Genomic DNA, 144179 nt, shown 5'->3' with positions numbered 1-144179 from the left:
TCATGCATGAGCGATCCGTGAGACTGGGGTCTGATTCTGTAATGTGTCACCTTGAGCGAGGGCCCACACTGTCACTGCTCCCTTTCCCCCAGGTTTCACTTCAGTAAGTCATGCTGCTGGGGGCAGAGGAGGAGGCAAATCAGAGAAGGAAACACTTATCCATGACATGCTTAGCCAAGTTATTGCCTAACGCCAGAACAGGTCACTGCTCCGCCTTGGCCTGGAAGAAGAAGGTAAACTCTCACTACCTGTGTTTTGTGATGGCAACAGGCACGATGAAGCTAGAGCTGGTGTTGTTGCCAGGGTTGCTTGTTCTCCTAAATACAGAAGGTCCTGTGTAACCAGCAACACATTCCCAGCCATGTTCACCCCACCGTCAGCTTGGCGCTTTCAAAAATACTGTTATGATGTCTCGCTATTTTCAGGGCTTCAAACAGGTGGGCTTCCCAGAATATGCCCAAATACGCAGAAGAAATCTGAAAACCCCTCCATGGCTGAGCTGTCAGCCAGAGTGACATTCAAGGAATAGCTCAAATTAAAATATAGTCATAAATATTTGGTGGAGGTGTCATGGCTAGTTGAAATGGTATTTTAAAACTCCTTCCAAATGTGGAGGTGAACACCCTCCTTAATTGAGGATGATGTGCTCCCTCCTATTTGTAGCAGACCTGCCAAAAACATCTCTCCATGCAGTGCTGAGAAACTCAACTTAGAGAATGAAATGATGAGAAATATTAGAGCCATATTTGTTGCCTGTCAACACCAACAGCGCTCAGGAGAAATTCAATGAGTTCTAGTAAAATGAGCTAAATTTGTGAATAAATGGTTTGAATTGAGTATAGGCTTTGAAATGCCTAAAACATTCCCAAATGAATACATTTCTGCGAAGAATATTGCAATCCTTAGAAAAACTCAATAAAATTGTCTTTTGATGAGGATCGTCTTTGTGACCATACATAGGTTGGCTCAAAGCCGGTAACTAATCCATGGGGTGGTAGGGTGAGTCTGGGCTGGGTTGGAGCCCCGACATCTAGGTTTTTTGCTTGTCACTGCTTCTCACTGGCTATACTGCTTGCACAATCTTGAAACCTGCAGTGGCTAATTCTTCACTTGTAAATTTAACCAGATGAGCTATTTCCCAAGTTAGAAATACAGAGAGTGAAGACACAGGGAAAAGGCCACCTAACAGCCAGGGAACACTGGAAGCCTCCAGAATCCAGAAGGGAAGCATGGACTGAGTCTTCTCTCATAGCCTGTTGACCAGCCAGGTAACTGCTCTGTTCACCAGCCAGGTAACTCCCTCTTGAGCAATATTCAGGGCGAATTATCAGGAAGTCCAGGGGCATATGCAGCCCCAAACCATGCAGCGAACTGGAGCCGGCCAGGACACAACTAATGTTGCCACTCAGGGTCCCGCAGAGGTGCTCTGCGAAACCGCTCCCGCACACTTCAACTGATCATTCTTGCTCACTGAGTCAGGACTACTCAGCCCCGGGGAGGGACCTGCTCTGGTCTTCATGGCTAAGCTCTTTGTTTTACTGTCACATGGTGACTTCCAGTGACAGGGAGGCTGTGAGGGCGTGAGTTCCTGGGGCTGCTATAGCAAAGTGCTGCAAACCAGGAGGCTTAAAGAACAGACATTTATCACCTCATGGTTCTGGACTTTGGTTGAAAGTCCAAGATGAAGGTGTCAGTAGGGTTGATTTCTTCTGCACACTGTGAGGGAAGATTCAGTCCATGCTTCCCTTCTGGATTCTGAAGGCTTCCAGTATTCCCTGGCTGTTAGGTGGCCTTTTCCCTGTGTCTTCACATCATATTTCCTATGCATCTGTCTCCAAATTTCCCATTCTTATGAGGACACAGGTCACCCTGGATTACAACCCACCCTAATAACCTCATTTTAATTGGATCACCCAAGACAGTATTTCCAATAAGGTCATGTTCACAGGTACCATAGGTTAGGACTTAGATATCTTTTGCAGAGGACACCAAAACACTATTGATATTCAACCATGTTACTGCAGTTTTCAGATGCAAAATGATGAGTGTTACATATGCCTTCTGTTGCGATTACTTAGCCTGGCCACTGTGGATAATCCATAAACAAATGGGTGTGGCTGTGTTCCAATAAAACTTAGGAACATTGACACTTGAATTTTATTTCATTTCACTTGTCATAAAATATTATTCTTTTGATTTTTCTGAACCATGAAAAATATCAAAACCATTCTTAGCTTGCAGCCTGTATAAAAATGATCAAACAACCTGATTGGTTCCTGGAACTGCAGTTTGCCAATTCCTCCAGTCATGCTCTGTCACCCAGGCTGGAGTGCAGCAGTGCAATCTCGGCTCACTGCAACCTCTACCTCCCGGTTCGAGCGATTCTCCAGCCTCAGTCTCCTGAATAGCTGGGATTACAGGTGCATGCTACCACGCCCAGCTAATTTTTGTATTTTTAGTAGAGGTGAGGTTTCACCATGTTGGTCAGGCTGGTCTCAAACTCCTGACCTTGTGATACACCCACCTCGGCCTCCCAAAGTGCTGGGATTACAGGCATGAGTCACTGCACCCAGCCTAGAAAGAATTCTTTAACTGAGAAAAAAATTGATCCTCATCTGATTTCTCCTATTTAACTGAGATAATTTATTTATCTTAGTTTCCAGCAACCCCGTCCCCCCACAACAATTTGTAAATATTCTCTTGTGCATATGGTATGTGTACTTTACTCCTAAACTGAGTCGTGTGTTCTGTAAATTACTTCTCACAAGAAGCTCAGGAAAGAGCTTGAATGTGCGAAGGCAAGATACCTTACTTCTTTATTCTACGGTGTCTCCCAACATCCAAAGCAATGTTTGTTGTAGAGTGGTGTATGCAAATGGAATCTTTTTTTAATTTTTACAGGTACCTAGTAGGTATATGTATTTATGGGGTATATGAGCTAGTTTTATACAGGCATACAATGTGTGATAATCACGTTGGGGTAAATGAGGCATCTACCACCATAAGCATTTATCCTTTGTGTTATAAACAATCCAATTATACTCTTTTAGTTATTTTTAAATGTACAATTAAATTATTACTGACTATAGTCACCCTGTTGTGCTATCAAATACTAGATCTTATTTATTCTTTTGAAGTATTTTTTTGTATCTGTTAACCATCTTACCTTCCCTGCCACCCTCCCTACTATCCTCTGGTAACCATCCTTCTATTCTTAATCTCCGTGATTTCAATCATTTTAATTTTTAGCTCCTACAAATAAGTAAGTACATGCAAAGTTTGTCTTCTGTGCCTGGATTATTTTACTTAACATAACGATTTCCAGTTCCATCCATGTTGTTGAAATGGCAGGATCTCTGTCTTTTTATGGTTGAGTAGTACTCCACTGTGTGTCTGTACAACATTTGCTTTATCCATTTGTCTGCTGATGGACACTTGACTTGTTTCTACATCTTGGCTATTGGCTGGGTGCGGTGGCTCACGCCTGTAATCCTAGCACTTTGGGAGGCTGAGGCAGGTGGATCACGAGGTCAAGAGATAGAGACCATCCTGACCAACATGGTGAAATCCTGTCTCTACTAAAAATACAAAAATTAGCTGGGCATGGTGGCCCACACCTGCAGTCCCAGCTACTTGGGAGGCTGAGGCAGGAGAATCACTTGAACTCGGGAGGCGGAGGTTGCAGTGAGCCAGATCGCGCCACTGCATTCCAGCCTGGCAACAGAGTGAGACTCCATCTAAAAAAAAACACAACACATCTTAGCTATTGTGAACAGTGCTGCACTAAACTTGGGAACAAATCAAATATTTAAACACCCTCATATGGAGTCTTCTCAAACTGTACCCGTAATTCTGGCTTAATGCCAGCCTGCCATCCTCCACAAAGCCTCCTCCAGCTATTCCAGCTCATCTTGACGTCAGCTTCTGTTTTCCTGTTGACTTCATAATCCATGTCATGTAACTGACCACTTAACCCTTGATGAATTTTCACATTAGTTTTGACTTTTTAACCATAAAACCAAAACCACTCCAAGAAGGGAACTGGTGACATTCTTTTATTGTTGTGTTTTCTCTCCTTTGAAAACTAGTTAACTCTTACATTACAGCAGGCACAGTCCAAGGCTGTTTCCCAATGCTCAGGCCAGGCTGCTCCCTGCAACTCCTTTGGGGGTTAGTCTGGGCCCATCCACCTACCTCTCTGACCCTGAACCTTTTGCCAATGCCTAACCACACTGAAGCAACAGTGACTGCCATCCACGTGGGCACTGAAATTCCAGAGCTTAAAGAAGGAACGTGGTGCCCAACACTCTAGCCATGGCTAGACACCAGGAATCGATACTTACTTCAAAACTGACAAGTTACAGAATGATGAATCACTAACAGATTTGCTTAAGCACAAAGTTTTAGTGCACATTGACCTTATGCATTTCCTAACTTGTACCCTCTCTAAATACATGGATTTCTAAAGTGAAGGTAAGCAAGTTCAATGCCTTCTGTTGCACTTTAGTCTCCTCTCTTGACATCTTCTTTTCTTAGAAGATATTGTAGTAATTAGTATAAAAAGTTGAAAATCAAAAGCCTGATTCTTGGTGTGTAATATGAGACCCACAACAATAACCAATATTTGGAAGCTTGTCAAAGGCAGGTTTGAAGCACAGGACGAAGTGTTTTCATTTTGGATGACTTATAGTAAGATACCAATAAAATGCTCCGAGATGTGGTAAGAATAGGCGATATCACCACACCTTGGGTGGGTGAAGCCACTTGGCACGGGCACCCTGCCTCGCCACACCCCTGAGGCATGGCAGAACGCCAGAGAACCACACCCGTTGAGTGTGATGGCTGAGCGTAAATCAAACACTTCCAAAGGCAAGGCAGAAAAATCAATACAGGCACCTCAGGAAGTGATACTAGAAAATGATGTGATGTCAGCAGGATTTTCACTGCAAGTGAAAAGTAGTAAATAAATAAAAAGACCACTTCTTCTTTGCAGGTGTAGGGCACACTTGTCAGAGTTTTGTTGTCTTATTGGTGGATGGGATTCTTGTCTTCTCTGGTCAATCTCTATATGGGACACTTCCTAAGTTACTCGATCCTCTAAACATTATAAGAACTTGGAGACTGAGCTGAAAACTTAATTAGCATTATGCAAACTGTGGGCTTCTGGTATTTCTAGTAAGCTTAGGAAGCTGCCAAACATTCCTGCCAAGTTTCCTTAAGCCTGGAAAGGCCTGCAAATGCTAATCCAAGAAAGCCAGAGAAAGCAACAAATACTAATTCTCTTATAGACTGAAAGCGAAATACTGCTGGACGGGGGATGGGGGCTTCTTTTTGTGAAGGAACCATTAGGCCCTGAGGATGTCAGCTTTAGAGAAAGTCCCAGGTGGGACCAGATGGGGTTTAGAACTGGCTAACTCTTACATTACAGCAGGCATACTCCAAGGCTGTTTCCCGATGCACAGGCCAGGCTGCTCCCTGCAACTCCTTTTGGGGTTAGTCTGGGCCCAACCACCTACCCTGAGCATTTTGCCAAGCCTTTCCCCAAGGGATGGGGAAACCGCCCTTGTAGGCACAAGGCAGCAAATGCCAGTTTCATCTGCACCAAGGCCCACCTCCTGTAGAAGAGGGTAAAGGTCTGAAGAGCTCAGAGAAATTAACACCAGTAGTCTATTTTCCTAAGTAAAGCTGAAGGATGTAAGGCTTCCATACACAACTATAGTGAAAAAAATACATTATCTCCCTTTCACAAAGGCTTGATTTTATTTATAGTTTATATGTAGCTCTTTTTTTTTTTTGAGATGGATTTTCACTCTTGTCCCCGAGGCTGGAATGCAATGGTGTGATCTCTGCTCACCGAAACCTCCACCTCCGTGGTTCAAGCGATTCTCCTGCCTCAGCCTTCTGAGTAGTTGGGATTACAAGCATGTGCCACCATGCCCAGCTAATTTTTGTATTTTTAGCAGAGATGTGGTTTCACCATGTTGGCTAAGCTGGTCTTGAACTCCTGACCTCAGGTGATCCGCCTGCCTCAGCCTTCCAAAGTGTTAGAATTACAGGCGTGAGTCATCGTGTCTGGCTTATATGTAGCTCTTTAAACAGTATCTGGTCACCTTCTTTTTGTTCTACTTTATTACTTAACAAATTGGCTCATTTTCAAAAATAATTTATTTTCCCAAAAAGGATTTTCAAACATTATACATAATTGGTATTAACTTTTTTTTAGTAAAGGAAAAACAAAGCCAATGCATTGAACATTCTATCTGTGCCAAGTTCTATGTTAAAGTGTTTCATGTTCATCATCTCACTTTCTCTCGAAGAAAGATATTTTCTGTGAATTTTGGGATTGATATAAGCCAGAAAGGTTATTAAACTTTAGAGCAAGGGTCCCCAGTCCCCAGGCCATAGACCAGTACTGGTCTGTGGCCTGTTAGGAGCTGGGCCACCCAGCAGGAAGCAAGCAGCAGGAAGCAAGCAGAACTTCATCTGTATTTACCACCGCTCTCCATCACTCGCATTACCACCTGAGCTCTGCCCCCGTCATATCGGCGGTGGCATTAGATTCTCATAGGAGCGCAAACCCTCCTGTGAACTGTGCATGTGAGGGATCTAGGTTTTGTGCTCCTTTTGAGAATCTAATGCCTGATGATCTGTCACTGTTTCCCATCACCCCCAGATGGGACCATTTAGTTGCAGGAAAATGAGCTCAGAGCTGCCACTGATTCTACATTATGGTAAGTTGTATAACTATTTCATTCTATGTTACAATGTAATAATAATAGAAATAAAGTACACAATAAATATAATGGGATTCAAATCATCCCAAAACCATCCTCCCCCTCCCCCAATCTGTGGAAAAATTGTCTTCCACAAAACTGGTTCCTGGTGCCAAAATGTTTGGGGACCGCTGCTTTAGTGGACTGCAGAGTAAATGAATACTTGAGAGAAAAGTGTATCAGAAGGGAAGAAGCCTCAGCTCCAGTCTGGCTGGATAGAGGAGCTGCCGCTGTCTTGGTTAAGCTGTATGACAGTAATGGTGCTAGGGAGGGTCTCAATCCATTCTCAAAAAAAACAATCATTCAGATCCTCTGCACCCACTCCTACTCCATGTGCCACCCCGATGGGTCTCTTATTAGAAGCAAAATGGAGAAACAGTCATCTTGCCTTTCCGAGGAGCCAATTCCCTAACTTTGATTTCCATCTAACGTACACTGTTTACTGGTTACCATTGCTTCTTCCAATCATCTATTTTCTCAGCCACGTTTATTGAGAGTCTACTGTGTGCCAGATATTGGGCTACACAGTCTGCATCCACAGCACAATCCCTGCCTGCAAGAAGTCTGCCATCGATTGTCTTCTCCCTTTTAGGGAGGCAGGGACATCAGCCAGAGCTGCAGGGTGGTGCCCAGAGAACCAGTTGAGGTAGGATGTACTTGGTGCTTCAGCCAGGGTGACTCTCTGCTCCCGTACGTGAACCAAAAGACCATGACTTTCAGGGAATCAAAGTTAGAAGGCAGGTAGAAGAGTCTTCAACACAGAAGAAGAATCCAGCTGGTGATCAGAAATGGAAGAACACAAATGAGCGCACCTGCTCACTGTTGAGGTGAGGAGGATAGGAAGGATTTACTGAGTCAAGGAAGTGTAGTGCACACTTTTATTGGGACACAGACTCCTCCATGAGCAGGGAGGGAGCTCTCAAGGATACTGTTTGTAGCATGGAGGCAGCTCAGAGATTCAGAGGAGAGAGTACACAAAAACAAAAAGCCACAAGGGAAGGGAGCATAGCATGTAGTCAAATGACTATGGAGTCCAGAGTCAGACCAGAGTTCTAATCCTGGTACCACTGCTTTCTCAGACTAGTAACGGCAGCTCTGTGAGCCTCAGTTTTCTCATTTGTACAATAGGAATGATGTTTGTGTTGTGAGGACTGAATGACATGATGTATATAAAGTCCCAGGCTTATTCTAGACATCCAATAAGCAATAGTTATATCCATTATTTTCAAGGATGAATACTCAATGAAGAAAGCACCAAAAAAGATATCCCTGTCTTCCCTGGAGAAGTTCAGAGGAGGAATCACCAGTGCACAGCCTTGAAGAATCGGAAGGAGTTCCGGGTAGGCATGGAGGGAAGGTGGAAGAAACCACATGGATGAGACAAGTAGCTGGAGACGAGAGGCCAGAGTGCCTGGGGAGGGGGTGAGAGAAGAAGCGGCAGGGCCAGGCCATGAGGAGATGCCTGCCATGTACAAAAGCTACATCTGCCTTAACCAGAAGGTGGTGGGAGTTTTAAGCAGCAGCTTGCCAGGAACAGGATCAGGTGATAATAGGTAACACTCATGCAGCCAACCCCTAATTAGAGCTTCCTATAGGCCAAACACTATTCTAAGCCTTTTACATATATTAACTGAATTCTCACATAATCCTTTGAACTGAGTACTAAGAAAACTAAGGCAGAGAGAGGTTAATGAAAGTTCCCCTAGCCTGGGCAACATGGCAAAATGCCATCTCTACAAAAAATACAAAAATTAGCCAGGAGTGGTGGTGTGTGCTATAGTCCCAGCTACTCCAGAGGCTGAGATGGGAGGATCGCTTAAGTCCGGGAGGCAGAGGCTACAGTGAGCCGAGATCACACCATTGCAATACAGCCTGGACAACAGAGTGTCTGTCTCAAAAAAAAAAAAAAAAAAAAAAAAGGAAATGAAAAAAAATTTGAGATATTTTTGAGACAGATTCTGTCTGAAAAAAATTTTTAAAAAGTTCTCAAGGGCATATCATCCTAACTCAGATGTGCATTTACATGAATAAGGCTGGGAGGAAGGAAGTTTGGAGAGAAGACAGATTGGAAAAGAGAAGGCACACTAGAAATGAGTTAGGAGGGAAGGTCCAGATGGGAGATGAACGTGCCAGAACTAAGGCTGTAGAGAAGAAAAAGAAGAGGTTACACTCGGCAGAGTTCAGGGAACCTAGTGACCAGCTGGATGTGGAGACAAGTTGTTCCTTTGGGAAAGATTCTTTAGTGAATTCAGTTTGTCTATTCTCCTCTTTGAAATATTTTTATAACACTGTTCTTTTCCAAGGATGGAAAATGTACTTTACCACAATGACAGCTTGCACTTTTATCAATGTCCATTCACTGGTTCCTAACCCTGAAATCTAGACAACTCAGGGTATTAGGACTCAAAAAAAAAAAAAAAAAATCAGCATGGTGGTGTAGTTTTCACCTTGAAATGGGGTATTTACTCCTTCTCTAACAATAGACATGTTGTTTCTGTCTTCTAGGAGTTTCACTTTGATGTGTCAAAGGAAATGCCATGAACTCTAGGGGAGAGTCATCACAGCATGAATGAGGATAAACAGCAGGTGTGACTGGGGCTTTAGGAGAGGTGCCAGTCCTCCTATTCCATCTTTAGAGATAAAAAAATGAATGTTTCAAGTGCTTTGGTTTTCAGAAGTCAAAGACAGCTTTCAAAAGAGTCCACGAATAGAAGCCCAACACTTCAGAGTCAAGCTGCATGACAGAGACGCTTCTCGAAGTCTGCATGCTCATGATTAGGAAGCCGAAACCAACACACTCTTCTTTGCATCACTTGGGTGAAGCAGGTGGGAGGCAGATGTCCTGCCTGCACACCTGGGTAGGTTGAAGGCAGCTCTTTAATTTGAACATTGAGCAATCACCTTCCCTTTTAGAACCCTGCAGATTAAATTGCATCGTAGGAACAAGTAAACAGATGATCTGGCAATAGCCAGGTCCAGGGACTGGAAAGAGATCATAATATTAATAATAGTAACCCTTACATTTGCACTGTTTCTGCATCCTTCACACAGTGGTCTCACTGAAATGATCATGTGCTTATCCTTGTCTTCATTAGAAAGCTAAAGAGTCTGGGGCTTAGACAACTGTCTAAGCAAAATGGAGGCAGAGCGGAGACAGGTTTTCTGATGGTAAGCCTAGTGTTTCTGCCACCACACCATCAATAAGCAGATTGTGATGGCTTTGGCTCTTCTAGAAACAGAATCTTCTTCTTTTTTTTTATTTTACTTTAAGTTCTGGGACACGTGCAGATCGTGCAGGTTTGTTACATAGGTATATATGTGCCATGGTGGTTTGCTGCACCTATCAACCTATCATCTAGGTTTTAAGCCCCGCAAGCATTAGGTATTTGTCCTAATACTCTCCCTCCCCTTGCCCCCTAACCCCTGACAAGCCCTGGTATGTGACATAGAATCTTCTTTTTCCGACAATAGAAACTTCTCATTCCTGTGGGGACCGTATTCTGCTACTTAGGAATGGACTTGTTATGTAGAATTCAGGTCTCCTCCAATTGGTTAAAGAACAGACAGACAGTTGATCTGAGCTTCAATTCTCCCCAGTCCTCCTCATCTTTCTCTCTCAGAGAAAGAAGCTCTCTTCCTCCTGAGGTTGTGAAACTGGGAAGCTTAAGCAGCCTCTGGCCCTCATGGTCATCCAGAGAGAAGGACTTTTGAAAAGATGGAACCAAAAATGAATCATGTTTAAGCTTTGACATGATTCTAGCCATGTCAGAAACTACTTCTACCTTTGGACTGTTTAGTAATATTAACTAATACATTACTTTCTTTGCTTAAGCTTATTTCAGTGTTTTGCTTTGTCTTTTTTGGTTTGTCACCTTCAACCAAGAGTCCAGACCAACAGATGCCTAATAGGAATGACAAACCTCAATGTGGGTGGCTCAGAGAAGACCTCCTCAATGTACTACCTGGTTCCTTGCCCTCACCTTCCACTTCCAGGTCCACACTCGATGGCTCATCTGTGCTGCGAGCAGCCTACAATCAGGTATTTCAGGGGACTCCACCCCCTCCTTAACCAGAATAACCAGAATGGTTTCTTCCTGCCTCTATCTTGAATTTTCGAGAGGCATGCCTTAGATCAAGTACCTAGGATATATGTTTCTGGGAGCCCCTTAGCTCTGGGAGGTGGAAAGTAAGTATAGGCTGAGGCTAAGGTGGGTTGCACCCCTTAATATTCATGGGATTAGGGGGAGTAGGTGGATTCATTTACTCTTTGAAATAAACTTATGTTCATTTTACTCTTTTGCAGTCTTTCTGATAGCTTTCAGGACACAACTCAATGAAGTAGGATCCTTCACAAGACCCCCATGAAGCCAGGAAGGCTTCTGAGAATTTGCCTATTGGAGTCTTCAGTCCAGAGCCCTTGGCCATGCTGCTCCAGTGAAGGCTAGCCCAGAAAAGGCGACAGCAAACTCTGTGCCCCTTCAGGTCCCTCTCAGAGCTAAAAAGCGACAGCAATGAGACCCAAGTATGTTTTGCTTTCCCACTTTGCTAAATAGACAGGGTTTCAAAGGAAATTCCTTATGTAAATACAATAACAAAACCTAACATCCACATAATACAGTTGAAAGAAAACTGTACCCTGTTTCACCACTGTAGCTTACACACACTGCTTCCTCGGAATGAAAAATTCTGAGAAAACTGTAGCTATTTTGAGACACAAATTCCAGCCCTCCCCAATCAAACAAAGTAACTTTGATTTCTTTAAATAATGGCATATATGAGGCTTGAGCCCATCCAAAGAAAAGCAAAAGCTGTCTCTTTGCTTCTCAAGAACATGCATCCCACAGCCACGGTCTTCTTCCTGGCGTGTGTGCACTTCGACTTGCATGATCTGGCCTCAAGAGCATTGCTGGCATACTGCTGTTTGTTTTACTCAGGATTAGCAGAAAATTTCTGTGGGTGTTTTACGTCACTGGAATAGGAAGCACTGAAAAATTATACCCGCTTGGTTGATATTTCTGGAAAGAGAACTCTAACTTATTAGAGGAAGGGGGTGGGGTGGCCAGGAAAGAAAAGAATGAGTAAGACTCAAGAAAGCCCCATCAGGAAAGTCCCACTTGGAAAACTGAATTGATGGAAATGAGATTTCTTGCATGAAGCAGCATTCAGCTCTACTTGGTGGAGAAATAAAAGTTCTTACTGTCTAGGAGGGGGTGAAAAAAAAGCGTGGATCTCATGTCAGTGTCTACCAATTTATGGAACAGAACTTTGGCAAGCAACAGTGAGAGTTACAAAGCAGTATAATTTCCCTTTCAATAAACTACAGATTTCTATGTAATTGGGTGGAAGGGGCTGGTAGAGTTTAGTCTGGAAACATTTGGTACAAAGTTTGAGATTTTTCAGATATTCTAAAGAAGCATAACTGTCACAGAATAATGTCTAGTTCACATGCCTTTTTTTTAAGGCATTAAAAAAGATAACACTGCAATTTTAAAAATGGGCAAAAGATGTACAAATATAGCTTGTAAAAGAAGAAATACGAATGTGAAGACTCAAACGAAACAAACAAGACCCTGACTTCATTCGTAATCAAAGAGGTGCGATATAAAATAAGGACCTATTTTTTAATCTACTGTATGAATGAAAGATTTTTATGTGATAATCTCTTCTTTGACTGGTGTCAGGAGGGAAGCACACGTGTACTGATTCAAGTAACACCACCATTATGGAAAGTAATCTGCCAATATATTTTTAAAGGTATGCACTTTGACTCCCATAATCCCACTGCTAGGAATTTATTCCATGAAACCTTGTGAGAGGTACACAAATATTAACATTCAGAGTGGCATTGCTTAAATGTTAAAAAATGGCAAATAACTCAAATGTCTAACAATATGGGCTACATGGCTACATTAATTTTTGTTTTTCTGTTTTCTGGGGTTTTTTTTGTTTTCTTTTTTCCTTTGGTTCACATTCTCTTATGAAGGGCTAAATTAATTAAAGTATACTCACATAACTGAATATTATAAAAATGTATACAATTTTTTAATGTCATGAGAAAATCTTCAATGTAACAGTAAGAAGAAAAATCTAATTATAAATTATATTTAAAATATATAAATGTTCATATATATAATAAATACAGTATATATCTAATATATAGAAATTTATATTGGGAGATAAATATGGGAGAAAATAAAATTTTTTTATGGTAGTAATCACTGGGTGATATTATAAATTTTTTTGAAATTATAAATCTGCAATTTTATAATGTTTGAGGTATGGGAGAACTTTTTCTTAAAGCACACCTTAGATATCTAAAAGAATATTTCTAGGCTGGGCATGGTGGCTCATACCTGCAATCCCAGCACTTTGGAAGGCCAAGGTGAGGCGATTGTTTGAGGATAGGAGTTCAAGATGCCCAAAAGAATATTTCTAAGATAACAAAGTAGGAGATAGCCAAATAGAACTTGGCAAAGAATTCACCTTTAATATTTTATTGCATTTATTTTTAAAAAATCAAGATAGAGGAGTACTGTGAAATAGTAAAATGGGTACTGGACTCACAAATGTGTTGTATGCACTATAAAATGTGGTTTATTATGTAAAATATATTTGTGTACATGAATGTGATATACACATATCATACAGATGTCCCAAAAAGGATTAGACCTTTCAATGGTATGAAGACATGTGAGAAACAGGTAAGTTACATATATATTGCCAGAAACCTAGAAACCATTTGGGATTGAAGAAAAGTAAAAGTTGATAGAACCAGAAACATGGAATATGTTTGTTTGAGCACTATATTTAACTCTGAGCTTCTTAGAAGTTAAGCCAAATGAGTAAACATAATGAGTTACTCAGTTTTAATTATCTGATGAAAAGAAACACACAAGTTCACCCATAAAGACAGTTATTTTTCCTACTAACTTCCAGTAAAAATTTCCATGTATATCTTCATATAAGAATGTTTCATAGCAAAATGAACTTTGGTCTTTGATAGACGTCAAGGATAGACATCAAATTAAAACAAAACTCAGTGGATATTTCTATAAGGAGTCAAGCTATGTAGTCTTGGTATATTTTTTTTCTAGTAACCTCTCTTGAGGCAGGAATAAAATTTAAAGAATCCAAAAAGGATTCAAATTGCCTGCTGACAGTCTGCAGCAGGCTGAATTTGACACACAGGATGTTTCATAAAAATTTTAATCCATTGTCAATATTTAAGAATCAGGGCTCACACCTGTAATCCCAGCACTTTGGGAGGCCCTGGCAGGTGGATCACGAGGTCAAGAGATCGAGACCATCCTGGTCAACATGGTGAAACCCCATCTCTACTAAAAATACAAAAAATTAGCTGGGCATGGTGGCGCATGTCTGTAATCCCAGCTACTCAGGAGGCTGAGGCAGGAGAATTGCCTGAACCCAGGAGGCGGAGGTTGCGGTGAGCCGAGATCGCGCCATTGCACTCCAGCCTGGGTAACAAGAGCGAAACTCCCTTTCAAAAAAAAAAAAAAAAAAGAATCAGATTTTATATAAGAATCAAGCTTTTAAGTTTCATCTAAAAGACTGCATTTTCCTTTTCATTCTTTTTTCTCTAATCTCATCTTCACATTTTATTTTATTAAGTTGATCTTCAATCTCTGATACCCTTTTTTCCATTTGATCGATTCAGCTATTGATACTTGTATATGCTTCACAAAATTCTCGTGCTGTGTTTTTCAGCTCCATCAGGTCATTTATGTTTTTCTCTAAACTGGTTATTCTAGTTAGCAGTTCCCGTAACTTTTTGTCTAGGTTCTTAGCTTCTTTGCATTGGGTTAGAACATGCTCCTTCAGCCTAGAGGATTTTGTTATTGCCCACCTTCTGAAGCCTGGATGAAGCTGGAAAACATCATTCTCAGCAAACTAACACAGGAACAGAAAACCCAAACACCACATGTTCTCACTCATAAGTGGGAGTTGAACAATGAGAACACATGGACACAGGGAGGGGAACATCATACACCGGGGTCTGTCGGGGGGTATGGGGGGAAAGAGAAGGGATAGCATTAGGAGAAATACCTAATGTCAATGATGGGTTGATGGGTGCAGCAAACCCCCATGGCACACGCATACCTATGTAATAAACTTGCATGTTCTGTACATGTATCCAAGAACTTAAAGCAGAATAATAAAAAAAGACTGCATTTTTTCTTTTGGCAAATTGAAATCACTTTCTTCACAGCCTTTGGGTGGCCTTGAGCAGCCACTGACTCCTGAGAAGGGTCGTTTGTGCATCACGGTCTCTGTCAGGAGGATTCCTGCAATTGTCATATTGGCCTGGCCCCTGCAGACTTGTGCATGTGGGAGCCTAAATCTAGAAGAATGAATAGATAGCATACTTTTTGGATGATACCTTTCTAATATAAATTGCTTCATTTTGACTAAATCTAGATGGCAGTCAATTTAACATTAAATTCACAAATGGTGCATTAAAAGGCAACATAATTGATTCTATGAATCAGAAAAAGTTCATGAAATAGCATGCCTGGAGCTATGATCTGATTCAGCTGGGCGCCAATGAAGTGATTGTCTCAAAGAAGTCACGTGTTTAAGTCTGAGAGGCTTTGGAATTCCCACTTCCCTGGAAGACCCAGGTGGTTGGCACACAATCAGCCTCCATTACTCCTTTTTCTCTTTTCTTCTGCTTCCTTTCCTCTGACTGTTCCCAGCACTGTATGAAGCATATGTCTGAGTCTTCCCAGTTGCGGTGATGACTTGCACTGGTCCATAGGCACTCTCACCAGTTCTCCCACCCTGCCCCCACACAAACACTGTGATTCATGTCATAAACTTGTGTAAAGACAAAAGGGAATTCAGAGTTCAACTGGTGGCACAGAAATGAGAGATGTTATCTAATTCATACAGAGACAGCTAAAAAAAAAATACCTTTGATCATCTTAGCCAATGTTATACTCAGCCAAGTCTCCAGCAAAAAGAAGGAGAAATTTGCCTACTAGACCATCTTTGGTGATAGCAAGAAGGAGACATTCTCTTTGGTCAAGCAGTCGGAGGCAGACACTGTTGGTGGCATGGTCAAAAGCCATTGCTTCTTTCTTGTTCATGGTTTTGTGGGTCAGGAATTTGAGAAGGTGGCTGAAGAGTTCTTGCTTGGGATTTCTCATGTGGTTGTGGACAGATGTTGGCTGGGGTTGCTATGATCTGAAGACTGGACATCCAAGACAGCTCATTCATGTGGCTGGAGTTGACGTTGACTGTTGGCTGACAGTTCAGCTGGAGCTGTCGATTAGAGAATCTACACGTGGCCTCTCCAGTACAGCAGTGTCAGAATAGACAGACTTCTTTCATGGCAACTGTCTTCCTCGAAGTGAGCATCCCAGAAGAACCAGTCAGAAGATGCAAGACCTTTTATATCCAAGCCTTAGGAGTCACACAGAATCGCTTCCACCATGCTTTGTTGGTTAAAGCAGTCCCAAGCACATTCTAATTTCAGCAGATGGAACACAAGCCTTGCTTCTCTGAGGAAGGAGGGTCAAAGAATTTGCAGACAAGTTTAAAATCATTCAAAAAAAAAGGTGTAAATCTTCAAAAACAAATTGTGATGCATCAGCACATTGTACTCTTCAAAAATAGGTCTTCATTCACAAAGTCAATGCTGTTCACTTTAATGCAAGAAGAATCCATTCTGAATTTGCCAATTTTATGAGAGACTGTGGGTGAAAGACTTCATTATCTGCCACCTCATTTTACCCATTATTTTTGACTACCCATAGAGGAGTCTGGTTCCTTCTCAGGCTGGCCCAGTTTTCTCTATTCCTCATTTCTATTCCCTTTGCTTTCATTCTCTCCGTTTCTCTCTCTCTCCAACTTCAGCTGACTTTTCCTCCCAATATCTCCACAGACACACAACTGAGCTCTGATATAGCCACCCCATTGCCCTCACATTACCCATCTGAGACTGAGGGCATTTTCTGGGTTTCAGTTCCAAATTCCAGGATCCAAGTATCTTACTGGTTCAGAAAGTAAAGACATATGTGCTGCTCAGACAGACCTGTTAGGGCAGACCCTTTCAGAAGGGGCATGGGAATTTGGGGATGCTAAGCTATTACATTTGAGGAGCAGAAGACTAATTAAGCAATCATATAACAGAGTTCTAGTAACACAAAATAGCTCTTCCCCAAATCAGCATTCCCTTCACTGTGGCTTTCTATTACCTTCGACAAAACAAAACAAAACAAAGTTTGATCTGTAGTCCACTTGCACACTACCTTTTGACTCTCCGACATCTTCTCGTGATCTGCACAGGTAGCAATGCTTCAACATCCCTGTTTCCCTCACTTGCAAAGTTTACTGATTCCAAACACAAGCTTCCAATTCTTCCCAGAACACAACATTTCTACTCATGCAAAACCAATGCCAAACATCACTTACTCCAGAAATATAATTGCAAACAAATGGTGAGGTGGATGACCGGACTCAAAGATTCTTCAGCTGAAAGCAAAATGATCCTCTCTAGGGCCCAACTGCTTACTGCCCATACATCCACCATCGATCACATCAATTTACAGGTATCATCTCTCTTGTGGCAAAGTTCCCATTTGCCATTTCCTCACATTTTTATTTTTGTGTTTGTTTTTAGAAAGCAAAATGGAAAATAAAAATGAATCTAGCCTATATAATTCCATTTCCAGCCTACAACTGTCCTAGGCATATGCAGCTAGGCTACTTAGTCATGGAAATTTACGGGATTTATGAGCTTGGTTTTATGTATATCATTATAGAGGTGCTTGAGAAATACATGAATCCTTTACTGCTTCTATCAAATAAAAAAAGTTGATGCAGGTTATCCTTGATTGTAGAGGAAAAGGATGTTGCGGTAGCAGTAGTTAAGGGTATATGTGGTTTTTGGTGGGATGGAGGGAAGGTGCTAGCTATTAGAAACAAAAAGTTGAAGGTACCTTGTATCTGGTACTTTCTAATGAGGAGGGGAAGAGACCACTCAAGAATGCTGGCAATTTCAAAGAAGTGAGATACAGTAGTTTTAGAATGTGAAGATTATCAGCTACCAAGTCTCAAAAAAAAAAAAAAAAAAAAAAAAAGAAAGAAATGTCATAGTCAAAACAAGACCTAAAGAGTTACTGGGACAAGAATAGGGTATTTAATCCAATGATTAACTTGTAAATGTCTGTGATATCACTTAGCAATCCAAACCTGAAACATCTGAGTAGAAAATAGTAACGCTTTTTTTCCTCTCTCTCTTTTTTCTTTTTAAGATGAAGTCTTGCTCTGTCTTCCATCCTGGAGTGCAGTGGTGCAATCTTGACTCACTGCAACCTCTGCCTCCTGGGTTCAAGCAATTTTCCTGCCTCAGCCTCTCGAGTAGCTGGGGTTACAGGCATGTGCCAGCACTCCCAGCTAATTTTTGTATTTATAGTAGAGACAAGGTTTCGTCACGTTGGCAAGGCTGGTTTTGAACTCCTGACCTCAGCTGATTCGCCTGTCTCGGCCTCCCAAAGTGCTGAGATTACAGGCATAAGCCACCGCGCCTGGCTTACATGTATTTTTCAATCTCTTATTATTTCTTTGGTGCATAGAGAAGACCAGTTAGCATATTTTGTCTCTTTGATTTTTTTCTGGAAAACACAAAGTACTCTCTATATTCTTTTATTTCTGTAATTAAGCTTTTGAATAATCCAGGTTTGTTGGGGATTACTGGAAGCTTTGGAAGCATCTGTCACATGCCTCAGCTTGTTTACCTTTCCCTTGAGGTGAGCCAGGGAACACATGATCCACCATATGAGAAACCCACCAAGAAGAGGTGGCCTTAGGAACAGGAACTACTAAAGGCACATGACACAATGGACAAATAATATGTAAGCAACACACAAAAGGTTCAAGTTTAATCTTAATGCAGTTACACAGAGAGGAGGAAGTCAACGTGTAGTGGTCAAGAGTTCAAATCTTAAGGTCAAAATCGTCTGAGTTCAAATCTCAGTTGTGGGATCTTGGATACAGCAAATAACCTCTTCTGGCCTCACTAAAGTAGGAAAGTAAAAATCGGTACTCCAGAACATTTTCACATAAATCAAGTAAAATAAACTAGCATAGTTCCTGTGTACAGTAAACATTTTTCCTTTTTTTTTTTTAGACGGAGTTTCGCTCTTGTTACCCAGGCTGGAGTGCAATGGCGCGATCTCGGCTCACCGCAACCTCCGCCTCCTGGGTTCAGGCAATTCTCCTGCCTCAGCCTCCTGAGTAGCTGGGATTACAGGCACGCACCACCATGCCCAGCTAATTTTTGTATTTTTAGTAGAGACGGGGTTTCGCCATGTTGACCAGGATGGTCTCGATCTCTTGACCTCGTGATCCACCCGCCTCGGCCTCCCAAAGTGCTGGGATTACAGGCGTGAGCCACCACGCCCGACCCAACATTTTTCAATGTATGCTGCTGTTAGTATAAAAGGCAGAGTAAAATAATGGTTCAATTGTTCAAAGAAAATTAGTAGGAGTGAAGAAGTCGTGACTATGTCATTCATGAAGATCCTTTTCTCTAACCACCTTCCTCTTTCACAGAGCACTATTCACATTGTTCTCAATCGCGAATGTGACCTTTCTCTAAAACATCAGTGTCCATTTGCCATAAGCATTGGAACGTGCCAGGGTGAAAACTTTCCTTGACTGTCACGTAGCTCTGTAGCCCACTGCCATATTCCTTTGCTCTCCTTCACAGGAAAATGTCTTAAAACAATCTTCTACATACAGTGACTCCGTTTACTCCCCTCCCACACTCTTCAGTCCATTTTCACTGGACTCTCATCAGCACCATTCCTTAAAAACCTCTCATCCCAGTCAGCAGTGGCCTCCCATATGCCAAAGCTGACTAGTGTTCACTCCTCTGCCTTCTTCTGACTTGTCCTCTCAGCAGCACTGGACATGCCCAATCCCTTCCTTCTTGAGCTTCGTCACTTTGTTAGGGCATCTTCTGTTATGATCTCCTTCCACCTCCCTGGCCAGTTCTTCTCAGACCACTTTGTCATTCTTCCTAGAGTTCAGTCCTCAGACCCCTTCTCTTCCATCTACATTCACCCCCTCCGTGGCATCTTCCAGCCCCATGGCTTTATATACCTGTCTATAACTTATGGCTTCCAATTTATACCACCAACATTGGCCACACTGCTACCATCCAGATTCATGTGTCTGTCTTCCAACTGGATGTCTCCATCGAGTCATCTAATAGAAGCTCCAGACTTAAAATGCTCACTACTGCACATTTGATTCTCTACTTTTACCCAAAATAAGGGAAAGTTTTCACTTCCTTCAGTCTCATTCATCTCAGCAAATGGCAATTCTACCACCATCTTTCCAGTTACTCAGGCCAAAGTCTTCAAATAGTCCTTGACTTTATCATGTCTAGTACATCGTATATCTAATCCTTCAGCAAATCCTGAAGGTCTCACCTTCAAGCTAAGCCAGAATCCAGTCATCTCATCTCTTACCTCTGTCACCCTCATCCAGGCCATCGAAGCCTCTGGGCTTGACCTTAGCTTCTCCACTGTACTCCCTGCCCCAACAACCTCTTCTCTTGCAGCAGCCAGAGAGAAGTGTTAAAGCAAGTCAGACCAATCCTCTGTTCAAAAACTTTCAGTGGGCTTCCCTTTTCACTCAGAGCAAATGCTCGGGCCCTGGCCACCTCTGCAAAATCCATTTCTCACTGTTGTCCCCTCCTTGCCCACTTCATTGTCTCCACTGGGCCACTGCAGGAGCCTCCCATTTCTCTGCTTCCAGTCTATTTCCCCAGCCCCACGTCTGCCTCTGATCTCCTTTCTTTCTCTCAAATACACTAAGCCCTCCCTAGATTATAGGCTTTTTGCATTGGCTAGTTCCTCTGCCTAGAAAAATCTTCTTTTAGATAATCCCATTTGACTTGTGCCCTTTCTTCCTTGGGCCTCTGCCCAAATAACACCTAATTCAGAAAGACTTTCCCTGACCATCCTAAATAAAAAAATCAGCTGCTACAGTTTGTGTGTACCCCAAGCTTCATAAAATTTGATCCCCAGTGTTGGGCCTACATTGAGGCTTTTGAGTCACGAGGGTGGATCCCTCATGAATGGCTTGGTGCCATCCTCACTGTAGTGAGTTCTCACTCTGTAAGTTCCCTTGAGAACTGATACTAAGAGCAGCCTGGCACTTCCCTCCCCTCTCTCTTGCTTCCACTCTCCCATGTGATCTCTGCACATGGTGGCTCTCCTTCACCTTCCACCATGAGTGGAAGCAGCCTGAAGCCCTCACCAGAAAAAGATGCTGGCGCCATGCTTCTTGTACAGCCTGCAGAACCATGAGCCAAATAAATCTTTTTTCTTTGTATTTTACCCAACCTTGGGTATTCCCTTAGAGTAACACTAAATGGACTAAGACATCCCCCCCAATTTCTTTCTATCCTTTTAACTCACTTTATTTTTTCTTCTTAGCAGTTATCAACACTAGACATGCTATGAGTGTTTATTGTTTATTTGTTCATTGTCATCTGCCCCACTGAAATGTAAGCTCCATGAAGGCAGGGACTTAATTTTAATTATTGGTTTAGCCTAGTACCTGAAACAGTGCCAGGCTGACAGTCAATGATCAGTTATTGTTTGCTGAATGAATAAATGAATGAATGAATTGGTCTACTCAATACGCAGTTGGTGGTAGGCCACTGAGAGGTTTTAAAAGTTAAAGGAGTAGATCAGACTTGCATGAGTTAGAAAAATACATAGTGAGGGCCAGGCACGGTGGCTAACGCCTGTAATCCCAGCACTTTGGGAGGCCGAGGCGGGTGGATCACTAGGTCAAGAGAGTGAGACCATCCTGGTCAACATGGTGAAACCCCGTCTCTACTAAAAATACATAAAATTAGCTGGGCATGGTGGTGCGTGCCTGTAATCCCAGCTACTCAGGAGGCTGAGGCAGGAGAATTGCCTGAACCCAGGAGGCGGAGGTTGCGGTGAGCCGAGATGGCGCCATCGCACTCCAGCCTGGGTAACAAGAGCGAAACTCCATCTCAAAAAAAAAAAAAAAAACGAAAAGAAAAATACATACTGAAAAATCAGTGAAATTAATTGTTTAATTGATATCACTAGAAGCAGACTTTTCCATTGCTGACATTTCCAATTGAAGAATCTCCTCCTCATTGACTAAAACCTACCACCAGGCTGAGTCACATGGGACATGCCGCTGAGCCAGTTTTTCTTCTGTGTGCCTGAATGACTCAGAGTGCCAGTGACAGTGTCGGTTTTATGTCCCCGGAACGCCACTTGGAAGTTCGGAATCAATTGTCAACTCCATTCAAGTGTGTCTTGCTCAGCCTGGTTAACTTGAAACTGTTTGTTCCTTGAACAAGATTGCTGTTTTGTCTTTTGTCATCCACTTGCTGTGTGACTAATCTGAAGGTTAACATTTTTAAGTAAAAACTCTTTGTTACTAAACAAAACCATTTGAAAGACTTTCACGTCTGGATATATTTTTTAGAAAAAAAAAGGCAACTTAAAACTTGGTAATTATAAACTAAATATACATGATTTTAATTGAGTGTCAGGAGTCCAGACCTATTAGTTTAGCATAAGAACATCTCACCAAATGCTAAGTATTGTGGCATGCTGTTTGAATTTGTGCCCCATGTACTAATGAACCACATATTAAACTTCTAAGGCAGGAAAATTTCCTCTCCCCTGCTCCCCAACATGAAGTGAAATGAATGAGGTGCCCAACCTGATAAAGAAGGCACGAGTTTTTTTTTTATTATTTATTATCATTATTTTGCTTTGGAAAATTATTTTTGTTTTACTGTTTAAAATGCGCTTTGGCACTATCTTTGCACTGGACTTAGAAATCCGTTTTGGTCCTAAATGACTAGACATGTTTTTAGGATAAAAAGGTCAAAGACTTAGTATCTCTAAACATCCTCAGGGAGACAAACAAAAAGAAAACAAAGAAAGAAAATGGCTTAAGTGTCACGATCAAGTAGAAAAAAGCAGCTCTGGACGGCCTTAGGAAATGGGGTAAAATTGCATCAAAGCACTTTTTTTTTAAATGTTTTTGGCCTTGCCTAAGAAAAATGTAGAGCTGTTCAATTCTCACTTCCAGAGAGAAGGAAAGGCAGCAAGGAGCTTGGAATACCAAGGAAACTTCCAAAGGCAGTAACTTCAGGTAGTTTCTTCAGTTTCTCCCAACCTGAAGTATTGGTTTGCCACTTCCTGGAACCTTTGCTTTTATAAGTAAAATTTATAAAACTTATTTTAAAAAATTAGACCACAATTGACAACAATGAGCAAAGAACTGGACATAGTAATGCAGAGAGCTATGTTAAGCACCTCAACAATATTAAGAGAAATTGTAGTCTCCATTATGACCACTTTAAAGGGTGCCATCGAATGATACTCAACTCTCTGGGTGGGTCAGCAGTTCCCCTTCAGGTGAAGTCAATTAACTTATTTAATTCATTGATGGTATCAGTGCAACATTCCACAATCTCCCTCCTACTTAGTCATAGGATCTTACAACTGCAAGTCCTACCAACTCCAATCATATTCATTCCACAAGGAGGTACTGATCAGCTACAGTGCAGTACACTGGATACCTGGGGATTCAAAGATACGGTCCAAAAACCTCATGGAATTTTCAGTCTGGTGGATAAAACCTTTATCACAGTGCTCAAGGAAAAATATTGCAAAGATGGGGCCATAGAATGCCGCATGTGGCTTTAGGGGGAGAAGGTGCAGTAGGATTAGGGAAAGCTTCCCAAAAGACTGACTCTTAAGTCTTGAAGAATGTGTAGGAGGTGAGCTGGCAGTAAAGATCTAGAAGTTGGGGAGAAAGGCAAGGAAATGAAAAACATCTGAGCTATGCTGTCCTGTACCATAGCTACTAGCCACTGTGCATATTTAAATTCATTAAAATCAAATAAGATGCAAATTTTAGTTTCTCATTTGCACTAGCCACATTCCAAGTGCTCAATAACCACATGTGGCTAGTGTTTATTGTATTGGACCATCCAAATATAGAACATCTCTATCATCATAGAAAGTTGGACAGCACTGACTCTGAACAAAAGGAACAACAAAAGCAGAGAGACCTAAGAGGGAAGGTTGGTATGAATAACTGCAGGTGGTTAAGTATGGCTGGAGACAGAGCACCTAGTGAGGGAGAATGACAGGCACTGAGGCACAGTAGGGGCCATTCCAGGCCATCCCCCTCATTGACTTCCTTTGCTGATATCACAAAAATCAGGAGGGTTCGAGTTCTGGCAAATTCTGTCTCTCATTATCAGCCAGTCATTACAGCATTGAAAGGCTGCATGGCTGAAACCTTTGAACAAGCATCTTTGCTTCACCAATTGTGTTTATGAAACCATATGTCTTATGGAAACGAAGGCAACTTACCACATCATGAATTCATTACTTTTCTTTGAAAAAAGGAGATTGAATGTTTTATATGGGCATCTTATCCTTCTTTTTTATTTTTTATATATTTAAAAAAATCTGTGCCACATTTTGCACTTACAAAAACTGTTTTTGTTTTTTTTTAAAATAAATACTTTTGGTTCTTCAGCACACAGATTTCGGTAGAGCCAAGTATTGGATGTAGGAACACAGGATCATGCTATTATGAATTCAAGAATGATTACAGGCAAGCTCCATTCAACCTCACCAGGCATTTTTCCTCAAATAATTAAAAAAGGATCACAAGAGACTTTAAAAATATGTTGGTAAATTAAGAAATACACAGGCTTACATCAACACTCTAGGATTCTCTGTGTTGCAGTTCTTGAGTTTTTTTTAGCAGACCACATGGAGGGTATGTGGGTATACAAGGGACTGGGGTCCCAAAACCTTTTCAGGCTGTTTCTTCATCTCTAACACAGTGTTGAAATGGCCTCTCTAGAGATGTGGTGGAAACTAAGTGAGCTAATACATGGAGAGCACTTAGCCTAGAGGATCTCTCTGTGTGTTTGTGGAGGAGAGTTGGTAGGACAGAGGCAGCCGTCCATCATGCCATGTATATGTTTGACGGTGTTACAAACTTGTTCCAATACTTCTTCTGGAAATAAAGTTCCCTGAGATGGGTTCTAAGACCCTTTACATAAATAAAATGCACATCAAAGATTATGAAGTAACAAAACCACCCAAAAAAATAATAAATAACTCACATATATGCCAGACACAGATACTATACGGCTTTTATGAAATGGGTGTTTACCATGGTGCTTCCCAAGCTTTCTCATTCACAATATGCTTAACAACCCAGTAATTTTTTTTTACAGGGCCTTAAACCAAAATATAGGCCTAACATTTTCATTTATTAAGTAGTTATGGCCAAACAACATGCAATGTCCAACAGATGTTATTGTGCTTCCTAAGAAAATTTAAAATATCCCACTACATCCCTGTGACTTCATTGTAGCACCCCAGTACACGTTTGGGAGCCATGAGTTTAGCATTTTATAATTTATAAAGCACTTTCACAGCTACTAGCTTACTTATCTTCACTGCAACTACCGCGAGACATTATGTAGATGAGAAAATTGCCCAGCCTGGCCAACAAAGCAAGATCTAATTTTAAAATAAGAAAATAAAATTTAAAAAAATTAGCAGGGAATGGTGGAATGCATCTGTAGTCCTAGCTACCCAGGAGGCTGAGACAGGAGGATGGCTTGAGCCCAGAAGTTCAAGGCTGCTTTGAGCGGTGATTGTGCCATTGTATTCCAGCCTGGGTGATACAATGAGATCCCATCTCAGAAAGAAAAAAAAAGTGACTACAACAGAGTGCATTTAAGGTTTTATAGCTAAGAAGCTGCAAGTCAAGACACAAATGTATTGGGATCTGACTCTAAACAATCTTTCTCCTGTTCTGTATGCTGTTTCTTCCTCTACTCAGAAAGTCAATAGCATCTTTTATTAATCTTCATTGTTTTACAGTATTATTCCCTTAGTAAAGTGAGAATGCAAGAAATACTTTCATGTTAGGATACTCCTTTCAAATTTATATTTCAATTCCTCGACTAAACAAACCATTATTCCAAAATCCTTTGTACAACAGCTGAACCTATGCACATACACACACAAACACACACACACAAAACTATTCCAGCAGTTGTGTGTGCATGTTGTAGAATAAAGCAAGGTATAGTTCCTCATTATTTGTGAGGGAATATGTTCCAGTAACTCCAGTGGTTGCCTGAAACTGAGGATAGTACTAATTTTTATATGTAATGTACTATGTTCTTTCCCATGTATACATACATATGAATACATATGATAAAGTTTAATTTATAAATTAGGCACAATAAGAGATGAACAATAATGACTAACAGTAAAACAGAGCAATTATAACCATGCACTATAATAAAAGTTATATGGATATACTGTCTCTTTCTCTCTCTCTCTAGCTCTCATTGTACTCTACCTTGGGAAACTGAAAGCATGCAAAGTGAAAGTTTGGATAAGGGGATATTACTGTACAAGATTTCAGATAGTAGAAGAGCTGTCATGCAAACTACAGAATGATAAATAATAGCTAACAGTTCTTGAAATATTAACATGTGACAGGTACCTTACTAAATGGTTTACAAAGTTTAAACCTTTCCAATAATTCTATGGTGTAGGTACTATTATTATCCACTTGTTAAAGGTGAGAAACTCGAGGATCAGAGGGAATAACTTAACCAATATACAACTGAAGAAAAAACCTAGATAGTCAAAACAATCTTGAAAAAAAAAAAATAAGTTGGAGGACTCATACAACCTGATTTCAAGATTTACTATAAATCTTTACTATACTGTAATCAAGACAGTATGACACTGGCAAGAAGACACGCAGATTAATGGAACAGGAGGGAGTCCATAAATAAATCTATAAAAGTCCCAATTTCAACAGAGGTTCCAAGGCAATTGAATAAAGCTTAATCTTTTCAACAAATGGTGATGAAACTTCCATATGCAAAACAAAACAAAAAACCCAACCCATACCTGGCATCTAAAACTATAAAACCTCTAGAAAAAAATAGGAGAAAATTTTTCCGACCTTGGCAGACAAAATTTCTTAGGATACAAAAAGCAAGTTTCATAAAAGAAAAATTACTAATTAGACTCTATCAAAAATGTGAAACACAGTTTAAAAAATGAAAAGACAAGTCACAGACTAGAAGAAAATACTTGCAACATATATCTGATAAAGAACGTACATCCAGAATTTATAAAGTATTCTCTAAACTCAGTGATAGAAAAACAAAAAACCCAACACTAAAAATGGGCAAAAATATTTGAACAGACAATTCACCAAAGAAAATACAGAGATAGGAAATCAGCATACACAAAAATGCTCAAAATCAATTGTCATTAGGGCAATACCAGTTAAAACCACAATAACTAACATTATTAGAATGGCTAAAAAAAATTTAATAGACAAAATTGAGTACGGGTAAAGATGTGGAGCAATGGCCGGGCGCAGTGGCTCACGCCTGTAATCCCAGCACTTTGGGAGGCCGAGGCGGGTGGATCACTAGGTCAAGAGATCGAGACCATCCTGGTCAACATGGTGAAACCCCGTCTCTACTAAAAATACAAAAAAATTAGCTGGGCATGGTGGCACATGCCTGTAATCCCAGCTACTCAGGAGGCTGAGGCAGGAGAATTGCCTGAACCCAGGAGGCGGAGGTTGCGGTGAGCCGAAATCGCGCTATTGCACTCCAGCCTGGGTAACAAGAGCGAAACTCCATCTCAAAAAAAAAAAAAAAAGATGTGGAGCAACTGGAACTCCCATACATTGCTAGTAGGAATGGAAAACAGTGCAACCACTTTGGAAAACAATTTGTCAGCTTCTTGTAAAGTTAAACATATACTCACCATGCAACCCCAGAGCCCCGCTCATATGCATTTGCCCCTGCCAAAACAAAAATCTGTCTATACAAAGGCAAATGTTCATAGCAGCTTGATTTATAATCACCAAAAAGTTGGAAACAACCCAAGGTCATTCAACTTGTAAGTGGATAGACAAATCATATTTCATCCATGCCATAGAATACTATTCAACAATAGAAAGGAAGAAATAACTGTTATACACAGTGTGTCACTTCAGTAACAGTTTTTTAGCCTTCATTTCCCGTACAGTCAGTCCTTCAAAGCATCCTTGCTGCCATTATATTTGTCATCATACTATTCAGTAGACTGCAACCTGCATCTTTGTAATCACTTACATTTTCCGTCTTATTTTATAGAACAAATAGGCCAGTTGCCTGAAGTGTATTTCATAAATGTTCTAGTCTCCAGGACAGGATGCAGCCAATGCACCCTAAACATCAGCAACACATTTACAAATTCCGATCCACCGGGCTGATGGCATCCTTTAGGTATTGATTTTTGGACGTTTTTATTTCAGAAGGTGAACTTATCTTAGATGTGTCTTCAAATTCTGATGCCATCTTACTGTAACCCTAAATGTTGGAAAAAAGTATGAGATGGAGTCCCTGCTAATTTCTGTCTAATCAGGGAGACAGAATTCATAACTTAGAAGATATCAATTTCAGGTCATTTTATGCTTTTCAATAAAGTTGATTAAATAATTTAATTGCCATTATTTTAATACTATTTTATATGAGTAAATTGGCATTTCAGGGAAAAATTCTTCTATTCAATATGTGTCCAACTTTTCATGAAGAAAAGATGGACTATGTGATATTTTATATGATTTATGATCCATATAGCTCAGAATACTCTAGCCTCTTTTTACAAAAATTAAAGTATAATTTTCTATCTAAATCCACCTGAGGTAGATTATTATTTCGGTGGCACCCAATGAATCACTCCTCCCGGGATGCATGCCTTTGTGTATTTCCCTCCCACATTGACTCTGGAATTGGTCATGTGAGTAGCAGAGGTTTGGTAAGTACTTGCATACTGGGCCTTGTCTACTTGGAATGCTCACTCTGGGCATTCTTTTTTTTTTTTTTTTTTGCTCCCTAGCCACCATGATGTCATGAAGCTCAAGAAGCCACATAGAAAGGCACAAATAGAAAAGAACAACTCTTCTCTTCTTTCTTCCTGCCATTTTCATCCAGTCATGGTAGTTAACCAGATTGGACTATTCAGACATCAGTGCCCTAACACAGCAGTTTCAAAACTTCTTGGTCTCAAGGCTTCTTTCCACTCTTGAATACTATAAATAATGTCATTTTTTTTGTTTATATGAGTCGTTTCTAGTGAAATTTACTATATTAGAAATTAAAACTGAGAATTTAAAAATATATACTTATTAAATCACTAAAACAATTTTAAAACTATTACATGTTAATACCATTTTAATTAATATTTTAATATTTCATATGTTAATATTAATAACTATATTTCTAGAAGATAAACAGTGAGGATGGGGCATTGGTTCAGGTTTTTTGCAAATCTCTTTAAAGTCTGGCTCATTAGAAAACAGCAAGATTCTCATAATCCACTTAATGCATTCAGTGTGTTACTCTATCACCTAAAACTTAGGCTCCGTAAACTCTACTGTATACTCATGGGACAATGGAGGTGAAAAACAACAAATAATATCTTAGCCTTGTTACAAAACAGCTTTGGCTCTGAAGAACCACACGTTTTGAGAACCACAGCAATGGAATCAACCATGGCAATGGAACCATATCCAGGAAGAAACCCAGGTTCCTGAATGATTTCCTTTGGGGTAGAGCATAGCCCTTTGCCAACCTAGGACACTCATCAAGGACTACGTTAAAGAATACCCTGAGGTTTCTATTGCAGGGATATATCACTACTAGAATCTCAAAAGAAAGGATTTCACCCCAAGTATGGACGCCCAGGCCTATCTAGCTGATCCAAAACCCAGATCCATCCCCTGGTCTCTAACTGTCTGATTTCTTGTTTCATTCAAAAATGACCATCATGTAAGCCAGAGAAAGCTCCTCTGCACCACAGAACTCACCCCTAGCTTCTTTGAGCTGCAGAGTCCAGATCAAACACAACTCCAGCTCAGATAAAGGAAGAATTCACAGCTCTATCCCAAACAAGGACCTTTTTTTCTAAGGCTTTATTCTCTGCCCCAATATTAAGGTCAGGTTCCCCCCTACAACTCATGATAACCATTACCCTCATCCACAAGAGTGCGATCTGACCCTGAAGCCTGCAAAAGACATTCACTTAACAAATGACACCAATATATTATCCAAAGTTCAAGTTGTAAGGCAGGTCGCCTCGCCGGGAGCTCGGACACACCCCCTCCCTCTCCGGGAGCTCGGACACGCCCACCCCCCTCACACAGCACCTAGCTCTCCGTTAAAGAACCCTGCCAAAATTTAAAGGAAGCCCCACAAGGGCCTGCCCGATATAGCATTTTGTCCCGTCTGGGCCCCACTCCCCTTGGGCTGCCCACTCACCAGAAATCCCGCCTACCTGCCAATAGCAGCTTGTACGTCCACGTCCTGCTCTCCCACAACCAATCAAACGCCTCCACTCCCTATAAAACCCCCAAGTCTGAACGGAGGCTGTGCGACTTCTCCGGCCACTCCTGTCGGACAGTAGAACCTCGCCCAGGAGCGGAATAAATTCGCATTGGATCTTCTTGTGCTGGCCTCAGTTTCTTCATTTTAAACTCAGCAAGAACCCAAGAACCCTTACACAAGTCACACAGTCTTTACCACAGTTACTGTGTTAAATATCCACAAAGATAAATAATAACAGCATTGACAAAGGCCAAATTAGTGATACAATTTATTCTGTGCTATCAGACTGTAGCAAAGGCAAAGATAAAGTGATATGTTTCTGTTTTTCATGACATTGAAGAAACTTAGTGTATCTAGACCAACATTTGTGTAAAGAAATAGAACAGAGTCACAAAATGGAATGGAATGGAAAGATAGAATAGACCCGAGTACAATCTGTATCTGGGTTCATAATAGCACCTGACTTTGGGGAATGTACTTAAACCTTTGCTACTCAGTATCCTCATCTACAAAGTGGGGATAATAGGTTCTACCACATAGGGCTATGAGGATTTAGTGGGTTAATATTTTTAAGGCACTTAAAACAGTGCCTGGGACATACTGTATTTGTTAAATACATTATACTGTGTGTGTGTGTGTGTGTGTGTGTGTGTGTGTGAGAGAGAGAGAGAGAGAGAACTGGATTGTGACTAAAGTTTGGAAAAATTCAAAGCTAAAGGAGGTGAGATGCAAACCTAACTTCAGTACAGAAAGGACACAGCTAAGCACTTTCTCCATGAAAACCTCATTTTCATGGCGTGGGGGTGGGGATAGGAAGCGTGGAATGTGGGGTCTAGGTTTAAGCCTCTCCTTCCACGGTCTGGGGCGCTAGCAAGATGGAGAGGGGAATGTTAAAAAGGAGAGAAAGTTGTTTTACCTTATGTAGAATTCTTTTGTACTCAAATCCCCTTTGTCAGGACCCAGATGTTTTAAAAATGATGCCAAGCTGTGATAAAAACAGACGCACATGCAGGAAACAGAGCACATCCAGCAAGGAAGACTGTTGGGTAATTCAGTTTATTAACGACACGTTCTATGTGGTAACTATTTGCAGATGATCATTAAAATATATCCCCAATAGTCATTTCTTTTTGGTTGTTATTGTTTTCAAAGTTTCATCTCTCAACTCTCTTAAATCCCCTTGCCCAGCTAGGCTGCAAACAACTTACAATCAGACAATTATTTAACCGTAAGCAGTCATTAGAGGAAGGACAATACGGTTTGAAGATTTCTGCTCCTATATGTTGGAACCCAGCACAAAGAGGGATGCCTGCTATTTCCACTAACCTGCACGTTTGGACCATAAGATCATTCTGAATTGGTTATGCCCATCTGACTTAGATCAGTGGATAAAATTTTGAACCCAACAATCTTGACATGGGAGCTCACCTGATGATGCTTTATTGATGATATATTACCATTCAATGCCACCTGACTTATTCCTGAACCGAAGCAGGACTGGCAGGGAGGTGGGGGTAATAAAAGTGGAGGCCGATTATATTCAACTGTACTTAATCTTAGTGTCAGTGAAAGATCCCTTCATTTGAATCAGTTAAAAAAAAAATACCTGCAGGAAGGAATGAGACCTTAAGGAATCTTAAAATATCATCAGTCAAGCAGGCTGTCTCGAGGTAGGTAGTGTGCTATTATCAGCCCCAGTCTAGGGAACCAATTACACTAAAAGAGATTAAGCAACTTGGTTGGCGAAGCTAATAAGAGGGAAGGGAATGTAGTAACCAAACCCATGTATTCCCGAGTGTTCTCGGTGCTTCACTGCTTGAGGCTTTCCTCATCTTCATTTCTATTATTCAAGAATATAGCGTGTGTTACAAGCCAGGTATCAGATGTATAAATAGGTATCGTGCCTGAAAGAAACATGTCCCGATTACCTGTAGGACTGGATTGTCTGAATTACAGTCCTTGTGACTGAATCCAGTTGGCGTGATGTAAGCATAAACTCACTCCACGTTTCATGCATAAGCTTAACAATAACAGAAAATACTTTCTTTCAGATTGCCTGGTGATTAAGGTAGTGGACATCTACCAAACTCACGCTTAGGGAGGACCAACGACAGGTTTGTCAACATTATACTTCATGCAGTGTCAGTCATGAGGTTTTCATGGAGAAGCCAGTTGTTTTGTTTTTGTTTTTTTAATGACATATTTTCATGTAGTTAGGAAGGGGTGTGCCCATTCAGAGCTGTGACTATGACACCAGGAAGTAGAGCATTAGAGTGAAACCCGTGAGACAATGACCTTAAGTACAGGTGGTTGCCACAGTGTCTATTATTAGGATCAACGAAATACAGTCAGAAGTCGTGTTGCAAGATGGCAGGATGGAAGGCCAGTTTCCCCTGACAAAGTGCAAAGGCATGCTATAAACACTTGCATGAACAAACAGCCTTAGCAGCAACCACAACCAGAAGAAGCATTAGAGGACATTTTCCACAACAAAAGCAGTATTGTTTTCCTGTGGTCACTCTGAAATTCATCCTTTGTTGCAGAAGACGCTGAGGCTCCACCATGGAGCTGTGGCATCCCACCCAGCATTCTCCCTGTGGGCCCAAGTGATGGATACATTGATTCACAGTGAATTGTTCCTTCTGACTAGGGATCCCACATTTTCACTTCAATAGGAAACAGTTCTCCAAAGAACAATGAGGTACAGTGGGCCAAGCAGATAAAGCAGATGTGGCAGATCCAAGTCCCTCTCAGGGGCTGGGACCCTGGCTGACCTAAGGCAGGACGACTACTTCCAGGCTCCCGTTTCCTCATCCTCATGGTGGGGCTCCCCGTGCCAGTCCTTAGGAATAATATTTTTACTATATATATATGCATATAGCCCTTTCATAAGGCTTCATCTATTGTTTTTTTTTTTTTTTAAGGTATGGAAGCCAAAACCTGTTTGCTAAGGGAAATGAAATGCTTGCAAGAAAACACATTTCGGTTGTGTAACAGATGCAGACGGTGCCAGACAACTGTCTGGGTTCATGTAAAGTCAGAGGGGGAATTACACAAATGGGGATAACAGGGAATCTCAGTAAACCCTCCCGCCCGAGAGGCCTCCATCATTCTATGACTCCACAAATGCTCTCTCCCCACCCGCTCCCGCCCCCAGTTGGGAGGTGAGTCATCTCTGCCATGTCATCAAGGTGTGCCTAGACTGATTTTTGCCTTCTCGGTATCAAAGTACATGTGATTCAGAAACATTTGTTAATCCAACGAGGATGTGTATGAATCTCCTAAATTTTCTGGCAGAATGGGATGGGATATAAAAAATACTATTGTGTCAGAGTAAGACTCCATCTCAAAAAAAAAAAAGTAATACTATTATAATTTAGTAAGCTGTAAAACATGCTAGACACTGAGGGTATAAAAGGTGAATAAGACCTGGACCCAGGTTTCAAGGGGCTCAAGATCTAGTGAGAAGCCTGACAGGTAAACAACACAGAGTCAACACTACACTAGAGGTGGTCGCAGAGTGTGCAGAAGCTGCAAGAAATTGCCTGCAATCCAAAGGCATGTTTATGCCATTTCTGCCATCTATTTTTGGACTGGCAGAAATTCCTGAGAAAAGTGTGTTGTTTTCAGAGGGTCCCCACCCTATTCCCCTTTACCTGCTCAGGTAAAAATGAAAGAAAATAATACAGGTGGGGTTCCGAATGACACAATTTGCTGTAAGTTCAGTTAAGCTAGGACAGCCCATTTCTAAAGAACTTCCTGTAAACAAGGTCCATGACTGTCTCCAGCTCATGATGAATAAATGAAGTAATTGATCACAACAGACACGTTGTCCAAAAGAAAGTGGCTCACACAATAATACGCCTTTTATTTTTCCTGTTCTAGGGTGTGGTTAGGTTGACTTTCCCTTGGTTAAGGGACTTTTGGGTCTGACAACATAAGGTAAAGTGCAGTTGCAAAGTTGAAAGGACCCAGACAGGAAAGATTTGCTATTTGATAGGTAAAAAGAAAATCCCTTGATGTTACAAAATTAAAACAAACAAAAAAACAAAATCCTGGGTGAAAACATTTTTAGCTTATAAGCTTGAATTTTAAATGTTGTGATGTTCTCCCCCTTTCCAATACTTTCTCATCAGCAGATATGGTAAAAAATACAATTACAATAAAAGATAATATGTGCCGCTTTACTTTCCACCTCTGTTCCAATCCAGAATACTCCATTGTGAAACAAAGCCATAGGAATACAGAAATGCTCATTTCATTCAGCATCAGCCACCGAGATCTTACAGATCAAGGTATTGAATTCTGCAAAATAGTTTTCTTCGCTATGATTTCTTTGCTATGTTTTCATCTTAGAAGGATGAAAAACTCACCACTTTCCTTCCCTTTCAGATTTTAATGGATTAATTCAAAAACTCAATCTGAAAATGAGCTTTCAAATTTAAACCTGAACCTCTCCAGAAGAAAGAAGGTAGGGCCAGAAGAAGATAGACCTGGGAGAGGAGAGACCTTCCCACTCCCAGTATTCTCCCAAATTCTGTTCACCGGCACTCCTTTTTCTTTTTATTCAATTTTAGTTTCTAATTTTTATGGGTACATAGTAGATGTCTGTATTTACGGGGTACATGAGATGTTTTGATACAGGCATGCAATGTGTAATAATCACATCATGGAGAATGGGGTATCCATCCCCTCAAGCATTTATCCTTTGTGTTATTAACAATCCAATTATACTCTTTTAGTTATTTTGAAATGTACGATGAAATTATTATTGACTGTAGTCACCTTGTGCTACTAAATCGTAGGTCTTATTCATTGTTTCTAACGAGTTTTTTCATGGCACTCCTTTTTCCGAAAAAACACATCAGTTAGTTACAGATGACGAAATTACGGAAGTGATTAAGACATAATGACCAACAGTCCTTTTCAAATTGGGGCAGAAGTAGAAGAAAGAAGGAGGTGGGAACGCCTCAGGTTTGTTGCTGCTGACTCTACAGTTGCCTTATTGTGTGAGCTCAAGAATAATGAAAAAGGACATTTGGGGGAAAATGTGACAAATTGGAAAATAATAAGATCTAATGCATTATGAAGTGCTTGCTCCACGCCAGCAGTCAGCTAAGCACGCCATACTTATTAACTCATTTACTTCTCACAATTCTGTGAGACTGGGAGGATTATTAATCACACTTTACATGAGGAAATGAAGCACAGAGAGGTCAAGTAACCTATAAAAGACACACAGCTAGCAGGCTTATCTGGCTCCAGTGTATGCATTTGGCAGTGTGGCTCTAGAATCCGGTTTTGTTTGTTAACCGCTAGCCAGCATCGCCTCTTTATATTTTAGCATGTATTTCACAAGAAATTATCGAGCTGCATATGCATAGTAGGACGAAGAGGAAAATTAGCAGGGAGATTCAAGGAAGTTAAAATAGGAAGTGGCTAAGGTGAGAAGCGCCACCAATTTAAGGACTCAGAGGCTGGTGGCAGATTGTCCAGGGCTGCCCATTCAGATACTCAGGAAACAACCTGGAGGCAGAGCTTTCAAGTTCTTACTTCTTCCGAGCTGAAAACAACATGGTGCGTCCCCAGCGAGTCTCCTTTGGGAAATCACCCATCTGCATAGGGTGGCCTGTCCTGCTCCAGGCTCCCTAAATCACAGTCCTTCAGCTCAGGAGCTGGATGATCTCAGAGCTTGCCTGTTCTCACCCTGCCTTCAGCTTTTGCTATTGGACCATTTCTTCCAGAGCAGCACCCACATCAGAATCTGGGCTGAGCCACTAAGTTTCTCTTTCCACCTTTCTTATTTTTGCTCTCCTGGGAATACATGTCCCTCTCATTTCATGGACCAACCAACCGTCAGCTTTGGAAAGGGCCTTGGTGATGATCCAGTTAGGGGTGGGGGTTATTGAAAAGGACCATGTGCCCAAATTGAGGAAGGGAGAGCACAAGAGTCTGGCATTGCTCATATAGGGGTGTTTTTTTTAATGTTTAGAGATGATATTCTGGTTCAATTCTTTCATTGAGTAGTCAGGAGGCTGCAATCTGGAGTGGGAAAATGACTCAAGAGTGGGTCATAGAGCTAGTAAGAGGCAGATGGTAAACTCAGACCCAGATCGGCTGCCCTGGGGCTCACTGCCCCTGTGCCCACCGCTCACTGAAGGGCAGTGCCCTCATCCTCCATGGGCTCTTATTCCTCCTGGACCTGCATGGAGACAGTCATCAGGGAGTGTTTCTGTTGAATTCTGTCTTCGACCTTCACTCTCTTAGACCATAATCGCCTTTTAACAAGTGAAAGATCAAAAGTTGCTGACCTCACCCTTCGCCAGATGCTTATTTCTAGCTTTATTTTCTGTTCCACCCCCACCTGGACTGCAGCTTCCTCCTGCAGTCTTCCTCTCACTGTCCCCTCCATTTTTGTCTGTATTGGATGTTTTGCTTCTAGCTCTTGTGAGCTCTCAGGCTGCCCATGGGGATGTGGACTAGACCTACGTCCACTTCACCTGCTTCTTCACTGCTGGCTTTTCACAGCCTGCCTTTGGAGGCCTCATCCCACACCCCACTTTCCATTGTCCAAGAGGTTAACGGGCGGGCTGTGTGCTAATGCAATGTCCCTGCTGGTGGCCTGTGAAGTCCAAGCAGGCTGCATTCTGCATCTAGCCAGCCAGCCCCTCAACACCCACATGGAATACGTAAGCAGTTTATCTTAATGTTCTCCTCAGACTCTTCCCTCCCAGACCCAGATAGCTCTACCTTTAACTATCCTGCTTCCTCCCCTACGGAGATGTTCAGACATAAAGGAGCCTCCACAGCCACCATTTCATTCAAAAGAAGATGCTAATAACTACCCTTTATTCAATACTCACTCTGTGATAGGAATCTTGATAGGTTCTTTGCATATGTGATCTCAAACTCAGTAAGAAACCTGTGAGAGGCTGGGCACAGTGGCTCATGCCTGTGATCCCAGCACTTTGGGAGGCTGAGGTGGGCAGATCACGAGGTCAAGAGATTGAGACCACCCTGGCCAACATGGTGAAACCCCGTCTCCACTAAATATACAAAACTTAGCTGGACGTGGTGGTGGGCGCCTGTAATCCCAGCTACTTGGGAGGCTGAGGCAGGAGAATTGCTTGAACCCAGGAGGCAGAGGTTGCAGTGAGCCGAGTTGTGCCATTGCACTCCAGCCTGGTGACAGAGCGAGACTCCGTCTCAAAAAAAAAAAGGAAACCTGTGAGAAGTGATTATTATCAGCATTTTGCAGATGAGGAAGCTGAGTGGTTTTAAGCAATTTGTCCTCTCCCAGATACAAAATGCTGAAGTTGGGGCTGAAACCCAGGTCGGTTTTGGGCAACACTGGTCAAACTCTTTCCACCGTAGCATCCATGTCTTTGGTCTGATGTTGTATTTTGTTCTAATTTCAGGCCTTATCCTGGGAGAGCCTTCTAGTGAATTAATCTGTCATGTTATTTCGATATGGGGATCTGTTTCCTTTACCTCTCAGTGGCATCTGCCCACATGTCTTGCTCTTAGTGGTCCTCTGCCATGTCCTGCTGCCCTTCACACCCAGCAAGTTTCTCCTTTCCTCTGCTAGCTTGGGTCTTCCTTCTTTTGTCCTTAAGTTTGTCTAGGGGAATTCATTAAAACTGACCCAAGACTAGGAACTTCCTTCTCTGCTCTTGCTCTCTCCTCTCTCCCCACTGAGTTTTGTTTTCTTCACTGATGGGGTTGTCCCAAGCCTTTTTCTTCCTCTTCAAGCCTGAAATTCAGGCTGTTTCTTCAGGTACTTCAGTGCAAAATCAGCTCCTGGAAGCTGTTGCTCTGGCTCACGTTGAGCGCCATAGTTTGCCTTTTTGCCTGCTGGTTTCTGTTCCGTCATCATTGAACGACATTTGCTGGACAATTCTCCTTCCAATTAAATCTCTCCTGTCCCTCCCAGGCAACTGACAACTTAGCTTGAATCTCACTGCTAAGTTCGTGGGACCAGCAGTGCGGGCAACGTTTTTCAGGCAGGAGCAGGGCTGAGACTTTGTCAAAAGCAACCAGGATCGTTAAGAACAGAACACTGACCAGAATCTCAACTTGAGACAGAGTATGGTTTTAATTAGGGTCTAGTAGTTTATCCATTACACCAGAAGTTCTCAAACTTTGCTTCAAAGTGGAACCGAGATGGTGTTTTACTAAAATAAGATAATAGAGATCTTCTAATTTACAGAGAGGGGAAAGAGAATGAGTAGACTTCTATCATTTTATTTGTTTCACTAAATTTTCTAAATTTTTATGGTATCTTTTGTTTATCTGAAAAAAATTAATAACATCAAAATATCAGAATTTACAAATATATCTTTAAATATTTGATAGACTTACTTGTTTTTTACTATTTTGCATTATGAATATATAATTAAATGATAGTGTCTGCTGCTAAATTACTACTTCCTGCAATGGAATTTATTACATCAATATTTAATTACATGATATTCCCATCATAACCACAAGACTCAATTTTGTAAAGGGAATGGTGGCTGGGGGAGAGGTACCTAAGCCTTCCGCTTCCTCATTAGATCATTCAAATGCAAGATCAGCCTTGGGCAGTTTGGAGCAGAGCACCTTCCTCGGCTGCCAAGGGTATGAAGCGTCCTCTGTACCGTGAGAGAAGTATCTACGCATCTACCTAGGCTGGGAGGAGACACCCAGGAAGAGCCGATGGGGGGAAAGGAACCCAGAGCTGGCTCCCTGGAGACTGTTCAGCTCCTCCTGCACTGTTACCCCTTCTGCTCCAAGTTTTTCTTTACCTTGTGCTTGATGCCTTCCCTCCCTTTTATCCCACTAGGTTTCCCAGATGAGGATTTCATTGAGCTCCCATTCATTGACGTGCTGGGCTGTTCTCAAAAGACAAAACAGCTGCATGTCACTGTGATAGGCCAGCACTCTGGGTCCTACAGTTTGAAATCTCCTACTCACTTTCCATGATGCCAGCACCTCTGGCATAAAAGTGGAGAGCAAATAACAGTTGTCTGGGCACACAGGGTGTTTTGATGTTTTGTGGGTAGACTTCTTTGGTGAGTTACAAAGATATTGAAAATATTCACAAAATAACCACCTTTTCTTGCAGTCAACAGTGAAAAGGCAAAGGCCTCTGGGCTGGCACCCAGGAATGCTTCCCATTCAGGCCTCCGTTACTAGGTTCTCCCTGTCTTGCAGAAATACTCAACTTGTTTGCAAACCTACTCGATAGCAAATTGTCTCTTCTTCCGGCTATATGAAAAATGAGAAAGGTCACCCACTGATTTCAGTAGTGAAACTTCTGCTCATGGAAGGCCAGGCGTGTGGTGTGGTGGGCAGCATGCAGACAAGCAGGAAGCCATGTGTCATAAAATTACTTGCACTTCATGAAGCCAGAGGTGCGTGGTCACTTGCCTTAAGGGGCAATGCACTCTCTGCCCAACTAATTCAGCAAGGTCTTCCTGAAAATCTGGAGCAAGGCCTGTGATGGGTGCTGCCTCTCCTATAGGGCTAAGAAAGCAGCTTAATTTGGTTGGAGGAAGAAGAGAGTAAGTGTCTGAGAGCAGAGCATGGCCAGACCATGCTCTGGCATGCATGAGAATTACCTAGCGTGATGCTCACAGCATCCCCCACCCCTATTCTAACTTCACTGATCCAGGTAGAGGCCAAAGTCTTGGGATTTTGCAAACCAAACCCAGCAGGTTGGAATGAGCAGCCAGCACTGAGAACCACTTGCCTGCTGTCCTGATTTCTTGGACACATTGCTCAAAGCCTCACTCAGAAGCATGGTGGCCCTGTTAAAAGCAATGCAGAAGCACCTCTTGTCACTCACTTGGCAGCAGAGACCACGTCCTCAATGCCTCATATTAGACATGTGCTCTTAATACAGTGCAGTCCTTGCGGAAGATGAAGCCTGGATTTTCAGAAAGCCTCAATTCAGCCACTCACTGGACTGATGCACAGTACGGGACACAAAAGACCTTCAGCTCAGAAACTCGAACAGAAAGCTCACAGTCCCCAGGCAAGTTGCTTAACCTCTCTGGTCTCATCATCCTCACTATAAAATGGGGTGCTGGACACACAAAACAATCTCCTAAATTCCTTCCAGCTTTAACAATATGTAAGTTTATGGTGTTTCATCCAAAGTATCTGATCATTTCAATCTGTACTAACCTGTTCTTTCCATCTACAAAATAGAAATGAAACACATCATCTCCAGAAAGACTGATGTATACATTCTTAGTTTTAAGTACCAAAAGATTTTAAAGTTCTCTTTGTAGATACATTTCATCTTGAATATATATAAGTTGAAGCAAATCAAGTCTAGCCAAGGCTTACATTGGAGAAAGATAATGTGAGACCCAGCCCTGCTTTGACATGCCCAAGCATAGCATGTTCAGAGGAAGGCATATGTGGCCAGGGCACATTTCATTTTTCTCTGAGCCTTGAGGATTGTATATGAATACTGATTCCTGAAAGAACCTGCTAAGCTCTTCCTGATGTAATTCTCCTGAGAAATTGCTAAAGAATATGAACTTCCTATGGCAGATTTCAAGGCTGGGGTTTCCAGGTATGTTTTATTCACGTGCAAATCTGACCACCCCTGCCATCTATCACCAGGCAGGGAAGGATCATGATGAAGTGGTACCAAAGGGCCTAGAATTTAATATTTGCAAAAGTGAAACTGTTAGTTTTCCTTCCTGTCTATGGACAAGGATTTCCTTTCTGACTAATTTCTTTTGTAGAAAGCGTAATTAGCTTTATGACTAACATTACCTCTGTTACTACCTTTTTGCAAATGATTAACAGTCAGCTCATCACTTAACAATAGTTCGAGTACTTGAACTTTTGGTCCCTAAAATGCTCATGATTGATATAGATAGATGGATAGATAGATATACACAGGGATGCATATGCATGTATGTATATATACGGTTTTAAATGTGAACACGCAAATGCCATCATCAACATCAACAGCAGCTATTCATTTTATTGAGCACCCGTCACAATCTCTGCCCTCATGAAGCCTGGAATTTAATGAGAGAGAGAAAATACGAAATATCCATCAAAAGAGGTGAATAGCCTTGTATAGCATAAACTAGTAGTTCTCAAAGTGTGGTTCAGAGACCTCTGGGGGATGCTGAGACTCTCCCAGTGAGTCCAACAAGGAAAAAATATTTTATAATAATACTTAATAATATTTAGTTATGTTATTTGCTTTTAATTTGCATTTCTCATGAGTGTGCAGTGGACTTTTCTAGAGGTGACATGATCTGTGACATTGCATTGAATGCAGAAGCAGACCAGGAGACCAGCTTTCTCTTACTAAGCCATAATTATTAGACTATTTTCATTTGCAAAAAAATAAAAAAAGAATGCCACTCTTCTCATTCACATTTTGGTTTTGAAATTTTTTTTTATTTCAAAGATGTTAACAATGTTAATATGCAATGAGCTTATTTTTTTAATGAATTAAATTAATAAAAGTATAGGCCATCGCTCTATTAAATTACAAGTTCTTGAAAGATCTCCTTCTTTACCTTTGTGTCCTAAAAATTGGTAAATAAACGAATAAATGCTGAATGCCAAAATAACGATTTAGACATAAACTGTATTGGAGTCCAGAGGAAACACTTATCCTGAGGAAATTTGATGAAGAAAGTGAGATTTCAGGTAGAACTTAAAGACAGGGAAAGGCTTCCACCAGGAAAATAAAACTAGAATGGACCCTTCCAATGGGGAAATAACATGATTAAAGGCACAGAATCAGGAATTTTTTAAGTGTACTAAAAAACCCATGGAAAGATTAATGCTAAAACTGGCATTAGTAAGATTCTTATGAGGAGGTACAAAGGAGCAGATCAAGAAATCTAGACATTTTGACAAAGTTCTCTTTGTAGACTTAATTTGAAGAAATGATAATATGATCATATAAAGCCTATTGGTTCCTGATGATAAGGAAACAAGTATTAACATTCTGTAGCTTACTTCCTACTGTGAACACGTGGCACTGAAGGTAAAATTGAAGCCAGAATTCAGTAAGGAGGGGTAGTAAATGAAGGCCACTTCCTACACAGATCAAGCCAACCCTGGTCTTGTGTTAAAAGACTAAACGTTTAGCTAGCAGATACATAACACACTTTCCTGAAAAGAACAAGTTTCAGTGTTGAGATGTTTATAGTTTTTCTAAAATTGCATTTTATTTTTTAAAAACTTGATTAAAACAAGGTCACTAGACATCATAAAAATGACACCTAAATTTTTTTAAAAATCTGTCCTCACAAAATAATTTTTTGAAACAAAGGCATTAGGCATTTCAAAGTAATTTTTTCTACTAAGGGAGCACCTCTTCTTTATAAACAAGAATAATATTTTCCTCAGAGATACACCACAGTTTCCATCCCCACACAAAGTTTTACAGAAGTCTTCATTTTGAAGATTCAAAATATTTAAAACTGTATAAATAATTCTATAGAACAGTCAAGTTTGGTTAAAATGTTATGTCTTTCAGCATGTTTCTAATACATTACTAGTTGGCCAAAAACAAAAAACAAAGCAAAAAACAGAAAGTAGAAAAGGCTAACAAACTCCGTAGAGTAGATTTGGAAGTTAAAGAGGCAGAGTCATGATCTCAATTTGAGAAAGGAGGAGGCAGCATGAGCATATCACTCCTAGCGGCAGTCATTATCCAAGCAACTCATCTCGCTCATCTGTCTAGTATATTCTGTTTGTTTTGTGTTTGTGTGGATAAAGTAACAACAACAAATGAGGATGGGGTTTTCTGGGTGAAATATGAAGCCTTATGGAAATAGACGCATATTTGCTACCAGAGTTGAATAATAGAGTTGTGAACTTGTGAATTTTCTTTAGCATATTTTATACATAGAAAATAGTCATTACATATTGAACAATTAAGGAAAATATTCCCTGCACAGCCTCATACATTATAGACATTTTCTTATAACAATTCATCAAAACACTATTTGGTTAGAGGCCCTGAATCCATAAAGAACAATAAGCTTATAAAGTCATTTATCCCATAATCCCCTCAATGTAATAGAGTCTTTTTCCTAAGTTTTCATGGAGTGCTTCTTTCTAATTTTTTTAAAGTAATCATACATATTTTATAAGCAATCATATGCCGTTTTCCAAACCAGAAGACTTTGAAAGTTTTTCCTAGATTAAAACAACAACTCTGCCTCTCTGCACTGGCATCCATCTGTGTTGGTTTGTGTAGCACACACACACATCATGACACACGGGCAGCAGAGGGAGGCTGGAAAGATCATGGATGGAGAATCAGAAACCTTAGGAGCCTGTGATGATTCTGTTTACCTAATTGTGAGACATGAGCAAAGTCACACTTAAATTTTCCTGAACCCCAATTTTCTTTTTCATAAATTGGTTATGATAATAACATTTGTGCCTGCTTCAACAGATCAGAGTGATACCCCAAAAAGATGGCCTGTAGGAAAATATTTTGTATGAAGATACGGTTTTCACAAATATTTCAGTACATTTTTTATGCTGTGAATGCTCAGTTTCAATAATAGCTATCTTTGTTAAGCAAAAGTTGAGTTATGAAACTAAAAGCACAACTTTCCATATGATGTGGGGTTTCCTGTTCTGTGTTTTATAGGGCCTTGTCCCAGATGGGCAACTATTTATTACCATAGGACCAACCCAAGCTTTGATTACAGTTATTAGGGCATGAAAATATTGGCAGAGCCAAGATCCCTGTTGTGAAAGATAAGGACCATGAAAATCTAAAAAGCCTTGGGTATGATCCTTCACTCATGGGTTCTAATAGCTAAGGAGGCCAAGGGTAATTTCTAAAAAAATGAATAGAGCTAAAAATAGAAGGTTAAATATTACCTTATTGATGAATGTACCAACTAGACTTCCCTGCTGGTATTAAGAGGTCATGCTGAGGCCTGGACTTTGTTTGACGCAATTGCAGAGCTGACCCAAGGCAAGAGAGAAGGAAAGTAGGTTCTCCTCCCTGGGGTACCACCCCTTTGCGCTGCTGGGCTCGATTTCAGGTGCCTGCCTGTCCCACTGCCCTGGCCCAATACCTGAGTGTGTGATGCCCAAGGCCTGAGATGGAAACTACCTCTAGAACCTTGCCCCTCTCAATGCTTCAGACGTCCCTTTACTCTCAAAGGGTTTCTCATGTCTGTGAAATTGCTTTTTCTGGAGGCAGGTTTCCTGTGCCTCCTACAGGTGACAGTCAGATGATCAACGGAATCCAAGGGTCTCACTCTGAAATGACCACTAGGGCTAGGCAGAAAAAGTAAACGGTAAAATGGACCAGGTGGGGTCTGTCACCCTGGCGAGTGCCTGACCCACTACATGGGAACAGTGACCTCTGAGCTTCAGCTAGTGGTGATCCCAGTGTGGCCAGAAATTTTCATGAAAAACTGGAAATCTGGATTTTTATTTAAGATCTTGGATTTTTATTTAAGATCTTGAATTTATATGGGTTGGCAACTAAATCAAAGTTACGTTCTTAGTTTTAAAATATGAGTTTGTTTTAAACTAGAAGTAGACAAAATAAAATATATCAACAGGCCATATTCAGCCAACAGGCAGCCACCTTTTCACTTCTTATTTAAAAGGTGCAAAACAGAGAAATGCTAAAGGACAGATTCCTTCTGGCCCCAGCAGTTATCATATGTGCCTTATAGGCACAGCCTGTTAATGCCCCATTTTTCTTTGTTGTAAATCAAAAGGATCCGAGAATCCACGGGTCTCACACTGAAATGACTACACGCTGCCTGGCCCCTGCAGTCATGTCAGCGGGAGATCCTTGGATTCAATCCGTCAGTAGACTGTTACCTGTAGGAGGCATAGGAAACCTGCACCCAGAAGCAGTAATTTCACAGACATGAGAAACCCTTTGAGAGTGAAGGGAAGTTTGGATCTAGTTCAGACTAGATTGGAGGAAAAGGTGATGCATGGCACCTGTGCAGAGGAGGAAAAATTGCTGCAATTGCTGAGTCCTGGAAACTCCCTCTCATCTGGTCTACTGACAAATCCAGCTAACCCTGCTCTGAAACGTCCTTTTGCACTGCAGTGACAGCGGACGCCTATTGTTGCCCCATGGACGCTTCCAGTCCCTCCCAAGGCATTCTGACAGTCTAGAGTCTCCGGTGAAGGGAGAAGAATGTACACCAGAGGGCAGGAAGTCGACACACAAGCCCAATGCCCAGATGAGGAAGTCATTTGCCCAGACAGGTCATTTGGCAAGTTGTTCACAAAAGATCGAAATACAGTTCATTTCCACTTAATCCAAAAGATTGTCACTAATTTAGAGAATCCGATTTACACTAGGAGGGACTTGGAGATCATCTTCTCTTGCCTCCCCATTTTTGAGATGGGAAGATCAGTGCTAGAGAGCCTTCTAAACCCGATGCTATCAACACCACCTGCATTGCTTACTGTCCAGGACCAATGCATCGGGAAAATGTTTTCCTACCACCCAGTCTCCTCCATGCAAGTGCAGTTTGCTATACATGGCAGACCAGGCACTACTCACAAACAGGGAAGGTTGAGTGATATTATCAGTAGTCTATATATTACTCTATTGCTGACTATAATATGAACACCCAATAATTGTCTCCATTTCAACCAGGAAACTGGTTGGGTGTGACAAATGTGCCCTTGTTACTCAAGAGGTCTCTGGAAAGCTGTGCTCTGCCATTCGTGACTTTTGAAAACCAAAAAATGACTCAGTTGGATTTGATTTAATTACCTTACATAAACCACCTTTGAAACCAGCAAGCCTGTGAATGGCAAATGGTAACTCCAGCTGTCTGGAAGGAGGCAGGAACAGGCTTTCCCTAAAGAGAGCCAGTCTGTCTGCAGCCATGGAGAAAGCAAGGTCTAAAGTTCAGAGGCCAGTGCATGAGGTCTGCCTGGCAGTGCTGCTGCGGCTGGGGAAGGAGCCACTCTTCTTAGGTAATGGGAAGCAGGCTTACAACACAGGGCACCAGGAGTGGCTCCCAGTGAAAGCGACCTGCGCTCTACAGTGGCTGTCTGCATGGGTACTGGTTTCACAGTCAGGTCCTGCTGGGTTGGCCTCATGTTTCACGAGGAGAGCTTTAGAGATCTTTCATTATTATTCCAGAGAAAGAGATAATTAATCAGGTCATCATTGGTCCTCCCATTTAATCAATGGAGAAACTGGAGTGAGCATTTGCCGATTCTAGCTCCATTCTAAGGTGAGTGACTTTGAAGCACCCTGCCTAGGATGCTGTGGCCCAGCCCCCTAGCCACAGCCAGCGTCCCCTAAACTGTGGCGAATGGTGAAATGTAACAAGTAAGGGAGACATTCCAGATCTGGAAGGAATTCACCTTTTGGTTTAGGTGGATTAATTTTTTGTGCGTGTGTGCAAGGAAAAGGGAAAGGAATTGGGGTGGTCTCTATTTCAGAAATGTAGATTTTTTACCTTAAGTTGTGTCAACACAGAGTATTTTTGCATTTTTAAAAATTATCATGGGACTATAATCTGCATTATGAACAATTTCCAAGTGTGACTTCAACTGGAAACTTTATTAGCTCATTCAGGCATGACTTGTGTCACTTAGCACACTGCTGCTTCAGTGTAGGAGATAAAAGTACTTTCAGGGGTGCACTGCGTCTAACACGCACAGGAGTTCTTAATTCTGCCTACAAGGAACCGGTCTATTACCTGTGATCACATGCTTAAAAGAAAGGTAGCAACTATTCAGGTCAAGTTTTGCAGTGAGGGAAAAAAATGTGACTTACCCTATAGAATAAAATTCTTCACATTTGTATAATAGATATTTAAAAAGCACTTTCACACAGCACAAACATAATATCAGGCATAATATTATTTTTTTAAAAAGCATTTACTTAACATTAAAGTAAAATATTTGCTTAACCTAAAAAAGCGTTTTCATATAATTAACGTAATCCTCACAACCACGCTTGTTTTATAGATGAAGCACCTGAGGCTCGGGGGTGTTAAGTAACTTGCCCATAGCTTCTCAAATGCTCATGTGAGAGCCTGAACAGTCCTCAACTCCAGTGCTCCTTTCTCCTCACCTCCACTTCCCCAAATAAAGAAGGAAGCCAGGTTTTTTCCAACTAGTACTCATCTCTAATTATAAGACAAAATGTCTTCATCCCCCTTTCCCCAACAAGATCTTCCCCTGCTCTGAGTTTCTGGTGAAGTCATCATTCCATGGTGATACATCTTCTTTCTTCGCTACTCTCTCCCCAGCCAAGCACACTGCCTGTCTCCTATTGCAGTGGACGTTTGTGAAAGGAAGGAAAGGAGAGAGGAAAGAAAAAAGAGGGGCAGGGAGGGAGGGAAGATGCTTAGAAAATTTGTCTTTTCTCATTACCCCAGCAACTAATCAACCCTAAGTGTTTTTAAGCGCTTAATATGCGCTGTGTATTCTGCTAGGATATAAGAGAGGTGTCAGTCGGGATTCCACCCTAAGGAAAATGATAGTATAGCAAAAACAGAACAAAAAATGGATCAAGTAGAGAAGAAAAGAGTGTGAATCAGACCATTCGATGGGGAGTTTAGAGCCGCAGAGAGGAAAACAGGGAGGCGGCAAGGTTCTGCAGGGGAGGGGCTCTGGGGCAGCAAGAGGCTGCCTGGGGTCCTGCTTAGGGCACAGAAGAAAGTGCAGGAGTGCAGGCTGACACAGGATAAACTTGATTTCTCGTGTTTTACGTGCTCTACGTGAGAAAGGCCAAGAATGCCAGAAGGTGACACTGGCTACTCTGTGAGCGTGAAGTGACTCTGTGAGTCATTGCCAGAATGTCAAAGGGATTTCTTAGTCAGGAAACAGTCTCTGCTTTGGTGTTTATGATCAACAACTTAGACAAACACAAGTCTAAAGAGCAAACAGGCCTGCACAGAGTCCCGGCCCCTCGGAGCAGGCCGTGTCCCATTTACTGTAAATGCCCTTGGCCACACCCAGCCTCTCGCCAGTGCCGTGAAGCCTGAGACTCCTGGACCTAGGCTCCTGCTCTTTGCCCAGCATTGCACTCAAGGGGAATTGACTGACACTGATCTAAAGCACAACTCACACACGATGATATGTTCATATAATAATAATAATAACAACTTGTGGAGTGGATTTGTCATTTCCAGGTAAAATATACAAAAAGCTCCATCCACGACACACTACGTAATTCCCATCGGGCAGAATATGACAGACATAGCTTAAAATTTCAAATTACATTCTGCATTGGAGGAAAGGTAGCTTTCATGATTTAGATAGAAACAGTTTTAAAAGATAATGTTTATCTCTTGCTGGACAAACTTGTGGCCTTGAGTAAATGACTTAGTATTTTGGACCTCAATTTTCTCAATTTGGAGTGTAATGCTTAAGCAGTGGGAGGAATCATCTCTACATTTCCCTTACAGGTCTGAGATTCAGTGAGTCTAATCTCTGTATATCCCTGAAGTAGAAAACCACACTAAAAGGCATGTGATCTACTCGCAAAGAGCATTCAGGTCCCTGAATATTTGGAATGACCAGTAAAGCAACATCAGCCTGCTTCTCAGAATTCTCAAATGGTAGACCATTATCTCGTTCCTTGTAACTGAGATCAGTCAAAAGACCTGGAGATGTGGCAATGCTATGGGAAGGTTATTTTAGTAGTGTTTGTTTTCCTAAAGTAATATCAAGTCATTTTTGCCCTAAAAAAAATCATCAAATAATTCTGCAACCAAAGGTTCAAAGTATTGGCAAAGAAAGAGACAGAGACAGAGAAAGAGACCCAGTCATTAAACTAGAAGACAGATTGTAAGTCCACTTATTAGTCAGATGACCTTTGATTCTCAATCTTCACGACCTCAAAAGCCTTCCTCTCTTAAAAGTGGGGAGGAGGAAAGAAGAATGCCTTCCATGTCTAGCTCATAGGTTTGCCTGAGGGAGACAGGAGATAGTTGGTGTAAAAGTGCTTCATAAAACTTAACGTGTTCTACAAATTAAAGGGATCATATTTTTTATTGCAAACCATTGTTCTTGTGATTGGAGGAAGCTGGATCTATAAGCACAGTAATCGCTTAAACATGTGTTATAAACTTAAGCCTAAAAGTTAATGCCTTTAGCAAAGGAAACATTAATTTTATTATTACCATTATGGAGAGGACAAAGAGAATTCAGTGTTATTCTGAAGGAAACTCACCAGTGGGAGCTCCACCCTATAAAGATTATTAAATTTGTGACAACACAGGTAACCAGACAACTAGAGCACCTCCTACTTTGAAGCAATACTGGTGATGATGGCATAACTCACCCTTTCCTTAGTATCAGGTGCAACTGGCACCAAGAACAACACCCATGCCCAGGTGACAACTGTGCCAACATGGGTCAGCATCTCACCTCCTCAGCAAGAGCAAGCCCAGGACGGAGACCTGGAATGCCAGGTGAAATCTCTACCTGAGGGTCTTGGTCGGCCAAGGAGATCCACGTAATAGCTGAATTCAACAGCTATTTGCTACCCCAGGCTAGACAGGAACTTCTCCACACAGAAAGGAATACCTCTCTCATCTGAGTTGGAATACTCATGGCAAGTAGCCTGAAGAGTCATCAGTCAAAAACAAGGGTTGGGCTGGGTTACTCTTGACTTTCTGCATGTCTTGCAGGGCAGAACTTTTCCTGAAAATCTTGATGTTCACATGTTTACAATTACAGGCAATGAGGCTCAAAGAGCCAGCCTCATGGATCACTTGTGTTTTATTTTTGGTTTTGTTTTCATTAGATGCAACACTGAGCTGAGCCATGAGGCTTCCAGGGAGTTGCACAACCTCAGCTTTTAGAGATTGTGTTTCATGGCCATGGAAAAAAAAGTAATTGGATTTAATAGGTTTTCACAATCATATTATCTACTTAACCTTTCAAGATCATTACTCACTTAATTGTTAAGTCCCAAGAAAAGATCATAGGGTAGGGGTTATGCTAGTCAGTCATTACAATTTGAGAGAAAGGCAGATTCTTCACGATTGATGTAAAATCTATGTGTAATATCAAACGTTTTAAGTGTTCTGATTTAAACCCCTTATATGTGAAAGAATTGGGCTCCTTTGATACTTGTTCTCATTACAGAATGAAAACTTGCATGTTATATATGATGCTTATATATTTGCACATAAATGTATATTTACACATGATATTGATATATCTGCTTCTGCATCAATTATATAGGTCTAAAATGACAAAATACAAGCCTCAAGCTGTGGGTTACAGGCTTTTTGTCTGTTACTCTGTTGTATAGCTTTGCACTCTCATCTCTTATAGGAGAGGAGCTACAGCTAGGGATTTTAAGGTCATTAGAACATTGTGCCCCCCCGCCCAGGGTGGCTAGCACACAGAACACACAGTATATACAGGATAAGGGTGTTTCAGTCCTGTAGGGAGTAAATTCTTTGCTTAGCTCTTAGAATACCACAACAGGTCAATCAGGTTGTAAGAAGTTTTAATTAGCTGTTCTACAAATTAGAGCATTCTTCAAGCTCAAAAAGATGTTTTCCATCTTGACACCATCTAAAGGAAAATCTTGAACGAAAGGCTCACTCTCAATCTGATTCACATTCTCCCATTTACTTCTATGGGATTAAAGCAAAACAAAAGCACTTTTTAAACTCCCTATGCAGAGCGTACTATAATTGGATTCCTCGTTCCTGTTCCGAGCCAAGCCACTGGCTCTGCATTGCTTCTGCCAAGCTTTTCTCCGTGCTGCAATGTCCTTGTTTGTGTTCTCTTCCAGTTTTCCAGGTTCTACTGTCAACCCAGGCTCAAGCCGTCCCACCTCCTCCCACAGAGGTCTTGTTTTGTTTTGAGAAAGGCTCAACAGAAGGAGGAAGTCCAGCGTATCCATGGAGCAACTGAAACACCACACCGGGAAGACTAAGGCCACATGGTGGGTGACAGCTGAAGATGAGGCTGGCTGAGGGAGGACAATCCCACCGAAGTGTAGCAGATACCAGCAGCCTCCCTAGGCTCCCAACAGTCCTAAGACCCAGGGTTGAAGAGGACTTTTCACATCTAGGCCTGACAGCTTTCCCTAATAGATCTGCACAGAGCCTACAAACAAACTGAGTCTTAGGCCTTAGGTTTCCCTGCAATGACTTTCTGCAGCAGGTGGAGGAAGAGAAGAAAAAAACCTGTCTCCATAGAAAACCACCTTATAAGTTTTGCTATAAATTGCAGTAGAACAAAGGAAAAGTAGATGTTCCCGATTAACCATTTCTTTCAGAGGGATGTGGGAAGAGTAGAAAGCAGCATTATAATAAAATCAAAACCTAATTCATTTTGTAAATGTTACAAATCCATTTGACATTAGGTAATTCTTTAATGAGGTGGTCAAAACCAAAACTAGTTGGTTGAATTACTGTTCTAATTTTCAAAAGAATGCTTTCAGTGAAAAGAGTTCTTTATGAACACATCATAAGGTGGGTGTTTTGTTCCTTGGTTGATACAACTGGAAGAGCACATCAGCGGTCACTGCAATGGCCCAGGAGGCCCACAGTGTGTTCCAGTCATCATCTCCTCCCTACCCGACTCCATTCTCCCCACTCTGGCCTATGGCCAATACTGGCATAGTTCACTTTCTTTGTCTCTTTTCCAAAAGCAACTGACTCTTCTCAGTGTGCTTCCTGGAGCATCTTTCCAACTACCACTCCTGAGCTTCTCATCAGTGGCCCAGTAACAGAGTCGCAACCAAGAGATCTCATTAGGACTAAATGCTCTAGGAGATACCCCAGGCTGAGCTTGGCAGACATATGCTACAGAAACCCGGAGCTTCAGAGGCTTCTAGAACCACTCTCGCCTCCTGAGGCCCCTGAAAGAGGGGAACACATTCCATTTCTGTATCCACCACCCTCATCCACATTCACATGAAACGTTTTGGAACAATTTAAGTTCTACTCCCCCAGCCAGCACCTAAGCAAGATGAAAATTGACTTTAATAACATGGGCATTCATTACAAAAAAAAATCTATTGAGAACCTACTCTGAAAAGCACTGTGCTGGGTGCTAAGGATACAGAAATGAAAAGACAAGTAGATCAAGGTGGTGGGTGTTAACAATAGTCACTAAGGTCATGCTATTCCCTTCATTCTGACTCTGATCATTACTAAACTCTTAGTTTTATATGGGCTTTAAAACACTGAGACATCCTGATCTCACTTTATCTTCAAGACAATCTTGTTGGAAAAGGATTGTTCATTGGTAGATGAAGAAACTGAGGCTTAAGAGGTGCTGAGTGATTTTACACCAGGCCACATAGCAGGTAAGTGGTAAGATCAGGAATCATACTTAAAATTTTTTACTATAAATCCACGGCTTGCTGCATTCATCATCCAGCCTCTTTAAGGTCAAGGTGAGAAGTATTTTTCCAAGCAATTTTCTGGTGGTAACACAGCAACAAACAAGTCTGGAACACCTACCATATGCAAAACCCGTCCTGGCCTCTGGGAAGAAGATGTAGCAATACAAAGATGAATGCAATATTGTCCCTGCTCAAACGAGTTAAGTGAAGGTAAGAAAAGTCACTGGCTGTGAACAACTAATCCAGGAAGTTAATGAACTAAGGGAAAGGGAAGGAGAAAGTATTGTGTGGAGGTTGGGAGATGCATCTTTATAGCGCATCCCAACTACTCTCAGGCCGAGAAACAGGAAGCAAATACATGGTTTTCCATGCAGACTTTTCTACAGTAGAGAAAGTGTGCAGTCCCACTGACACACATAATCTTACTTCTAAGTAATTACTTTTAAGAATTACCTCCTAAATTAATAAGTTGAAAGGCTGTTTTATTTTAACAACAATAAAAAAATTCCTTGAAATTTGACAACTGTGTATGAGTCCTCAAGAACTTAAAAACTTTCAGAGAACAGATAAATTGAAGTGTTTTCACCTATAAAGCTAAAAAGTGGACTTTGGACCATCATGATCATCTGTGAAATTCTACATAAAATCGTCACCTCATCTCACGTTGGACATCTATTTAGCTTTGAAACTTCACAGAGGAAAGCAGGACAAACTGAGGTTCCTGCCCTTTCTTCTGGAGGATCAGGAAGAATTCAGTGAAAGTTGGCATTGGCCATCCTGGATGGCTGAGAAAGTTCTGCTCGCAGCCAGCGGCAGCAACTCTAGCAAGAAAAGAGCTCTGGACCAAGTTAAATGCTCCTTAACACAGGAATACCAGGATAGCTGTTGTGCCAGGAGGAAGGTCAAAATGCATTTGCCTCATATGGGATTAGACTGTGCTGCCTCTGCAGACAACCAGTGCTTTCTTTACGTAGGAATATTGTCCCTGCGAAAACTCAGCCATGCTGTTCTGTTTCCTGCTTGAAAGGCCAAACAGGAAATGAGGCACCCCACCAACCCAGCACCCACCCTGACCCCTCCAGGCTGTGAAACCCAGATGAAGCCTCCATTAGTGTCTGGCACATGCTGAAGGCAATGGAGTAGCAAGGTACTTGAAGACAGGTACTGTACTTCCTACAGAGGAGGAAGTCTAGATTCTGGGAGGCTTCAGAAGGGGAACAGTGGGAGGAGAAAGAAGACTGAGGAGAGCAGGTGGAAGAGAGGAGATGATAATGACAACCACTTTTGGAAAGCTTCTTACCCTTGTGTAGCAGAGGCATCAGGAAGTTTCCGACCCTGTTCCGCTGCCCTGCTCTGCAAGGTATACTAGATCTTTGAGTAAAGAACTGTGCTTACCTGTTTCTCTGTTCGGAGATGTAAAAAAGGAGTCAACTTCCCCTATGGATTATCAGGAGTATTATCACTGGCTAGTGGTCTTTATTTTTAAGCCACCCAGAATTCATTTAAGGCATTTATTTTATCCTTAAAATAATCATAGTTACATATTGTTGCTTGCAACCAAAGGATTCTAGCTAGTCTCTCCCTGATTTTTCCAACATTACACTTCTAATCTCGCCTAGATCAGCATCTACATTCTTCTTACCCTCTTGTTACAGTGAAAGAAGCATCCCTTCTCCTATCAAAAGTCAACTCCTTGGTGGACTGTAGCCCCTACCTACTGCTACACTTTGAGGAACCCCATTTCTTGGGTTACCTTCTCTTTTCTGCATATCAGTCTCTCCCTGCCTCCTGGATCACCCCCCCACCTTGCTCCTACATTCCCCATAATCACCACTTCTTCTCTCTACTTCATTTCATAGCCACTCTTCTGTAGAGAGATGTCTAGACATGCTGCTTCCACTTCCTCACTTCCCACATGTCTCTTCAACTCACTCTTGTCTGGCTTTTACCCATAACATGCCACTAACACCGAAACCGCTCTCACCGGGTTACCTGTGGCCTCCACATCGCCAAGTCCACTGGATATTTTCCTGTTCTTGTCTGATGAGGCTTTTTGGGGGTACTGACTTAGTTGGCCACCCGCTTTTTCTTGAGGGCTCTTCTTGACTCATGACCAGGCTGTTCTTGCTGAGAACAGCAGCCATGGGAGCTCTGAGAGCTGGGGAGCCAGGAGACCCAAGGGAGGGTGGATGGAAGCTTATCCCATTCTTAGAGAGCAGAATGTGTGGTCTTCTTGAATAATTCAGATTGTTGCACTCCCCTAAGTAAAATCTTTCATTGATATCCCACTATTTGGAGTAAAATCCAGACCCTTTAAAATACCCTCAAGAAAAACTCCAGGGAAGCTGTCCCTATCTACATCTCCAACCCATCAAAAGTATTCTCTTGACTTAACCAATATCCCACATGTTCATTTTAAAACAGGAAGAGCTGCTTAAGAGTTGTTTTCTTCTGGGTTTTTTTTATTATTATTACTGAGCTACATAAAGTCATTGTAGTACTTAAAATAGAGAGCAAGAGACAGAAATCTTATTAGCAATTGAATCAAACAAATATTTATTCACAACTGTCTATCACTACCAAAAAGACTTGGGAAAGTGCAGGCCCAATCCAATCCTGGGAGTTTGCTGATCTTTCAAGCAAAGAAAACCATAACCACCTTCTTGTTATTCACTGCTTTTTTTGGTATTGTGTCACTGTCCACAATCACCACAACCAAAGAAAACACAGAAAGCCTGTCCTGACTTATAATATATTGGGTAGACAAGACCTCAAGGAGTCTAATGTTTTACCCATGTAAATCAAGACAAAGTTTAAGCCAGCGTGTGAACTTGTTAGCTGCCTAAGAAATGTGATGAAGTAATTGACTGGAACTAAAAGCAACGGTTAGCATTAATGCCAGACCTCTGTCCTCTTTTCCTCATCCCATGAGTTTTTGAGATGTGACTGCATTCCTCAAAGTATATACCTCTGGTTTATTTCACATTTTTTGTCTTGTACCATTCCTCCCAGGGATAAATCAACATCCATGATCGAATTCATACAGGAATTACCCCACCACCTCAGTTTGTATTGTTTTCATGTACAGCACACACTATGTCCTTTTGCAAAGTTTGTAAGCAAAACTGCAAACTGCCTTGTTTGGTTCTGTCTCTTGGTAGAGATACCCACATACTCATTAGATGGAGAAAAGAGTGGCTTTCTTTATGTCATGGAGCTAGAAAAAAACAAAAAGAAAAGAGCGGCTTTCTATGAGGTAAGTAGGTGGACCAAGGGTGGTGGTTTTCAAAGCACAACAGAATTAAAACCTCTTAGCTTTCTAATCTCCTGCTTTTGCCTCCTGTTTGCAATGGTATGTGTTGGGCACCAAGATGGATGACCTTTTTCTGGACAGGCATCACTTGACAAAGTTAACTCAGCCAAATATTCATCTGGATTTTATCAACTTGATGTGGTTAGGAAAATAAAAGTGATTTCAAGAACAAAGTACAAAGTCACACAATAACTCCCTTTTTAAATAAAAATAGATGTTTTAAAACTAAATGACATTTTTTCAGCCTCTCTTTTTCCTCTTGAGTTAATTTGCTATTTTATCTTCTTCCAACATCTTCTTCCCCAACATCTGGGTGTAACTGAATTGAAAGATTCTTTCCTGTTTCCTTTTTCTGAAGAAGGTGCTTGTAGATGTGACTGGTCTAGCACAGTCTGAAACACGCACAGAGCTTGCTAGATCATTGGCACTGTTACATTATAACAATTTACCTTCAAGTAACTTGAGCTTCAGCTTCAGTGATTGGGTGAGTCAGAGGAGGTCAGAAAGAGATTCAGCAGTATTCACTAGAGTCAGCCAAAATAGTGAATCAGTAGGAATTTGCTAAAAACCCCAGGAGTTCAGCAATCATTTTAGCACTATAAGATTTGCAGAAGAATAACAGCTGGCCCCTTCTTCAGAAACATGGTAAATGGCAACTTTTCTTTGCTTCCTTCACCAGGTCAGTTATTAGTTACCTGTTCTTAGGAGAATTTACCACTATTGAGCCTTAAGATAGGCAGAGCTTTAAAATCAGCACATGTCCCTATATAAATGTAAGGATTTGGCTTCCTAGGGCCTGCTATTCAATTCCCAGCACACCACAGGCAGCATTTTCATAATAATTTCCCAATGTCTCCCAATTCCCTTATGCTTTCTATTATTTGAATATTGGTCTCTCTTCCCAACTTGGGGGATGGTGGGGGGTGGGAGTGCGAAGATTCCCTCTGATCGCTGGGATAACTGTAGTCATTACCAACTAGACTTCAACATGGCACCTGACAGATATTGGCACTCAAAGAGCAACTGTTTGTTTTCAAATTTGAAACTGAGAGACAGCAATGAACAATATGACGGCCTCAAAAGCTGGACACAAGGGAATGATGGGGAAATGCAGTGTTTAAGAAAAATGCACCAATTGAGAGTGTGAGATCGGATTGGAGGGCGGGAGGCTGGAGTCAGGCAGCTTAGCCAGGAAGGGACTGAAAATGACCTATCCCTGAGATGATGAGAACCCAAATTAGAAAGTGGAAGGAAGTAATAGAGGCTTGGGAGAAAAAGATCAGTAGAATTTAATGATTATCAGGCACAATGAAAAAGGCTATGGAGCAACCAAGGGTAAATGCAAAAGAAGCATTAGAGGTGACTTCAAAGCTTGGAGTGGGAATGACCATGAGACAAGGGCACCATGGCAAAAACAAGGAAGTAGGAAAAGGAACTGGTATTGTGCGGGAGATGATGAGCTCAATTAGACACTGTTGGTTGAGTTTGAGGTGATGGGAAGACTTTCAACTGAAAATGACCAGTGGGCAGTCAGAGATATGGGAATAAACCCTGAGCAAAGGACAGGACATGAGCTGTAAGTCTGTGAGTCATCAGCCCTCGTGTTTGCAGCCATGAGAACAGAGCTGACCTCTAAACATGGCGGTGCCCAGCAAGAAGCATGGAGGACCAAGGACTGAACCTTGGGTAAGAGGGGGCATGAGGAAGGAATCAAGAGACATATGGAAAGCTTCAGAAGACCTGGAAGGCTAGCAGGAAACTAAGAACAGTGTAAGGGCAGAAACATGAAAGGATTCATAATTTCCAAGAAGAAGGGGGTGGAAAACACAATGAGAGCTGCAGAAGTGAGAATGAGATTGAAAATAAAAAGACCTTGGGAGTTACGATGGCAACTGGCGATTCCTAGGGGTCAATTTGGGTAAAGAGTCAGGGTGAAAATTAGATTTCAAGGAGTTAAAGAGGAATGAGGAAGAGAGGGAACAGTGACAGAGAATATGGACCATATATTCAAAAAATTTATTAGTGAATTAGAAATAGAGTCATGGCTAGAGAGGACAAAAGTTTACACTTAATATTTTAAGTGTAAGGGAATTTTTTTAGAAAATATTTTATATATTTTATTTGTTAAAAGAGATATTTAATTCCTACATCTTCTCTGACGTGGCAAGTAGATGTTCACGTGAACTTTTATGATCCTCAAAGTGGAGCATAATACTCTCTCCCCCTTACACACACACACACACACCAAGTATATGCATTATAAAAGTTCACAGACTCCTTCCCATGTCACAAGGAGTGAACTTCCCAGTATTTTGGCTCCAAGAGAAAATCAGACTGGAACTCGCCTCGAATGGGCAATGTCAGCCTCTAATGACATCAAGGCTGGGTAGCACCAAATGCCCGCGGCTGCACGCCCTTCACAAGAATGCTCTTATTTGGGCATTTCATCTTGGTCTTTTGCTGTGGTGTTTGCAATCCACCTTTCATGCAATCCAAAAGTGTTTGTTTTGTGTAAAACATTGAACTTCATGTTCAGTGTTAATGTTTATTCTCTAGCCTAGCCATATTAGGAGCTTTTTGAAAATGGCTAATACCATCATTCTTGAGTGGTCAATCCTACCATGGTTTCAACACAGTCCTAGAGAAGACTGAGAAACCTAAAGAACGAACTGCTAAGCCTGTGCCAAAACCAGCAAGAGTGCTCTGATGAAGAGTGCTCTGTCCTCATGGTTCACATGACCATGATTTGCCTAAACACCAGCCTGCCTCCTGTCACCCTGACAAACTAATTTGTCCAAAAATGTAAGTACCCTATGCCATTCCAAAGTTAAGGAAAATGCAACATGTGAATCTGGAATGTGTCTATACTGGGTATGTATGTAATATTATTTCAAATCTGGTACCCGTGATGTTGCTTGACACTAAGCCAAATTTAGATTTGAATATAGAACATAAACTTCCATAAGTTTAGCTTGGAAAATAAAAACAATTTTCCCAAAACGTGAGAATAGTCAAAACAGATGCCCTCAGATAAGAAAACAGAATGTATCCATAATTATTTCAGTAGTTAAAATAAAAACTATTTTCTAAATTGTAACATATACACAGAAAAGTATACAGATTGTAAGTTTAGAAATTAATGAGTTTTCACAAAAGAACACCCCCATGTACCGGTACCCAGCTCAGGAAATAAAACCAGCCCTTTTAGAAGTACCTCTCATGGCCTTTCCCACTCACTACCTCCCTGCAAAGGAAATCATTACCCCAACTTCTAAAATCATGTATTAGTTTTGCCTATTTTTAAGTTTTGTAGAAATAGTACATCAATCTATATATTATTCAGTATCTGGCTTATTTCACTCAACATTCTGTTTGTGAGATTCAGATTTGTCCATGTTGTAGTTTGTCATAGTTTGTTCATTGTATAAATACACCACAATTTTATTTATTCATTCCTCTGTTGATGGCCATTTGAGTTGTTTCCAGTTTGGGGCTATTGTGAATAGTACTGCTGGGAACATTTTTGTATGTCTTTGATGCACATATGCATTTGTTTCTCTTGGGCATAAACGTAGAAGTGGAATTGCTGGGCCACAGATTCATCTTGGGGAGATGGTGCCAAACAGTTCCAAGGTGTTGTACGTATTTAGCCTCTCACCAGAATGTATTTAAGTTATAATTGCTCCATATCATCTCCGGTACTTGGTATTGTCAGGTGTTTTAGGGTTTTTGTTTGTTTTGTGTTTGCGCATCTGATGGGTTTGACGTTTTTTAAGTTTCTGCAGAGACTACAGTATAGGGAACAGCACAGTCGTTCCTAGTCTAAATGAACATTACCAATATCGAGAGCTCCCCATTTTAAGAATTTATAATTATGAAAATTATCTTTTCTAATATCTAAAACTTATTTTACATTTACATTGAGTGGGAATTTTGCTGAGTCTTTAATTTAAAAGTTACACAGTTCATAAAATGCAGACTGCTAGAGTCCCTCAGCCTTATTTTCAGATGTCTTAAAAAATGAAAGATGGGAGGAAGGGAAGAAGGAAGCAGGGAGGGAGGAAGGGAGAAGCAAGGAAGGAAGGGAGGAGAGGAAGGAAGAAAGGGAGGGAAGGAAGAAAAAAGAAAGGAAAGAGTGAGGGAAGGAAGGAAGGCATGACTGATTCTTGCTAGCCAAAGTGATCTCACAAACATGACTCTTTTCAACAAAAAAAGAGAAAGGGACGAACATTTGATTGACTTTAATTCACTCACAAGTATATATTCTTTGGGGATGACTAAGCAAAAAACTAAATAAGTAACTCACACACACACATACACACATATCATATTTATGTACATGAAAAATAAAGTATAGATATCAATGAAGTAAAACATTAATATCTGCAAGAGGATATTCCAGACCGAACGTCTCTCCAATATGTTGAACGTTGCTTGGTTTGGAGGATGGTTACTGGAAATGCCCCAGAAGTGCTTGTCATTTTCACAGTTATCTCTTGAATTAACCATGCACAACTTGCCAAAAAGAACCCCCCCAAACTGAGGTGCAAAGACAAAGGGAAAAAGAACGATCCACCTGTTACCTAGTCCTTCACCTGGTTTCACACCCAGTGTAGACACTTTATAGAAGCCAGTTCCAAAGCCAAGCCTTGAAGAAGACTGTCAAGTCACTATTGCTGCATCTCCTGGAGCTCCAAAGTACAGGGAAAGCCCAGGATTGAACAAATGGGCTCCTCTTCAATCCTCTCAGGCCACGCTGCTTTCACCCTATCACAACCTTGTAGTCCACCTCATGTCAGAGCCTTGGTGTGCCTATGTTTCCCTTGAAAAGTGGTGGAATTCAGAAGGGGAAAGCCCAGGTCTTACTTACCTTTTGAGTCAGTCAGAGTCACAAGTGCTTTGCAGGCCCAGAGCAATGCCCAAGAACACATATTAAATTGTATTGACCCCCCAGGCCAACCCTGTTTACACTGAGGAATGTGGATTGTCCATATGTCAAAGCAGGTAATGTTGCTTCTACGATGTAGAACAATTTAGATCATGTTCCTATCATTTGGGATACTTCCACCCTTCTAATGTGTGCATGCACCCACACATGCACACACACACACACACACACACACACACACCCCTTCCTTCCTCTCCTCTCCCACTCTCCCTGTCTTATAAAATGTGCATAAACACTGCAAAATCACTCTGCTTTCACTGATTAATCACAACCTGGCTAACTTCACACCATTAAGAATGAAAGCACCGCTGGAAATGACGTGGTGGAAAAGGCTAAGCCCAGCACAAGGAGCAGGTAATTCTACTTCTGTTGGGCCACTACCTGGCCGGGTAACCCTTGCCTTTGGGCCTCACTTTTCTCCTGCTGTAGATGAACTCCGAGTTTCCTTCAATGATATTGCATGAAGGTGCATGTCTCCATAATTCCTCAGAAGGAGGAGCTTCCATTGCTTGTTTCCCAGTTTGTACCAGGACACTGTCAAAGCCAGAGCAAGATCTGATTTTCTGTTTGCTCCGAGTGCAAGTTGGTTTATTAAATAAAAGTGTGGTGGGACCACTTCCTGTCTGTTTTGGCAACAAGACACTTAGAAATAAAACACAGCAACTGGACTTTCGGCACTCAACATTCACTCTCCCTTTCCAAACTAACACTACTTTGATAATTTTGTGAGGGAAAAAGACCCTTCAAACAAGGGTAGTAGATTACACAATGCAATAGAAACCCAGCAGGTAAAGAGTTGTATAACAAATTCAGCAATTCTTCTTCATGTAGCTGAAAAACCATAATTTCCCAAATTACTTTTTTCACATTGCTGCACATGAGACCAGTTGAGATCTTGGCTTTCTCTTAACCCCAAAGAGGTTACATCTTCACGAGTCTAAGGAGATTTTCACCTTGAAACTGTCTGTTCCACCATGAGGTCTGTAGGTACCCCATGTGTGTGAGACTATTTGCATTTCCTCCAAAAGCCAAGACCAAAGATGTCACTCTGGGCAGGCAAGACACATTTACTAAAGTTTGTTTTTCCAGGGCAAAGTAACGACCGGGATGTGAAGGCTGATGGACTATGGACCAAATAAAAAATCAGCGGAATTGGTTTCTTTCCCAAAAGCATAAGTTTACAGGTGTACTTAGAAATCTTAACGAGATACCTGATGGGAATTCCAACGTGTTTCCTCTTTTGGAAGAATAAAGTAGAGAATTAATTCTGGCTCCTAAGATCATGACTGAAACTCTGATCAGAACATGACTTGCTGTGAGTGCTCTCTAATTCCAGGCTGAACACTGCCAAGCGCCAGATGTTCAGAGTGGTAAACCGTTGGAGATCTCTACAAAATCTGTTCATCTAATTGCACTTGGGTGGTGGTTGTCGCTGCTGCTCTCCTGCTCCCACCCCAATACCTTGTGGTTTTTTTTTAAGGTTAAAGTTCAGCGCCCCCAGCTAAAGCTGCATTCAGAGAGTGGGAGTCGATGTCTGGCCACAGAGCAGAAGGAGGTGGGGAGGGTGACTTTCTCTGTAGTTGTGTGTCCTAGATTTTCTGAAATGATTACATTCTGAGGACTCAGAGGCAGCTCACACTTTCAAGTCTGAATGCTGACTCATGTCCTCCCCTCCAGGGCAACGGAAAGGAAGGGTGGAGTTGGAGGATCTGGGGCTGTAGGAAAGGAGCTGGCAGGGGGGTGATGGGGAGCAGAAAGAGGGAGTGAGGATACTCACAAGTCTCCTCTGAACAAAATCCTTCCGATTTTCTTCAGGACTCCAGAAACCTGAGAGTGGAGCCTGTACAACTGCCCACATGGCGCTTTTTTTTTTTTTTTTTTTTTTTTTTTGTCTTTTTAGCCCACTCCTTTCTTGGTTTTCCTTTAAGATCTTTGGGATCTACATAGTTAATAAAGGGGAGGGAAAATGTCAAGTGAAATGAGTCAAATAAATTGAGGAAAATAACAGTAACAAAAAATCCCCCCGTAACGTAGGGTGATTTGGAAGGGAATCTTTGCTGAGCCTTAAAGATGCCATTTCCTCCAGTGACTTCCATGGGTTCACAGAAGTTTGGGTCATTCACTCAGCCGGCCATCTCAGGGCCTTTGAGTAGCTTAAACTTTTAGCTAGTCAGCAGTCTGATAGTGTCGTTTATCTGACCATTGACAGGAGGTTCATACACTCTCTCTAGTCTCAAGCACTATCTAAGATCCTCTATCAGGAAAGTCATCTGTGGCGGGCCCAGAAACAAACATACCTCCAGTGACCCAGGACAGGTTTAAACCCAGCAATTTTTTTTTTTTTTTTTTTGAGATGGGATCTCACTCTGTCACCCAAGCTGGAGTGCAATGGCGCGATCTCAGCTCACTACAACCTCCATCCCCTCGAGTCCAAGTAATTCTCATGTCTCAGCCTCCAAAGTAGGTAAGATTACAAGCCTGCACCAACATGCCTGGCTAGTTTTGTAGTTTTAGTAGAGATAAGGTTTCACCATTTGGCCAGACTGGTCTTGAACTCCTGAGTCTCAAGCAATCCACCTCCTTCAGCCTTCCAAAGTGCTGGGATTACAGGCATGAGCCACCACACCCGGCCAAAACCCAGCATTTTATGTTACACTTCTGGTGTATACAGATATGTCTTCCACAGAATTGATGACTAATAATTTTTTGGTGGTTTTTTGAATCAGATAATCACTTTGTGACTGCTGATTCATTTGTTCAATAAAATTCCATGCCTACCAGTGTCAGGCACATTGATAATTGCTGAGAATATAGGGAGCTCTTTTCTGCTCAGGAGTCTGAAAATAAGCGCCAATGTTCACACACATCCACACACAAATGCAGACATTTAAATCACACATTATGGTGGGTGTTATACAGGAGATGAACAGGCCACTATGATAGAACTGAAGGATGAGGTAGAGTCTGCTACGTAAAGAAAGAAATGATCAACTCCACTGACTAAAGTGCTGAGATGGGGTCTCTTTCATTTTTATACCCCCTGTGCCTAGCCCAGTGGCACACAGCGGACATTAATTGTGGGGCCCTAAGCTTCACCCCCATCACTACAGATGCTCTCAAGGTTGACATTCATTCAGTCAGAGGGCACTGGCTGTCCCAGTTGTTCAGCTGCCACTGCTTGGTGACTCTGAAATACCCCGCTTCACCCACTTCCAAGACCTCCTCTCACTCCATCCACAAGACCTACCCTACAACTTAGGAACTAAAGGGAAAGTGGTCTCCAACAGGGCTGGAGCTGTCCTGGCTGTTACGTATTTTAGGAAGGATCCTTGCTCTTAGAATTGGAGGAGGGTTGTGCGTGTGTGTGTGCACACGTGTGCATGCATGTGTGTGTGAGAGAGAGAAAGAGAAAGTACGTGCCTAGCTGGCTTAGAAACCACCTGCTGCCTTGGAGAAATTGCTAGGATCTTGACAGTACTGTTCCCTTTACAGTTTCATGGCCACCATCAAATAGTATCTATAATACCTCCTCCTGCCAAGTTCTGGAACAGAATAGTAGAGAAATTAAAAAGACGTAGTTTATGCCCTTTAATGTTAGCATATACACCCTGGAATACTATGCAGCCATAAAAAGGAATAAGATCATGTCCTCTGCAGGGACATGGATGGAGCTGGATGCCATTATCCATAGCAAACTAACACAGGAACAGAAAACCAAACACCATATGTTTTCACTTATGGGTGGGAGCTGAACAATGAGAACACATGGACACAGGGAGGGAAACAATGCACATGGGGTGTGGGTTTGGGGGAGGGAGAGCTTTCGGAAAGCTAGCTAATGCATGCTGGGCTTAATAGCTAGGCAATGGGTTGACAGGTACAGCAAACCAACATGGCACATGCTTACCTATGTAACATACCTGCACATGTACCCCCAAAATAAAAATAAATGTTATAGACCCAAAATGAATAAAATAGACCATGTGCAAAAAGCAGCATTGGATGTAAGGAGATAAGACATTTGTATGATGTTAGCAAGTTTATTTTGGGTAAGGACAGTCTCATCAAAGTTGATGGTTTCTTCCTCAGAACCCTACCTGGCATTCTGGTGTCTGATTGTGATAAGTCAACCATACAGTGAAACTCTTCAATGGCAGGTACAGGGAGAAGCAGGAATAGAAAAAGACCTATTTATCCTTTTCCGATAGAAACCTAAAACACGTGTCGACGTTTAATATGAAAACACAGCTATTAAAGTAATAGACAAATACTTCCTAAAGTTTGGGGGCTCAAGATATAATTCAGAGTGAATTTTTGGAGATCTATAAAAACTTAATCGCAAGTAAACCATCTTGCTCTCTCTGACCAATCACTACAGAACTGAAATCTGCTTTTCCTTTTTTTGATTTAAGAACACTCTTTCCAGTCACTGCTATTACTTTACGCTCTCATCCAGAGCATCACAATTCCTCTGGACCTCAAGAACACCTAGGACCTGCCAGTCTTCCTTGGCTCTGGTGCCCCTCCTGTGTCTCCTTGGTAGAAAGGAAAATCTCTTGCCTTTCATGGGGCTTAGCTGAACCCCATTCCTGCTCATACCCTCAGCAGAAGGAGAAAAACAACAGCCACCACAACAAACCACAAGATTGTAGCCATGACATGCGTTCTTCCTGGTGGCATCTTTATCAAAAACAAAACAAAACAAAACGAACTTCTCTTCTTCCACAGTCCATCTCTTCAGTCTTGCAGAAGCTAACTCTGCCTTTAAGGCTGGAGTGCAGGAACGACCCATCTAGTGGGGCCAGTATGGCCTGGAAACAGCTATTGGTGGCACTCTGCCCCTCCCTATTGTATGTGTTTTCATCGCATTTATCTTGCCTTCCCTAGTCCCATTTCTTCTCCTCCTCCTCTGCCTAGGCCTCTACCCCCTGATGGGATTGAGTAATTCCATTACTTCAGTTAATTTCAATTCAATTCATATTATTAGGTGGGAGAATCTCTGGGAAAGCAGTCTGTTACAGGTAAAGTGTTTTACAAATACAAGCTTTAACTAAGCACTAATTATCTTATCTGGGGTATAGATAGGAGAGACGAGTGCAAAAATGATAAAAAGAATTGGCCCTGGCATTCCAGGATCCTGACATCTAATAGAGGAGATGGAAGACGCTTAAGAAAAATATGATAACGCAGGCAAGAATTACAGACCATAGGTCATGACAGTGGTCTTCCAAACCTTCTGAAGAGGAGGGAGTATCTGAATGGACCCAGAAAGGCATGTGAGACTTCTGCTGGGAGAAACAGTGAGAACGCTGGAAAAAACGTAAGATATATGACACATCTCTTGCCCATGGATTTATATTACCACAATAGAAGTGGATTCCTTCTAAAAAGAAAGGAATCCCATTAGATCAGTGATAATCCTGAGACAGAAAAGATGAATGAGGACCCTGGTCATTTAACCATATCCTCAATCCTCCACAACAATAAATGTAAGAATTAAATGTCCAAGCTACATCTCTGTTTTGGAAGACGTCAAGTTACACCTGACATACTTGAATAAATATGACAATAATTCACTTGTGCACAGAAAGGTGCCAAGTCCCCTTCAGCCTGGTGAGGACTTGAAGAGATGAAGAGTTTCTCTGAGCCTTAGAGAATAGTCTGGGAGTCGGGGTAGGAGGTGGCATTCTTTTCCAGCCAAAGGTACAAACACGCTTTTAAAAAGAAAGGTGCATTTAGAAGGAATGCGGTCCCCATACATCACCTGTGATTAGCTTTTGGGCAACCTTCATGGACAGGAAGGCTTCCATTCAGGAGCGGACAATCCGCCCAATTACCTTGAGGGTCTTAGGTCATCCCCTGAGAATGGAAACAATGCCCCTCAGACCTGCTGAGGAAACTCAATCAACCAACTCAGGTGTGCAGTGAAGCGTTTCAAGAGTCATTGAAGGCGCTGTTTACTCTCATTGGGTTTTTGTTTTTTCTTTCTTGGATGGAGGTAGATAACATGTTTTTACTAGAACCTTCATCTGGGAGATTTTTTTTGTTTTTCTGTTTGGGGCTTTTACCAGTTCTGTATTCAAAGACCAACACAAAACCCCTGTTTACTTTCTGTCCTGGAAAATGCTATCAGCTCTGTGTGGAGCACTTCCTAGAAAACCCTCCCTAGCAGGGCTCTTCAGTTTGGCGACAGGAGGATGTTTACCTCTGACACTTACCATCAAGGTTCAGAGCTGTCCAACCTTTTGCCAGCCTTGAACACATAAAGACACACTCTTCCAAGATGGGCAGTGGGCTCCCCTGGGTGCATTTCAATGATGTCTATCTGCTCACTTTTGCATTTGGAAAACTGCAGAGAACCAGATTATCATGCCATATGAGACAATTTTGTCAGCTGTAATTTTCCTAAAGCAGGAATCCATATTCAAATATGAGAGCAAGAGGAAATTTTAGCCTAGACATTAAAGAAAAAAAACAAAAAGGGGTGAATAATCTTAGAATTGCAGCAAAGTTTTAGCCTTTCCAAGGGAAAGTGAGGACAAAACTGTATCTAATCAAATTCTCACATTGTAAAGAATCTTCTGATTATTCTTACTTTTCCCCCTCTTTTACACGCATCCGAAATCACTGCTTCTTTAGTGAAGTTTAAAAATGGAATATTTCTGACATATGCTCTCATTGAGTGATTAAAAATGGAAGCCAGAGGGGGAAAATACTCTCTAATTTGCACTCAAAGCAAAACTAGCCAGCAAGGTGCACGAAAGAACTAGTGAGTGAAATAAATCTCTGTAAGAAGTTACAGAAAGGGAGTGAGAGACGGGCACTTTTAAAACTTCTCTAGATCGGCAATTCAGTGTGTCTAGCTGGCTACATCTGCAAACACAGAACCAGCAAGACAGCAGGATCAGACGGCATGGGCAAGCGTGTTGGTGCCAGAAGACCTTGCAGAGAGAGAATGTTTGTCATCATTTTCAGGGAGTGGGGGAAGGCAGAGAGAAAAAAGACAATCCCTTCTGGCATCCACCCACACAGAAAATTTTTGTACTTCTTACCATGGAAATATTAACTTAGAGGAAGGGAACAGACCCTTGGGGACTTCCATCCTAAAACCTTTCTGAAAGGGTAATGCCCAGAAGCACATCCAAAAAGGAAGAGACTGGCAAGTGAATTTGTGCAGAAATGCCAGCAGAATCAGGACACCGGATTTTCCTGCACGAGCTGAACTTACTCACCAGGGCGTCAGGCCTGCTCACTCTCTCGTCTCGTGAGACGTAGCTATCCTGCCTCTCCCAGTCCAGGGCCCACTTGTGCAGTCCTTGGCAAAGCCCAAGATCTACTGAAACACCACATTGCTGTGTCTATTTCTACTCAAACCACACAAACTCCCTTGCAGCATCCTTCAGCGTCCGTCTTAGTGGCCATACTTCAAATCCTCTTTGAATCTCCAGGCACCAGATCCACCTGGAGACCCAGATTATTCTGAGTTCAAATCTTTTTGCCATAGAATAAATCTCCCAATTCCTCTTTCTAACGTATCGTGAACCAGCGCCAGTGGGATGGGTACCTTTGGAAGACTGCTAATAAACTTGCCCCACTTGCAATATCTCCATGTTCCTTCCTTCTTCAAAGAGGAGAATTTATAAAAGCATTTGCATAAAATGATACGGAAAATATTGAATTCAGGATCCATTCCTTTTCCATTACAAACACCACTACAATCACAGCAGGCTGACGACTGTTTGTACTCTTAGGACACTCTGCCAATATAGTAATGTATTTTCTTCAGGCCCCAGATGCCCATATGCTCCAAGTTTACAGTAAAGTGGAGAGACCGGAAAAGAAGCTACAAAACATGTACTCCTTCCCCAGTTCCAGGAACGCTCATGTGCTTGGGACTGTACAATTATTTACATATTCACTTACACCTGGAGATGAACAATTTTTGCTACTTAGTAAAATTTCATAATGCTTTGAAAAGGGATTTGTTCTCAAATGAAAAGCACTAACCGAAATACAAAGAAAAATATTTTTTTCTCTTGAGGACTCAGATGAGAATATTTCAATTCCTGAATCACAAGACCAGCTTTGCCTCTAACTAGCTATCACAGAAGTTTTTCTAGATACAAAGATTTCATCCGAAACACGAAGTGGGCTAACTAACAGATTTCAAAGTCTCCTTTCACAACTAAAAGTTCATGACCAATTTTCTTCACATAAACACTCACTTTTCCACAGCCACTCAAACTACCCTCTCTCTATTACCCAGCCCACAGCAGCCATGGCTGTGGTGAGTACCCAAGCCCAGAGGGGCTCCCAGCCACTGAGCACTGGGACTCGCTCCAAAATCACATTAAGCTGGCTCTTGTATTTTTAGTGGCCTGCATCTCTTCTTCCCCCAGTTAGTACAGATTATCCGGAGTTAACTCTCGAGTTGATTCAGCCAAAAATCACCTGGCAGATGTATGGTGTGGGTGGTTTGCCACACATATAACAATAGGACATTAAAACATCAAAGAGCCCTTGAGACTATCAAGATGAGTGGCCTCCATACAAGAAGATCCATTAGAATTTAGGGAAAATATTGGCTCACTTGTTTCTTTATTTTATCATATTTCTTTTAAACTTCAATTTTAGGGGTGTGTTTTATACTGTACATAATATATTAGATCTTTACAGATGCATATTTATAAATTAGTATACATTCATTGAAGCACACATGCTAAATTTTTTTTGTTGTTACTTGTAGGAGTATGTAATCAAAAACTAAATTCAAACACTAATCGTCTAAGACAGGAGTCCCCAACCCCCAGGCCATGGACCGGTACTGGTTCCTGGCCTCTTAGAAACTGGGCAGCGTAGCAGGTGGGAAGCGGGCAAGGGAGCATTACCACCTGAGCTCCGCCTCCTGTCAGATCAGCTGTGGCATTAGATTCTCACAGGAGCGCGAACACTATTGTGAACTACACATGTGAGGGATGTAGGTTGCATGCTCCTTATGAGAATCTAACTAATGCCTGATGATCTGAGGTGGAACAGTTTCATCCCTAAACCACCCCCCTCAACCTCCCCCATGGAAAAACTGTCTTCCAGGAAACCCGTCCCTGGTGCCAAAAAGGCTGGGGACTATTGATTTAAGATGCTGGGCCAAGTTCTGTCCTCCGCCTGTTTCTGTAAATGAAGTTTCATTGGGACATAGCTACGCCCATTCATTTACATGGTATCTTTGACTGTTTTCACACCACAATGGCAGAGTTCAGTTGTTGCATCAGAAAGAGTATGGCCCACAAATCCTAAAATATTTTCTGTCTGGCCCTGTATGGAAAAAAACCACTGACCCTTGATCTAGACTAAACCCATTTTTATGGGTGAAGGAATTGAAACCCAGAGATGTTGAGTACATAACCAAAGCAGGCCAGGGCCTTCTTCAAAGCATTCTTAGCCAGTGCTTCATATACACAATCACACCGTCATCCTCATGCCTTGTGTTCTTTCAGATCTTTTGACATCCAAACTAAGATACAACTAGACTAAATTTTATTTCACCCACAAAGGGTTGCTTCGACCTGAGCTCACCTCTCAGCCTTCCCCTATCCCTCATTCTCCCAGCTGGGTTGTTGCAGCTTCTATAGCCGGTAGCCTATGCCTGCCAAAAAATGCTGTACATATTACTCATCTGTTGTTTGTATCAAACAGATCACCTGTGTTTCTCCCTTTTTTTCACAGACTATAATTATGATGCTGTATTTCTGAAAACACTTAGAAACTCAGCGACCAATAACATGTTAACTTATTTGGAATATCCAACAGAGGCATTAGTACTGGTAACGTAATGAAAATCAGTCAGTGTCCACCTCTTGGACCATATAAACTTTACAGTTAGAGTCAATAAGCCGTTGCAGGTACAGGAGGCCTTCCATGATGGGGAACTAGTTTGGGACTGAGTTTCATGATAGAATTAGCTAGGGTAGCAGTTTCCCAAGTGTTGTTTCATAGCAGCAGCAGCAGCAGCATCACCTGGGAACTTGTTAGAAATGCAAAGTCTCAGGCCCTACCCCCAAACTACCGAATCAGAAACTCTGGGAGTGTGCTACAGGTATTTGAGTTTTAAAAAGTCCTCTTGTTGATTCTAACGCTTGCTAAAGTTTGAAAAGTTCTGATGGAAGGGATTTAGCATCACAACTCAGGACCAGGTGCCAGAAGGATAGGACCTTTTCCACCACAACCACCCTTCCGTAAAGTCTCCATTACTGCCAACATTCATGGCATGTCTCTATTTGCTGGAGTTCCAGGAAGCAATACCACTTCCTTCCCTTCAATGGAGCAATAAATATAAGAGTGAGCTTTGGACACTGAATGGAAAAAGAAATTCTAGCTTGCCCAGTGACCATTGTACCTTCCCTCAGTTATGGTCATTTGACACTGCAAAACTCATTGCAAACTCACTGTATTTCTTTTTTTTTTTTTTTTTTTTTTTTTTTGGAGACGGAGTTTCGCTCTTGTTACCCAGGTTGGAGTGCAATGGCGCGATCTCGGCTCACTGTAACCTCCGCCTCCTGGGTTCAGGCAATTCTCCTGCCTCAGCCTCCTGAGTAGCTGGGATTACAGGCACGCACCACCGTGCCCAGCTAATTTTTTGTATTTTTAGTAGAGACGGGGTTTCACCATGTTGACCAGGATGGTCTCGATCTCTTGACCTCGTGATCCACCCGCCTCGGCCTCCCAAAGTGCTGGGATTACAGGCTTGAGCCACCGCGCCCGGCCTAACTCACTGTATTTCTAAATGTTTTAATCTAGGACCTACTAAGTACAAAACTCTGTACAAACATGAACATCTATCTGTACATCTATCCATCTATCCTGTACATCTATCTCTGCGAATACTATGGAGTTTACAATCAAATGAAGGAGATACATTTTCAGCTTAAAAAAATCACATGCAATCAAATATTATGAAAATCCAAATCAAGTGCTTTGAAGAAATGAAACAGGTTGCTACATGGATGTGTCATGAAGAAACTTGACCTAGATGGGAGAAGTGGGGATGCTTCCCTGGGGAACTGACATTTCAGCTGTTCTATCTGGAGATAAGAGTTTTAAAAGAGAGAAAGCATTGTCCATTTAGAGAAATAAGTATGTGCAAAAGCCCTGTACCAGAATGAGAATAAGATTTTAAAGAACTGAAAGCAGACCAGTGGGGATGAAGCTCAGAATGAGGGTGGAATGGCATGAGAGGAGGTAGGGGAAGTAAGATGCGCCCACATTAAAGATTTTGTTTATTGTTCCAACAGTGAGATCACTCTGGCTGCTGCGTGGGAAACTGGAAGGAAGCTAGAATGAAGTGACCATTGTAGTTTTCAAGGCCAGATATGAAGGTAGGTTAGGTTAGGGGAAGGTGGAGAGAAGTAAATAGGTTTTGGAAGATACTCAAGCAGTAGCAACATAGAGGGCTTGGTGACGTGGAGTATGAGAAAGAAGTGGTCAAGGAGACTATTTAGTGTCTGGTGTGGGAAACTCAGTAACTGCTCACAGATACAAAGAGCAGAGGAGCAGGTAGGGTGAGATTAGGGTAGGTGTGGGAAATCTGCGAGGTCTGTTTTGAGTGCGTATGTTTGGGGTTCGTTTGATATTTACAAATGGAAAGTTTCGGCAAGCAATAGCAGGGTTGTCCAGGAGTGCAGAGAGAGATCTGAGCTGGACATATAAAATTGATAATGATAGGCATATAGATAATACTTGAAGCTATAGGCTCAGATAAAATTACCCAGAGAGAATGTATAGAATGAGAAGAGGGTCTGAGACAAACTCTGTGGGAAATACACATAGTCAAATATATGAGGGAGACTGTCCTCTCAAAGAAGAATAAAAGAAAGACTAGAGAGGTTGAGAGAACTCAAAAGAGCAGGCATAACAAAAAGCAACTGAAGAAAATGCTTCCAGAAAGAAAACATGTTCAAGATCTCTACTCCCAGGACGGAACTTCAGGAAGTGTCGCCATTTTGTATGAGATATGGCAGGAAACAGGAACCTTGGCAAGGAATGTGCTGAAGCTAGAAAAATGTCAGAGTTTTTCAGGGGAAAAAAAAAGATTCTGCCCTGTAAAACCTTATCACTCAATTTTGGAAATTCCAATCTTTTCCAAAGATTAAAGTGGTGATTAGAATTCAATCAAACAAAAAGAAATATTTGACTACATTTGTTTCCGTATAATAAGTGATGTGTAAAACTAAGTTTTCTTCCCAAAGACAACATTAGGGACTCAGATTTTTGGACAGTAATGGAAAGCTCCTTTCTTGGTGCTGGCTAAGACAACAAATACGAATTGTGACTCTGAAACCATACTTTAAGAGAACAGCGTCAAGCAATATCAAATACGACTCAGTGAAAGTAGGAATTGGCACAGTAGCTAAGTTACTGCTTTAGATTCAAAGAGTTCCTTTCAGTAACAGCTTCTAAAACTTCCCACCTGGTCTCTTGAACATTACTCCATGTCAAACCTACTCTATACCCAAAAGATTAACACAGACAGGTGTAATGACTTGGCCAAGACAACACAAGTCAGGGAGGTCTTGAGGGCAAAGGCAATCTGCCAGGGCAAGGCTTATATCTTATTCTTCCCATCAATGCAAATAAATGTTAGAATATGAGCATTTGGGGGTAGTTGTTGCCCAAGAAGTGATATGAGGGAGCAGTACGCACACAGATTGAGTAATTGAGCAGTACACTTAGGATTTGTATGCTTCACTGCAAACGTGCTACATACTTCATCAAAATAAACATGAACATAAATATTATTTGATTTCAAAACGTTTTACCTGGAGTTGCCTGACCTGAGCTGTCACCAGTTGTGCCAAAGCATTAATTTCATTTTCACTTAATTTTGCATGATTATTTTGACTAGAATAGGGGATGGTGGGTGTGATTGGCCCTAAAGGCCTGAACCTGTAACATATCTTCTGCACTAGACCACTAGGCACTTAAGACACATCTATCATATTTAGTCATTACTTAAATCCAGTCACGTAGTTTTTATGGTTCTGATTTCACAGATGAAGAAATTGAGATACCAAGAGGCTAAACAACTTACTATATGTATCTGAGTCCAAAGCAGGTGATCTTTTCAATAAACCCAATATGCAATAAAGAAACATTGCCCAGGAAGAAATATGACCAAGTGGCAAGCTCCATCAGTAGCCAAAGTGAGGACACAAGAAAGACCCACCAAGGAGGAAGGCAGAAAAGGAGAAAGGACCCAGACTGTGGGAACAAAGCCCGCATATATGTGGGAAGCTTGGCAAAAGCTGGAATGCACATGGTATTTTTGAAAAATTAAAACATGTAGAAAGAAGATACAAATAGATAATTTTAACTGTTTAAAGAAGATTATGTCACCTAACTTTTAGCCACTTTTGAACCTAAAGAGGATAGTCAAAATAGAAATGTTTTATTTCTAGACAAATTTTCTCCAGCTGCTTTAACAAATTATGACATAATTATGTTGAAATGAGCCTGTTACATCATTTATTTGGCTTTTCGCTCACCTTTTTTAAATGTTTTCTTTGGGTCTGGTCACTTGTTGAACTCTCATTAGTTGTGATAGATGACTATCTTTCAATTTTTAGGTATACCATCATATAATCCACCAATAAGGATAATTCCATTCTTTCTTTTCAATTTGTATGCCTCTTATATTTCTTGGCTTATTGCACTGGCTGGACTTTCTAGTTCAATTTTGACTAGTAACAGTAATAGAGATACTCTTTTCTCTAATGGGAATGCTTCTAATTTTACATCTGTGTTCTCCTTTCCTATATTTCAAAGTCTCTTTCATGTTGCACCTCTTTGCTTTTACTGTGCTTACATCTATCTTGCAGAAAAATATTGAAAAAAATGGTGAACTATTTCTGATCCTTTACCTTTAGGCATGGGAAATGAAGCCTTCTCACCTCTCAGCTGGGGTCTTGAAGCTCCTGAATCCAGGGAATCCCCAGACCACAGAGGAAGGAGAAGGTGAACAGAAGCATATACCCATCACCACCCAAGTAGAAGAGGCAAATGCTCACCTTGTAAAGAGCAGGGAAGCCAGGGTGGGAATCTAGAAAAGCCTGTGTGCCACATGGTCCATTCATCAAGAGGCCAGCACCAGTCTCTGGTTTCAGATACAGGATCTGGGCACCAATTTGTCCATTCATTACCATGTGCAGAGGTCACTAGGCACTTTCATGTGAGCCAGAGCTTGTCATCTATTTGGATTCATGGACTAACAGAGACCTGACTCTAAAGAGATGTTTCCTGCAGTATGAACCATGCCATTAGGAATTAAGAGGAGTTATTTTTTCTTTTCACTTTTCTTTTCTTTCTTTCTTTCTTTCTTTCTTTTTTTTTTTTTTTGAGATGGAGTTTTGCTCTGTTGCCCAGGCTGGAGTGCAATGGTACCATCTCGGCTCACTGCAATTTCTGCCTCCCGGGTTCAAGCAATTCTGCCTCAGCCTCCTTAGCAGCTGGGAATACAGGCGCCCACCACCATACCCAGCTTATTTTTATATCTTTAGTAGAGATGGAGTTTCACCATGTTGGCCAGATTGGCCTCAAACTCGTGACCTCAAGTGATCCACCTGTCTTGGCCTCCCAAAGCGCTGGGATTATAGGCATGAGTCACTGCGCTCAGCCTAAGGTCAGTTATTAACACTAAATAACTTTTCTGTCCCACAGTATCAACATCACTACCCTAAGGATTTAAAAAATCAGAAGTATCTTCCTCACTGACACAAGAAGTCTTCAATCACCTCTGACTTCTGACCTCCCATCCGTTATATCTCTCCTTTGGCAGAATATGGAGACCAACAGAAATGCTTCAGACTACATAAGAATCACAGTCTCCTGGCACATTGTAAGACTAAAGAACAGGAAAAAAAATTATTTTACAACTTTTATCAGTTGCTACTTAGCAATATATTTAAAACATTCAAATTATGCATACATGACGAAATCGGGCATAAGTATGATGTAATTTTTAAATATATATCATATATATTTAGTAAACAGTTTTCTTGATTTAGCTGAGATCCTTGGCACACACATAGAAAGTATAACATCCAGGAACTTGTAGATTTAAGTAACCCCAAGCAGAATCTGATTGCCAGCTACCCTGGGTTCTCCTGAGAAAGCTGTGCCACTGATGAATCAGACATTGCAGATATGCATATACCAATATGTGCATATGTACCAATATCCTTTTTAAAAAACAAAGAGATTCCCTGTCTGAAAAATCACTATTGCATTGGATGGCTATGATGATCCCATTGAGGGACAACATACGTCAGAAGATAGTTCTCCTATTCCACACTCCAACTCCTCCAGCTCTAGGGAGACCTGTCTGCCTTTTTACTTCCCCAACATCTAGACCAAAAAAGGTAGTCAGATTTAGAGAATGAAATCAGAGGTGGGTATTCTAGTTTTTGACATCTTGGGTTGAGAAAGGAAGAAAAGGGGAAGAGAAATCAAGCTATGCCTCCGAGACTAAGAACACAAGAATAATAAAAGAAGAAATAAAGAGTTTGATATAGAAAGAAAAAAATAATCTATGGAAACCAATGCTATCAGCTTCTTTAAATCACAGAATGGAGAGAGGTAGTTGTCCCATAAGCAAGTGGTGAAGTGAAGATACAAACATAGCAGGGATTCCTGAAGAGTCATTCTCTAAGACAAGACTTGGCCCCTGATGGCTTCTTACCAGCACTATTTTCTTTCTGAGTCATGGCTTTGCTTTTAAAGAAATAGTCACAGCCACAATATTTTAAAAGATTACCATTTGAAGAACAAAATCTTACCTTTATCCACTCTATCTTCTCATCTTAGGGAACTTTTAAAAGTTAAAGCCTCAGCGAGCTGGATTTTTTTTTCTCCCTTTTTTTTTTTAATTGAGCTAAAATATGCACAGAGAAAAGTACACATTTCATAATGTACAGCAGGAAGAAGTGTTGCAAATTAACAGCCCCTGGTAACTAGCACCCAGGTTAACAAACAATGTTGCCAGCATCCCTCTTGCCCCTTTCCAATAACAACTCAAAGGTACCTATTATTTTGACCTCTACCAGCGTTATCTGATTTTGTCCTTCAAAAACTATTGGATTATACTGTATGTACTATTTTATCTGACTTGTTTGTGAAATGCACTCTCATTTTTGTGTGTAGTTATAGGCCATTTATCTTTATTGCTATGTTGCATTCTATTATGTGCATATATCACATTTTAATTGCTCAAGTTTATTGTTTCTGGGCATTTGTGTCATTTCTAGTTTTGGCTCTTACAAATAGTGCTGCTCTAAACACTCTAGCATATGTCGTTCAGGGTCCATTTTATTCCAGTCTTTAAAATTAAGGAACATATGACTGGAGAAAAGAAGAAAAATATTGTATTAGAATCTAAATGGTGAATACTTAAAATAGCAGCCTTATGATTGCATTTATGAATATCATTATGAAAATATGCTTCTGAAATTAAACTCTAAAAATTATAATCCTATGATGATAAAATAAGAATTCTACTGACAAGGAAAAGTTAACATCTGCTTTTAAAATAACAAGTTCAAAAGGATAAATGCTTGAGGTGATGGATACCCCATTCTCTGTGATGTGATTATTACGCATTGTATGTCTTTTTCAAAATATCTCATGCATCCCATAAATATATATACCTACTATGTACCCAGAACAACTAAAAATAAAAATTTTTTAAATAAATAAAATACTTTTACTTTAAAAAATAAAAATAAAATGACAAGTACCTGTGCCAAAATAATACAAAGAAGCTAACAGCACAGGCCTTTTTCTTTTTTTTAACTTCACATACTTATTTATTTCCATTTAGAAATAGAACTACCAACCCCACAGCCAATACCATACTGAATGCGCAAAAGCTGGAAGCATTCCTTTGAAAACCTGCACAAGACAAGGATGCCGTCTCTCACCACTCTTATTCAACATAGTATTGGAAGTTCTGGCCAGGGAAATCCAGCAAAAGAAAGAAATAAAGTGTATTCAAATAGGAAGAGAGGAAGTCAAATTGTCTCTGTTTTTAGATGACATGATTGTATATTTAGAACACACCATCATCTCAGCCCCAGAACTTCAGCAAAGTCTCAGGATACAAAATCAATGTGCAAAAATCACAGGCGTTCCTATACACCAATAACAGACAGAGAGCCAAATCAGGAGTCAAATTCCATTCACAATTGCTACAAAGAGAATAAAATACCAAGGAATACAACTTACAAGGGATGTGAAGGGCCTCTTCAAGGAGAACTACAAACCACTGCTCAAGGAAATAAGAGAGGACAGAAACAAATGGAAAAACATTCCATGCTCATGGATAGGAAGAATCAGTATCGTGAAAATGGCCATACTGCCCAAAGTAATTTATAGAGTCAATGCTATCTCCATCAAGCTACCATTAACTTTCTTCACAGAATTAGAAAAAACTACTTTAAATTTCATATGGAACCAAAAAAGAGCCTGTATAGCCAACACAATCCTAAGCAAAAAGAACAAAGCTGGAGATATCACGCTACCTGACTTCAAACTATACTACAAGGCTACAGTAATCAAAACAGCATGATACTGGTACCAAAACAGACATATAAACCAATGGAACAGATCAAAGTCCTCAGAAATAATGCCACACATCTACAAACATCTGATCTTTGACACACCTGACAAAAACAAGCAATGGGGAAATGATTCCCTATTTAATAAATGGTGTTAGGAAAACTGGCTAGCCATATACAGAAAACTGAAACTGGACCCTTTCCTTACACCTTATACAAAAATTAACTCCAGATGGATTAAAGACTTAAATGTAAGACCTAAAACCATAAAAATCCTAGAAGAAAACCTAGGCAATACCATTCAGGATATAGGCATGGGCAAAGACTTCATGACTAAAACACCAAAAGCAATGGCAACAAAAGCCAAAATTGACAAATGAGATCTAATTAAACTAAAGAGCTTCTGCACAGCAAAAGAATCTATCACCAGAGTAAACAGGCAACCTACAGAATTGGAGAAAATCATTGAAACCTATCCATATGACAAAGGCTAATATCTAGAATCTACAAAAAATTTCAACAAATTTACAAGAAAAAAAACTCATCAAAATGTGGGCAAAGGATGTGAACAGACACTTCTCAAAAGAAGACATTTATGCAGCCAACAAACATATGAAAAAAAGCTCATCATCACTGGTCATTAGAGAAATGCAAATCAAACCCACAGTGAGATACCATCTCACACCAGTTAGAATGGCAATCATTAAAAAGTCAGGAAACAACAGATGCTGGAGAGGATGTGGAGAAATAGGAATGCTTTTACACTGTTGGTGGGAGTGTAAATTAGTTCAACCATTGTAGAAGACAGTGTAGCGATTCCTCAAGGACCTAGAACCAGAAATACCATTTGACCCAGCAATCCCATTACTGGCATATACCCAAAGGATTATAAATCATTCTACTATAAAGACACATGCACACATGTTTACTGCAGCACTATTCACAATAGCAAGGACTTGGAACCAACCGAAATGACCATCAATAATAGACTGGATAAAGAAAATATGGCATATATACACCATGGAATACTATGCAGCCATAAAAAAGGATGAGTTCACGACTTTTGTAGGGACACGGATAAAGCTGGAAACCATCATTCTCAGCAAACTAAGCCAGGAACATAAAACCAAACACCACATGTTCTCACTCATAAGTGGGAGTTGAACAATGAGAACACATGGACACAGGGAGGGGAACATCACATACTGGGGCCTAGCAGTGGATGGGGACTAGGGGCGGGATAGCATTAGGAGAAAATCTAATGTAGATGACGGGTTGATGGGTGCAGCAAACCACCTTGGCACATGTAAACCTATGTAACAAGCCTACAAGTTCTGCACAATGTATCCCAGAACTTAAGCCACCTTGGCACATGTATACCTATGTAACAAACCTGCACGTTCTGCACGTGTATCCCAGAACTTAAAGTATACATATTTAAAAAAGAAAGAAATAGAACTATCATATGATTCAGCAATCCTATTACTGGATATATATATCCAAAGGAAATGAAATCTGTAAGTCAAAAAGATAGCTGCACTCCCATGTTCATTGTAGCAGTATATATGGAATCAACCAACAAGTCCCTCAACAGATGATGGATAATGAAAATCTGGTATATTTACAAAATGGAAAACTATTCATCTTCAAAAAAGAAGGAAATTTTGTCATTTGCAAAAACACATATGAACCTGGAGGACATTAGTTCAAGTGAAATAAGCCAGGCACAGGAAGACAAATGCCACATCATCTCCTTATGTGTGGAATCTAAAAATGTTGAACTCAGACACAAAGAGTGGTTACCAGGAGCTAGCAGAAAGGGGAGGGGATTGGGGAGATGTCAGTCAAAAGATACAACATTTAGTTAGGAGGAGTAAGTTCAAGAGATCAAGTCAAGAGATGTATAATATGGTGACTATAGTTAATAAAAATATATACTTGAAAGTTGCTGAGTAGATTTAAAGCATTTCACAGCAGGCCAAATTTTTAGGAGACTCTTAAACATGCATGTTATGGCCAGTGGAGCTTAGCTCTTCACAAATTTGAAGCACTGCGATTAGGAGTAAATTTTTGTTTATAAATCCCCTTCCATTTGTTCTCCAAAACACTCATTTACTCCCACCAGGACACCAGGAACAAGCATTCAAAGCACAACCAGGTATGATATTCAGAAGATTTACTAGCTGAAGAAAGTCAGTGGGTCCAAGAAATGTGTATAACATCCTACTTCTGTCTTCTCCTGGGTTCAGATCCTTAACTCACTAAATCACTATAATGGGAGTTAGCAAACGATGTCCCACAGGACAAATCCAGACCATAGTGTCCTTTTGTAGAGCCTACAAGCAATGGCATCCGTTTTTAAGTAATTGAAAAAAATCAGATAAAGCTTTTCATACTACATAAATTACATAAAATTATATGTTTGATAAAATTATATATATATATATACCATTTAAAATTCAAATTTCAGTGGCCTTAAATAAGGTTTTCTTGGAAGAGAGCCACGCTTATTCATTTACTTCTTGTCTATAGCTGTTCTTGTGCTACAATGGTCAAGTGTTTTGATGGAAACCATATGACCTGCAAAGCCCAGAATAGGTCTCTCTGACCCTCTACAGAAAAAGTTTGCCAGCACCTGTACTGTATGAAGTTTGGCCATTCCCATCCTACAATCTGAGAGTTTTGTATTTAATGTACCAGTATAATCATTAAAAAGGACAAAAGCAAACATTTTATACTGGATTTTGTGGGACATACCTTATCTGAGATGTTCCGCCATGTTGTCCATATGTAATATTCTAATGCTTAGGTAATGCCAATATTTTAGCTCTGAAGCAACATCTCCAAGTTTCCTGTTGCATCTAGAAGAGGCAAAAATCCTTGTTCAGAGAACACGTGCCTTGATTTGGGGCTAAGAGACACGCTCACTGAGCCTTTGGTGCTCCGTATACTTAGATTTAACCTGAAGGTAAAAGTCTGATAGAAACAAGTAACCAGGAAAGTCTAGACGTTGAAACACTCTCAGGAAAACTCAGGCGATTACATCGTTTCTTTTAGATTGGTAGAAACCATTCAACTGCTCCAGTAACAATTTCTTTTGCCATGTGAAAGAAATCTACTCCACATAACTGCAATGTTTTTAAACTAAATTTCCTTCTCAAAGAGTTACCACATCTACTGTTACTAGCATAACTGATGGTAAACTGTTTTTAAATTTTTTCAGATTTATTAGAGGTGGTGGGTGGTAGGGAGGCTAGTCTAGAATGTAGAAAAAGCTATATTCTAGCTAAAGAGATTAGTCTAACCTAGCGTTCTAGTTAGTCTAGAATGTAAAATGGCAGCCACAATGACAAGTTTCATTGGATCGCAATAGAGACCTAAGTGCTTTGCAAAACAAGACTGCCATTTCCAAAGCAGCACCCAGAAATGTTTAGCTGTTGGTGACAGAAACTACTCGCATCATCCCCAGTGAGTTTCTCAGAAGGGGTAGCTGGAGGAGGGGAAGGGCCAACCAACTGGAGAGTCATTATCAGATTGTGTTTTAAAGGTAATAAACCCATTACCTTTTCTCAGACACCTAAAAGAACTACCATAGGAAATGGTGAAACAGGGGAGGACATTAGACTCAAGAGGGAATAGTTTATGACAGTCTCAGAATTCTCTAACTCATCAGCCACAAAGTATACTCTGAGGAGGCTCCATTCATTACGATACATGACAAGTAAAAGGCGGGCTTCAACGCCTGCATGCTTGTGAGTGAGACACGACAAAACTTCACGCTAATAGGCATTTCTAAATGAAACTACCATGGAAAAGATAAGAGAAAAAAATCATACCCTGACATCATATTAGGAGTGGGAGGAGACTCAAATATACTTTTCCTAGAGGGTTCTCAGGCAAACAGCTCTGCTCCATAGCTTCTGTGGGGTGGAGAATGAAGCAGAAATTACTGTGTTTTTCTCAGCTGCAGAAAAGGTAACTGAAATAGGCAAATTCTGCACCTAAGGCAGTGACTGAACCTACAGACTCCGAGCAGCAGGAAGACTGCATCGTAGGGAGGATCCGTGGTGTGGAAGACGACTAGATGAGCTGGGAAACATAGGAAACGGCACAGTGGGAGAGACAGTGAGACTGACAAGCCTTCTGTGAAAACACATCCACAGAATTGACCAAGGACTTCTCGTAGAGGGTTCTAACATCCACATTTTGCTGTGGCCAAGTTTCCAAGAGGAAAATTTAAGAAACAGAGCGATTTTTTAAAAAACGTGTGATTGGATGTCTCAAGGGAACATCTCTCCCAACGCAACTATGCTCTCTATGTACCAACCACAGACTTGTCCAGATGAGCTCTCGGCCTCTCACCTCATTGTCAAGAGCACCCCCTTAAGTGAGAGTTTCCCAGGGATTATGGTCTGTGGTCTTGAAAAAAGGCCCAAGGAACACCCCGGATGGAAACAGACAATTTGAGCCCATCAGGCTTTTCCGGCTCAGAAGAACGTGGTTCACCAGCCATTCATGCTCTCTCCACCTTCTCCCCTCAACCTAGGTCACACACAGACAAGCTGCCCTCATCTGTACATACCACAGACTTAACTTTCACCACCAAGTAGGGGAGGATTTCTCAATGCACCATTGCCCTTTGGCAATTCCCTGTTTAAATATGTATTTCTGGGCCTGCATGTACCTTAGGGTTCATGCACTTAATGATTCTGTTTTATAAAGCCAATTGCCTCTGTAGCAATTTCTATACCCTTAGGTGCCACCACTGTCTGTGTTTTTGGAAATGTGAGCATTCATGCAGACTGACTTCAGAGCAATAATTTATGGAACAGACTGAGTCACTGATCTCAGATGGCTGCCTTTGTCCTGGTGCACTTCCTTCTTTTCTAAAGGGAATTTTCTTGAAGAAGAAAAAAATCACTTTTAGATTACTTGTGGTAGAATATTTTTGAAAGGGAGTTTTCTTGGAAAATTATATGAATCCAATGGTGAAGTTCTCATAGAGCAAAAAGTCTGTTCTTAGATATATGCTGGGAACACTTACAAAGAGCCTAGAGAAAATCTTACGTAGTGGAGATTGTTAAGGTATTTTAATAGAAAAAAATTACTTCTTAATAAAGTTCATTTGGGGGTGTACCACTACCTAATCCTAGCCATGTAACCTCTCTGGGCCTTCCTACCCAACAATTATGAAATAAGTCAGTTGGATAGCATAACTCTATTTTATCATGCTGAGAATAAATACAAAATGAAAAACATTTTGGGGGTTTTGTTTTGTTTTGTTTTCTCGTTCAGTTGCCAGGACAGGAGTGCAGTGGCACCATCTCGTCTCACTGCAATTTACAACTCCTGGATTCAAACGATTCTCCTGCCTCAGCCTCCCAAGTAGCTGGGACTACAGGTGTGTGCCATCATGCTCAGCTAATTTTTGAATTTTTTAGTAGTGATGGGGTTTCACCATTTTGGTCAGGCTGGTCTCGAACTCCTGACCTCAGGTGATCCGTCCACCTTGGCCTCCCAAAGTACTTATAGGCATGTTTTTAATACTACAGTTAAATATGTATTTTAGTAATATTTTTAAAATTCTAATTTACAAACCTACATAATAGGAGGTAAATACAAATGTTATATGCCAATTTGTATCAGAAGGATCCTTTTCATAGCCAGTTGTTGCAGGAATCTCTCAAAATGTGATCCCATTCACAAAATTGATCCAATTCACAAAAACTTATGAATGTAACCACTCTGGAGCCCTCAAAGTGCTTGAATATGATTGATGCCTTTAATGTATATATTAATCAATTCATTAAAATCTATCAGATACATCCATGTCCTGAGCATTTTCTAGACATCTAATTTAATCACCAGTAACCTAGAATTTACAGATAAATGGGGGTCGACTGGATGACTACTGTGTAAGGTCACACAGGGAATGATCTGGTGCCAAGGTCTGAATCCCACCTGAGGCTGATATAAGCATTCACTACTAACTCTTTGTGCTTTATAAAATTTGGTTCCCATGAGTCCTTATTTTGTCATGAAAGGAGATCTGCTCAAGTATATTCACTCTACTAAAATAGATTTTTGGTTTAAGTTCCTTCTTCCTCCATTCCCTCTCCCAACTCCTTTCAATTTTAATGTTCTTTTCCCTTTTGTGAGTGGGTTTGATTCTACCCAGACTTCTTAGGAAAACTGTGTTCGTGTAAACTTGAATTGCCCAAGAGCTTCCTCACTGGAATAGGCAGGTCCCGTCTGAGGGTGGGGAGCTCTTGAGGAGGGGAAGTATCTCACTTCAAGGAGTCCTGAGAAGGGATTTTCTTACGTACATGTGCAAGTTTTTATGTATCTGCATACTTTACTCTCTTTAGTTTATGTAAAATGTTGTGACTGTTGTTTTCTTTTCTAAAGGAAGAGTTTCACTGGCATTCTCTCTCACTTACTAAACACAAGCCATCACCAGATCTCTTGTCATTCTACAAAAGCAATCAATCAAAATGGTGACTTCCAAATTGTTGTCTTCCGGTCATAAGTCAATAAGCAAATTGAAACCTGCCAAATATCAGCCTTGAATATCCATCTATTCCCTGCATGCCTAGCTCCTGCACTGATGCTGTGTCCTGAGAACAAATGGCATTCAGTGCCAAAGCCTTAGGAAGGTCACCGTTATTCTCATTCTCATGTTTTCTTTCTAATCTACTACTCATAGAGTCATAGGAACTTCTGAAAGCCTTCTATTTTAGACCTATATTTGCAGGTGAAAAATTGGCAGAAGGTAACCTATTTGGATGGTTACTAATTACTTTAAACTGATTGTTTTTTCCTATTGAATATTCTGGATTTCTGATTAAGCAATATCTTGAAATTCCAAAAGTTGGCATTTTAGTAGTTTCCTTGTGCTCCACACATTTTCAAGCACATTGACAGCAGTGGCCGTTCCCTTTTTCCAGAGGATGAGAACAGTTGTACCATGTTCCTTTATCAGCTTGCACCATCAGCCCAGTTGTCCTCAAATGGATTGTTCACACTGTGGCAGATCGTCGTGACTGCAAATTATTCTCTTGGCTGTGAAATCTTCTGCTTAAACAAGTTATTTTGTTGACATAAACAGGATCTCCTTATCCTGACCCAACACTAACTATAAGAAAAACCTTTTTAGGATTTGTCTTTCTCTGCCACAGAGAAAGTATGACCCCAGAAGCTTGAAATGGGTACCATTTTGTAAAGCCAGGCCTCAGCATTACTCTGAAATTCGTGATGCCTTGGGAACCAGGTGTGCAGTCAAAAATAACAGCTTTTATTTCTGTAACTTTTATTTCTGTAGCTCATATTTCTGTTCACTTAGAGTGAACAAAACTCATTTACATACATTATTTCATTGATTCTAACAATAATCCTGTGAGGTAAGCAGGACAGAAACCTATTGCTATTTTTCAGATAAGGAAACCAGATTCAAATAAATTATTATTATTCATAAAAATGATAGTAACCAACACCATGTAGGGTGTTTGGTGCACAAAGTGCTCTCCTGTGAACTCAATTGTACTGACAGCAACACCGCAATGAAGTCAGACAAATATGATCTCACTATTTCAGCTGAAGATGCAGATGAATAAAGGGATTTTTTATTAGGATTTCTGCTCACAAATGTTTCTACAAAGTTCTTTGCAGAAAACACCCTCTCAGGAACTGCCCCTCCTGGTGGGCAGCTTCAGGGAGTGCTTGCTGCAACATGTTCTGCTTGCTAGCTCTGACCCCACCCTTCCTCCCACTCACTCCCAAACCCACCGTGAGCCTCAACGCAGCTGTGGAGAACAACTCAATTCGATATATTTTTATTGATAATTTGAATAAAGGTAACATAAATAACATGACTTAAATTTTGGAAAACAGACAAAGAAGAAAAAACCAACAAGACGTCCCATGACCTCAACCTCTGTATTAGGCCAAGTTTCCTCTTGCTTGCTTTCCCCCATGTATCTGCTTTTCTCTATTTATAATCATAAGATCGATTTGTATACATTTTAAATCTGCATTTCCACTTGACACAGTTTTTTTTTTTTTTTTTTTTTTTTTATGAGACGGGGTCTGTCTCTGTCTACCATGCTGGAGTGCAGTGGCGTGATCTTGACTCACTGCAACCTCTACTTCCTGGGTTCAAGTGATTTTCCTGCCTCAGCCTCCCAGGTAGCTGGGATCACAGGCACACACCACCATGCCCAGCTAGTTTTTGTATTTTAGTAGAGACAGAGTTTCACCTTGTTGGCCAGGCTGATCTCGAAATCCTGACCTCAAGTGATCTGCCGACCTCAGCCTCCCAAAGTGCTGGGATTACAGGCAATCTTCTCATTTTCTAATTGCTGAGGACACATAGCTCAGACATAAGAGTATAGATAAATTTTCTTCTATGTTTCAAGGTCCATATTATTAAAAGACTTTATAAAATCTACCAGTCCTTATTATAACACCACAAGAGAAGCTACAGACACTGGACAACTGTGGTTTCCAATCATAAAATGTTTCCTCTTGATTCTAGGCTCCCACTGGAGTCTAGATTCAACTAACTGTTGCATCCACTGTTGAACCTCCAATGACTATTGCAATGTGTGGCACAGTAAACATGCAATAAATACATATTGACTGAATAAAGAAACGAATGATATCCGAGTAACTGGAAGTTATTGACTCCTGGCTCAAGTAAACAGGCTGACTGGAGGAACTTAGTTTGCTGAAGACACCTGTTTGAGAGGAAGTGGGAGTTAAATGACCTAACTTACTAGTGTAAAAAAAAAAAAAGGACATAAATTTAAACACCAAATGTATGTAGTCTGCTTAATGATAGCAGTAAAGGGTCTCACTGTTTTGGGTCCTCCAAAGCATAAACCCAAAGCACAGGAGGATCCAGCCTGTGTCGGAAACCCCATCACTGAATCCTCCTGATATTCTTTAGGAAGCAAATCCACAGGGCTTCACTAGAACAGCCAAAGATTTTCATATAAAAGAAAGGAGACGTCGTGAAACAAACATGTATGTACCAAAGACAGCAAAGGGGCCTACATCCACCACCATGTTCAGACATTTTAAGGAAAGCTATTATTTCAAGCACATGTCAAAAGGATAGGGAAGGGAGTATAATGAATTACAGAATAACCAGTGTTTATGCCTGAGAGGTCCCTAGGCTGTTCTTTACCTCCTGGAAATTGTTTATGTGCACAAGTCCTGTGATCATGGGGCTATGATTAGCGGATGCTGACAGTATGACAGCAGAGGAAGGCATGAATCACCACTGTTCCATATAGGAGAAAGGCGAACAAGACTGACTCTGCCTCTTCTTTTTCCACATTCTACGTTCTGGTGACTCGGTGCTATAGAACAGGGTAGGGAAAAAGAGAGAGGACTGATGAGGAATACATTTCACCATTTTGGAAATTCCACTTCTGAAAACTCTCATCTTTTGTGACATTATAATTTCTTAATTTATCCCTAACAGTGAATAATTTTCTATTTTCCACAGATTCATTATCTATTAAAATTATTGAAATCCTCAAATGCCTGGCACTGCATTTCTGAAGTGGTCCTATCTATAGGGAGACGTTAATTTCACTTTCATCCAAGCTTTCTCTGCATCAAGAACCCAAGTCAGGAATGCTACCAGTCAAGGGAAGGTAAATAAAAATTGATGACTTTCTCAGTTTTCTAGGAATTATCCACCAATGAATTTGACTGGATGGTTGAGTTGTACTAAATATGTCGCAGCATTAAGGATATTTTGTTGTCATCTGGAAATGGTAGAAAAAGTAGCCAGAAAAAGCTCTTTCCTGAATGTAGGTGGAGATGTCTCTTCTTGGCAAGGGTCTAAACAATGATTGAGATGCTTGACCTGTCTTTAACTACAAAAGCAGAATATGAATCTCATCTGAAGCACTGAACTAGAGTAAAACGTGACGATGTGCAAAACTGCTTGAATCAGTCATAAGACACTAGTCTGCTTCAAGTATTGGCATTCTGCAAGAAAGACGCTGAGGTTCCGAATATTTTGAATTTGTTGTGTCTGTCCTTTGAGTGGAGTAGAGCCAGTCCATATCTTACTGTCCATTCAAGAAAAGTTCTTGAACAAAGTGGGTGCACTTTCTATCATGGAAGTCAGTGATGGGTTTGGAAATGTAGCCTTCTTTTATCTTCCTGTGGGCTTCTCTCAAATCTGAAAAGCTGACCCTTATTGGATCATAAGGTGGGGATCATAGGGTGGGGAAAACCCATCCTATGGATGATAGGCTGGGGAAAACCAGTTAACTACAGGTAATCAAGAAGAAAATGCCCTCTGAATGACATGAGGTAGGACATTTGAAGAGAGTTGATGTCATCTTCTGATGCCTTTACAGTGATTGCCTTAGAAGAAATCTGTCCGTGATCACTTACACAGAGGCAGAAAAAAACCCCTGGGGTTAGACGAGGCCTTTATCCACAGCTGAAACTGATGAGGCCTCCTGGCAAGACCCCAAAGCCAAAGACTTTGTTTCCTGTCTTCTGAAAGTCCTGACCTCCAGTATTTAGGGAACCAATAACATTTTTTCATTTCTGGAGTTATTTTTCTCATGCAACTCATGGCAGCTGCTTGCCAGCTCAGCATTGAGACTAATTTGTTACAGAAAATGGGGTAAATGTGTGTTCACCAAGGTCCAAAAATTGGTATGAGGTCTAAACCATTTATATGCAACCTAACAAGGTATATGATATTTTTATCAGGTACATGAATTGTAAAATTAGAACTTTGGAACTCAGAACATTCCATTTCTAGATGTGTCTTAGTTTCTCACATTAGTGGTTTTGGTTATTTTGTTTTGGGTTTAGAAAATGGGATGACAAAACATTCTGATAGTGATTTATCTTTTTTAAAAATAGAAATTGTTTTTAAAGATAATTTTTTTAAAAACTCTCTGAAAATAAATATAATTTGTATATTAGCTGCATATAAGTATTATTTTAAAATATTTTCTTCCATATTTATAGTAGCCATGGGTTTTATTTATAGCCTTAGCAATCTTACATACTTAGTTTGAGGACTGAAAACTTCTGCCCAGATAATGAGGGGTAAAAAAAAAAACAGAAGAACATATATATTGTGCTTACTTCCTCAGATACCAAAACTTTGCAAACACTCAGCACATATATGTCACATTACTTATCTGCCTCCACTTGAAAAAAAATTGTAACGTTCAAGTACAAAGAGGAAAAACTAATATTTGATGTCCTATCTGTAGCTAAAATCCACTGGAAGCCACATACATTCACTTCCTTTAAAAAGATTTTCCAGGAACTCTCTCAAAATAAAGAACCAGAAGGCACCTCCAGCCCTAGCCAGAACATTGTTTCCTTGTCTTCTTTGGGATTTCGTAACACTAGTTGATGAGAGAAAAGGTAACGAGCTGTGGCAACATTTTCTCAAGTTTAAAGCCTCCTCAAATATTGGAGTTGGGCTCCAGGTTAAGTAGTTTGCCACATAATTATTTCTATATCTACTTTTGGCCAAATATAACTTCCTGTTTCTAGGAAGGAAAAGGTTGAAACGGTGTAGTAAAAAGGATCTTAAGGCTTCTTGGATACCAAAGAGTGCTCACAAAACCACATTTTGATGAGTTATGTGTAAATGAATCAGAAACTTACGGCAACCACATTTTGATGAGTTATGTGTAAATGAATCAGAAACTTATGGCTTGCATTTCCCTAAAAAACACAGAGATTTTTAAAATAAATGAATATAAAAGATGTCCCCCATACAATACATTTGGTATATTGCTCATTAACACTTCAAAGAAGATAATTCAACACTCGCAATAAACATAAAAGAGATTTGCTCAAGTCTGGTCTGAGAGTATGGGCGTGCATCTCAGCTGTGGTGAGCGCTGTATATCTACCTTCGAAGACTCATCTTCTATGATGGCAAAACCAAGTTAAGCAAAAAATCACACACCAGTTTTTCAACTTAAAATGGCAAAAAGTTCCTTAACTTTAAAGAAAAAAAAAAACTGATGGACACCAACCACAGTAGACAAAATAAAACATAATGCATTATTTTCTATCTTTAAAAACTCATTTATTAATTCTTTCAACAAATATTTATTGAACACCTGCTATGTACCAGGCATTGTTCTGGGCTCAAGGGGTTCAGTGGTAAATATGACAGATGAAGCTCTGTATTTATGGAGTTTGTCATGACAGAAACCCTTCTCTGCCACGTCAATCTTATAAAACAATTCTTGTAGACAATTCCAAGTTACTGTCAAAAACTTGGATTTAGACATCTGGATGCCTAACTTTGTGAACCTCCTGAACATCTGAGGAAGAGGGAAGAATAAAAGGTCCCAGAGAGCCTCCAAGCAGATGTTATGATAGGCAGTCCTCAAACTTACTTGGGTTAGCTTTCTAGCAAAGATGCTGTGTAAATTGATCTGCTTTTCAGAAAGCAGCTGATACCATAAAACAAAGTGATGGTTCTTTTCAAGGGTCTCATCTTAATCAGCTATAAATGATACAACTGTACCTTACAAAGCAAAGATCTTTAACCAAATATAAATCAAATCAACATGGCAAGCACAGAAGTAGCATTTTCTATATTTCCAGCTCAAGAGAGGTGCTATGAGGAACTGGGGAAAGTCATAGGGCCTAAAGAGCAGCTTCAGATATTGCCCAGAACTTAGATGCCCTGGCCTAACATGTATCATGGAACCAGCAGGACATTCAGGTGGATCTCCAACTTCCAGAAATTGCCCATAGCTTGCATCTTAAATCACATATCACAACCCAGCAACCTGCTGTTCCAAGCTCTGACCCCCTGACCCTCATCTCTCTCCTTCTACAGCTCTTCCTATGGCTTTAAAACCCCCTACCCAGATAGGTACCCCCACCTTCTCTCCCCAGCATTCTTCAGCTTAACCTCCGAGGTGTTTCCCTGAATGTTACATCTCCAGTGCCTAACCCCATTCCTAGGTCATGGTAAGTAAAACATTTTTGTTGGATGGATGGATGGATGGATGGATGGATGGATGAGCTTCCCTGGAAAAAATCTTACCTGAGGCTGCTGGTTTGTCAGAAACTAATGCTTCCACACCAGCCCCTGGTGAGATGCCCCAGCCAGATTCTCCCCATCACTAAATCCCTGATAGAAGTCAATATGAGCAGACTTTGCAGTCAAAGAGACCAAGACCTTAGCCAACAACTGAACATCTCTGAGCCTCAGGGCCCCATGTGACATCTGCCTCATCCAGGCTGTCAAGGATGGCATGAGATGGGCTCCATAAAGCACCAGGCACATGCTAAACACTCCCTCTCCTTCCATGCATTTTCTAAAGTATTTAAGCTCAGGAAGAAAATATTTAACCACATACAATTACATTTTATTTGCAAGATCCTGAGGAAGAGGATTGGGAAGGGCGGGAGAGTTTGGGAAGTCTTGAGAAAACTGTTGTTGATGTTTTCTTGAGAACAGCTATGCCTAAGAACTATAACCAGGGACACCATGGAAAGGGTGGTGAAAAAGGAGAAAGTTGTCCTAGAACGTGTTAGATTCAGAATTTGTCAGGAAGCAGTGACAAGATCAGTGGTCTCCAAAGTGTATGACATGACCCACTGGGGGGTGGAAAGAAAGCATTCAAATCTCTATTTATAGTTTTTTAATCTTAAAAAAACACTTTTCTAAGTTAAGCTTTCCCAGTATTTACTATATCATTAACACTGGCCTCCGCAGAGATGCTGGTTTCTGCATCCTCTCCATATGTTAGGAGAGTACTGCCCTCAGTGATGGCTCAAGAAGGGTCACCAGCGGCAGGATTCCCTTGGCAGACAGTGGGGCTTGGCGCTTGCAATGCATTGCAGCTCACATGTGTCTGGTTAAGCAGGCTTACAGTTCATACAATCTAGTTTTAACTAAACTAGCCTTCTCAAAACAATCAGACAGCCCAAAAATTTCCTTGGAAGAAATTTTTGGATTGAAAAGAAGACTAATACTATGAGAATCAACAAACAACAAGAAACTGGCAAAGCCAACACTTCTACTCCAAGAGCTCTTCATCATCCACATTATGAGAAAAAAACATGGTGACCTCATCAGAACTGACATATTAAACCACACCGCTCTCATTAAAAATATTATTCACAGCAGTTATCTCAACAAGAGCAAAAAGGTCTTTTGTACTATTGAACTAAATAAAATAAAAATTATGCTTAAAACATTTTTATGGCAGCCTTAGCTCATGCCACCACTAAAAGTTATATGTTATGTATGCTTTATAAAATGTATCATATTTCCATGCAGTAGAACATGCATCTATTTCATTCACAAATAAATAGAGATACACTGGAGGCACATGTTCCTGAAGTTCTTACTGACAGGGGTTTCCCTGATGAGATGGGAGACCCTGCTCTATAAAGCACTTTGTACATGCACACGCTGCAAGAGATCACCTGGTTGCAATGAGTACTAAGAATGGGTGTGAGCCAAGTCCTGTCTGGGTTCCTGGAGACCACCAACAGTCAGGCCATGGAACAGAATCCATGCTGGCAGGCGCCCCAGAGCTGTTAGGTTTACATCCCAGAGAAACAACTGCATGGTCAGCAGCCAGAAGTTGGGCCCAGGCAGGAAGATTAGCCCACCCGAAGACCCAATAACACTGGTGAACACTTATGGTCCTGTTTACAACCCTTACTCAACAGAGAAGGTCAGTTCAAGACTACAGAAGATTTTAAGGAGGAAGTAGAAGGAAAAGTGGAATTTGGCTTTCTGGACAGGAAGGGGGAAACTTTCCATTGTGGCAAATAGTCTGGAGGAATGTAGTGAGATAGAATTTGAAGACACTAAAACAAGGGGCAGTGTGAAAGAATGACTGGGTCAGAGGCAGAGATGAAAGATAACCCGAGCTACCATTCTAGCAAGCAGGGAAGGAAGCGCTCTGGATACTGGGATTCTCTGCTTGAGACATAATAATTAATAGTTACATGCTTCCTACTGGCAGAAAAGAATGCAGGAGAAAGGAAGGGGAGTGCTCATGATTTAACCGGACCACGTGGATGTGGGCAGAGCCCATTGAGGAGGGCACTCTGTAGCAAGTGCTGTCAGGGAACCCAGTATGCAGGGAAGCAAAGTGCAAGGTGGATGATGTTTTAGCTTCCTCAACCTCCCCACCCTTCCCCACTCCTCAATGTACCAGGGCATTTTCTCCCCTCTGAGATGGAGTCTCGCTCTGTTGCCCAGGCTGGAGTGCAGTGGCGCAATCTCAGCTCACTGCAACCTTCGCCTCCCGAGTTCAAGCGATTCTCCCACCTCAGCCTCCCAAGTAGCTGGAATTATAGGCACGTGCCACCATGCCCAGCTAATTTTTGTATTTTTAGTAGGGACAGGGTTTCACCATGTTGCCCAAGCTGGTCTCGAACTCCTGACCTCAGGAAATCCACCTGCCTCAGCCTCCCAAAGTGCTGGGATTACAGGCGTGAGTCACTGTGCCCAGTGGTACCAGGGCATTTTTAGTGTTAGTCTGGTTTGTGCTGGTCAGGGCAGTCTAGGAGAGGATGAGAAGGGAGGTGGACATTTCCACGTGGTGAGGGGTACCTATAATCCCAGCTACTTGGGAGTCTGAGGCAGGAGAATTGCTTGAATCCAGGAGGTGGAGGTTGCAGTGAGCCGAGATTGTGCCATTGCACTCCAGCCTGGGTGACAAGAATAAAAATCTATCTCAAAAAAAAGAAAAAGAAAAAGAATTTTAAAAGGAAATAACACTACGAGGATGAGAAAAGACAGCAGGAAAAATGAAGAGGAGGAAGGCGAGTTGTTGACCAAAGGAAAAAAAAACCCACAAAAACAATAAAAATAACAATAAAATTTAAAAATTAGTGAAGGATAATAAAAATATTGGGGCTGAGGAGTAGAGTTCAATGTAAAAAGATAGCAATAAACCAGCCAGAATTTTACTGTGTGATAAAGTACATTTTACTCATACGACTCTATAGAAGAATGAAACCTACATCAGGCCCAAACCCTCATTTTTGGGATAAAACAGAACCCCTGCCCACTCCCCAGAAGGTAATCAGCTTTCCTAGGAGCAAGGAGAAGCACCCAAGCCCCTGTCATCTAGCCCAAGGCTCTCTCCTTCCTCCACTGCTATCCAAACATCCAGCCATGTTTGCCAAGACTGAGGCCTTGGACTCACCACAGGGTCCTTGAGGCTGCCAGATTGTTGAGTTCACAATCTATGGGACACTCAGAATGAAAACGAAGAAAAAGAATTGATAAAAGAAACAAAATGATTGGGAACATTCAAAGCCAACAGCAGGAGAAATTCAACATGAGCAATCAACCTTCAAATAACACTTCCTCACAGACTAAACGTGGCAGCCAGTAAGGCTGGATTCAGGCCCAGCTGCATCCTCCCGCATCTTGTTGGGAGCAGACGTGCTGGTTAATTCTCCTACTTTGGAAAAGAGAAGCTGTTCTTTTGTCATGAACTGCAATTCTTGGGACAAACACAGCATCCCACTTTAAATCTGGAGAAAATGGGCAAGTTAGGTTTGGAATATATACATGTCAGTCTTTACTTAGGGGGTGATAACCCTGTCATCACTACAGCTAAAAAATAAACTTGATTTTTACATTCCTAAAGGAATTGAAGATAAGTAGGCAAGAACTTAGAACTACTGTCTCTTAAAATAATAGACACAGAGCTTCATTTTCTAATTGTTTATGTTAAACTTGTACTGAGAACTCAGTTAAATATACTGACTAAAAGACTGTTTTTTGTGCCTAAGCACTTTTTCGATGACTGAAGCTGTTCGTGTTTCTTTTACTAGGCTCAGTCAAACAAAATGTGACTGACATGGAAAAACTATTTAGATCTTATGTGAAATATAGTTTGATGTTTTTCCTAAGTTTTATATTGGAGTATTCCACAGAAGTTAATTTAGACTAAAGTGAAAAGAAAAAGATGTGAGGAGGCAGGTGTGGTGGCTCACACCTGTAATCCCAGCACTTTGGGAGGCTGAGGCGGGTGGATCACCTGAGGTCAGAAGTTCGAGACAACCTGGCCAAAATGATGAAACCCCATCTCTACTAAAAATACAAAAATTAGCCAGTGTAGTGGTGCACGCCTGTAATCCCAGCTACTGGGGAAGCTGAGGCAGGAGAATAGCTTGAACCCAGGAGGCGGAAGTTGCAGTGAGCTGAGATCACACCACTGCACTCCAGCCTGGGTGACAGAGTGAGATTCTGTCTCAAAAAAAAATACTGTGGGAAACGCACAGTGCATCTGCAGAAGGTTCCATTTTCTCATGCAGCAGCTGAGGCTCTGGGATACACAGTGTGACTCTCTCCTTTGCTCAGTCATTCATACCCCAGTGTGAGACAGGTACCACTGGGGCTGGTGTCTGACTTTAATGCGGGAAAGTTATGCTCCATTCGACTCTCTCAATGCTTCTGATTGTACCAACTAAAAGTCTCAGTTTGAGCTACTGTGGTCTTAACATCTAACAATTGCTTTTCTCACCTCTTATTTCAAAGAAAAGGCAACTCTCAGGACATTTTACAGGCAACGTTTCCTAGCTTCAACTTGATAAACTTTCTTTTGTTTTCATTATACAGTTGACCCTTGAATAATGCAGAGGTTACAGATGCCAACCCCCACCCTTAAACCCTCTACACAGTTGAAAATTCTTGTCTAATTTTTGACTCTCCAAAACTTAACTACTAGTAGCCTGCTGCTGACTGGAAGCCTTACAGACAAATAGTCAATCTACACACATTTTACATGTTATCTGTATTATAAACTCTATTCTTACAATAAAGTAAGCTAGAGAAAATAAAATAAAGAAAATCATAAGGAAGAGAAAATATATTTACTATTCATTTAGTGGAAGTAGATTATCATAAACATCTTCATCCTTATCATTTTCACGTCAAGGAGGCTGAGGAGGGGGAGGAAGAGGAAGGGTTGGTCTTTCTGTCTCAGGGGTGGCCCACCACAAGAGAACAGGGGCAGTACCGAAACAGCTGGAGATAACAGAAGTTTCATCTGGATTTTCCCACTGTTTCTTAGGAACATGGAGAAAAGACACAGGCAAGAGGGAATTACCCTACCCACCAAAGCTGCTGCCATTCTTTCTTGTTTATTCCTTGGCTTGGCTTAAACAACTCTTTTTTTTTTTTTTTTTGAGATGGGGTCTCCCTCTGTCACCCAGACTAGAGTGCAGTGGCACAGTCTTGGCTAACTGCAGCCTCGACCACCTGGGCTCTAGCAATCCTCCTGTGCCAGCCTCCCAAGTAGCTGGGATTCCAGGCACCCACCACCACGCCTGGCTAATTTTTTATAGAGATGGAGTTTCTCCATGTTGCCCAGGCTGGTCTCAAACTCCTGGGCTCAAGCGATCCACCTGCCTCTGCCTCCCAAAGTGGCGGGATTATAAGCATGAGCCACCATGCCTGGCTGGCTTAAGGTGATTATGAAGTGAAGATGGCGAAGTGCTTAAGGTCCTAATTTTGTCAGGACTATCTAAACTATTGAGGTCTCCAAGGCCTGGACACCTTGAGGAGCAGGGCAGGCTCTAATCCCACACACAGGGAAATGAAGAAGCAGTTTGGAATTTGCAGTGCTTATGATTAAATGTACAATATAGTGGTCCTCAAGTGATTCCTAGAAATGCCTAATTCTTTGTATATGGTCCATAATTTGAAATCCTGGCCTAGGGTGGAAATCAACCTCCACCTTACCCACTCTGCACTTCTTTTTCCTCATCTATAAATAAGGGATTAAAACAATAAACATAGTTCAAATGGTGGCTGCAGGAACTCAATGAAGTGAATGCCATAAAGCACAGTACAGGGCTTGGTAAATATAATCTCCTCTTGGTATTAGTTGAGATACAGAATATTCCTGAACTGCTGGGTATAATATAGGGTTATACAGGAAACAAGGGTTTTGGCTGAGCACAGTGGCTCACGCCTATAATCCCAACACTTTGGGAGGCCAAAGCAGGTGGATCACCTGAGGTGGGGAGTTCAAGACCAGCCTGGCCAACATGGTGAAACTCCATCTCTACTAAAAATACAAAAAATAGCTGGGCATGGTGGTGCGTGCCTGTCGTCCCAGCTACTCAGGAGACTGAGGCACAAGAATCACTTGAATCTGGGAGGTGGAGGCTGCAGTGAGCCAAGTTCATGCCACTGCACTCTAGCCTGGGTGACAGAGACTCCATCTCAGAAAAAAAGAAAAAATAAATAAAAAGAAACAAGGGGTTTTTTTTTCCTTTCTTTATTCCCTCTGTTTCTATCTTTCTTAATTCAGCCTTCTCATCCCATACTCACTGCTCTTAAAATGTGGTCTTTCCATTGACATTAGTGAGAGAACTACACTGCTTCAAAATTCAGAGAAGCAAATTCTAAAAGGAGCAAATATAACTGGATTCAGCCTAGACAGGAAGAGTCAGGGATTTCATGATCCAGCCCTAACAGAGCTCTTTTTTTTCTTCTATACTGCAACCTTCTGCCCCTTATAAAGAGACGCCTATTGTGGCAGGTCATGGGTAGTTTTGAAATGCCAGTGAAATGGGATGCAGAGACCAGTCATGTCTATACATGACCTGAAGCCTCCATCTGACCTAGCCTTGTCAGAGGAAAAAAGAATATTGCATCAAACTAAATGTGCCTGGACCTAGACCTTTAATTATACAGCTTCACCATCCTCAAGGAGGCCACCACTCATTTAAAATTATCTGGCTATTGCCTATACAAGTAATGTTTGCAAGAGAACAGAGCAATCCCAAATTGGGCCATAATGACCAGGGTCTGCACCAGTGCCCCCAGATAGCTAAATCTAGACATGAATCACCTTATTCCCATCCTGTGGGACTGTGATATAAACTACAAAGTAAACTTGCATTGATGAAGACTGCAGGCTCTCTTCAAGACACCCTATTAACTAGCCATCCACCCTGCTTACTTCCACTCTGATAAAATTTATTAACTATTGATCCCAAGGAAAAGCTTGCTCAGAGAGTGCAATTCATTCAGAAATTGCCTGCAAGAGCTGTATGATAATACTGCCTTTACTTTGGAAAACAGATTTTTTTTATTGTATATGTTTGAAAAACCTTGTTTATAACTTTTGGCAAATAAGGTTTTGGCAGCTTTGAAAAAGAGTCATGATTTGTTCCTCTTAACAAAGAGTAATGATATGATCTTGTATTTGGCTTGATGGCACAACATCTTTTAGGATGTTTTATAGTCATTTTTTCTTTATGATAAATGTTATCACTTTAAGATAATGCTGGTCCTTTGCAGAAGTTTCGGAGAATGTGACAAGTAGCTACACATCCATAATCCCACCACCCAGAAAATCACTGTTAATATTTTGGTATGTTTTCTTTCACTGATGCACATGGCTGGAATAGTTAAAACCTTCCTATATACGTACCTTTGTGTACTGCTCTTTACACTTAATTTTCTAATATCAGCACTAATAATCACTAAAAACATTAAAGATCTTTTTAATAGCTTCATTCCTTTTCAGAAGGCTGTGCTATCATTTACTTATCCATTCTTTTAAAGTAGGGCGTTCAGGCTGTATTCAGCTTTTCTGCTCTCATAAGCAATGCTGTGTAGGACATCTTTATGCAGAAATTTCTGTTGGTGTTTTCAAGTGTTTCCTTAGGACAGACTTCCAGATGCCAATTACTGAGCAGAGCATATGAATGTTTCACAAATGATTGTTTCTAATATGTAGCATACATACAGGCTCATATTTGTCTTATTTTTTAGTTGACAAATTATGGTTGGTTGTTCTTAACTAAAAAAAAATCAAACATTTGAAATTTTTAGTCCCATATGAAATGCAATGATCAATGCGTAAATATTGATTTTAGATATTTCTTCAGTGACTAATGAGATTAATTAGACATTTAACTAATTTGGTTTATAACTAGGGACCTACCTGGGCATCAAGGTGGGATTCAGGGATCAAGCCGATCAGGTTTAGCAACAGGACCAGGGACCAGTAAAAAGGCAACAATGAGCCCCAAACTCTATGTAGCCTTATGAAGAACTTTCTGTTCCACCTGGTGAAACAGTATGCACTCACCTAGCTCCTGACGTGTAGGATATGTTTACAGGGCCGGAGGGAAACATAAACTTCTTCTCTACAGATAGAGAAGGTGTGTTAGGCCAGAAAGCACAGCCAGGAATATGAGGGTCTTCTCCCTGTGTACCTCCGTGGCTTCCAGAAAACCCGTCCCATTCACGGCCCCTCTTCTGCTAGAGGAGAGAAGGCACCAGAAGGTTTACAATCCCCACAACACTGGCTGAGGAACACCAAAAGAGCTTCCACCTCTGTCCACAGAGCCCCCACCCTTTTGCATTCAACATGTGAGGAAGTGATCAGGTGGCTATTTTTTTTAATATATATGCATATATATATATTATTGCACTTTAGGTTTGAGGGTACATGTGCAGAACATGTAGGATTGTTGCATAGGTACATACATGGCAATGTGGTTTGCTGCCTCCATCCCTTCATATCTGCCATTTCTCCCTGTTATCTCTCCCCAACCTCCCTACCCTACACTGTCCCACCCCTGGTCTCCCACAACAGACCCCAGTGTGTGACGCTCCCCTCCCTGTGTCCATGTGTTCTCATTGTTCAACACCCACCTATGAGTGAGAACATGTTGTGTTTGATTTTCTGTTCTTGTGTTTGCTGAGAATGATGGTTTCCAGATTTATACATGTCCCTACAAAGGACACGAACTCATCGTTTTTTATGGCTGCATAGTATTCCATGGTGTATATGTGCCACATTTTCCCTGTCCAGTCTATCATCGATGGACATTTGGGTCGGTTCCAAGTGATCGCTATTGTAAACAGTGCCACAGTGAACATACGTGTGCATGTGTCTTTATAATAGAATGATTTATAATCCTCTGGACAGATACCCAGTAAAGGGATTGCTGGGTCAAATGGAATTTCTATTTCTAGGTCCTTGAGGAATCACCCAGGTGGCTATTTTTAAATGTGGTTAGCAGATACATCAGGCCTGCAGGGAGGTAGTAATCCCCTCCTCTGGGATTCCCTGCACTCACCTCTTAGGAATGCATATGAGTGAGGGAACATTCCTTCACTCTTTTTATTTATCTATTCATTTCTCAGTTTGTCTTTTTATTCAGAAAACAGTCGTTGATTCTTATCTACCACCATGCAGCAGCTACAGTGCTAGGCAACAGAGGACTCAATGGGAGACATGACAAATGCCCCCATAAGACTTGTGGTCCAATCAAAGAGGCAAGGAATGAAGCAAGGAATGAAATAAGCAATGGCAACACAGAGGAAAGGCAGGGCTGTGGCAGAGGGACGCTAGCAGAGGCCTGATGGCTGTCACAGAGCAGAAGTGGCCCAGGCAGAGGGGTGGGGCTGCAGGGGGCCAGAGAGGCAGGGAGAAAATGCTATAGGCAGGGAGGGGGCATGAGCTGGGAGAGAAGCAATAGCTACTGCTTGCAGGGTGACTGCCCAAAGGTTAGCCTCAGCTCCTACTCACAACTGGAAAACAACAGGACATTAGAGCAGGAAGGTGCCAACTCTAGTCCAACTTGGACATCTGACAAGGACAGAAAGTAGGGCCTGTAATGTAAAAGAGCTTGCCCAAGTGCCAAAGGAAGTTGATTTTGTGCAAGATGGATGCACAGGCTTCTGCCACAGGCACGTCAGCCAGATACTGGGGTTTTTCTCAGATAACTTTTCTATGGGTACTCCATATGGGCGTATTCCTGTGTATAAATGTGTGTTCTGGATAATAGTAATACAGACACATATGTAATGGTAGCCTTTGGGTTCAAAGAGAAAATGCTGGACTTCATAAAATCTTTCTATGAACTAGGCTGAAGCCCAAAATTTGAAGAACTGCATTAAATAGGGCTAGAAGAAGTGGCTGCATTCATAACTCTGTCTCACACCTGAGAGGATGCACTTCCCTACTGAATCACTTTAAGACAGAATGGAAAATCCCATCATCTGTGAGCATTGTGTGAATACATATGCCAAGAGGAACAGTGAACACAGGAAATTGTGCTGCAAATTAATCGCCCTCAGCAATCAACAGGGATAGGCCCCACACAAGAGAAGGTCTCACTAAGGATGGAGCACACTGTGATGAGACCTTTCTCACACGACCTAGGTGCTCCCAAGACGGCAAACTTCCACTCCTTTGTGTCTTTCTTTCCAGCCTGCTAACTGAACCATGCTAATGGATATCAGAACAGTCCTTGTGGTTTTTCCTATCAAATCTGTTAAAAGGGGAAGAAGGTTCCTGTTGTTAATTGCCGGGGATCTCTCATTCTTTGTTTTAAGGAAAGTTTAAACTAAATGCTCACCCACTCTGGGGCTTTAAAGAAAGTTCAAAGAGAACAAAGTTCTCTTGCCAAGGTTTAAGGCAAATTTCCTCCGTCCAGATGGCTTCCTCGGACAGGCCAATGTAAGAACCAAGACACTTACCCCTGCCTCTCTCAATGCTGGGCCTTGATTGTTGCTAACGATCCCCAGCTGTCCTGTGTTGCTGGCTCCTTAACCTCTCTCTGCCGGCCACATCTGCCTGCAACTCTGAGAGGGTGGAGATCCTGACAAAAGAGGCATCCCAAAACAGAGATATAGACCAACGGAACAGAACAGAGGCCTCGGAGGCAACACAACATATCTACAACCATCCGATCTTTGACAAACCTGACAAAAACAAGCAATGAGGAAAGGATTCCCTGTTTAATAAGTGGTGTTGGGAAAACTGGCTAGCCATGTGCAGAAAGCAGAAACTGGACCCCTTCCTGACACCTTACACTAAAATTAACTCCAGATGGATTAAAGATTTAAACATAAGACCTAACACCATAAAAACCATAGAAGAAAATCTCAGCAAAACCATTCAGGACATAGGTGTAGGCAAGGACTTCATGACCAAAACACCAAAAGCATTGGCAACAAAAGCCAAAATACACAAATGAGACCTAATCAAACTCCACAGTTTCTCCACAGCAAAACAAACAGCCATTAGAGTGAATCAGCAACCAACAGAATGGGAAAAAATTTTTGCCGCTTACCCATCTGACAAAGGGCTAATATCCAGAATTTACAAAGAACTAAAACAGATTTATAAGAAAAAAACAAACAAGCCCATTCAAAAGTGGGCGAAGGATATGAACAGACACTTTACAAAAGAAGACATACATGAGGCCAACAAACATATGAAAAAATGCTCATCATCACTGGTCATTAGAGAAATGCAAATCAAAACTACATTGAGATACCATCTCACGCCAGTTAGAATAGCGATCATTAAAAAAGCTGGAGACAACAGATGCTGGAGAGGATGTGGAGAAATAGGAACACTCTTACACTGTTGGTGGGAGTGTAAATTAGTTCAACCATTGTGGAAGACAGTGTGGTGATTCCTCAAGGACCTAGAAATAGAAATTCCATTTGACCCAGCAATCCCATTACTGGGTATATATCCAAAGGATTATAAATCGTTCTACTATAAAGACACATGCACACGAATGTTCATAGCAGCACAGTTTACAATAGCAAAGACCTGGAACCAACCCAAATGCCCATCAATGATAGACTGGACAGGGAAAATGTGGCACATGTACACCATGGAATATTATGCAGCCATCAAGAACGATGAGTTTGCATCCTTTGTAGGGACATGGATGAACCTGGAAGCCATCATTCTCAGCAAACTGACACAAGAACAGAAAATCAAACACCGCATGTTCTCACTCATAGGCAGATGTTGAACAATGGGAACACATGGACACAGGGAGGGGAGCACTACACACTGGGGTCTGTTGGGGGGAAATAGGGGAGGGACAGTGGGGGGTGGGAGATTGGGGAGGGATAGCATGGGGAGAAATGCCACATATAGGTGAAGGGGAGGAAGGCAGCAAATCACACTGCCACGTGTGCACCTATGCAACAATCTTGCATGTTCTTCACATGTACCCCAAAACCTAAAATGCAATAAAAATAAAATAAAATAAAAAAGAGGCATCCAAGAGATGCTTTGGAGGCTGCCCCCAAAACAACGCAGGTGGGGTCCCCAGTCATGGGACTACCCACTGGGGACTTGATTAGAAATTAGTTCTCCACAAGAAACTTCAGGAAAAAATGTGAAGGTCATATTTTATGTGTAGGAAATAAGCCTGATGATGGGAAATGTCACTAACTAACACAAATCCACTAAGAATCCAGGAGTCTGGCCATGATACTCGGCAGGTCACTTTCCCTATTGACTAGTCTACGTATTTACTGGGCAGCAGCCTGGATTGGGGTGGTGGCCATGAGAATTCCCACTGTGTTCCAGCAACATGTGTCAACTTTCTCCACGGCCTTACAGCCCATCACCCATCAGACACACTCACTTTTGATCTGTACCAGATACAAGTGGGTCACGTCTGCGTCCTGTATTAATTTAATGCCTCCCCTTTGTTTTCTCTGTGTCCTACAGGCATCTAGCTATGTCAGCCAGTGGGTCTGAATATCCCTGCCTAGAGGTCCATTCAATTCAGACATTAAAAAGTACACTTTGATGCTATCACCCCATAGAGTGCACTACAGTCTAATAGACAAATTCACTTCATCAACAGTAATCTAGTACCCTTTCTATGCTCTGTCCCCCTCCTTCCTCAAATCCTGTTTCTTGAGGGAAACAAACTATTATCTTTAGTCTAATATCCAAACATTTGGCTGACTTAGCAAGGTTTTTATTTGCTCCTTTGTTTCTTTCGGCCCATGTTAGGATATCCTTGAGTCTTCTCTTTTTCCTGCAAAATATTGGAAAAGAAGCGTGAGCTCACTAGCTCAGCTGGTAAACCCATGGCATGAGGCTGCAGGGGACACAGAATGGTTTAGGAGCAAAAGGGCAGCAGGCTTTGCATCCAGACCTGGATTGTGAGTCTGTCACTTGGATTCCTTAGCTTGTGACAGTGGCCACATTTTATAACATATCTGAGCCTTTGCCTTATCATTCGTGAAACACGTTCTGGCATTGGGAGTCATCATGGGAATTAGAGATAATATATACAAAATTCCTAGCCCAGTGCCTCACATGCAATTGGTATTCTGGGAACTATTATCGGATGTCAAAAGGTCTTTTTATTTAGTTGAAATATGAGCCAGTTTCTTCCCATTATGTTGACATTCTGTCTATAAGGAGATGATGTGAAAAAGAATAGATGATTCAGTTAAAAAGTAAACTACGAGTAGGTACAAAGTGGCTGGTGACCAGGGTCTGCTCACACACAGCGGCTCTGAGGAAGGAAAGCTCCCATAGTCCATCCAACCACCTTCAAGTTTTTTATGCATTAGGACCATCCATCAGACCTCACCTGCAACCTCACCTACACCCTGCTTACAAATTAAACCATCAACCAAGTTGGCAAGAGCTTCCAAACTTGACCCCAAATTTGACCTCATCCTCATATACACTGTGCCTAGAACACACCTGGCTACAGGTGCAGCATACAAATATCACCTCACCCAGAAAAAGAAATCCTAAAATGATGCTTCCCGATATAGAGCTCAATTTTCATATTGACTCTTGCTCCCTGCTCCTAACAGAAACTCACTGCAAATGATGTAAATATTTGACTGTCTTCTCCTGTGTTGGTGTAATGCCCTTACCCTGTCAGTCTTCCACACGTGTCTTAGAGTGCTAGCAATTAGAAGCAAGACCCAAATGCCATCCAGGGCCTTCGGTAATTACAGACTACAGCAAGGCCTTTGACAAAAGTGAGAGCAAAGTGGAAGCAGGAAGCTTGAATTTCTTACATTGTCCCAGGGATGCAAGAAAAGCTCTTTTGCGCCTCCTCCCAATCGATGATCTACTGATGAAATATGTTATACCATGTTAGAGGCATTTCCTAAAGAAACATTGGTTTACTACTAGAAAGATTACTCAACAATCATTTCCAGAGTGCTCTCAGGCCCAAAGAAAGGCAAAGGCAAAGAAAGTGTAAAAGTAGATTATTCTTCATACAGTACAGCACCCCCTGTATGTATGACCACTATTAAATACATTCTGAATTTCATCAGCTTATATTTTCCAGATTTCCTCAAGCTCTCGATATCACTTCTCTTTAAAGAGGATTATGATGAAGCTCGACTCCATCCTCGCACACAGATATGCCCCTCCTTGAAGGTAAAGCAGAATTATTGCTGGTCTCTCCTCCCAACTCTAAACTTCCCTCTCCAAGGAATCCAGAGGTTTCCATGCATCTGTTGAACACCCCCTCCCCCAAATCTGCATTCTATTCAAAAGCACAACATCATGGTATTAAGTTTTTGTGAATATAAGCAAAACATTATGTAACGATAAACCAACAATAGTAATAAGTCCTATAACAAAATAAACCAGTCACAGCTGCAGCCTGAAACAGATGGTGAAGAGCCACATCCAGAAATCAGAAACAGCCATTGTGCTGAATCAAGGTATTAGAGGCATACCGGGCACTTAGAAACACCCTCGGACCTCCGTGACTTGGCTGGCAGGAGGTCTGTGCTTCTGAACAACAACAAACAAAAAATCATAGAAAGGCAGTGGTATGAGAGTCTATTTCCATCCATTTTCCTTTCCAGCGTGGCAAGCTGCACTGGGGGACATCCTCACAGGACCAACCTCTTTGCCGGCTCTGGCACCATCAGTGATTCCAGCCACTGCACACAGCACATAGTCCTGCACACCTGCAGGCCTTAGCTGAAATGTTTCCAGAGACATGACTTGGCCTGATGTTCCAGAATCAGTGCTACTGTCCATGTACCAAGGTCAGCACGACAAGGTAGAAAATCTGCAGGGTGATGTCCCATTCAAGAGTATACAGACCAGGAGTTTACAGCAACTCCAGTCCTAACTGTCCATGGACTTAAGATGACAATGTTAATCTTTTCTGATAGTTACCTGGGGAGGAGGAGGTTCCTTGGATCAAATATTGCAGATAAGATCAATTAGGTAGGGCAAGGGTTGGAGAGGAAAGGTTGTCTCCCATTCCTCTTGGGCCACCCTGCCTTTAAGGCTCCCCTGCAAACAATAAGCTGTGGCTCACACAAATGCAATGGCCTTTGCTACTTTTCTCATTATTTATTTACTTAAAATATTTAAAGGCAATTATAGAAACAACTGTATTACAGATAAATTTAGTGTCATTGAAAACTTTATCCAAAATAAGCAAAGAATTGGTTATATTACAGGCAAATAATAACACGACTGGACCCTTCGTTAACACCACATTTTAAAGCTATGTATCTTTCACTTGCTGAGCTATGGAATAAACAGATCACTTTGTAGGCAACTGTTTTAGCATTAATTTAAAAAAAAAAAAAGGCCAGGGTTAATACACAAGCAAGAAATTGACATATTTCATAGGCAAGTATGAAAATCCTGTTTGCCTGCAGAGTCACAAATGTAGGGGTAATAACGGCACTACCTTAGGCTGGTTTCTGTGGGACAGACACAGGGCAAACTAAACTGGGTGACACAGATGTGTGTGGACCCGAGCTGGGGTATGAGGACAGATGAGGAATTATAGATCCAGACCAAAAAAAAAAGAAAGAAAAGGAAAGTAGAGAAACTTTCCCATCAATAGTAGAACTGAGAGTGCCTGACACAGCAAGTTTCCTTCTCCTATCCTCCACCCCAGGGCTCTCTTGATCATTCAAATTGTGCAGACAGTTACATGAACAATATGCTGGTCTTGGGACCTATGAGCGATTCCCCTCCTATCAAAGAAAATGGAGCTGTTAATATAATGGCAATAACTGTCAGTAGCACTTACTGAAATAATATGAACTAATTGGGACGGCCTATCTCCTTGGTCGGCAAGTGTCAGGATGCAGTTGGAAGAGGAAAAGAAAGAGAAGGGAAAAGAAGAGAGAGAAGCAGGAGAAGAAAGTCTGCTCTAAGTCAGCATTAGGCTATAGCCAAGTCTTATCCAGAAAATGGAAAAGCCTCCTTTAAAAGTAAAATCTTCATATAAACTGTTTCCCCAACTCTCTTCCATTCTTTTCCCTTCTCTTTCCTTTCCCCTTCCTACTTTTTCTCTTATCTCTTTCCTTTGGTAACACTAAAAGTACTTAAAATGGCTTGAAAGCGAGGCGGATGGATCACAAGGACAAGAATTTGAGATCGGCCTGGCCAACATGGTGAAATCTTGTCTCTATAAAAATACAAAAATTAGCTGGGTGTGGTGGCATGCACTTATAATCCCAGCTACTCGGGAGGCTGAGGCAGGAGAATTGCTTGAACCCAGGAGGCGGAGGTTGCGGTGAGCTGAGATTGTACCACTGCACCCCAGCCTGGGAGACAGAGCAAGACCCCGTCTAAAAAAAAAAAAAAAAGTTTGAAAGCAATTCAAAGAACAAAATGTAAAACTATAAATGGTGTTAGAAATTCAGAGGCAGACATAATATACGGTACATTGAGGCCTCGGGAAATTTAGAATGCATATGTAGGCTAAGGACCTCACAATTATGCAAATTGAACTCTACATTTCTCAATAAAATATTTGGTAGCCAAAGTGAAAAAGAAAATCCAATTATATGTTTTTTATTGTTCATGTCAGGACTAGGAAAAATGAGAAACGAATTCTCATCTTTGAATTGTGACTGGCTATATTTTTTGTGGTTTTACATCTGCCAAATAAGAAGCATATCTGTTCCATATTTCATAGTAATATATGTAGTGAGAAGTAGTAAGACAATTTATACAAAGAATTCCTCTTATAAAACAAGCAGTAGATATTTTTCACAGTGGTTTGGAACAAAAAAAGCATGACTTGGACATTAATATGCATAATTAAACATGTTACCTATTCATAAAGTAAAATATCAGATTCTGCTTCATAAAATCTGGGCCTGTCTGATTGCTTCTGGGACTTATTATTTGCTTTGTTTTTGTTTTGCTATAATTATTTGGTAGCGCAGGATTGCAGCTTCATCCAAAAACTTTGGTGAAGACTTAATACAGTCAATTTACTCTACAGTGACTACGGGGCACGTGTACCTATTCTGCATTTTGAGAAGATGATGAGTAGCTACAAGAGAAAATGACTGACTAACTTCAAATGGTAGAAAAGATTCTTTCCAGATTCTCATCTTGGAATATTCCTAAATTTCAAGAGGAAGTTTCCTGGAGGTAGCCATTTAAAAAACAAATAAAACACCTTTGTGACCTCATTTCTACATCAACCTTATTCAGAAGACCAAAATTCAATGGAGAGATAACAAATATGAATCCTTAATATTCACTGTGCCTGAAAAACAGTTGACACATTTTATTGTTGTCAGATATTTTATAACAAGACTGACATTATAGTGACCTATATAGAAAATTATTGTTATAATTTATTATTCCATATTGTTGCTTAAGTATATCACATATAACACACAGCCTTGCACAAAGGCATTTAAATATCAAAACGATGAGATGTGAAACAGAAATAAAAGGTAAAATAGCTAGAAATAAAAAAAGTTATGAATTGAAGAATAATTTCTTAAGAAAATCAATGGGAAAAGTAGTAGATATGATAAATAATTGAGAAAATTGTCTGGATACAAGAGAACTATCAAAAAATTGCCAAGATTCTATACTTTAAGCAACTACCATTAAGAAAATGTAATGGGAAAGTTTTTTCCATTCAAAATTGCAATAAATGATAAATACAGGAAAAAAGAAAAAACCCTTACCAACTACATAGCTATGCTAATCAATGGCAAATTCATTAATTCATGAATATGAATTGGCAAACATAAATTACCAAATATTTGTAAAAAATGAGTAACAAAAAGAGAAGGACTAGGATAAATAAGCAGAAAAACTGATCTCAGAAGAAATGGAGACAGCTCAAGGAAAGGCCAAAATGGTGATCTGATAGTCTCAAAGACATTTAATAATCTCACCTCCACTGCAAGAAAGAAGAAAAGGCTATTATAAAAGGAGCAGAGACCATGACAAAGCCATACAAGAGAAAAAAATGATTGACATAATAAAATATGTAGAGACTAAATAGTAAATTAAATGGAACAAAAGAGCAAATTGATGATCTAGATATTTAAGTTCAGATACTATCCCAGCACATAGAGTAAAAATGCCAAAAGATTGGAAAATAGATCCAGATTGTTCCTTTCCAGTTTAAGAGAGATTCTATAAGTAATAAGTAATCAAAAGAAATATAAACTATACTTTCAGCAGGCTAAGAGAAAATCATAAGTCCTAAGAATGAAAGAGCCCTCCAAGTGTGGATTGAGATGAATGAAAAAAAAAAAAAAAAAAAAGATCCACATCTAGACACACACTGGAAAGTTTCAAAATGCTAGTGGTTAACAAAGAAACTAACTAAACATATTACCTGCAAAGAATAAGAATTAAACTGACACCAGACTTCTCATCACCACAATAAATGCTAGAAGAAGAAACAAGCCATCAATTCTCTAAGGGATATTTATTTGAATCAAAATTTCTCTACTCTGCCAAATTACCAATCAAGGGTCAATAAAAGACATTTTTAAACATGGAAGAACTCAGAGGTATTATCATCCAAGAATTCAATATGAATATATTATTCACAAAAGTAAAAGAGAAATCCAAAAAAAAAGTTTTAAAAAGAATGTGAGGAGAATAAAAAGCAGTGTTGTCTGATTATTACCCAGAAGAAGTAAAAGAAGCTGAAAATAACAAATGAGGATCCACCGGACCTTGACATTTGAAACTATCTATTCTCAGCAACAAGATTTTTAACACAGAGTTGCTTTTCCTTCAAAATGGGCCCAATCAAATGATTTAGTTCTTTCTGTTTTGAGGGTTTTAATTTTTACAAGAGGTCTTTAGAGCAATAACAAAAGAGCTTAATTTTATTAAAGGAAAAAATGTAAATGACATAAACCTAAACAATTCAGAAATGACAGAAATCAAAAGTTGAAGCAGGAAAGGGAAGTGAGAGGTAGTAAAATGCTCTTGATTCGAGGGGATGTAACATACACTAGAACATGATAAGGCGGAAAGAATATTTAAGTGTGCCTATGTTGAGTAACAGAATAATGAATTTCCTTGGTCAAAGTGGCAAAATGAGAACATGCCTCTCTTTCTTCCCCAATGCAACAAAACATAAAGCAAAATAAAAAGGTATAAACCCGTACTATCACAGGGAACTAACAGGCGGGGAACTATCAGAACATGAGAGATTTCAGAAAGTTTCTGAAAGAGGGAGGGAGAAGTTCTGATCATTAAAACAGAGTGAGGGGAACCTCAAACTAGATAGAATTCATGGGGAGGAAGCTGTGGTGGAAAGGGAGCTAGGGTGTCCCAGGTGTGAAAACGTATGTCAGAGGGCAGGAATGAGGAAAATAGCTCAAAGGTTTTAACCTGGAATAGTCAGCCACTTCACCACATACCAGTCCCTACCCTTGTTCCCAGACTGACAGACAGCCACACATTATTTCTAGGTCCTCTCCTCCAAAATTATAGGGTTCTTTGCTAAAGAAATTAAATGAACTAGGGAGAGAGATCCAAGATGGCCGATTAGCAGCAGCTCAGGATTGCACCTCCCAGTGAAAGCGCAGAGAGTGAGTGGACGTCACACTCCCAGACGAATTTTTGTTGCCTACAGACCAGGAGATTCCCAGCAGAGGAGCCCCATGGGTCACCAGCGCAACTCTTTTGGCTGGCACAGTGGTTCTCAGTGCGGAATATATGGGACTGGGTGCCCTTTTAGTTGGCATTTGGAGCTCTGGGAAGGCAGAGACGCCATTCAGCTGATTGAAAAGGAGACTGAAACAGGGAGCCAGACTAGGAGATTCGCAGGCAAAAAAGCGCCATGAATCTCAATGCCACTGTTTCAGCCAGCGCAGTGGGTCACCGCAAGGGAAATGACACAGATTCCGGCGCCCTTTCAACAGGCAACTGGAACACCTGGGAGAGAATAGACCGTTCAACAATAAAAAAAAAAAAAAAGGCTCTGAGACAGGGAGCCAGGTGATCAGGCTCAGCTGGTCCCACCCCCACAAAAAAAAACAGCAATTGGAAACGCTGAGGATTGAGAGTTTCACAGCAAGCACAGCTGAACCCAGGAAGGTCCAGCTCTGTGGGGGCGGGGTGTCCACCAAAGGAAAACTAAGAAACAGAAAAAACTTCATCACCAACAAACTGGATGTTCACTCAGAGACCCAATCCGAAAGTCAGCAATTACAAAGATGACAGGTGGATAAATCTACAAAGATGAGAAGAAACCAGCACAAAAAGGATGAAAACACCCGAAATCAGAATGCCTCTCCTCCTACAGGGGATCGTAGCTCCTCATCAGCAAGGGAACAAGGCCCGATGGAGAATGAGTGTGATGAATTGGCAGAATCAGGTGTCAGAAGGTGGATAATAAGAAACTTCTGTGAGCTAAAAGAACATGTTTTAACCCAATGCAAAGAAACTAAGAACCTTGAAAAAAGGTTTGACAAAATGCTAACCAGAATAGACAATTTAGAGAGGAATATAAGTGAATTAATGGAGCTGAAAAACACAATACGAGAACTTTGCGAAGTATGCACAAGTCTTAAGAGTCGAATTGATCAAGCAGAAGAAAGGATATCAGAGGTCGAAGATCAACTCAATGAAATAAAACGAGAAGACAAGATCAGAGAAAAAAGGGTAAAAAGGAATGAACGAAGTCTCCAAGAAATATGGGACTATGTGAAAAGACCTAATCTATGTTTCATAGGTGTACCTGAATGTGACTAAGAGAATGAATCCAAGCTGGAAAATATTCTTCAGGATATTATTCAGGAAAACTTTCCCAACCTAGCAAGACAGGACTATATTCAACTCCAGGTAATACAGAGAACACCACAAAAATATTCCTCAAAAAGAGCAACCCCAAGGCATATAATCATTAGATTCACCAGGGTTGAAATGAAGGAGAAAATACTAAGGGCAGCCAGAGAGAAAGGTCAGGTTACAAAGGGAAGCCTATCGGACTCACAGCAGATCTCTCAGCAGAAACCCTACAGGCCAGAAGAGAGTGGGGGCCAATATTCAACATCCTCAAAGAAAAGAATTTTCAACCCAGAAATTCATATCCGCCAAACTAAGCTTCATAAGTGAAGGAAAAATAAAATTTTTTGTGAACAAGCAAGTACTCAGAGATTTCATCACCACCAGGCCTGCTTTACAAGAGCTTCTGAAAGAAGCACTACACATAGAAAGGAACAACCAGTATCAGCCTTTCCAAAAACGTATCAAAAGGTAAAGAGCATCACTATAATGAAGAATCTACATCAATTAATGGGTAAAACAGCCAGCTAGCATTAAATGGCAGTATTAAACTCACATATATCAATATTAATCCTAAATTTAAATGGACTAAATGCCCCAATCAAAAGACACAGACAGGCAAATTGGATAAAAAGCCAAAACCCATCTGTATGCTGCATCCAGACCTATCTCACATGTAAGGATACACAAAGACTCAAAACAAAGGGATGGAGGAAGATTTACCAACCAAATGGAGGAAAAAAAAAAAAAAAGCAGGAGTTGTAATTCTCGTCTCTGATAAAATAGACTTTAAAACAACAAAGACCAAAAGAGACAAAGAAGGACATTGCATAATGGTAAAAGGATCAATGCAACAAGAAGAGCTAATGATCCTAAATATACACGCACCCAATACAGGAGCGCCCAGATACATAAGACAAGTTCTTAATGACTTACAAAGAGACTTAGACTCCCACACAATAATAGTGGGAGACTTTAACACCCCATTGTCAATATTAGACAGATCAACGAGATAGAAAATTAACAAGGATATCCAGGACTTGAACTCAGACCTGGAACAAGTAAACTTAATAAACATTTACAGAACTCTCCACCCAAATCCACAAAACATACATTCTTCTCAGTATCACATCACACCTATTCTAAAAGTGAACATATAACTGGAAGTAAATCATTCCTCAGCAATGGCATAGCATTTCACAGGTTTAAATGAAATATTGGTTGGCTGCTTATTTGTTATTTTCCTCCCTTATTCCTTCCTGTCTCCATTTTTAAGCACAATTATTGGCATAAAAGAGGTTTTTAATAACCATTTTTAGACTGCATTCTAGCCTGGGCAATAGAGCAAGATTCCCGTTCTCTCTCCTTCTCTTCCTCTTTCTTTCTCTCTTTCACTCTTTTTTTCTTTCTTTCTCTCTTTCTTTTTCTTTCCTTCTTTTTTCTCTTTCAAAAAAAAGAAATTAAATGAACTAGGGAAACCAATGTGAAGTCCCCCTCATTCTGATATTTGGGGGACATCCAGGATCCCCACTCTTTCTATCTAAAGTAAACAAGCCCCTCAAGTCATGGAACTGCCAGACATCTTTTCTACACACCCCTTTATATCCTCAAACTTAAGTGGAAATGGATGGAATTGATGGACAAGTGAAATGCGATGGCAGAATAAAAGAAAGAGATCAAAACAAGCTCTTGAAAAACTGATCCCAGGGAAACAGAAGATCCAAACAATCAATGATGATTTAAAAAGAATCTTAAGTATTCATGAATTACTAATGTTTTATCGAAGTGTAAAATGCATACAGAAAAATGGACAGTTCATAATTGTACAACTTGATGTAACATCAAAAAGTAACAACCACCTATATATCAACATAGTTGAAAAAATTTTTTTCCATTCGAAATTACAATAAATGATAAATACAGAAAAAAAAACCCTAACCAACTACACAGCTATGCTAATCAATGGTAAATTCATTAATTCATGAATGTGAATTGGCGAACATAAATACCAAATATATGTAAAAAATGAGTAACAGAAAGAGAAGGACTATAATAAACAAACAGAAAAATAAACCGATCACTCAGATTAAAAACAAAACAAAAACCTTACCAGCATGCCGGAAGCCCCTCCATGCCCCTCCCTTCAGTCACTACTCCCTCTCTCTTCTACAGAGGAGACTGACTCCCAACACCGTAAAGTTGTTTCGTCTCTGAGTTTTATATAAATGGAGGGTGTGATAAGTACGCTTCTACCTTCCTTCACATCACATTGTGTTCATGAGATTCGTCTACACAAGTTATGGGTAGCTGCTGTTCATTTTTACTGCAACGTAGCAATCCATTGTAGAAATAAGCTATGATTTTTTTATTCTGTTGCTGGTCATTTGGTTGTTTTGAGTTTTAGTTTTTTACAAATAGTGCTATTGTAAACAATTCTTACATGTGTTTTGGTTCACATATGACACATTTCCGTGGGATATAGAAATAGAAATGAAATTGCTAGCTCACAGGGTATGGTAAATTCAACTTTAATAGGTAAGAGCAAACAGTATTCCAAAATGGCTATAGCAATTTATACACCCACTAGCAACATATGAGAGTTCTAGCTGCTCTTGTAACCTTCTCAATCCCTGGTAAAATCCATTGTTGTTGTTTTTTTTAATTTAGCCATTCTTGTGGTTGTATAACGGAAGCTTTATTGTATTCCCTGGTTACTAATGAGGTTAAGCACATTTTATATATGTATTGAATGTTTAGATGTTGGATATACTTACTGGATGTCTATGGCTCTTCTATTGTCTTGCCCACTTTTATTGTGTTGACTTTTTGTTATTGAGGGGGTGTGTGTGTGTGTGTGTGTGTGTGTGTGTGTGTAGAGAGAGAGAAGCTTTTATATGTTCTAGATAGGAGCTCTTCATTAATTACATGTATTGCAAATATTTTCTCCGACTGTATAGAAAAAAATAGGATAAATATCAAACAATAGAAAGAGCAAACTGGAAGATATTGATATGCAAAGTTCTATGCCTCACAACATGAAAGAAACAACTCTCAGTAAAGGTTTTATCCTCTTTGTGCCTTAAGAGAATCTTTGTGGCCACCTGAAGAGTGCTTCCTTTAAAGCACTGAATCATGTTGGGCCATCAGAATAAGCTGCCTATAGAATAAGCCCCAATCTTGGCAGACAGGGCCCGCTCGGCATCCCCTCAGCATGGAGAGGTGGGTGAAGGCTGCTGCAGGTCCTTACCGGAGACTCAGGCTTGGGTTATCGCACACTTACGGAATGCAGAGTAGAACGGCGGGGTCCTCAGTTGGGAGCATTATCCTCAATTATTCTCTTACCTTCACTCTCCACATTTAGTCCATGAACAAACCCCATGGACTCTACTTCCAAAACATACTACGAACGTGTCCCCTTCTCCTCTTCCAGTGCTGCCACTTTAATCAAGCCACCACACCACCGGCCTGGACTCCTACACAGCCCCATCCACTTGCTTCCACTCTTGCCCCTCTACAATCCCTTGTCCATGTAACAGCCAAGTGGCCGTTTTAAAATGGAAATCAACTTGTCAGTTTCCTATTCCAGTGGCTTCTGTCATTCTCAGAATAAGATCCAGCCCATGCTTCAAAGCCCTCCTCGATCTGGTTCCTATTTCTCTACCTGATCTCCCCACGTCTCCTCACCTCATCCATCAGCCCTCATCCCCCTGGCCCTCTTTCTGTCCTTGGATATGAAAAGCTTGGCCCTAACTTGGGACCTCTGCACTCACTGCTTCTCCCCCATATTACTGGCTCCTTCTTGTCGCTTTCTTAGAGAGGCTTTCCTGACCATTCAGTCTGAAGGAGCTACCTAGTCCCTCTCTGTCACAAAACCCTACTTTTGCATTACTGAATGGTTTTGCCATGTTGCTGCTATGGTTTATTTGCTTGCTCGTTGTTGAGTGTCTCCACACACTAAAGTGCCTCTGTGAGAGCAGGACAACATGTGTCGCCTTCCCATCTTGTACCCACAATGTACTCTGCACGATTGTACTCCACACAATGCCTATGCAGAGAAGGTGCTCAATAAATATCAGTTGAATGGAAGAATGAACATCAATCATTGCTGTCCCTCTGAGACCCCATTTGGGATCTACTGAACTCTTAAGTACTTGAAGAAACGCATTATCTGTATAAGGGGCTGGATTTAGTAGTCTTTCAGGTATTGTGAATTAAAATGAGCAACTATCATGTTGCTTTGCTAATTTCAAACCCCCTAAAAAAGCTTTTTAAAAAACTCTTAGCTATCTTTTCAAATTTAGATGTAGGTTGAGTACCTTGCTTTTCCTAGGCAAGGATGAATCAAACTTGGCTTCACGTGGCTTGCAGTTACAGATAGAAACTCTCCACAATTCCATTTAGGAGAGCACTTTCAGCTCCTTGAATTCAGGCAGTTTCACCAAGGATTTGAAGAAATCCTTACTCCCACGGAGTTTCTTATCTCCTAAATTTTATCCTTTGCTTTTGTGTAAGGCAGACTAACCATTAGACATACTGAGAATTTGCTAAGTTCCAAGAAAGAAATAGACAAGAAATCTAATTGTGGAGTAAGCTTCAATGAAGACAAGCTAATTATTAAATATAACACAGCTTGCTGGCCTCTTGGTTAAAAATATTTGTGTAATTCACTCATAAATTTAGTTCTAACAATAATATCTAGTAGCTACCATATATCAAAAATGTACTATATGTCATGAAGTGGGTTAATTCTTACCTAGTTAAAGGTAGAATAAATTGATCTTATCAGGGCACTAGATCAAGCCTGGAAGAATTGAGTTCTTGTTATATGGGACAGATAATTCAAAACTCGGTGCCCTTGTATGAATTAAAATCAGAATGACTGGTTTGTCCTTGTCCCTGCTAAAATTACAGTGCCATGAAATTGACTTTTGGAAAGTCCTGAAATTCCAAGGAATCCCAGGAGATACAAAGTTGAATGTAAGATACAATGCCTGCCTTCAAGTTGTTCACCATCCTGAATGGAAAAGACAAATAGGGAAATCCAATCCAGAATGCTGAGGACTATAAAAGGAGTAAGAACAAATGAGGGAGCACGGGCTTCTCCGAGGAAGTGATGTCTAACCTGAGTTCCTGAAGGAGGAATAGGAGTCTGGAAGGAGAACTCCTCCCCGGCATAGGGGCCAGCATGTGGCAAGGACTAGTGTGGGAAAGGGCACCACTCATTAGGGGAACTGAAAGCAACTCAGTATTGGCCAGTGTGCAGAGCGTGTGCAGACGTGGTAAGACGTGATGCTGAGAAGTGAATGGAGTTCAGGCCATGAAAACTTTGTAAGCCATGCTAAGCAGTTTGGAAATCATCACGTGGGCCATAGTGATTCACAGAAGAACTTAAAGCCAGGGAGTGATTCATGAGATTCGTATTTAGAAAAAAATCACTTTTTGAGAGGTGAGAATGGAGCTAGCAGTGGGTAGTGGTTGCAGGAAGATCATGGTGATGGTATCATTGGTCAAATGAGAAGCAACGGGAACGAAGGGAGTAGTACAAGAAAATATGAAGAGAGGGAAGTAAGCGGAAAGTAAGAATGACTCCCAGGTTTCCAGTGACTACTCTGGAAGAAAAGACTGCACTGTGCAATATATATCAAGGATGTTTCCAAAGCAGGAAAGGTGTGTTTGTTTTTCAAGACTGAATTCCACAGATCCACGATTACAGTGACGCTAATACCATCAGGGACTTGATCATAGTTAAGAGGAAGCTCTAAACTCCAGTTTCATGCAGTGGGGGGATCCATTTCATCTGAGGAGGAAGAGGACTTGAAAGGAAGTTAACCAGGAGCACCAACTGATTATAGTCTAGGCAGAGAACTAGGGAGAGGAAAATTAGATGTTGATCAGTCTAAAGAATAGATTTTCCTGGCAAGGAAGTAAAGGAAAAATTAAGTAGAAGAATAGAATGATTCGTGTTAATGGGACGTCACTGACCAAGCTATTTCCAAGAGGGGATGAGTTCACGGTAGAACTGGATTGTATCCCATTTGATAGAACATGCTGATTTGCTGAGAAGGTTACTATGCAAAGGTGTGAAGAGGGCAGCATTAGAACCTAAGCCCTGTACTTTAGTAAGCTGGTTCAGAAATGTCTCAGTTGTCTTCAGAACTGCTTCCTGTTTATTGTAAGGGAACTGGGGTGGAGGTGTGGGAAGACAACGTTGGTTGGAGATCCTCTTTTTTTTGAGAAGGAGTCTCAGTCTGTTGCCTAGGCTGGAGTGCAGTGGTGGAATCTCGGCTCACTGCAACCTCCACCTCCCAGGTTCAAGCAATTCTCTGCCTCAGCCTCCCAAGTAACTGGGATTACAGGTACCCACCACCACGCCCAGCTAATTTTTGTATTTTTAGTAGAGACGGGGTTTCACCATCTTGATCAGGCTGGTCTTGAACTCCTTTTCTCATGATCCACCCGCCTCAATCTCCCAAAGTGCTGGGATTACAGGCGTGAGCCGCCTCGCCCGGCCAGAGATCCTCTTTAACCAACCTACAGAACCCACCCAAGTCTTCTGTGGAAGGCTGCAGCTCTTGTATACATGATTGTTTTGCAGACTGAGATATAACTAGGACCAGAAATGTGGAACTAATTCTGAAGCAGTTAACCACCACAAGAGGTTTCTAGGGGCAGCTACTAAGGAAACTCACCAAGAAACAGACAAACACCACTATTGACAAGCCTTCTATCTTGAACCTTAATGTTTTCTCCTGGGGAAGCGAGATAGACCAAGAGAAGCCACAAGGCCCCTTTTTGTCTAGAAGTGGTGCCATGCAGTCTAGAGAAGTTCTCCAGTTGGGCTTTAAATATCCCCACAGATCCAAAGTATTCTTAGGGGTCCTCAAGTTCTCTGCAGTCATTTTTCCATTTTGCGTTTTGACTTCACTAATTGTGAACATTGATAGAATCTTATTTTGGAGTATCTTCATGATTCCTTAAAATCCAGGCCTGCCCTGTAATGCCAGCGCTACCTTCGTTTCTAGTTCACAGTCACACTGGTGGCAAGTAGTACTTTGTTGGAGGATGAGGGGAGACAGAGAAAAATTATGCACTAGAAGTAATTTTCCAAGTGAAGTACTACTAAGTACTCCAGTAATGCTTGTGTACTAAGGTAATATTAGGGCATGTAAGTAGCAAAGTAGGTAATACTTAGAATGCTAAAGTAATTCTAAGGTAATAAGATGGCAGTCAGGAAGAAAGAGCTACATCCTGCGTTCATAAATGACAAGACATGTCATCTCAGTCAGAAGTGCCCCAGGGGAGAACTCAGGGGACACACAGGCAAGGCGAGCAGGAGAAAAGGCTGTGAACACAGCCAAGTGGCTACCTGAAAGCATCAGAGATTAGAGTAAGAAGGGGTGGAGGAAGCCTAGGTCAGGATGAGACAGAAGGACCAGAAAGGAAAGTGCTTGGAAGACCTTACGTGTGTGGGAAGAACTTTGTCTTTAAGAGAGTCCTTCACAAAGGTAGTGTTTACCCCTGATTCTTTGCTTCTCCTCTGCCTGTCTGTGTTAGTGGTTTTGTTGTGCTATGCATCCAAGAATACCAAGGTTTGAGTTGCAATTTCCTAGTGTAAATTCTTAAGGCCAGAGTGACCTTTTTAAAGACTACAACACTGTTGCACTTCTTCACATTCTTCTGCTTATGTAATGAGGGCCAACACAGCTAAATGGCATTTGCAGGCCAACACTAAATTCATTCATTTACTTGACAAACATTGACTGAGTCCTGATTTTGTGGCAGCCACTAGGATACAGTAAAGAACAGAGGTGGCTCCATCCCTGCCCACATGCAGCTTTCTACAGAGTAGTAATCTAGGGAATGGCTAGCATTGCCAGGCCATGCTAAAGGTATAAAAGCTCCTCCCCATTCTGACACTGCACTTATTTTTCCAATAAAAATAAGAAAATAAATGCCAACATACTCATAAATTGACAGTGCCAGAGATTATTTTGATATTCTCTGGTACCTTCCTATTCAAAGAGTAGCTCACATCCCAGCACCTGCAGCATCACCAGCAGCTTCTCAGAAATGCAGAGTCCAGGTCCCACCCAGACCTGCAGAGTCTGAATCTGCATTCTGTTACCCAAGTGACTCTTATGCACGTCAACATTTGAGAAGCCGTTTTCTCTTAACATGTTTTAAGAGAAATGGCTGCCTTTCTACCCATCAGCATAAATCTGCCCATATTTCATATGGATTATTTAGTAACAATCATTTAGACTCGGTTATAGTTTCTCTGGATGTGCACTATTTCAATGGATCTTGCGCCAGCCAAGAAAAGTGTGTCTGTTTAATAGTCTAAAAATAAATTCTCAAGTTCCCTTTATAACTTCTGCATTTTGCATACTTAGTTTTTAACTTTTACTTCCAAATGGTCTGCTGCAGGAAAACAAAAGTCTTGATTGCCTCGACTTTTCTCCAAAACATTATGAAACTTTTAACCTTGGAACTCACTTATTTAGAATTTTATTAAGATTTTTTAAATCACAGATCTGGTTATGTACCAATAGAGCCTCACAGTTGAAATCTTTAAAAATTAAGAACGTTAACTATCGCAAAAGTCTTCTGCCAGTTATAGTGTGGATACGTATTCTTTATGGTCAACTACAAAGATAACCTAGAGAATTAATGTTTTATATTTACATATGTACATCTGTATGTCTGGGTGTGTGGGTGAAGGATGTAGGAAGAGAGAGAGAGAGAGGGAAACTGTGCAAAACAATGTTAAATAAAACTATTTCAGGACTTACCTTGTTGAACACTCAAACAACAAGAAAAGTCAGAATTGTTTGGAACACACTTTATCTTTTCCAATCCCTTTTTGCTTCTCTGTTCCACTCTCCTGCCTCAGAGCCTTCCTCTACAGTTTTAATCACCTGCAACGCTTTCTCATCTCCTTACAAACTATCTTCGTCACCCATTATCCTGGGTGTCTTTTACTTCTTTCTTTTCTAGACTTCTACTTCTAGCCCTCCCCTATGGCATCGCACTATTAACTGACACGTCAATGCGCTTTATATTTTTTGCTGTTAAGATTTTAAGCTATGTGAGGCGGAACATAAACTATAGATATATAAGAAAATTCCAAGCACATAATAGCTACTCAATAAATACTCATCAGTTGATTAATCAACTATATAAAACTATACTTGACTTGAATGAACAAGGGTAAGAAAGCCTTCATGTTACTTAATTTAAATGAAACTGAATATAATTAGAATTAATAAGATTGGCAATAGACACCTGGCCTAAGGTCAAGAGATTTGGGGGTTTCACAGTATTTGGTTACTCTTTTTTTGTTCAGTTTCCCCTTCCAGTTAGCTAAAAAAACAAACACAAAAAAATTATAAAAGGTTCTTTTCAGAGTGTTTCTGTACCCACAAATTTTATCAGTATTAGTAACAACCTGATGAGCACAATCAAATGGGAGCTATAAATAAAAGGAACAGTCTAATAAGAATCCATGCGCATGTGTCTATCATCTAAGAAGACGTAGCTCAACTTGAAACTCTGTCTACACATGACTCCATGGCTGACCCCAAAAGCCCAAAATTAATTTTAAAATTTTCCATCCTCTGTCCTTTTTGATATTTTATAAATATGATGCTAAATCTTTAAAGTCCACTAAAAGTTCGATCTCTTCCATGAATCTTTCTTCTGCTCCTATGAAAAATTATACTCCTCTCATCTGTAAACTGCAATTTAACTGAGATTTCAAACCACCTCAAAGGGTATTCGTTCTCATAAATGCTTTGTGTTCATGTCTTATCTCTCCAGCTAGATATAAAACCTTTTGACATATCTACATAAGGCTAGGTACACGGACACACAGAGAAGTTTTCTAATCAAGCAGAACAATTTTAGTTACAGTTCAAGAAACATGATATTTGCTCAAGTATAGTAGGATAAGATTTAGCACTGAATTAAAGTCCTAAATAAGAAAAGTAGAAGATTAGCAAATGCTGAATACATGAATAATGAATTCTTTTCTATCTCAAAAATGTTTGGGTCCATAGATTTTTCTGACACTCAAGGGGCATCAATTTAAATATACATGCTTATGAATATGCTGTCTTGCGGGACTGAAGCATCAGCTCATAAGAAGGCACATGGTCTCTACTTACAGACTAGACTCAGAGAGTCTAACAAATTCAATTCAGAGTTATTCTTTTCCAAAATCAAATGCCAAACCTTTTAACACTGGCCAGTCTTCATAAAATAGTCTATCAAACATAATGGGAAAAAAATTTTAAAGTTCCTGGAATAAATGTCATTCTGACTGTATTTTTTTTCTTATCCAATGGGAAAACAGCACAAGACTCAATTTTATGAGAAAACTGTAACGTTCCAAATTTCATCACAGTCAACTCATTCTTAGCACCCAGACCCAGTCCCATGCACCTCACCATGCACTTCTCAGTGGGAACCCTCACTCCCCAGTTCCCAGTGATAGGCAAAAAAAGAACTTCACTCAAGTTCTGCTGACGTCAGTGGGGTGTTTGCGTGCAAAGACAGTCTTGTGGATGGATTGAAGACAGTGTGTTGTAACTTTTCTTAAGGCCCCAATTATTCAAAGAAACCTCACTTCTAAAGGGAAGTATCAAGAATCCAGAACTCTCTTTCAAGGAAATAGCAGCAAGTAAAGCTTAAAATAATGAATGATGGATAATGCCCTAAACCTCATAGTAATAACAAACTGATCTTTAGGGGGAAAATGCAAAGGAAAAAAAAGCATAAGAATAGAATCATAAGTGTCCACAATTGCTTATATTTGAGGCTTTTTGTTCTTTGTTTCTTCAACATTTTCAGTTATGTCAAATACCATTTATAAATGTAAGTTCTCAGAGTTTTCTGACTATGGTGCTGAACATTCAGACACTGCAAAGAGCCATTTGCTCAAGATAATAATTAATATGTATTCAAAAATATAAATGTGAGATGCTGGACTTTGTGCTACACAGTGGGGGACAGTGAGTAGCTCAAAAAAAAAACTAAATTAAAGAGAGATGCTCTTGCCCTCAAACATTCACAATCTAGTTAGAATAACAGGTATAATGTATTCTGCCTTATTTTACATACATTTGCTGCATGTCTGATTCATATATGAAATAATGGAATAAAGCTTTAAACAGAAATCAATCAATAAAAGCAATGAAGATCCATGTGTACTGGATGGGTGTGGCTAATCCAAGTGCCTCCTAAGAAATGTGAGCAGAGATGAGTAGGTATCTGGGGTCAAGGGTGATTTGCCCCCAAAGAAACATTTTCTTGGCCAATTCTTAAGACTGTTTATTTCCTGCACTATACCCCCTCATAAGACGGCAGACTGGAAAAATATCTCCATGACTTGGAACTGTTCTTGTTTACAAAGCTGTGTCAACTATAAGTTCAAAATAAGGGCATACTTCTTTTTCAATTTCTATATGAAAAGAAATCCTTTCATTCCAGGAAAGATAGCATTACACAAATGAATCACAAAACTGTTCCTTTGACACACTTCAGATCTGTGGTTTTTAGAAACAATTCTCAAATAGAAAATGCTGTCTAATTGTCAGTAGCTTCTTCCTTCAAGTCTTTTATGAGAGTTGGTACAGACCGGCTGACAAGTTATTTCGATTCATTTCAGTTCTATAAAACATCTGTAAAGAGCTGTTCTCAGAGCTGAAATGATACAAAAAACAAAGAACTCAGAGTTGTGACTCCATTTCTCCAGTGGACTCACTCATACAGAACGATGTTAATAACCCCACAGCAGCAGGGACAGACAGAAACACAGTCAATCTGGTTATGTTAACCTTCATAGCTTGCTTTTTTTTCATGCATGAAAATTCCATTAGTGGAGCTAAGTATTTTATTCAGCATTTGAATTTTACTACTTTTGTCTTCAAGGGCAAACCCACCTATCAGGTATGATTTTTTTCTTTGAAGTAGCAGAGCACTTTATCTAGAACGCTCATAAGATACTTCCATTCTCTACCCCACCTGACTATTGCTTCAGGTATATTCAGATGCCTCCCACTAGTAAGTAACTCAATAAAGAGTTAACCACTCACTGCCTGGCACCGTGAATGAATTAATCAATGGAGAATAGATTCTATGCTCTCTGGGGGCAGAGTGCATATCTAATTACTCCTTGTATCCCCCAAAATACACAATAGGGTTTCAGAAAATATGTGTTCTATGAATGAATTCAATCACCACATCTTAGGGTCAGTGCAGCCATATGCAGATGACCCTTCTGCAGCGTCTCTTATGTGACCACTCAACAGCTCTTAGAATGCCTCCAGTGACAGGGCTCAGTACTTCTGCTACAATTTCAACCCTTAGGTTAACATGACAAACAAAAAAGGATCAATTGTATCTAAATATAGTGCTCTTCTTGTCCTTTTTTTTTTTTTTTTTTGAGACAGTGTCTTGCTCTGTTGCCCAGGCTGGAGTGCAATAGTGCGATCTCAGCTCACTGAATCCTCCTGGGTTCAAGCGATTTTCCTGCCTCAGCCTCCCGAGTAGCTGGGATTACAGGCACGTACCAGCATGCCCGGTTAATTTTTTGTATTTTTAATAGAGACAGGGTTTCACTATGTTGGCCAGGCTGGTCTTGAACTCCTGACCTCAAGTGATCTGCCCGCCTTGGCCTCTCAAATTGCTGGGATTACAGGTGTGAGCCACTGCACCAGGCCTATCCTTGCCTTTCTAAAGATTGCATTTTCTAGCAGAATATCATTGATGAGCCCAAATCGATGACCCCCTCCAGGTGTCTGTTTATCAGAGTTGATCACCTATGACAGTGCCCAAAACTTCAGTGGTTGGTGCCCCAGAATCACCTATGAGACTCTTAAAAATACGAACGCCACACTCTACTTCCAGCCCACTGCATCACAGTCTCTGGGGATGAGGCCTGGGTATGCGATTTATCTACCTATAGTTGAAAAATGCTGAGATAAGGACATTTTTACTTTAAAGCTCAAGAAAGAGAGACATTTTTGTGCCAGGGATCCTTCCATCTTGAGTGAGAGAACCAAGGGTATGGAGGGGAAGAAAGACGTGGAGACATTTCCTTGTCCAGCTCCATAGGCAGTTGGGGCTTCTACGAGGAAAGCAATCAGTGAGAGCTGAGAGGGCCAGTGAATCTGCAAGCCATGCAGCTCCAGGGCTAGAAGGGAAGCAAGCATGGTGATGCAGCTCAGATGGTCAGGTTCTCAGGGAAGGCAGCAACAGCCACAACCACCAGACACCCTCAAGCAGCAAGAAGAGCCAGGGTGGGAGAATCAGAACAGGCCAGAGGTCACAAGGTGGCTGTGGTTAACAGGCTGATTTGAGCACATGGCAGACAGCCTGCTGGGGACTTCCAGACTAATTCAAGAGGAGGACTCTGTGGGGAGATTCATTCACTCATTAGACCACTGCAGGAAGATTCAGTCATTCATTAATACGTACTTATTGAGCACCTACTCTTAGCCAGGCTCTATTGAAGTTCCAGGATTACAGGAGAGGGTGGGAATAAATGTAGAATCTCACTTAGGAAACCTGAGTTCTTAGTGCTCATGTGACTCACAAGGCTCCAACTAGCAAAGTCTTGAGGCATTAGGAATAGAAGTTGAATACATAATGCAGAATTAGGTACACACAAAGAGGTAAGGGTGGATATCTCCTTTTCTGACTTTTACTTGAAGAAAAGAAAAATCACTTTTTGGAGAGAGAGAAAGATAAACATATAGAGATAGACCTTAAAAATGTGTGTAAGTGTATTATACATATATGTGTGTGTATATACAAATGTGTGTGTATTTATGTGTGTGTAATCACAGTGTGTAGGGTGTGTGTGTGTGTATATATATATTGTTGGTGCAAAAGTAATTACGGTTTTGCCAAAGTAATGGCAAAGACTGTGCAATTACTTTTGCACCAACCTAATATATACATCTACACACAGTTTTCAAGGCACAATCCCATGCATGCACTGAGAGTTTCTTGGGATACCAGGTGTCTCTTATCCACCGAGTTGAACTTGTCTCATCTCACTTTGCCCTAGAGCACTCAGAAGGATTGCCAAGTTGAGTGCTGCCTCCCCTTTGTTCTGGCTGCAGCTGTCTCTGCCGGGATGAGCTCTCTAACAGCCCAGGGTAACGGTCTTGACCGTGACTGCTTACCGAAAGGCTATGAAAGGATAAACAGGCAGCCACATGAACGTGATCCTCTTTAATTACGTGGTTCCACCATGGAAGGAAGGCCGGCAGACAGGCAGACACATTCCAATTACACTAATACACCTTGTAAACATCAAATATTTTTATTCTGAGATTAAAGAGAGCCTGTATCCTCACAACACTCCTGAGACCGTGCATCTTAGGCTGTTGCCAGTGCTGCTGGTGAAACAGGATTTCCTTTGGTTAAAATAGACTTTCACATAAGTAACAGCCTCAAGTCTGGAGGTGGTCAAATGTAACTTCCACTGCAGACTGTCCACAATCTCAATTGCAGTTCTTAAAAATCTTTCAGTAAGGACAGGGTTCATATTCTCAGAGGAAACTGATTAACCTAGCCTCATTTTCTTCCAGTTTTTACCCTACCTATACAGAGTCAGCCGTCAATTCTTTCCCTTGGTTACGGTTTGGTGGCAGTGGGCCTTGAGGCTGAAAGCTGGTTGTTGCATGGGTCACCTGCCTTCACTCAGTGTCAGCTCTTCCTGAGCCACAGACTGAGATGTAACTAATTCTTTTATTCAGGTCAGCAGGGGACCAGTGGGCTGAATGTGCAAGGTGAGTTGTCTGGGTGCCTCATCACTAGTTCTAAGCTAATCCACAGAGCAAAAGTGATGAAATTAAGCAAAACTATCCATATGCCTTTCTGACAGTGAGCCTTTTCATGTGAGTCATCATCATGTGCAAAAAATTCTTTGAAGCTCCTAATCCTATATCACAAATAAATGTTAGAAATAATAAATGAACTTCCAAAGAAATAAGTTCTCTATTTGAACCACTAAACCAACTTGTATAAGATGAAAACTTCTGGTCTACTCCATTCAGGCTGCTATAACGAAATACCATAGGCTGAGTGGCTTGGAAACAATAGAAACATATTTCTCACAGTTCTGGAGGGTGGCAGGGGCATGCAAGATCAAGATGCCAGAAGATTCGGTGTCTGGGGAAAGCCCACTTTCTGGTTCATCAATGTTGACTTTTCATTGTATCCTCACACGGTAGGAGGGGTGACAGTCTCTCTTGGGCTTTTTTCATAAGGGCACTAATCCCATTCATGAGCCCTGCACCCCTATGTCCTAATCACCTCCCAGAGGCCATAACTCCTACCATCACCTTGGGGTTAAGATTTCAACATAAGAATTTATGGGGAGACACACATATTCAGACTATAGCACCATCTTAGTGCAGACAACTCCACATTCCAATGGGAGCTCTTTGTGGATGGTCTGCTAAATACTTACAGGCAACTCAGTCTTTATACAGGCATTGCAGTGTCCATACCTAGGTAAGTTTAATACATAAGAAAAGCAGACAATGAATCCCTGAAAACTATCCTATGGTGACATGAACCATCAACTCTAATTTCTCTATCACATTAATTTGAATTGTTATATGTCATTTCCTCAAAGTGTGTGTTAATGCTACAAATTGGGGGAAATCATGCTTTATGGATTCCTCTGCAAAACACAGTCTCTCTAGCACAGGGAGGGGATCCAGGAATCTGGATTCAGTGACTCTCCTCCTTTAGTGGCCTTTATGAAAAAGCTCCAAGATACCTGGGGATACTCGAATGGCTTAAAAGACAGGAGGTTGGCAGGGTGGTCCTGAGAAAAGGCAAACCCATTTAGTTCCTCCTGCCCACCCATGCCAGTCCATCCCACCTTGGGCTTTATGCAGATTAAGGTGAACACCAAGGAAGGCTTGAGGGCAAGGCACAGTGAGCAAAGGGTAGTAAGATACAGGGTAAGTGCGAGATACAAAGAAGGGGCTCTTTTCCCTTCACTTTACACATTTGGGTTAGGGAGATCATTAGGCTCACTGTTGACACCTTGGAAGCCATAGCATTCATTCATTTATCCACTCAATAAACACCCTGACTACTTAGCTACTATTAGCTACTATTTAACAGGTTCTGCTGTGAGAGCTTAGGATAGAAATACGGGTTGGACAAAACATGACCTCAGGGTGCTTATAGTCTGGCACAAAAGACAGAAAAGGAAACACTGGAGGCAGCAGAGCCCATCTGAAATGTGTCTTAGAAATATCACTATGGTCCAGGAGGAAAGAACAGATTTGAGGAAGGTCAGACTGAAAGCAGGGAGAGTGGGTCAAACATTCCTGCCCAGGTCAGGGTTAAGGCAACCGGGGCTTGCACTACGGCCGTGACCATGGGAATGGAGAAGACGAGAGAAGTTGGATCCAAGTCTATGGGCCAAGCTTATGAGGCTGAATCATGACGGAATTTAAGGAAAGAGGAAGAACTGAATCTAGAATGACTCCTAGGCTATTGGGTGCTGGAAAAGGAATACAGGACAGTGGGAAGTGGGGTGGAGGGGAGCAGTTTTGGGGAAAGGTATGCTGGATGATGAGTTGAGATCAGAATGTTTTGAGTTCAAGATTCCCTTGTACATTCAAGTTTAAAGTGCAGAAGAGAAGTCAATGCTGAATAAATATACCTAGGAGTCATCAGGTTATTAAAATAAAGAGAACAAATGTGATCTCCCAGGGAGAACACATGGAATGGGAAGGAAGGCAAAGAGCTTCCGAGCAAGGGGTGGTGATGGCGGCACCATCACAGCACAGAGGCACACTAGACACGTTTTTCAATTAGTAAAGAGTCTAGTGGAAAAATCTCAAAGATATGTCATCTCACCCCAGTTAAGACGGCTATTATCAAAACGTCAGAAAATAAATGCTGGAGAGGATTTGGAAAAGGGGAAGGCGCGTACACTGTTGGTGGGAAGGTAAATGAGTAGAGCCACTGTGGAAAACGGTATGGAAGGTCTTCAGAACTCTAAAACAGAACTACCACATGATCCAGCAATCTGACTGCTGCACAGAGATCCAAAAGAAAGTAAATCACTATATCAAAGAGATATTGCACTTCCATGTTCATTTCCGCACTACTCACAATAGCCAGGGTATGAAATCAACCTAAGTGTCCATCAAAGGATGACTGGATAAAGAAAATGTGATATATGCGATATATATACACAAAGGAATATTATTCAGCCAAAAGAAGTAAGAAAATCCTGCCATTTGTAGCAAAATGGATGGAACCTGGAGGTATTATACATGATATATAAGCCAGACACAAAAAGACAAATATTGCATGTTCTCACTCTTATGTGGGGCTTAAAAGATTTGATTTTATGGACTTGGTGAATACAATAGTGGTTACTAGAAGCTGGGAAGGGCAGTGGGATGAAGAGGGGTTGAAAATGGGTACAAAAGTACAATTAGAAGAAATAAGGTCTAGTGCTCAGTAGCACAATAGAGAAGCTATAGTTAACAATAATTTATTGTATATTTCAAAACAGCTTGAAGATTTGGAATGTTCCCAACACAAAGAAATGCTAAATTTTGAGGTGATGGATATTCCAGTTACCCCAATTTGATCATTACACATTGGATACTTTTATCGAAATGACACACGTACCCCATAAATATGTACAACTATTGTGAATCAATAAAAAGAGTCTTAAAGTATTTTTTTAAAAGAGTCTAGTGGAAAAGTACAATACAAGTGAAAATAATAAAGGAATACTAAAGATGGAGAGATTGCCCTGTAATAAATATGGTATATTTCTGCTAAAATTTACTATATTTGATTATAAATACCAAATTCTCACTAAGTTTAAGAAACATCTTCTAGTTTAAAAAAATTATTTGTTCCTTAAACTTTGTGTGGGGATTGTTACATTAAGTGGCTTCATTTCCAATTCATTTCCAATTCCAAAATTGTTCTTACTTTTCATAAAAACTGAAAGTGATGACGCTTCTGAGCAGAAATGAGGGAGTATGTGAAAGACTGCCTTCTTTTATGAAATCAAGTCTATATCCAACATTTTTTGGCTAGAATTACTAAGGCATTACGAAGACTCCTATTTCTTTAAATAGAAAATAAAAGTCCACTTTCCCATAACTTAGGTCAGAAAGGCTGCTTCTTGTTGGCTGGGGGTTTTTTATAGTTGCAGCTTAAATTCAGGATGATTTTTATGAGGCAAGGAAGACGTAGATCCTTCTGCAAAAAGAGGAACTTTCACAATTAGTGAAAACCAAGAGTGCTGACACGAGGGACTGGGGAAGATGCTATAACCACAGCGCGTGATGAAGGGAAGGCAGCCCTCAGCCACCTTCCCAGCCTGTGCTGCAGCACCCACGCCCCCGCGCTTACTGACACCCTTCACGTGTTGGATCTGACTCCTGAAGCAGGTATCATGAGAAAGAGCAAAAGGCCCATCTTTGCCTCTAACATTGAAACCAGCTGTTTTGATTCCCCTCTGACCACCTCTCCCTCTGCCTCCCGCAAGTAGTTCACACAGATAAAATGTCTTCAGGACAGACAGCAACCTTTCAGCTTCATGGCTTGTTAGCAAAAAGCCTCTTTGTAGGCTTGTCTTCAAAAGCTGCAAGTACCCGGTAGAGGCCGTGGTGATATATGAGGTTGCTCTTCTCTTAGAAGGAGAAACTTCAAAGGCATCCCTGACATCTCAGAATTCACTACTTTTCCAGTAAATATGATCTGTTTGGGCCAGAGAATTTCAAGCTTTTGGATAAATTCAAAGATGAAGAGCCTGTTTGGCACAGCATTTCTATCTGTGTTCTACACCAGAAAACATCATCAACTGGATCAGAGTCAGAGGGACAAAAGTTCACTTTGGCTTTGCTGAGTGTTTCCTTGAAGAGCCAAATCCAGCAAGGACCTGGGCAGGCCCCTGGGGCAGGTGCGATGGCAGTGAACACAAGGCGGCAGGGGGAGGAGAGGAGTCTGTGCTCAAAAGGAGTGTTCATCGCAAATTCACCAGTGGGCAACCTTGTGGAAAGGAAAGTTTAAAGTATTTGACTCACAGCTTTTAAGGATGCAAGAAATACTGTGAAGTATTTGCTATATTAATTATGAGTCATTTGTATGTATTTGTTAGAGGATTTATATCAAGGAACTGGAGGGTTTTCATTTTGAAGGGGTGTTTTGATGTAATTTGTGCCGCCCCCAACCCTCACTCATCAGATGTTCTTTCTGTGCCCAGCCTGGGCTCCAATTTTACCATCTTTCACAGACCCACCACAATTTTCCCTCCTAAGCTTCAGCAGCAGCTCAGGTGAACTATTGCTAGTTTTCTGCTGGCACAAGTTACCTTCCATTCTCTAGAGATCAATCTCAAGCAAAGCCCATGATAAACATCTTTTCGATAGGGGGAATTATTCACTTGTCCATTACTGCGAGCTGCCCTGGGTGAGATCTCTAGCTCTCTGTCTATAATCATAACAAACACATCATGCACATTCTTCCACGCCATATGCAAAATAAAATCTCAAAATCACTAATGCAAAAGAATTCATGGGCCAACGCAAACTGAGAGAGTAAAAAGATACTGTCTTGAGGAACAAAATGGAGAGGAAATAGAGACAGAGCAGGGACACTTATTGAAATAATTGAGATTTAGTTGAAGTGAGCACAGGATGAGAAGTTAGAAGCACATCCTTAACCCTGCTTTTGCCACTAACTCACTGGGCAGTTCACTTCCCCTTTGCTTGAGTCTCTCCGTTGTATCATTTGAATTACCCACCCACCTATCTGAGATACACAAAGTTACCTGTTTTGCTTATTCAAATACATATTCGTACTGAGTTTTATATTTGCTTAGTGTGAAAAGCAGTATTTTTCAAATATGTATTCCTTAGGAAGAAATTAAGTCTCCAATCTTCTTAGTGTCTAAGGAATGGGGTCACCCGGCAATTAGAGGGACAATAGTGGTCCTTTGCCCACCCCTGAGACCCCTACAAATACAAAGGATTTATTTTTATTTTTATTTTTTGCAGCTAAGAAAGTCTGGCTTGTAGTTGCAAATTAAATCTCATAGGCATCAGACTTGATAAAATCACTTCACTCTGGGTTCGGTTTTGTTGCTGAAACTCGACTTCAGTCAGTTGAGCCAATGGGAACCAGGCTGTGGACAATGAGCTCATGAGACCCAAATCCATCTGAGAGCAATTGATCAAGCAGAACACAAATGAGCAAATGAGCTGGGCTGGTTTGGAAACAGAGATTACTCATCCATGGAGGTTTCTCTTTCCCATCCAGTTGACCCATCATGGATCAATTCCTTAGTGAGCTCAACTTCAGATCAGAGAAAGCTGGTCGTTGTTAAGGGACAGCTCCTGCTGGAAACACTCTTAGAGAGTGCTCTTCTCTTCCAAGGGAAATTTCTATACCAAGAACGGAGTCTGACTGCCCTGAAATAGAACACACTCTCATCTAAATACAGCTGGCAACACTTCTTACACTGTGGCCTGCCTCTTCCTAGTCCCTATACATAACATACCTTCCTATTATCGCAACTCAACATTTACTCCAATTGAAATGCAGCGGGGTAGTTCATAGCTTTTCTTAACATGGTACATTCCAGGCTTTTGCTTACAAGGTCCTGGGACCGTCAGTAGTGTTTTAACAAACCATCTTTTAAGGTAATCTCCATCTTCTGTTGATCCTTTTCAGTTTCCATTTCACAGGACAGGTTTCCTCATCTGGTCCCCAAATTTTGAGGGCATGCCTCCTAAGCCTGCAACTTCCGCAAGGGACTGACTACACACACATACCCTAGGGGTGCCTCTGAGGACACGGTCAAAATGTATTCCATATGCTTTACACACAACCGGTCATTCTTAAATAATTTACACCGTATCATAAGAGAACTCAAACCCACAAAGGCTATAATTAGCTTTATCTCAGGAAAGAATGGTATATTGTGTAGTTCCCAAAGGACACAGTCCATGAACCAGTTGATTCAAATCAATACAATTGTGTGTGTATACTTTATATTCCTTGATCTCCACATCAAATCTACAAATTAGAATTTCTTTTGGTAAGACCCAAGAATCTGTATTTTTTTTACTCTCCTGAGCATTTCTTATATTTTTCTGGCCAGAATCACAGCTCTGCTACTACCTGGAACAGGCACTGGGAAAGTTACTAAACCTCTCTGCACCTTGGTTTCATTCTCTGTAGAATGTTTATAATACCTACCCCTTAGAATTTTTGTGAGATATAAGTGAGATAGTACGAGAGAACTGCCCGGCACAAAGTAGCTACCTTAGATATGGTAGCTATCAATAAAATCATAATAAAACACAAATGCAAATAAGAAAGACCCTGTGTCTGAAGCAGAAAGAGCCAAGTCAAGAGGGTCTGAGCACAAGAGTGGGCAAAACACTGAGGGCAGATGCAGCTGAAAGTGCTGGGGCTCCATTCTCCCAGTAGGCAGAACGTGGCATCCAAGTGTAGCCACGCTGCCAGCCTAGGAAGCCTGACAGGAAACGGTAGGCTGTCCCAGCTGCAGGGAGGAGCCCAGCACAGGGGATCCAAGAGTCTCAGAAATCCAGGCCCACATGCAACCTCAGGGAAGCAGGTGGCCAAGCCCTGGTTACCCCACTGGGATTCCACAGCAGGCTTCCAGTCCTTCACAGTCAGAACAAGGGATCATGGTGCAGGCTGGTTCCAAAGACAGGGACTCAGATACAAAGAAGAAGGTGGACACCCAGATACCAGCACTCAAGTGGGTGGACCTAGAGCTCCTCAAACTCCCCCAGAGAGCTTCAGGCTAAGTTCTTGTCATAAACGGATTTGACTCAGGCAAAAAGCCACACTGGGACCCCAGGAACAGAGGGGCTGGATGGACCCAGGAGAAGGTCACCGGAGTCATGACTATGAGGGAGCAGCTGGCACAGCCAAGCACCTGAGTTGGACAGGTCAAGTGAGGAGGCCAGACAGGAGGCGGAGCTGTGTAAAGGGAGAAAAGGAAGGCCTTCTTCTTCCCCTGGTGATAGAACCTTCAAGCATTTCTTGTTTGGCTTCTTCCTCCTTCCTCATTATCTGAAGAGAGAAAGACCAAAGCCACAGCAACAAGTTCTCTAGGGAAAAACTGTCAGAGAAGCCACGCCGCACTTGCCGGAGGTTGGCCAAGGGCATGTGACTAATCGGTAGGTCCAAGGCAGATGGGAGAGGGGACGGAGGAACAAGACACCTGGTGCTAAGTAAAGGCAATGGAGAGTCTGGGGTAGAGACAGGAGAGTGAGAGGCTCCCCAAAATGTGGGAGCACTAGAGAAGCAGGCAGAGAATCCCAAAGAAGTGATGTGAATCATGCAGTGGAAAACTCTCGAATGTTAGCAAGAGTCTCAAAGAAAGATGAGAATTCCTGCTTGTGCTATGCGTCTTTAAATGCAGCACTTTGAGACCAGTCCACGCTGCCTAACAGCTGCAGTTAGTGGGAAATGCAATGCCCGGCACACAGTGTAACCATGCAAGACCGCCCTCATTATTACATCTAGACAGCAAGAGCCAGATTGGTGGAGAAGGAGTACAGAAAGAGCTAGGCACCCCTGCAGAAGCCTCCTGGGCTGTCAAGGCCTAACCTGCCCAACCTCAGTCCCCCTCAAAGGCCCTGTCACACTTGCTCCCATTGCACAGGTCCTTGGTCCTCCCCATTGGATACAAGGTTTTTTCATACCCTCGGGTCCTCTAAATTCCTGCCCCTCTTCAGAGTATTAAACTGCCCTAGGGGGTATTAGTGCTGCTCACTTCAACCTGAGCCTGCCCAGCCCTGAACCACGCCATCCTCCATCCTGCCAGCAGCACACCCCAGTCTTGGCTTCTTCACTCACCAGTTTGTTCAAACCTTCATTCCAGCAACTCATGGAGACTTCAGGAGATACCCCCTCCCATAGATTGTGCCCCAGTAAAAGTTATTCTGCCTCAGTCGATCAAGCAATCCATTGATCAGAAGTCAGGATAAGCATCAAAGCTCTCCAGCATAGGAGACTCAATTCCAGACCCAAACTGCAGATCTAATTCCAGAAAAACAGAGATAAACCAATGCAAGAAAGGGAGGTAAGCTGTTCCAGAAGCCTTTGCTGGTTTATTCCGGTGAGCGGCGGGGAGAGGGTACAGGGTCCAGGGTTCTCAAAAGGACCCCACTAGATTTGGGGTAATACAAGTTGCTCTAGGCCTCATTCACTGAGTGGTGGAGGCACTGGTAATTTCCTGTCCTGTCAATCTTGGCTCATGAACAGAGCAGTTTAGATCCTCCGTAGAGGAAGTTAGAGGCGGGGAAATGGCTGTAAGGGACATGGATGGTGGGATCTGAGCACCAGGAATTCCAATGGGCAGATGTTGATAGGTTGGTCATAGCGAGGAGCTCTCAGGAGTGGTTGGAAGCGAGGGGAGGGATGGAATATATGTTGAGCACCTACCAACTGAGGCAGGCTGGTAGATTCTCTGTATATGTCATCTGGCATGATCCTAGGAAGCATCATTTCTATTTTTCAAACTAAGATAACTGAGGCTTGGTTTCTCCTAGGTTCCCGCTAATTTGTGGTAAGGCCTAGATTTAAAGACCTACATGTCTGAGACTAAATCCTGGCCTTGTTCCCACACATGGCACCAGTAAGCATGAAACAGACACCACAGAGCAACACAGAATCAGCCCTCAAAGTCTGCTGCGTGTGAAACCAAAGGGTATCTGGGACCTGGGAAGGTAACCTGGGAAGCCGGTGGGTGGTAAAATGAATGAAGGGACAGATAAAACAGGATTGGCCATGTGTTCATAATGATTGAGGTGAAAGAGAGCTTGTCCCAGCATTCAGGGTATGATCCTATTTTTGTATCCTTTTGGAATTGTCCATAATACAAAACAGTTTCTTTTAAATGTGCCATGTGAACAGTCAAGAGAACACACCATTTCCCCGGTCTTTCTAGCCAACACACAGATGCTCTTGGGCTTTCTGCTTACTTTTGCTTGTAAAACCGAGCATTTCGTATAGCAAAGAATCTTCACACTGTTCTAGGAATTTGCTTCTGTATTGAGTAAGCACACACATTAGGCACAGTTCCATCAAAGAGAACGTTTTCAGGAACTTCTTGTTATATGAAGTAAGAGATAGAAGATAAAGCCTTTCCTCATTTTAATGGTAAGTGAAAAAAGCAGGATGTAAAACCACATTTGAATCATAAAATGAATTTTATTTAAATACATACATAGAAAAAGGAATGCACAAATAACTGTGGAATCCATTTGCTGGTTTCACAAACTTGACGTTGAACATGTATTCATTTTAAGAGAAGAAAGATATTTTCAAAGCAGTTTGTTTATGGACTTCAGGGACACAGAACTGGATTAATTAATATCTTTGGTCTACAACACTCTGTCATCATTGGTCTGGCGTGCTTTCTCAATTATTGGCGACAGTTACTAATAATAGAATAGCTATCACATGCCATACAACACATTGCTTATTTCTAGCCTTTATAACAATTCTGAAAATCAGATGTTTTTAATTTCCATTTTGCTCATGAAAAAATAAGACTCAAAGGAGTTAAGAAAGTTGACCAGGGCACACATTGATTTTGAACTCAGATTTGCTGACTCCAAAGCCTGTCTGGCCCCATCACCCCTTGCCACCCACTCTCTAGCATTTACATTTTGGAGTGGAGAAAGGGCGCTAGAAGCAGACCCTGGAAGGGAATGACCAGAGGTTTACATTTCTGACTGCGGCTTGGGTTTCCTCTGCCCTTCCCTGATTCATATTGCCCAGTTGTCCGCATCTGGACAGAATAGAGCTGATGAATCACCATCTGGACAAGAAGACAGGCTAGGGTGTTCTTCCACGCTGAGCTGAGAAACAGTCCTAGTACCCTGATTTATACATGAATTGGCCATTTCTGATTTATACTGTAATGTGACTATTCTCTCAAAATAACACTCATACAACTATTTGTCTGTGATTTAGTGATGGGCCTTAGAAGGGAAAAGTCTTCCCATAAAACGCTCTTTCCTTCAGGGGAAATAGGCCCAGATCACCTTTCCCTCCAACAGCAGAAGCCACTGCCGTCAGCCTGGTAACTGCGAGGGAGTACGAGTGCGGGGTGTGGGCTGGGATCTCTAAAGAGCCCAGAGGCCTACATCAAAACCAGGAAAAAGTTGAAATCTGGGCCAGATAGTAAGAAGACGTTCCAGACAACTGACTAGATGGGCTACTGGTGCTGGTGGCCTCTTGAGTTCAGTAGGCAGGTGAATGTTATGTTCATAACCAGCCATAATGAGCCTGACCCCATCAGCAAGCCAGGCCTGGAAGTTACAGCCTCTGAGTGGTTGCAAGTGTGAGGCCTAAGGCAAACCTAATTTATTTTCCTGCTGCTGAAACGTGGAGACACCTGTTCCTTGGCAGGAAGGTTTCTTGTTCTATCAAGTATGTTGAGCAACTCAATAGATGGGATTATGTACATAGCCCTAGTTTACCATAAATTCCCCCAGAAATGGCCTAATCATTTCCCCTAGTGACTAACACCACCCACCACACACCAATTCCCCCGTGGTGGGTTAACCACTGCGGCAGCACAGCTGTGTGCAGCACTCACACCTAAACGTCCCACAGCAGGGTTCTCTGCTTGATTTGTTTTCCAGGCAGTCGGGGACTTTGGGTGTCAGTCAGTAATGAATGCTACCTATTCTTGGTCTCTTCTTTGTCTACTCAAATTACAACAACCCAAAGAACTTCTGCCCTCCTGGGTTATAACAAGAATAGGTAGGGATTGGACTTGGGAGGGAAAAGCCTAGGAGAGTGTTTGGGATCACTTTCTTCATAGGCCGGGCGCGGTGGCTCACGCCTGTAATCCCAGCACTTTGGGAGGCCAAGGCAGGCGGATCACCTGAGGTCAGGAGTTCAAGACCAGCCTGGCCCACGTGGTGAAACCCTGTCTCTACTAAAAAATACAAAATTAGCTGGGAGTGGTGGTGGGCGCCTATAATCCCAGCTACTTGGGAGACTGAGGTATGTGAATTGCTGGAACCCAGGAAATGGAGGTTGCAGTAAGCCGAGATTGCACCACTGCACTCCAGCCTGGGCAACAAGAGCAAAACTCCGTCTTTAAAAAAAAAAAAAAAAAAAGTGACACCCAACAGGTGGTACATATCATGAAATGAAATCATCTACCTTTGCTAAGCAAGAGTAAAGCAGGCCTGAGTGGAATAGAAGTTAATTCCCAAAAATAGTTATGGATAAAGACACTGGGGCCTGATTCTCAGATGCTAGGCAAAGAGTGAAACCTCAGCAAAATGATTAAAGTAACTCACTGGTCATTGCTAAATAATATGGTCAGCTGTTTGACCTCAATTGTCTGGCTTCAGGGAGCCACAGCTACTGCCTGCCCTTTGTAAGGTTCCCAGCTAGCCAAATGACTTCCATGCACTTTGGACCACATGGATTTGACCATCTCGCCTCATAATTGACTGCAGTTCCAAACATGAATCCCAAAATCTGCAAGGCCTTTAAGATCATTAAAATGGACACAGTAGCTTTGCCTGTAATCCCAACACTTTGGCAGGCCAAGGTGGGCAGATCACCTGAGGTCAGGAGTTCAAGACCAGCCTAGCCAACATAGCAAAACCCTGTATCTACAAAAATACAAAAATTAGCTGGGCATGGTGGTACAATCCTGTAGTCCCAGCTACTCAGGAGGCTGAGCTGGGAGAATCGCTTAACCTGGGAGAATCCCTTGCAACTCCAGGTTGCAGGTTGCAGTGAGCTGTGATCTTGTCACTACACTCCAGCCTGGGAGATAAAGCAAGACTCTGTATCCAAAAAAAAAAAAAAAAAATTATTAAAATAATGAATAAGAAGCACTTGAAGCTTACTTAGAATTTGCAGGCTAGGTACAGTGGCTCACAACCATATTCCCAGCACTTTGGGAGGCTGAGGCAAGCAGATCACCTGAAGTCAGGAGTTCAAGACCAGCCTGGCCAACATGGTGAAACCTTGTCTCTACTTAAATTACAAAAATTAGCTGGGCATGGTAGCGGGCACCTGTAATCACAGCTACTTGAAAGGATAAAGCAAGAGAATCAATCACGAACTGGGAGGTGGAGGTTGCCGTGAGCCAAGACCACACCATTGCACTCCAGTCTGGGCGACAAGGCAAGATTCTGTCTCAAAAAAAAAAAAAGAATAGAAAAGAAATTTGCAGAAACTTCTACTTTCAGATAGTTTTGCCAAATAAAATGTTCCTTGCTCTATTTTTACAGGATATTTTGTTAAACAGATTAAATGATTAGTCGTTTCTGATTCAATGATGGTTAACATCCTCAGCTATTAGGTGTTGTTCAGTTTTTATATTTTAATGATTCAAAAATTAGTAGCTGTATGTCAAGTTAATTTACCTTCAAAAGCACCTAGTCTTTGTGTATATATGATTTTGGCTTATGTGGATATTTTTGGTTTTGTTTTTTGGTTGTCGTTGTGAGTTGTTAGTATAAAGGACAAATAGTGGGGGAAATACGTATTATATTTTATTAAACCCCAATTATGAAAAATATTTTGAGTCTCTGCTGACATGGTTGCAGCCAGGTTCATTGAAGCCTAATTAAAATGCAGTTAATATACAATCCTGCCCCAGAAGTGCTGATTATCAAAGCAGAAACCATGGCCTGTTTGCTGTACAATATTAATAACAACAATAGGCAGAACATTATCACAAATGTTTTGAGTGAAGTCCCCAAACTCTATTTCAAGGTTTACAAAAATCTATAATTTTCCAGGCAGTGGTAACCACAGAGAAGCCAGGCTTTGTTACAGAAGGAAAAAAGAAACCCAGTAACCAAAAACATGGCTCAGCTACTAGACTCCTCAATTATAGAAGCCAGGGGCACAAAGCTAGATATGGTTTTGAGCCATGACCTCAAAAAGGCCACATCTTCTCGAAGGGGTTAAAGTGATAAAAATCTTGACTTAAATCTCAACATGTGTTTCGGAATCACAAAAAGCTGATGGAGAAATAAATGATAAATGAACTCTAGACAAAAAGACAACATGAATGGATGAACAGAAGAAAATGGGGGGCTGGGCGCAGTGGCTCACGCCTGTAATCCCAGCACTTTGGGAGGCCAAGGTGGGCAAATCATGAGGTCAGGAGTTCAAGACCAGCCTGGCCAACATGGTGGAACCCCATCTCTACTAAAACTACCAAAAATTAGCTGGGTGTGGTGGTGGGCACCTGTAATCCCAGCTACTCAGGAGGCTGAGGCAGGAGAGTCACTCAAACCCAGGGAGGCAGAGGTTGCAGCGATCTGAGATCGCACCACTGCACTCCAGCCCAGGTGACAGAATGAGACTCCACCTCAAAAAAAAAAAAAAAAGAAAGAAAACAGGGAGAGGAAGTTATATATAAATCCCTTTGCTGAAGTGCTAGAAGAAGTTGAGTAAATAGAGGTGATGCTACCATTCAACAGTATATGGTGCCCCACTATACCTGGCATTATTCTAGTGGCAATTAAAATGATGTTATGTCTGCCCTACCAGTAACAGCTAACACATAAATAATGCTCATTGAATGTTACTCAATATTCTGTATACTTTACATATGTTAACTCATTTAATCCTCAACCCCACAGAATAAATACCATTATTATCCCTACTTTACAGATGAAGGAATAGGAGAATAGTAATTCATCCAATATTATTCAGCTAATAAGTGATGGAGCCAGTATGTGGACTCAGGAAATCTGGCTTTAGAAAATGTGTTTTCAACTGCTATATCACTTTCTTATAAAAGTGATTATACTTAAAAAAAAAAAAAAAAACATACATAGACACTATACTCTGGTTGCTAAATTTCTTTCTCATGGGGATATAGGTTAACAACTTTGAAATTGCTTTACAAATTTGAACAAATAATTAAATGGATGATGGTCAGTAGGAGCAGACACAGAGAGAGAGATGGATAGAGTCAGAAATAATTACAGATATAGGTTTATGGCTATATGCACACATATTTCCCAGCTCTGTCTGCTGACAGGGTCTGGAAGCAGTGAGACCTCAGGAGCAATGAGCACACCTACCACCTAGATAGTGGTTTCTAAATACCATTTTACAATTAAAGGAATCAGGGTTCCTTGGAGAAATTGCTAATTGTAGGACTGGGGTAAGGAAAATATAAGATGTACCTGGAGCATCTGTAGTACCAGAAAATAAGGAAGTGCTTAAAAAAACAAAAGGAAGGCCGGGTGTGGTGGCTCACGCCTGTAATCCCAGCACTTTGGGAGGCCGAGGCAGGTGAATCACGAGGTCAAGAGATCGAGACCATCCTGGTCAACATGGTGAAACCCCGTCTCTACTAAAGATACAAAAAAAAACATTAGCTGGGCATGGTGGCGCGTGCCTGTAATCCCAGCTACTCAGGAGGCTGAGGCAGGAGAATTGCCTGAACCCAGGAGGTGGAGGCTGCAGTGAGCCGAGATAGCGCCATTGCACTCCAGCCTGGGTAACAAGAGTGAAACTCTGTCTCAAAAAAAAAAAAAAAAAAAAGGAAAGAGCTCCCAATGACCAAAGCTAGAACAACCTAAGCAACAAAATAAGTAACATCCTAATGAATTATTACTCAAAGTATAAAATGAACTTTTATAAGTATATACTGATATAAGTAAATGTTGAATAAATCAACAAATGGGGTAGAAGAGACAAATTTTCCTTGCAGAAGAACTCTAAATAATGTGTGTAAACACTGCACCCCAGGAGGTGAAACTTATCCCTTTCCTCCTCCCTGTTTGGGGATGGGCTAAGTTTAGTGACTCACTTCCAAAGAATACAGTGGAGAAGTGGAAAGATAATAACTTTACAGTGGAGAAACCTGCCTGGCAAATGCTACCTTAAGCAAATGATGATGGTTAACATCCTCAGTGATATCATGTGGATATCATGTACCCTGTCATACAGTCTGACAAAGACACTCCACCTGTATGATTTTCTTTGCCAAAACCCATAACCCCAGTCTAATCATTAGAAAACAGACAAAGACAGATCGGGGACATTTTATAGGATATCTAGCCAGTATTCCTCAAGACTGTCAAGGTCACAAAAAAAACAAGGAAAGACTGAGAAACTGTCACAGACCAGAGGAGACCAGAAGATATGATGACTAAGCACAACATAGTACCCAGGATCGCATCCTGGAGCAGAAAGAGGACATCAGTGAAAAAAAGCTGGTGAAAGCCAAATACAACCTGGACTTTGGTTAATAGTAATGTACCTATATCAATGTCTTTGTTTTGACAAATTTACCGCAGTCATATAAGATTTTAACATTAGAAGAACTGGGTGATGGGAACTCTCTTGTGTTATCTCTGCAACTTATTTGTAAATCCAAAATTATTCCAAACTAAAACGTTTAAGAAATGACTATATTCTAAAATAGGCAATCCATGCAAAATAAAAGGGTAACTGTATAGCATGCCAATGAAAGAAAACTAGAAATAAAAGCACAGCAATTTTTAGTTGTCCGCTGCCCAGAACTACTGATAAGACTGATGTTTCTTAATTCTTCAGAAGGCACTTTGGAAGGAACATTAAACCCATTTGGTCTCATTCATCCACAAATGCTTATTGAGCACATGCCATGTGTAAGGCACTGACCTAGACACTAGGGATGCACTGGAGAACAAGACATGGCTCCTGCCTCCAGAGAACTTCCAGTCTGATTGGAGAGGGAGGGAGGGAAGGAGTGAGCGGGAGAGAGAGAGGTGGAGGGAGAGATCAACACAAAATAAAACAGCATAAACGCTGCCTAGGAGGTAATTTAAAGATGGTAAATGCATACCCAGGAGGGACATCTGACCAATTCAGTGCCAGGGCACCATGTAGGACAGAGCAGTCCTCCGGAAGAGTTCATGAGTGTTCTGATGTGCCTTATGACCATCACAAGGGCCCGTGCTGATGGTCATAAACACCAACCTCCTTCTGACGGCATTAAGGGCATTTGGAAAATACAAAGCAAATCATGTCACCTCTTTATAAAACCCAACAGCTTTCCATGGCTTCTCAGATCAAGACAAAACTCCTTACTGTATGTTATGGTTCATTCATATGTCAACTTGGCTAGGCCATAGCACCCAGTGATGTAATTGAACACCAAACCAGATATTGCTGTGAAGACATTTTATAGATGTGCTTAACATCTGCAGTCAGTTGACTTTAAATAACTGAGTAATTTCAAGTAATAAAGAGATTACCTTGATAATGTGGTGGGCCTCATCCAATCAACTAAAGGCCTTAAGAGCAACAACTAAGATTTCCCAGAGAAGAACACATTCTTCTTCAAAAAAGAAGAAACTCTACCTCAAGATTGTAGCACTAACTTCTGCCCAAGTTTCTAAACTGTCAGCCTGTCCTACAGACTTCACACTTGTCAGTTCTCTTAATTATATATTTATATGATATATAACACATTATAGAGCATATTGGTTCTGTATTTATATATTTAAATGGTTTATATGCTATATATTTGTATTACATATTATTAATCATTAATATTACACACACATATATGCACGTACATTCTACTGGTTCCATTTCCCTGAAGAACTCTGACACACCACGGTCTCCAGGCTTGGTGCAGTCTGGTTCTCACCCTTCCCACCAGCCACACCAGTGACCCCACTCCTTGCTTCCTCTCTTCCACTCTCACCAGACTTTTCTCATCCTAAGTCCTTTCAACCCATCCTGCCCTCTCCTTTCACAGGCTGTTCTTGCTGCCTAGATCACTCTCCCTCTTTTCCTGATTAACACCTACTCATGCCTCAGCTCAACAATTGCTTCTTCAGGGAACCTTCCATTGGCTTCCCAATGTCAA

This window comes from Aotus nancymaae, unplaced genomic scaffold, assembly GCF_030222135.1.
Source record: "Aotus nancymaae isolate 86718 unplaced genomic scaffold, 86718_ANA_hifiasm-v0.15.2.pri h1tg000040l, whole genome shotgun sequence".
In the NCBI taxonomy this organism is placed as follows: Eukaryota; Metazoa; Chordata; class Mammalia; order Primates; family Aotidae; genus Aotus; species Aotus nancymaae.
The sequence above is the reverse complement of the archived record's forward strand: the minus strand, read 5'-3'. Positions refer to the sequence as shown.